Source organism: Opisthorchis viverrini (genome assembly GCF_000715545.1).
Source record: "Opisthorchis viverrini unplaced genomic scaffold opera_v5_1, whole genome shotgun sequence".
Lineage (NCBI taxonomy): Eukaryota > Metazoa > Platyhelminthes > Trematoda > Opisthorchiida > Opisthorchiidae > Opisthorchis > Opisthorchis viverrini.
In genome coordinates, this window is record NW_008751657.1 from 6,396,623 (window position 1) to 6,527,137 (window position 130,515).

General features: G+C 41.0%; 2 protein-coding genes across 2 annotated transcripts in view; one reads left to right on the forward strand and one right to left on the reverse strand.

Annotated features, from left to right (window-relative positions):
- T265_00103 (hypothetical protein) overlaps positions 1 to 3,722 on the forward strand; it is a gene marked incomplete at both ends in the record, with an annotated part of 73,160 nt that extends 69,438 nt beyond the window's left edge. Inside the window, one exon of the mRNA XM_009163760.1 lies at positions 3,642 to 3,722. Coding sequence (XP_009162024.1) covers positions 3,642 to 3,722 — 81 coding nt within the window. The remainder of the gene's footprint in view (positions 1 to 3,641) is intronic.
- A 16,900-nt stretch (positions 3,723 to 20,622) lies between these two features.
- On the reverse strand, positions 20,623 to 76,099 carry T265_00104 (hypothetical protein; the record flags this gene model as incomplete). The annotated part of the gene is made up of 3 exons (XM_009163761.1): positions 20,623 to 20,974; positions 22,002 to 22,164; positions 74,939 to 76,099. 3 exons carry the CDS (start codon positions 76,042 to 76,044, stop codon positions 20,837 to 20,839), a joined length of 1,407 nt encoding a protein of 468 aa, XP_009162025.1.
- Between the last annotated feature and the right edge of the window lie 54,416 nt (positions 76,100 to 130,515).

The window sequence follows — 130,515 nt, forward strand, 5'->3', positions numbered from 1 at the left end:
AATGGTTGATGGATAATTATGGCTTGTTTTTTCCCCAAGTGATTACTAGGTAAATTCAGTAGATTTGCAGAAAGACATTTTTAAGAAGCGGTCTTCGAAACCGGAGCCAAACAGTTTGCTCAGTCCAAAACTCAACTGAATTAGGTTTTAGTCTGGACACTGACGTCTTTAGTCTATTATACCGATGATTGTGTATGATGAATCTGGGTGGAATCAGATGTTGCAAAGTGGAGTGCAAAAATGCAAACAATAAAATTTGATGAGTTGTGTATTGTCACATAAGTGATTCCAAATTTGTAGCAAAATGTGGCCAGTAATATCTACCGCGTTAGAACTAGCGTGTGTGGCTAAGTGGCGATTACATGATAACGGTTTGAAACAAGATCCGGAACAAGAACGGTTTTTCGAATTTTGATAATTTGTACTGATAAACGCGTAGATGTAGCATCATCGACCGTTCGTGCAATTAGCCAGATGTTAATTTGTGTCCGAGAAAGTACTTTGGTTGACCGAACTAAAGGCAGTATGTGGCGATCATGAGTGCTGTGGTATTTCACCTTGTTATTTTATTTCAGAGGTGAATAGGGCGTAAACAAAATGTAACAAAGATGGTCTGCCATAAGTGAATAAGTGGACCAAAATTCGCTCCAAACGTCAACACTTAGTCTACAGTCTGCGGTTCAGGAATGCGGGAACTGATTAATGTCTCGTCAAGCCAACTGCAACTGGAGATTCTGTGAAGGTTATTCTGGAACAAACTTGATAGATAGATAGATAGATAGATAGATAGATAGATAGATAGATAGATAGATAGATAGATAGATAGATAGATAGATAGATAGATAGATAGATAGATAGATAGATAGATAGATAGATAGATAGATAGATAGATAGATAGATAGATAGATAGATAGATAGATAGATAGATAGATAGATAGATAGATAGATAGATAGATAGATAGATAGATAGATAGATAGATAGATAGATAGATAGATAGATAGATAGATAGATAGATAGATAGATAGATAGATAGATAGATAGATAGATAGATAGATAGATAGATAGATAGATAGATAGATAGATAGATAGATAGATAGATAGATAGATAGATAGATAGATAGATAGATAGATAGATAGATAGATAGATAGATAGATAGATAGATAGATAGATAGATAGATAGATAGATAGATAGATAGATAGATAGATAGATAGATAGATAGATAGATAGATAGATAGATAGATAGATAGATAGATAGATAGATAGATAGATAGATAGATAGATAGATAGATAGATAGATAGATAGATAGATAGATAGATAGATAGATAGATAGATAGATAGATAGATAGATAGATAGATAGATAGATAGATAGATAGATAGATAGATAGATAGATAGATAGATAGATAGATAGATAGATAGATAGATAGATAGATAGATAGATAGATAGATAGATAGATAGATAGATAGATAGATAGATAGATAGATAGATAGATAGATAGATAGATAGATAGATAGATAGATAGATAGATAGATAGATAGATAGATAGATAGATAGATAGATAGATAGATAGATAGATAGATAGATAGATAGATAGATAGATAGATAGATAGATAGATAGATAGATAGATAGATAGATAGATAGATAGATAGATAGATAGATAGATAGATAGATAGATAGATAGATAGATAGATAGATAGATAGATAGATAGATAGATAGATAGATAGATAGATAGATAGATAGATAGATAGATAGATAGATAGATAGATAGATAGATAGATAGATAGATAGATAGATAGATAGATAGATAGATAGATAGATAGATAGATAGATAGATAGATAGATAGATAGATAGATAGATAGATAGATAGATAGATAGATAGATAGATAGATAGATAGATAGATAGATAGATAGATAGATAGATAGATAGATAGATAGATAGATAGATAGATAGATAGATAGATAGATAGATAGATAGATAAACATATAGGTAAAACACAGATGGATATTGAGGCAGACAGACGTTTAGATCACAGAAAAAAGCCCTCAACTTAGGCGTCACCCGAGTCAACTGGATATGTCGTGACTCAAGAGCTCATCCGAAGTCGGAGAGCTGGGTCAAGGGAAGGAAAGGCAAATATCTGAATTAACTCAGTTGAACCCTTTTTCTGATTGGTTTGTTGGTCAGTAATACTCTATTTTTTCTCCTTTTTGTAATCGCTTTATCAGTATTGCAAGCCCTTGATAAGTGTATCCGCACCTTATTTATCGTACCTTATTTTTCTGAGCGGTAAAAATTGTATTTACCACAGAAAACTGATTGCCTGCAGCTGGGCATCGATTTACAATACAAAACAACTTCGACAGCGCTGCTTTACAAAAGTGTCACCACCAGGTTGCTTGTGAATAAACGCGCTGTTTGCAAAGCCAAACGCCACAAAGGGTTATCCATTTTTACAACTGTGCTGATGAGCACTCCTGAAAAACAACAAATGTTCCCGTCGTTCAAGTGTTTGGGTGGTTATCAAGAATTGCGATAGCAGGGTCTATTGTAGTGGGGTGACAGTTTGTTACGCGCTTCAGTGAGTCTTTGTCACTCAAATGGTTCAACTGATCAGCTGTCAAAACATTTGCCTAATGCATTTTGTTGCCACGATCACTGGATAAATATGTGCACGGAATCACCAACTGGACTGCCTTATTGTGTACAGAAAAGGAAAGAAAAGCCATAAAAGTAGAACTGAAAATTCAACTGTAAAACGTACATTACGTCTGAATATCCTGAAGTTTCCGGCATGTGAGACAGTTCTACTGGATTTACAAGATACGTCACACAAAGCACAACGGCTGTAGTTGAAAAATGAGAAGAGCAATTACAAGTTGCTCTTGTGGATGTCTCCAGATACCCTCGCATGTATCTTGTTGAATTGTTCATGTAAAATGACAGCAACTCGGTTTGTATAACCTGCCACACATGGTTTAGTTAAGAAACACCTAAGTTTTCATAAAGGGGACTACTCACAAGGTTGCTGAAAACGCAGTATATTTTCATAAAGTGAACTACTCACAAGGTTGCTGAAAACTCTGTGAGTAGTTCCCTTTATGAAAATATACTGCGATATCTTGAATATCGTACCAACTGAATCATGAGGCGGCCTGTGTGCAGCACATTCAGCTGGAGGACATCATAAACGAGAGATTCAGTTGAGTCTCCCGTGAAAACCAAATTGGTGTATTTCTCGAAAACATCTAAGTTGTTAGCCTGGAGGTGTGGATTGATTTTCGGTATGTTCTGTGCTAGCGAAAAGTGGCAGTGATAACCTCATACGAGATTATGCTTTTAGCGCGGGCTTCCCAGACGTAGGTTGTGTAGATTTAATAAAGAGTGACCGTTGGAATTTCAACTAAACGCCATACGGAAGTGTTTAAAGTTCTAGTGACAACACACTAAAGCCAATACAAATACGTGTTGTACTATACAACGTCTGAAACACCAAGTGAACTGTGAAGTTTCGAAAATGACTTCGTATCGTCGGTTGCTAAATAGCCAGTCTACAATGCACACAAATAAGAAATGTTTGTTGATGATAGCCACTATAAAATAAGTACTAGACAAAATCTGTTTTTTTTTATTTAGAGTAGGAACACAGCGAACCTTATCGATGGGCCATATAACGCTAAATCTGATTTGGCTTCCATGGAATTTAACTCTACTTAAAAGGTACGCAAATTGGACGGTCAGAAAAAAGTTTAAAAAGACAGACCCTGAAGCTATGGATACCTACGTTGCTTTATTGCGAGAAAAAAATAATTTTTGTCTGTATTCTTGAGGCTCATTCACATGACGATTTTCGATCTGTAAAACCGGGTTCTTTAAGGATCGACAGCTAGGTACCTGCGTATACCGGGAACAGACTCATACGGATCAAATACTGAACTGTAACAGCAATCATCCAGTAAACCACAAAAATAGCTGCGTATAAACCTTGTTCAAAAGGGCGGAGACACACTGCGGCACCACAGAACTAAGGAAGAATGGAGAAGATCGTTTATTCGGAGTATTCTAGAACAACGGATATCCAGGGAGTTTTATCAAAAGAAGCTTGGAGAAGAAGATATCTTAACAACAGCAACAGCAAGAACAAGCCACCAGTCAGGCAGTACTGTATTACATCAAGAGTAAATCAGAACTCGCAACCATATTATTGGCTCAAAAAAGGAATCTTCGTGGCCCACAATCCGAATGCCACCCTAAGGAAATTAAGCTCTAGACCGAAGGACAATCAAGACAAAACCAAGTGGAGCATTGTGATATATCAAATCAACTGCAACATCTGTAACGAATCCTATGTTGAACAAACTGAGCAAAAATCAAAGACCAACAAACCACCAAGGAATGCAGAAGAATACCAAACGCTGGTCAAAGACTCAGCGATGGCGGTACATGCCTTAGACACGGAACATAGAATAGATCTGGAGAATGTGGAAGTTTTAAGACGGGGACTGCGATTCACACCACAGCGGCTGATAGCCGAGGCGGTGGAAATCACTGAGCATCACAGCGTGAATAGAATCAAGGGTGTGGAGCTAGCGTGCGTATGGAGAGCGGTCTTAGATAAGCCGAGTTGACACGTGACAGTGTGGTTGTTAATCCACCTAGGATCATTAGAAAAAACCGGGGGGTAGGGGTGGAAACCCCAACCGACCAAAGGTCACAGCATCCCTCCTACACAACTTTCTTAGCACTGCCTCACCCATACAGACTAACAGAAGGTTTAAACGAGGTTCAAGACGAACCGTCAAGTGAACCGAACCAGAAGAACTAGACCCTAGGGTGGACCCAAACACATGTAGGTTTCTCCACCGACCCAACACTTGTTCAATCACTCTGGCACACTGAAATCCCTCAGCCGACACCCAACAGAGATTAAGTTTGACTTAGCTGGTTGGTTCTCCTTCCGCCTTAAATCTCGATCAACCTCGGAACCTAGTCACTTGGCCTGACGAATACGCTCACGATAACGGAACACAACGCGGCGGTCAGGGGGCATGACAAACTGTCATTGCTATCTATACACGATGACCAAGAAGGCCACAACATCGAGCAGATTACAACGTCAGGGGATGCCAAGCTCACAGGTACGTGGGCATTGGCGAATAAGGACGTGGGATGACAGAGCAACCAATTGAACCATCCGACCGAACAACTAGTCGCGATCAAAGGTCGTCCCCGGCTAACAGCACGTATATTAACACACCCGTAACACTACTCAACGCACAACCACTAACGCACCGCCATGCACCACTACGTTCTCCAGTAACGTACTGATGGTCACCCCGATTGGTGATGAAACGTTTGAAATCAAATTGCCCGGTTCAGCGAACAAGCCAACAGCCATCTACCCCGTCTGAGCAGCCAACAGTTTTTCCATAGGTACAGTTCTGCACAACAGCTTTTCCTTTTCATTTTTTGAATCACACAACTTCTACCAATTTAACAGCAAGACTTTGTATTTGAATCAGAGATGATATGATACTTCAAAATGGTCTTCTTCCTCACTTTGTTGGAGAACTTGCAGTCTTTCATAAGCGGTGTACTTGGGTTGTGATTCGGCAAACGTAATACTGCAAACTGATGAACAGGTTGAGGTAAATATTTTTACGTTCGACTCACCATTGTTGGTATCCCTCCCCATCCTTGATCACGACAACTGAAGCTGGAAAATGGAAGGCGAGGAGATACGAGGATAAGAGGAGTGTCGGTTCCCTTCGTAAAGTTTATGAACCAGTCCCATTCTACCAGAATATTTGTGCCAATTTTTATCATTTAGAGGGGAACTGATGATAAGACACGCAGTTGTTCTCAGTGGAACTGACAGGTTTACGCTAACCGTGACGGCTTATCATTGCCGTACTAAGTATGAAAATTGATAACAAATTACTTTCTCTGCATTAAAGTTTAAAATAAGTAAAACTCAGTATCACATGAATCTTTGTTTTATTGTCACTCGCTAAAGTATCAGTCTTGGCTAGCCACGACAGATGTATTCGATATCCAGGAACGCTATACTTAATGTTCCGGGTAAGCAGAAAACGGGACTTTTGTCAAACAATTCATTCCTCTTTCAACCGTAGAACAAACATGCATATATTCAGCCTCATTTGAACGATATATCGTTGTTATGGGTTATCTTAATTGTTTGATAAAGCTCAGAACAACAAACTTCGCAAAGCTCGCGCTAGCTTACTGATTCATTTTACTTTTTATAGCGAGCCTTTTACGCTCTAGATCAATATTGTCTAAACATTCCCACTATATTGTCCACACCGAAAAAACGGGGTAAGAATTGGGCTCGAGTTTCGCCGTCATCAGGGTTCATCAGTAGTGTCAATCCTTAGCTATGTAGGGTTTTGAACTCCGGAAATCTTATATGCAAGGCAAGGGTGTTATTACTGCTCCACAAGCAAATGATGGGCGCAGATGAATTTTGTTGTCTAGCAAACCACATGGCTTAAGAATGAACACGTCCGCCACTTGTGACGTGATAGTTTATTTTGCCGAACGTGCGCTGCTGGAGATGTGGTCACATCCTCATCTCGCATGTCAGGTGTCCGGAGTTAAGACCCCATCACGGCCAAGGATATGCACTGCTGATTAACGGCATCCTATTCCAGTGCTTGCTTGGTGTGGACTCACCGGAACAATTACCCTATGAGAAAAGACGGACCCGCCAGACGCGAGCGATGTGAAAATAAAGTACATAATTCTCGCAAAGTCGCAGAACGCTTTTTATGCAACATTTAACTCCACACTGTTACTTGACCTTTTATCAGTCTTTGCCTACTTATTTTACATTCCGGCCCTGTGAATGTGCCGTATCACATACGTGCCGTCCTGGTTGCAGCACATCAAAGCCTAAAAGCGTGGTTCAGTTAGTAGGCAAGCCTTTCCACACCTGTTCTAACGGGGCTGGGGAGACAGGTGTTACCCAGTTGACCTATAAGCGTGAAACCGAAAGAGGCTATACTGTTTACATGTCTAGTTTGTCCGTGGGGCCGTCTCCATTGTAATAACGGAATTATATTATAGTTAGTGTGCTGTGTCCAAAGTTTGAATTGACAGCCGGATGATATTACAAACACCTACCGTACCCGAAGAACATTAGCTGAGTAGCTAAAATTTTATCACTTACGCCAAATATACAAGAACTGATGGTTGCCTTAAGATCCCCAGACTTCCTGCTGCTTCCTTTCTCTGCAAATTTATGGGCTGCGATTTAATAAAAAAAAATACAAACAAGCATAATATTTGGGCCTTACCGATATTGTGTGGTGCCTGACAATCAACCGATACGTCATAATGGGGACTAACGCAGTCACCTTGCCATTTCAGTCCGATGACGACGATTTGTTTTTGTGTACGCTCCCATTCAACTCTAGCAAAACGTGACTAGTTCAGTGCGGAACTTCTGGCAAGTAGAAGTAAAGAGTAAATGTCAACAGGTGTTTATCGGAAAAGCCGCTGCTTGAATGACGTGATGTTGAGAGGCTTTTTTTGTCAAACAACAACAATTTCAACATTGGAACGTTGGAACATTGGAACATTGGAACATTGGAACGTTTTCAAAGCAGGTATCATGTTATCACAAAAAAAGAGGTAGTAGCCTGTCGGAATGTGCGATGCCAATCTACTGTCCGGCACAATGAATCGCTTAAAACTGGCATGCGTACTTTGAGATTCCCACAAACGTTCTGACGGACGGCAAACAACAGTAAACTATTTATAACGAGAATATAGCAGATATTTGTTCAAAGACTTTACATATCACATCTGGTACACGATTATTTACGCTACAGGCCACTCGTTAAGAGACATATAATGAACTCTCACATGGAATCGGTCAACTGGTACTCACAGTGCATGTCTTTTTAGAGCATGAGAGAACTTAGGAAGGGATAATCCTGTACCACCTTTAGCTTCCTTATAGTGTTGATACATAAGACAACACCAGAGTAGATCCTTCTATTTTTAAAGCCGAAGGTACATATTAAGTGCTCGATCTTGCGCTGCCCTTATTTGGGGACTGATTCAAGAAATACGCTTTACTTGGTTCACAGCCGACAACAAGCCTGTGGAAAATATGAAAGAAAAGACCAGGCAATCAACGAAACATGCAAATATATGTTTAAACTAAGGCTTCGCATCTCCAAAGGAGTATACTTCTCCTAACCGCGTGGAGTGGCGGTGAACAACTAATTTGTTACCAAGAATTAGGTGAAACGGAATTTCTCGGTTACTCGTGAGAAGACAAATCCAGTGTTGGGATGAGAAACATATAGAAAACAAGGGATTTTTTAACTAGAAGCAATGTTGTTGGGAACTTCCAGCAATAAATTTCATTAGAATCCTGTTTTCTCGATACGGCTTACACTGATCAAAGTTGACTGGCTCCACCGTCAATCACCAACCGAGATAAGAAAATACCCTTCTCGGTGATGGATAATCCCTGTTGTTTCGTTGCGCACGGGTGACGTAAACTTCTTCAAACGGCTATAGGAAATTCTTGTGCGCAAAATTAGATTTTGTGTGTGTCTATCGTACTTTGGTAGCTTCGATTTCTCAACTTCAGTGACATGCATATATTCATTTCTGTGGTTTATGGATATGAAAGTACGGTATAAAAGTTCTCTCTACATAACTGGCTGCAACCCAAAGTTCTATATTCAATTCATTCAGTTTGGTAAGATTTGTTTGCTCGGACAAGTTGAGATCAACATTGACTGATACGGAAGCGACATTTTGCAGCAGATATAACCTATAAGAGGAGAGTTGTTCTGGCATGGAGCATTCCACCAGGTAGCCCGTAATTTAAGCCCAAAGGCACTTAGACCTGGTCTAGAAGTTATCTGGTACATATAAACATGCCTCGCGCATGGCAGTCAACAAAGCGGGCGTTGTGCGGATTCGCGTGCGCTTAAAATTGGGTGTATGGTGAATCGTTGCACAACCGGATTACTAATCCTAGAGTGATAACAAACCTAGGCAGTCGTCAATACCATTCGGTAAGTGTCAAATACCAAATACCACGTGGCCTGTAATGTTGTCTGCGCACACAGGGGCAAGCACATCTACCCAGTTAATGCTAGTAAGCAATAGCATTCTGTCACAGAACGGTGGGTACGGAGGATAATCTCAATTCCGTTGACACCCTGAAAGTCCAGGCGTGCTAAGGAAACCTACTTGTCAGCCAAAATGTAAACCGTTGCAAGCTGTGCTGCGCCTATCTTAAGTTGGCACCAATGAAACATTTTATTATCAGAAAACCGTGAGATGCACTAGGTTATCCTTGTTTATAGGGATTACCTATGCATGACAATAATCTTGCCGACTTGCTTCCCCTCATATTGCTAGCAGAGCTTTGAGTTCTCTTTTTTATGTAAACTTTGTACGAAAACTAACTTGGCGTGCACAATGGTGGTGACTTGGGATAGACCAATACAGCTAAATGGAGGTCATGCCTGAAAGGCGAACTAGTTTGTTACGTTAGATACGAAGGTAGTCTTTGGTGAATACTTCAGACACCACTGAAGATATAGTTTCTGCACACTCACAGACTTTGAAACGATTTTCGTTTACAGACAGTAAGTTGTATGAGCTGACTGCCAACCAGTCTGGAATAACTAGCATAAACCATGTGACATTATCCGAAAATACTGTGAGTTTTACCTTCAGAAATTCACATTTTTACATAGATTGATTGTGTTAGATTCCGCCTCTTAGACGTAGCTGCCACTTTTGGTGACCAAGGCAACGCTTTCTGGAGATTCATTTCCTTTCCGGGTAATCGTTTACAAGATAGTCTATACGAAAGTTTTTGTCCAATAATATCATAACACAATGCATGATGTATTACACTGCTTTGTAAATATACCGTTATATATATGGCTATATTATACGGAATCGCGTATAAAAGAACTTCAAACCAAATGCCATATCAATTTATTGTCAAGGTATCAAGTTCACACGAGAAAGCTCTTGAGTTTGTTTCGAGTCGCAAACTTTGATGTTTACGGCTTACAAAAGTTGAAACGGTCTGAAATAAATAGGATTTCAGCTGACAATCGATAGAAAAACAAATCGGCGGATTATGGTTACTATAGGATAACTTTCTTCGGTAGTCCGCATGATTCTGCTTATTCTGGATGCATGGGAGATGACATTGGTTATAATAACAAAGAACGAGTGCTTGATGATCGCTTTCATGTTTTGATGCGTAAACACAATTTTCCAGTTGCACCAAGAACTTTTCACCAGACTTTAAATTGCGCTTGAATAAATGTTACTCAAACGAACTGCGAGATTTGTCCTTCACAAGATCGGTCTCCAAATTTCATGTGTGTGAAATTGTCCCCTAACACCATCCCTTAACCCGCCCCAAGACTCCCTAGCCGTGACAGACAGCTCTCGAAAGTCCGCCTGTGGAGACAGTACCAGAAGGCCTCTTGGGTTCAACGATGAGGTTATACAAAGTCTAGTGTTGTTCTACAAGCGTTTTTTCTTCACATCGTTATACACTAGGGTCCAGCCATTTGGCAACCCAACCAAAAACTTCATTTCTCATGCGTCACCTTATCTGACCACTCCGAAGATCAATTTATCTCACGTTAGTAGGATTTTGAGTAGCTAGAGAGGTTCCCTTTATTAAATATATCGTTTCTGTTGCTCTTTCAGAATGGCAGACTAAGACCTTGTTTAAACTATGGTGAGCTCTCGTTACCGGCAGAGTTCCATATTGGAAATTTTATGCTGGAATCAAACTACCCCTATTTGGATGGTTGAGTCAATACTGAGTACCTGAAGGACTGGTTGGTAAACTTTAGTCTGATCTACGATTCCAGATATCCTAAGGAGCATTTCGCATTCTTGTACAAGATGCTTATGGGCTGTGTAACTAACTTCCGGCTTAGCAAAGCGTGACCATTATGAAGCTTTCCGTTTGCTATAACAAATTGCCCTCAGGCAGTTGCCAATGTTGAAGATTTATTTATGCCTTTGTAGAGGCACAAATTGCTTGATATGACTGAACTGGTTTCTGCCTTGATTTACTCCGGCAGTTTGGGCATTGATTTTGCCTGGCTCCGTTTTGGAGAAATAAATTGCGATTACGGGCTATATTAGTCGCCAGTTTTCGTCTTCAGACAGGTATTTTGTATGCAGCTGATTGATTAGATGATACCATTTTGCCAGTAGCTGTTGTCATTTGACGGGTTTTCTCGAAAGCCCGGACGGTACTGGTGTATCAATATACACTTCTGATATTTATATTTCACATGACTTTTCATCCACTAGACGACGTAACGCAAGACTGTGGCTTCAGAATGATGATATCCAAAATCAACATCAATGGGTTGGTCACCAAGTGATCGCGGGTACTGCTGGCGCCATCGGCAACTCTCGCTTGTAGAGGACAGTATCAATGAGTAGGCGAACACCACTAAATCATAGTCTTCCGTCCTTCAAGGTGCATTACTGTTTTGGTCGCGGTAGGCCAACAGGTATCACAATTCAGAAAGCTCACTTCTCCTTGCTCATTTTATTTGGGCTAGTATCCTCGGGTGAGAAAAGTGGTCTGAACAGACCCGTCAAGGCGACTCCACAGTTAGGGGATTCTTTTAGCCCTTACAGAAGAACAGCTTTTGTTTACCAGTCTGGACTGTCTGCTCCATCTTATAAAGAACGCAGCGCTGAAGTGTAGATGCTGCTTAGGGTCACGTAAATTATCTGATTCAACCTCAGATAGCATGAGATCAAAAGTGAATTTTGTGAGTTTTTATTGATTTAGTGAGATTCGGATGCAATTATAGAACCCCTACTCCTGCTAAAGGTCTGGTCTTTTATTGTTTGTAACATTTACCAGCGTTCGTTTGCTAATGGTTGCAAAACTTAACTAGAGTATGTGAAGTATCCGATCCTGGTTCCCGAATCTAATTGTGCTTAAGACCGGCTAAACAAGGTTTTTATTTACATTTTTAATATTTTCCGTCCAAAGTAGGTGTTAACTAACCTGTTTTCCGTACGCACATCCCGCTGTCAAATTCCTATCACGGCCAGTGGTCTCCTGCTCAGACCAAACTTATATCAAAGTACATTGTCACTAAAGCAGAATTCGCTATAAGCGACGGACGATTCCGAACAGTCATCAATTCTCTATGGTTGCAAAACTTAACTAGAGTATGTGAAGTATCCGATCCTGGTTCCCGAATCTAATTGTGCTTAAGACCGGCTAAACAAGGTTTTTATTTACATTTTTAATATTTTCCGTCCAAAGTAGGTGTTAACTAACCTGTTTTCCGTACGCACATCCCGCTGTCAAATTCCTATCACGGCCAGTGGTCTCCTGCTCAGACCAAACTTATATCAAAGTACATTGTCACTAAAGCAGAATTCGCTATAAGCGATGGACGATTCCGAACAGTCATCAATTCTCTTGTATCTAAAGAATGACCTCAGAACCACCCACGACTCGGAGTCGGATCTACCACCCAGATTCTGGAACGAATTGCTGGTCCGCTGGAGTTGCCGTTGTTCATGACGAAAAAGAGAACACAAGTCACGAAATGTTGTCCAGATTCTAGGGTTCTCATATAGATAACCACTGCACAAATCCACCTCAGAATGAGCTATGCAACCGAGTAAAGTAAATCGTTCTTAAGTAGAATGTCTGCGTCCACAAATCCCGTGGTCTGACCAACTTCCGAGCAGACCCGTCTCTGGACGTGAGGGCGAAATACAGGAGTATACACTTTTGTATGTGCTTCGATTAGGCTGTTTTGTCCGAGCCACTGAGGCGTGTTCCATATAAAAATGGGTGGCACATTTTCTGGTGTTGGGTTAAACCACGGTTAAACAACACGGAAGCCTCAGAAATAATGCTTGCGCAACACCTGGGGGTCTGATGGTCTATTCACTTAAATGGAACTTGGCATTGTCCCATGTTAATTATTGTTAAATTTAGAGGAATCTATGGATGATATTCCAATATTCCTAGCTGCTAAGAGAAACAATGTTGTAACAAACCTGCCAGTATTACATCGGCCTAAAAGCATCACTCTAAATTGTGTTCATCTTACAAAGAGATGTCAACCTTATCCAAACAACCCACTTGACCGCGGAAGCCCTGAGGACTAACATTCCCGAAGAAAGTTGTCGACTTAAAATTTCCGAATGGAAATGGGTCCTGAAGATCTGAAGGTATGGACATAAATTTCTTGTAGAGACAGAAAGGAGCTGGACAGCAAGCAGACAGATTCTGCAAAATCACTGTCACATGTACAGCAGGAGACATTATGGTTTGTGTGCTAATCAACAGTAGCTGATGTAGAAAGAGGGTCCCAAGTAGCAATGTGGAGTTGGAGAACGTTGTGTTGAGGAGGCATTCAAACATTTGTGACCAGAAACTTCGCAACATATGGATACAGCAAGCCATTCCGAAGGACCTGGTGTTCTTCAATGCAGCCTCAAACAAGCGAACTTGTACAACGGGCGAATACATATGCCGCTGACGAATTGGTCTTGTAGGTTGCAGTCCAATCGCTGTTCCACCTTAAAAAGGTAAACTTCTGGAACTGAGCTTAGTGCTCATCTTTTCTAATGATCATTCTCGAAGGGAAATCATCAACCACTGAATTAGTGAAATGCCACTGGGTTATCCGTTACTACCTTGACTGCGCGTTAGCGGGCTTTATCTCGTAACACTAATCCTGTTATACTATGAGAGGTTTGGTGTAACACTGAAGCTCAGAGGAGTTGACACGACGCAGATACCTCACACATAAGCATGAAATGTTACTAATGCCTATTGCATCTCATGGAGTTTGGGCAGGCTGGATGCTTTTGACTGGCCTTTTCGCGCTTGCCCCCGACTTTATTCTTTAAATTTTATGCGTGGCCTTATATTCACCTCTGAGCGGACAGTAAGTATCATGTTACTTTATCATTGTTGACTGGCAATTCCAATGAGGTATCTATATCTTTCGAGCTGATCTGATCGTAGCAAAGATGTTGAAATTTAGATAGGCAAAACTTTGGGGCAAATATTCCCGTAAAATTAAGTGCATAGCCTCCAACCAATTCGTAAAATAGGTTATTTGATACAATGATTCCTTCGGGATCCTCAAAATTCTTGCTGAGAATGACATTTTTCATCTAAGATGTTAATTATATGGATTAATTTATTTTTTGATGTATCATATAATTTTTCCGTAGAACTGGTTATCTTTGTTATCGGTGCAAAAAACGTAAATATACTGGTAATAAAAGTTGGGTTTCCTATTACATTGATTTACAGATAGAAGTACAGTTTTACAGCTACATTTTGGGTGGGTATATGACTCTTTCAATTATATGAAGCAGTACGCCTGATACAAGCAATAATATTGATTTGTCGGCTACCAGCTAACCTGCTTTAAATTGGCTGACATGAAATAAAGCGTAAAGGGATTTTATAATTCATCATCTAAATATAACGATGAACAAAAATGTGGTTCGTCCTAAAACACCAACATTATTAACCATATCTCTTTCCTTAACTCCTCTACCATGCTCATCATAATTTGTACTGTTCTATCAGCATAAATGAATCAAATTGACTGGCAGAGTAGTTGAGGTCGATTTCAGCGAGAGTAACGCACTTTTTATCATTATTGAACAACACCCGTAAAAAATTTTCCGAAGTGTGTCCCTGTTTTATCACAAGAGAAAAACGTGGGAAAGTGTGGGAGTTGCGCGGCGAACTTAGTAAATACAACTACCCATCACTTAGCGTTCAGCTTCTACGGCTTGCTCTGGACTATACTTAGAAAGACTCGGTTCATCACTCACCTGACATATTTTAGCGCTCCGTGCAATAAGAGCCACAACTTAGGTGTTATAACCTGACGGATTTAAGTATCAGTTACAGTGTCGCTGTGGACGATTTGTTTGTGGCGACCAGGCATACTTACCATATAATCCGCTTGATTTTACTCTTTTTTGTGGAACCAAGCTTCCACGAAATATAGTCAAGTATAAATTATAAAGCTCAACATTTTTTTAAATACCATGTGATCAACTGTCTGAGCAAACGGCCGACTGTATTGCTGAATTAAAAACTCAATTGCAGGAAATTGATTTTATGTTTAAGGGTGTTCCGGAGTTACGTTTTTCAAACTGGAAATGCACAATAAATGTCATACGACAACTTTGACTACGAAGACGACAGATGTCGAAACACCGAATGCGTGCTGAACGGCTAAAAGAGGAAGCAGTGCTTGTTTTCATAGTAAGAAGCCTTAATGTTTTTTAAGCGTTTGCCGGGCAAACTTCCGACCGGAAAAACGCTTTTGAAAGCTATCAGCGCATACTAATTCCTTGGATGGGATTTTCAAAGAAAATCTCATGTAATAGAGGAACTTTATTCGTCATCTCCCATATTATGCACACAGCATGTGTAGACTAACTACCATTATGAAAACTGAACATCAAATTGCGAACGCCCCATCTGCTGCATCAGCAAGGTGAAATAACTACCATATGAAACTGAAAAATCAAATGCGAACGCCCCATCTGCTGCATCAGCAAGGTGAAACGGATTTACGCAAACAATCATCGAACGATACCCAAAGAATGAATTAAGGGAACAATCTACTGTCAAATAGCCACATCAATGCAAAATTAAAGAGTAACACGGACAGTGTAAAATATCGAATTAAAGAAAACTTGAAGAGAAACAAAATTGAAGACGGGAGTACACGATATTTTTTGTGGATGCATTCATTAGCGGTTTGTTAGACAGTCGTTGATCTTTGCACCTAGTTTGGAACTGGCTTGCCTAGTTAAGAGTAACGTGGTTAGTTCTTTTCTCCCAGTTACTTACCAACCAGGAAAATTTATTTTAGAGGAAAGTTTTCTTTCCGGCGGCAAATACTACTTTTTTTAATATCTATTCGCTTCGTGAATGGTTCAGATCCTATTGTTCGCTTGCAGGGCCTCGTATGTTCAATGACTATTCTTCCGTATTTTCTCATACGATTGTGCGCATATACAAATATTAGTCTAACCGCACCCGTGACGTAGACTTGTCAACGTTCAAACTGTTTTTAGGCATGTCAACCTCAAAGTCATTGTTATTGTAAGAAATATTGGTAGCTCTAGTGGGCTTATTGGTGGTTGATCTTCGAACCTATCAACTAGCGTGCAACTTCGCATAATTCCCTGTCGATTTATTTAACTAGATACTGTTGTCATGGCGTGCATTCATCAGAATCTTCTTATCTACACAGATTTTTGAGATCAGGCGGTTAGCCCGATGACTTCCTAAGAACGTACTCCTTAGAAGACCTGTCAGTTATGCGCCAGAAATAAGGTTTGGATTCTATTGGAATTCAGCTCTGATGACCTCAGAAGTTAAAAATATCATCGTCACTGAAGTGTGGCGTAACTTACGTTTCTTGCTCCCGATACGCAGCACTTCTGTCAAAGACAGCTATACACAGGAATAAAGGCACGTGCAGACGCAAATAGTTAGATAGGACATCTTCATCTTTCTGTGCACGTAAATAACGCTCAAAGCCCTGGAGCCTAAAAACGTAGTGCTGTCGTCCGCCCATGTTAGGCGCTTGGGAAAAAAACGACAGAATTTCGCCTATCCCCTACCTCGTCATGGTATTTTTACTGTCACTGCTGAACCTACGCCTTGTAAACTAGACCTTCCTTTGTTTGTTTCCAGTCTATAACCGCTACGTGTATCAAGTTTCAAATTCTTTTCATATCTTTACGCCCCACATCCAATTTGGCGCAAAACAACTGCTAACTCAGCAGATTCCTATTCCTCAAATATATCGTGATGGAAGTAGCCAAGTGTCGCAAAATTACATGACTTTGTGTGATTATGTCAGAATTTTTATCATCCCGGACCCAAGTTTTCAAACGTGAAGAGTCCTGGCAATCGCAACAATTTTTATCCACCAACCTGTAATTGTTGAAGACAAAAGTCCTAAGTTACCGCGAAAAATTTCCTCTCGCTGGAATAATATATCACTCTATAAGGATCGTTCATCTATATGAATCATCTTCGGACATATGTATCGACAACCAGGCGAAGAATTTCATCAACAAATCGATAAATTCTTAAAAATCGGCATTTTCAAACGTAAATTTTCAATATCAATTTTCTCGAGGATAGTGCGGACTAAGTGTGCCTGTAGGGGAACGAGAACTTAGATCATAGTCAGTCTCTAACTAAGACAAACCTATGCCGTTACGTCAGTCTCCGTGCGGAACTTCATCAGGTCAGAAAGCATTAAAGCCGTACAGAGCATCTCTCTGGTCCAGCCATTCAGAAGTAACCGGTAATCAGGCATATTTGATGGGCAGGCTCATATAATCCAGTTATTTCAATAAAAATTCACAAAACCTAAATTCTTAGACGAGAACATGAATTGCCAGCAGGAACATTTTGAGACGGAGTTCATAACTCAGTCCTCAAACTAGGGAGTGTCATCATTAATGTGCTAAATCGCAACTGTATTTAGGGATTAAACGCCTATGCGAAGAACACGCTTGATGAAACATGATTTACCCCTAGGAAACAGTAACGTAGTTGACAATTACTCTCATTTGCATAGGAACTTGGTTTTGCTAGGGAACTCCAATAGTGACGGTGTGATTCATAGTTAGTAAGACAACGACTACGCAAGCAAGCAAACGTCCATCTGTTATGATAGTGCAACGTTGTTAGAAAGAAGGTAAGTAATTGATAGTCCCCAAATGTGGCTCATTAATGGACAGGTATACGTCATCAATGTTCACCTGTTTTGACCGTTTCCTACAAGATGCCTCGATAGTCGAATTGAAACTGCTTCAGAAAAGCTTGTTATATCATTGAAATGCCTTAACTCATCCGAAGCCCTATCTCCTACAAGTAATTTGTTGTACATTGATTATTTTAACGAGTTGAGCTCTGTGCGTCAGGATGAATCATTTTATGATGTGCGTGAGGCACGTCCAGGGTGGAGCCTATGGTTTTTTCCATTGAAACCCTAAGCAGATGGTGCCTTGTCAAACGGGACTAAACCTAAGTAAGAGTGAGCAGCTGAAGAAACAATGTTTGCTCTAATTCTCACGTTCATATATGGACGGTAGGCGCAATCTGACAGATTTTCTAAGCACATGTGCGATAAGGTTGGGTTGTATGCTTAGAGAATTTGGGAAATATCCTTCTGCATACTGTGAAACGTCAGTTAGTTAAATAAAAACCTAATACAAATTAAGTTCATTTCAGGGTATCCGTAATCCAACACAATGTATTTTACACATTTGATAGTCAGCCGCCTCTTTTCACAACTTATGGACTGACCGTCGTGTAAAAGTTACGCCAGCCATGCGAATTTCTTCGAACCGTACGCAGACAACCTATCCAGATTTTTGTTTACGTTACTTTTTACCAACTAATTTTTGTTGCCTTGCCAATTATTCCTGGAATTCAATGGACGTTGTCTGTTTCCTCCAACCAATTACCACGCCAGTGGTTTACTATCACCATGAACAGGACCTTATTTGGCTCAAGTTGAGAACTTGGTGAACCAGTCAGTGCTGGTCCACGTCAATAACGACCTATTTTTGAATTCGGACAGTCGCGGATTGACTTCGTCTGCATTGCTAGTGTAGTGTTCCTCTCAGAGTCGGATTTTAATCGAATCAGAGAAGTAACCACAGGACTGGTTCACAAAACTTAGAAATTCAGTAAGATTTTAGGTCACCTAACGTCAGACCAACCTGAATTCCAGATTTCTTGGAAACTGAAGTTTATGGTGTGTTTTGATAATTTAAATGAAGTTGACGGGAGCAGAAAAAAGAGCGAACAGGTGGCTGTATTAGCATCTTTCTGGTGCTCTTACGATGCACCTGGGCTGTTAACAATGAAGTTTAGACATCTGGGTAGTAAGGTGTCCCTTAATTGCATTAAAACAGCTGAATTTTGGCTCTGCCATAGGTGAACGCGTTGCAAAATTTGCAGAAATAATTTTGGTACGTCGGGATAATTACTGTTACCGCCTGAGATAAGAATGATCCTAAGATCTATAGAATTTCGGTCGAGTGTATCAGGGCGCCAGTGGTTCTTTGGAACTGTGTGCATGAAGGCACGTGTTGATACGCAGATACAGGAAAATGTACGGATATAAACAATATAAAATTTGCGTTGCTTGGTAATCAAGAAATCATGCTTGCTCTATTGGAGCTTGAGAAGTATCCAGCTATCGGTTACAGGTAAAACACGTGACCTGAATGAGAAGATAATCATTACGTACTGCTAAACGACTTCCCTGAGATGCAGGGCAAGGAACACTGAAGTTGTGACTTCATCCTTTTCCTATTAATATTCCTAGAAACAGTGATCAACATCAAACGGCCATTTTAGGTAACCGCAGGGAGCTTGCGCAGGGACGAAATCTATGCTGCACGTAAGACCCTGGCCACAATGTAAGCCCGACAGGAAACGTGTCTGCCTCAGACGATCAACCATTTTAGGTTACGGAAGAACCCTACACCCAATGGAATGGCAGAAAAATCATCTATCTAAGATAAAGTGAAACGTTTTGGAACACGAAACACTTAAATACTGGAAAACAAGCGAGTAATCCAGGAGTTGAAACTCTTCGGTACATCCTCAATTATTTGGGCTACCACAACATGCAAACGCGCAGGTCTCAACAAAATCGGTCTTGCAGGCCGCCAGTTTACAAGCCCACTCTTCTGAAGACCAAATACGTTTGCTTCATTTTATCATTATTATCCGCCTGATATGTTCATCCGAAGGGTGGATGCATCATTTACACCAGAGTTAATGGGGTGCCAATGGGTTATCCGCTGTCACCCTGCCGGTGTGCTACCTGGCTTTTTCTGGAAACGCTTGCACGGTTTCATACTGGAGGTAGTTGTGCAACACACTTAATTTGGGAGGGATCGGAGATTATACCGGTATATCACTTTTGATCGGAAGCAACACTTACTGGCCGGAAATTACACTTATCCTACTTCTGGATTGACCAACTATTTCAAAGGAACCGTTCGGTCACCAAATAGGTTTCAATACCGTGACAATTAGAGAAACTGTGCTTCCGTTTTTTTCGGGCAGTATGATTCAACAAGGACTTTTAATTCCGTGGTATGGATACATGATTTGATGGCTCCAGGTTCAAGAACGTCAAACATCCAGCTCAAAGATCAGAGTGCCAGTTTGCGCATGCGTCCACTTTGCAACTGGTCTTGTGATTTCGTTAGGAGTGAGTCAGAACGGTTGCCTTACATTTATAATTAAGAAAAGAAAACTACGATTCCTTATCTTGCCTAGTAAGCAGCAACATTTATGCTTAAAATAACTGCTTGTACAAGTTGACTGTCAGCGACCCATACTTTTACACTAGATCAACATAACATTCATGTCGATCCCCCAGAACCTCAACACTCATGTTTTCATGTGTCAAACATGAACACCTGTCTTTTTATCTCACCGGTCCGCATAAAACAACGGTGCATTATTTTGAAAAATTCAGTATATTCTTCATGTGAAAAAAATATGCTGGAAGTTATCATACACAGAAAATCACGCGGTGCAGTATTTCATTTTGTGGTCTACGAGTATAAATTTCCGTTTAATCTGGCAACTGGACGAGTGGTTGTCTACAGATAATATATTACTCCGGGATAAGCAATATCACGATGAACACAGTGGTGGATTTTCCTTTCTGTCACATCCGAGAAAAGAGCCACGTTAGCGCTCTATGGGTGCATTTTCATAAGGTCAACCGTCCTTCTTTCACGAATGAAGTCCGGATTGGAGATGCAGTAGAACTGCTCTCCGAGAGTCTTCGGGCTGTAAGACGCCTTACACGTTCATGGTGTTCCCTCACCATGTTTTCCAGTTGTATGCGCTGGAAAAAATTAACGGAAATGTCACAAATTAGAGCACCGCCGTCTACTAAAGGTCTCATGGGATGAATACAGTGAAACCAAACTAGTTTCTTAGTCTACAGATTGCACTGCTGCCTTAAAATTGTATTTACCGTGTTTCAGGTGTCTATTATTTACCTTTAACGTGAGAAGACATTGCTACTTTTATGTTTCACTTACAATCACCACAGCTAAAACCTGGCTATTTCGGAAACTGAGTAATAGAAATCTCTTCAGTAAGCTGCGTATAAGCTGACTGTCATCACTGGAACTTGCAACTGATGAAAAAAATAATTACAGAGTGATATTCAAAAAGATAAAGGCGTGATTTCTTTGAGTCCTGGGAATTCACTGCGTAACTTTTGCGGTTTATTTGGCCTTGTCAGCTTTGATAAGTGCTTGCGAATTATCTTCTGTGTTACGGTGAAGAGCGTGGCAGTCAAACAACATGGAATGTGAAAAGCTGGGTAATTTTGGGACACCTCCCGCCATGGCCTAAACATGTTCTGTCAGCATTCTTATGTAAGTCTTTTTTCCAAGAATCATTCCACGACTGCTGTGCAACTAGGGGATGCAGCTGCACCAGGGTCGTATTGCACACGGTTTGCTGTTTGTCTAGGTGAATGTACAGATATTTTCCAGTGAGATGTTTGGAAAGAAGACGATGGACGCCTTTTCGGTGTGTCGCAAAATAAGTGCAAAAGCAAAAGCTGATACTGCGCACCTCGAAAGCTACTGAGCCACAGAATTTAACAGGATACATCACAGAAGTGCACCGACCCATGATTCAACAGCTTCATCCATCTACTGATAATCGCAATGAAATAACCTTGTTTTGTAAAACGGGAAGCCTACTGCAATGTCTGCGGTAACAATGTGTAAAGTGACAAAAACATTCGGTTACAGTAACTAATGCCACCCTATGCTGTCTGAATTTTAAGTGGGTTAGTGTTACTGGTCATTCCATTTACAAAAGGCAAAAGCATTCAACCGCCGATTAAAACTTACCCGCCTCATTGCTCGTCCATCTGCTCTTTGATTCTGTTGGTAGATTCTTGAAAAGTTGGAGACAATTACTGGAACCGGGAGAGCGATTACCAGAACCCCACACAGGGAACACACGCTACCAACAATTTTCCCCAGTATTGTTGAGGGCACCATATCACCATAACTGAAAACAAGAGTACAATGTTATTTAATTACCCCTCTTTGAAGTAAGTTAACACATGTCTGGAGATCAGTGTTAACTAACATTGGCTCAGCACATAGCCCCTTCAAAATCAACTAACTTGTATGGCATTTGGCTTTCGCGTGGCAGTTGCACTGTTAGGAACCACTTTGTAACAATTTTTAAAAGAAAACTGTTCTTAGATTAAGTGGATGAAGTAAGTAAGTTGCTTAACACAGTTGTGATAAGTAACTTGAAAGGTGCCCAGAATTGCGTGTATTTTAGGACTTTGATGGTTAATTTGATTCACTGGACGCCGCAAACGAAGACGTGGTAGCTGTTGCGGTTGGTAGTTGAAATGAGGGACATTTAAGCTTGCAGGCTAAGAAATATTTAAAGTTCTAATGCCCGTTCGTCTACTCGGTTAGACGTCATAGGATCGAATCCGCCCGAGTTTTGTGAGATGAATGGTGGTGTTGGTTTTCAATAGGAATTCTGCACTGATGTAGTGTCCTAAATCTACTCAGCCTATAAAATTCACGTTAAGGGTATAGACTTGACCAGATCACCTACCTATCTTTGTTGTCAACAAATTGGCATGGCCATTTGGACCAACTTATTTGCCTGTCAGGACGTGCCATCATGCGGAACTATGGAAGGTACCGGACTTTTGGAAGGTTTCGTGTGATCATATGAAAGCGGTTACTATTTCGGCTGCATTCGGACATAAAATAGTGCTCTTTTACACCTGAGTGCCTTGCGACATTCGGATGGCCCTGTGACAACATTGGTGGTACGTTGGTTCGCAAATCAAAAGACCAGAGTTTGACTTCCAGCAACGCTATTACTATGCACTACTGAGTAGCTCACTTAATGGTAAGATTGGGTAATCCTTTCCTGAAGGTGCAGTAATCGTGAAAGACCAAAGGCTGCTAGATCAACAATCGTGCTGGCTACAATTTAGAATCATCGGCATAACAATAGAAGTAAGCTATGCTCCTTTGTAAAGTTATTAACAACTGTAAAAGCTTACACTTCGGTCTGAGACGAGTGGTTCAAACAAACCCCTGATTTTCTCAGTCATATATTTCAAAATCATTTTGGATGCAAAACAATGCGTATCATGTATAAGTAGATTTAAAGACAGCTTAAATTTCTCGCACAGTAATACAACAATAATACAATTTACAGCATGCTACTGACAGCTCGCGATCTGTCTGTGATAGAATTAGGATAGGACTGCAGAACATGAAAAGGCTCCCAAGATAATATTCGTTTACCACCAAAAAGCATGAAAGGTAGGCAGTTAAAAGAGCTGCAATGATATATTATTTAAACCCATCTAGTTTGTATAATATATATATATATATATATATGGTGATCAAAACGTTCGAAACAGAAACATTGTTTTCAGCCTCAAGGCCACCGGTAAAACAACTAAGGGAGACACTCAGTCCGGATTGATGGAGGAATTACTAAGGTAGCGGGTTTCATAAATCTATCCTTGGTGTTCTCGAGAAATCAATTTGGTTGTCACAAGGGACTCAACTGAACCTCCCGTTTATGGTGTTCTACAACTGAATGTGCCACACAGAGGCCGCCTCATGTTTCAGCTGGTACGATATTCGAGATAACGTAGTATATTTTAATGAAGAAAACTACTCATAAGGTTGCTGAAAAATCTTCGTAAAACTCTAACACTATTGTAGTAGAACAGCGAGCATTCCGTTTTCTTGGCAGCTAACTTTTACACTCTGCACAAATATAAGTTATCAGCCTGCAGCACTAGTAGTTCAAATGAAGGGGAACCCAGTCATGGTTCCCCCAGGGGAAAGCTTTCCGTCTGGAGGACTTTCTACGATGCTGTGACTGGGGAACAACCCCGTGTTTGATTCACAGGTCCGCTGTGGAGCAGTCATTTGGAGCAGTTTTGTTGTTTTCCACAGACCAAGTATCCAGAGTGCGACAATTCGTGAGGCGAAACCGTGATTCGACTCCTTTTCGAAGTTCCGCAGATGGGCTTGATTGCATGTTAAATTCGAGATAAAAACATCTGTGAGCACTTGACCTGTAAGCTTAATTTTAACTGCTGCACAGCACATAGAAATGAACTGCGATTCCTCCTTACTTTTATTAATTTCGAAAGTAATTTACTTTGTCACGCGATGTGGCAGAATTCATTGAGGTGGTGTACGCTTTGGCTACACTAAAGTTCATGCACTGGCAATTCCGCCTCGTTTTTTTAATTTGCGCGTTCTTCACTTAGTAAATTCTTAGTTCAAAGTCTCTTTCACTTGCATTGATAATCCGTTCTGCTTGCTTTTCAGGAGGTATGAACTGAGTCAGTCCCTCCCATAGGGGTGCAGAGTAGCTGTGAAATTTTACGCAAATTTGATAGAACTCCAGAGTTAATCTTCCTCTTGCATTTCTTATAATATCCGCTTCCTATTCAAACTAGAAAAGTGCCACTGCTAATAAAGGAGGACTCATAAGGTGTGTGGTTGCTCGTGACCTCGTTACTTCCGGTAATTCCTTCAACTAGGATAAAGCTTTACATAACGAGTAATCCGTTTACCTGTGTGTTTAGAAGCACAGCAATCTTAATTTTCAACATGAGGTATCCATAAAAAGGATGGTATTTAATCGCTCTTTTTTCCTTCCATCATAAGCCCATGGCTGATCCGTGGCCGTAAGTTACATGCCTCAAAACATTTTGCTAGGTAATATTTAATAGCGTCCTTCGTCTGCTAGAGAGCCTATCGGATGGTAATCACGACCTGCACTGATCAACGGAACAAATAATTTCATCTGAACTTGAAAATGGGCAAGGATACATTGCTAAACATTCCCTATTTATATTTGTAATGTACTACTCATAAGGTTGCTGAAAATCCATCGACAGCCCACGACCGGTTTCGCCCTTCTTGGAGCTCATCAGGTAGGCGCATCATAAAAGAAGATACATCATAAAAGAGAGATTCAGCTGGGTTCCAGGTGAGTCTCTCAAAAGAACAAAATTAGTTTGCAGATGAGTGTATATTCGCTAATTTCGTGCAATTTGGTTTCAAGTAGAACATAAGGTTGACGGAAACCCGGGGACTGCGCCTACCTGATGAGCCCCAAGAAGGGCGAAACCGGTCGTGTGCTGCTGATTGATTTTCAGCAACCTTATGAGTAGTACATTACAAATACACATGTATCGCGATGTTTCAAATATCGTAGCGACTGAAACATGAGGCGGCCTGGTGCAGCACATTCAGTTGCCTGAGAACATCATAAACGAGAGATTCAGCTGGGTTCCAGGTGAGTCACTCGAAAGAACCAAATTAGTTTGCAGATGAATATATATTCGCTAATTCCCTATTTATCTTCACGCGAGACCCTAAATCAACTGTGCCTTATAGATACGTAACCTTTTATTGTCTCAATTCGTGCACAAGAGAGCATCAGCTAAATTCGAAGTACTATGTTTGCACGGACGATTGTCGCTGAACTGCCGGATTTGTTAGCGTTAGTTTGTTAGAGACACCAGCCAACTGCCAATCGAAATATGGATTTTGTGAAGTTCTCTACTAACAATAGCATGGGTATCCAAGCAACACTTTAATACGTGTAAACAAAAACATTTGTTGCATATCCAACCATTATTACCCCTTGAAGGTCGTAAACGACTAAACAGGGTTGGACAGCCGCCCGGACGTCAAAGATCTACTGTTGACACACTAAATAACGTACAAGTCAATATCTCTAATTGTTTACACTGAATAACCATTGATTATGGGCTGGGTCAGATAAATGGGTATGCAATATTTTGAATCAAAATTGCTACAACAGAATGTCTGCTTCCAATGTGATTACTTCAAGGCTTACAAGCTTTCCGACAAAAGAGATTTGGAGGGCGACCCAGGGTTTCGTTTTTCCCAAATGTAATGAGTGACTCCGTGCCAATATTTTCCCACAAACATCTTGTGGAAATATGTTTGGTACTCCCAGGCACACATTGTCCATTGTCGTTGATAGATTTTTTCCTCCTAGGTAGATACTCACTAGGTTACTTGGTGCCTATTTCAACACATTCTGGAAACATTGAAGAAAAATTTGGCAAGCCTAGTGGGACTCACTAAAACCACTGGAAAAGTCTGTGTGAATCGTATTCCTCGTGACACAAGTGAATGAAATTCGATAGACTTATACGTCAACATCCCTCAGGAAACTTTCGCTCACAAATTAGGTCGACCAATATCCCAATCCCGAAATTTACACCGAATGGCTATAGAAACCTCAACCTCTTCAACGCCACCTGAAAATTGACATCGTAATCATTCCTTTAAGTCCCAGTCAGTGTCCATCTGACTGTCACTGTCAACGTCTCCGGCACCATGTTCAACTTCTTCCTACTAATAATCTACGAATTGGTATGCTGGCAAATGCTCTCTGTTCTTCTATTAAAAGACCAACACACTCATACTTTACCAGATATTCATATTTCGACTGCTACACCGTAACGTTCACATTCAACTCTTGTCTGTGATGACACTTTTCTCTACGCATTTGAATTGGTCTTCCGAATTGTTTCAACCGTTTAACACGTCGGACTTTTAACAGAATAGGGCCAGAAAGTTGTGGTAATGCGTAATTTTGGTAACAAAAAATAACATTGGAGACCCTGTACAGCATCCGCTGAATAATGGATCACCATTTGCTGATAAACATTTGGGAACGATTGGACCAAGGCTATGATGTGACCACACATTACCCTAGATTCGTGTTTAGTGCCAATTTAGCCAACTCGTACAAGTCACCAGCCCATAAATAAGGCTCGGTTAATGGAACAATAAAAACAGATGTAGCAGGACTCAACTACCATGAATTCAAGTAGTTTGAATTATTTTTTCGAATTTGTCGTCCGCACCTGTTCTGACATCGTAATGGCATGTCCAGTAACGTTGATATGGATTTGCAACACCCCAGGCTACTGGTAAAACATGTGCATTTTATGCGCCAGAAATGACTACAACGTACACTGTTGTAGGCAACCCCAAAACAGGTGTGCTGTGGCGAACAAACCCATTGTCGTGTCGCCTTGAAATTACATAGTCGGACTTTGAAAAACAGTGATGATGATAAAGGCAGATAAGCTGGGTCTGATGTGGCGAATTAGGGGGTTAATTGAATTGGTATTTTTCCACGGAAAATGAGTTCAACGCTCATCTGTGCTTAAACATGTCGGTAGTTTGAAAATTTGCACTGGGCGCTAATTTCGAGCCGTCGATATGATATTATGGCACAAGCAAATTTGTCCAATAAGTTAGTGCAAAGAAACTTATTTTTTAATATCAAGACATAAGTACTTATGAGAGAAGTACGTAATAAGTCATCGATCAGTTTTTACTATCAATTACAATGCAATAGGTGTAGGCGGTTAGGTCGAATTTGACGAACACTTGAATCAGATAATTGCTGAAGAACTGAGCATTCCGTGGGCTGATTATTTCAACGGGCGGAAAAATACCATCAGGCCTATCTTTGTGTTAGATGACTGTTGTTGCTTGTAAGCAGTTACTTGTAAAATGCTAGTTTGCACGAACCGAGAGAGAGGATGCGATTTCTTGGCTCAATCCATGCGAAAAATGCGTCCGGATTTGTGCGTGATCAACTTTCTGTACCTTACATTTTAGCATTCGCATGCTGGGATTGAACAATAAGGAAAAAGAATTCGGTTTATCGTGGAAAACAAGGTGAACCGCGTAATTTGTTGTGGTAGCTTGGTTGAGTCTACGCTGTTTCTTCTTTATCGATCAACATTTATCTCTCTATTTTGCTAAATTTGGCGCACCCTTGTTGGTTAGGTACAAATCCGTATTATGACATTCTTTTCGATAAATAGACTTGAGATACGATAAACAAGAGAATTGGCAAATATGGGTATTTGGAAAATATGGTTTAATCTTTGTTTAGTAAACATGTAAATATTTCGCATTCGAAAAAAATCGATGTGCATCAGTATGTTTTCCTTTGGAGATAAAAGTAAACGCAGGTATTCTGGTGGGTTTGTACCGAAAAAAGGGCAGGAGTGAGCCCGAGTACCGCTCCCAGTAAAGTTCATCTTGTCTGAAATTAAACTCGAGACAATTCGACATGCCAGGGGAAAATTTTGCAGCTACTACACCAGCGCTCTCTAAGCACAATTGAATTAGTGCGCATTAAGAAACGAATATAAAACCATCTGGTATGTTTTAAGTCTCATTGGCGCCACGTAACAAGCGGGTCACCAGGCCTACACTAGCGGGACACTTACTCAGTTGGATTTTGAAAAGCTGACTGGACTAGTTCCAAGGCCTAAATGTGAAAAGTGACGTCCATTCATAAGGCACAATCCAGGTATGTCCAACTTGTGCTCGTGAACTGTAGTAACACACTATGCCTGTACGCCAGGTACCAAAGGCTTCAGGCCAGACGCGGCCGAGGATGTGTGCTGTTGATAGGCCCTAATTAGAGAAAAACACAAGTTGAATGAATCCCCAATTGGGTGTGGACTCACCAGAAGAAATGCGGCGATAAATGAGTAAACTTTTCCAACGGGTGTGATAGAGCGTATTCTACAAATTCAGCAACCACTTGCAACTGACCGCAAATGAGCATTTAATGGCCCAGACGATTTCTTTGTCCACAGACCAGACACGAATTCATCCCACTAAATCCACCGACAAAAGTTCAATTAGGTCAATCATGAACCAGTAAATCGATCCCTAAATCTCTTCCAAAATGACCAAACATTCATGTGACAGTAAGATACAAGTGATTTATCCTCTTACGGAGCATCATACGTTGGTCGTACGACAAGGCCTTTATCGGACAGAATGCGAAAACGCAATCCCGTATCTCTGAATGGTAGTAGGAAGCAACCCGGCTAAGGCCCGACTGCATCACATTTGGCCGAAAACAGTCATTTCATAGACAAGGAGCAAGCCTTCAACTTCATATATCAGGTACCACTGAAGCAATTACGGCTGGTACGATCCGACTGCCGGATCCGCAAGTTTGCATCCAAAGGAAGCTTGTGCGACATCTGAACCTGAACTGGTCTACGAAATATCCGGTCCCACTATTCTGTCTGACATTGACGTCACTCACCTGATTCCGTGACCCGTTGAACTACCCCTCATCCAACTCCAACTGCATTTGATTTCTGTTTCTCTAAAGTTTATGTGCTCTTAAACTTTTTCTTAAACTTTTCCACGTGAATTCTGGTACCAAATAAATTTGTGATGTATTAGCCAAGAGGGACAATCACAGAAAACAAGCTTTGTTCGCCACCTTCTTTGTTCTCATGATTTTAAAACCTCAGTTTCTCGAAGGTCAGCTATCTGCCTATCACAAAAATACAGACATAACGAGAACAGTGCGAACTATTCAGTTCAGAGGGAAATATATCTACCCAAAGAAAACCCAAATCAAAACGCTGGCATAAACCGGGCTCTGGTAATCTTCCTGCGAAATTTTGATGCGCCCATTATAATGTCTAGATCAGAATGGACAAATGATGAATTGACGTGAGATTGAATACTTTTGCATGATTTTTGGTTTCCGTATGTCCAGTGAGACGGATTATTCAACTACGGACCAGCATATTGCACAGAATATTCATATACTCCAATTTACTTTCTGCCTTACCAGCTTAATCCACATATGCGACACGCAGAATGCACACCGTCTTGCACGTGTTCATACCCGCATTCAGACTTGTCCAAATGAGATTAGGTAACCTGCACAGGTGTTCACCGACACGCACTGCTTTTTTCTCGATTCGCTGTTAGCAGATGGCACAAAGGATCGGACAATCCCCTACACCCCCCACACTATCAAGTATTTTGGCGGTTCGTGATGGCAGACACTGGATCTGTACGACTTCAAAGTGGTGCAGTCTATGAGGAATAAACACAGATTGCCAAATACCTTAGCCAAACAAAATGCTGGAAAAGTTTTGTGCTGTCTGACTATATAGCGTGAGAATGGCAGCATGGGTTGAATTTAGTGTCTGATAAATCAGCGTGTCAATTTGAATGCAAATATAAATGGATTTTCCGAAAAATATACAATTCCTCGTAAACTTGAATATTATTTAATATGTATAATGCATTGTTTACTTATGAAGGTCACTGACAAAATGCTGACTTAAAGTTTCCACGCCGATTTCTCTCGACATCCAAAACTCATAGATAATCCATCATAGTATAAAGTTTAGAGCTAAAGGTGCATATTCCCCAAAAAGGGATTCAATTTGAGGATTCTGGGTTCCTTGCCAATCACTTGCCCGACTACCTGTCTAATGGAGCGAATGAGATAAGCAGAGACAAGTGAGAATACGTTTGCACGAAAGCATACGAATCTAAGTAGGAAACAGCTTTATTGACATTGATCAAACGCGATGCGAAAAGTAGACCGCGGTGCTGTTTACTAAAAACCTTTCACAACTTTTTTCTAATTTAGATGCCGAATAATTACAGACAGCTGTGAAAACCAGTACAACTAACGCACATAAAAAACATCCCGAAAACAATCGTACTTGGAAAAAACAAATTCCCCCTTTTTGCATTACTTGTTTTTATTGGGTAACATCCGAATTCAATCTCATTAGACACACAAAACTTTTTCTTGAAAGAAACATATGCTGTTTTCAGTCCAGGTTCATGTCTAGGTGCCAAGCAGCAGCTCATCCGTTTGCGTACTTAACATCGTAGGAAAATAGGTTGCAAGTCCATCGATTCTCCGAGTGTTAGACAGGAATTAATCCTACATGGCGCATTTCAATGCTTAGTGTGCAAACGGCTGCTCGTCAAAAACCTGTTACATGTGGTAGTATTCTTAAAAACACCAGACACACCTGCAAATTCCCGAATACTTTTCTTTAGGAAATTTTTTTGCTTCATATCCATACTTACCTCCGTGTTTTTCAACCGGCTTTTTGTTTTCTACCAAGTTCCAAACTCTTATGGGCAAATCACTTCATTTCAGCTAATTAGCCCATAATGAACCTGTGATTTATTCGCAGTGGCTAAGAGTCCCTCTAGAGCCACTTATTCTGATTTCGTTAACTTGATATCGGAGGAGAAATCAGGCGTCTGTCCGTAAACACTCAAGTGAGAAACAAGATTACTGGGCGTTCGCGAATTAGGTATACCATCTGATGAGCTCCAGGAAAACGAAACGGATAACGAGTTGTTTGGAGATCTCTTCTTTCCCATAATCCTACGTGCTTAGCGTTTTGTTGGTCAGCATTTAAAACGCTTCATTTCACCGCTGAAGATTGGTTAGATTCATCTTTTTTCATGGCAAGTAACACTCTACGTTTTGCGGAACATTGTAGTTTGCGAGATAAGGTACATCTCCGTCTGCACAATTCAGCTTCAAATACCCATCACAGACACTAACTGGAACTTTAGCCACGACCCTTGCAGTTTTCAGACGGATGCGCATCCGGAGACTTATGAGGTAACAGTTCTTTTGAAATGAGGTTTTGAGGAAACGGGACGGCTCAGCAGTAAATGACGTGCCTTTCTGTAGTAATGACGTGCATCGCTGGAGAGTTATCTGGAGATATTATCCCTGAAGCTATCTGGCTATTTTGAGACTGGCGTTTTATGATTCTATATAAGGGTAAAAGGGTCGGTAAACTGGAAAACAGAGAGTAGCAACTTGAAGCTACATGAAATCGAAGCAAAGAAAGTAGGCTTTAAAAGCCCTGTGCTGTTGATCCTATACCGACCCGTTATACCGTTATCCACGACCCTTGAGCTCTCAAGTAGCTCACAGTTTAAAACTATGTAGAAAGGGTGAAGAGCTCTATCAGGTGTGAGTTATCGATGCTGGATTTCTCCTCGAAGCTGCTAAGGCTATAGTTTATTATCTCGTTCTAGCTAGTTTTCGAAGCATGTCTTTTTTCATCACTTTGCTACTCTCAGTAATTATATTTCCGGGCCGCGCCTCCTAAAACAAAATGGAGAAGTCTCATAGGACTTATTCCAAGGCGCTTATCCATGAGCATTTTACAGAGAGTTTATTTCTGTGGCAACACTAAACGTCATTGAATTGAAACGGCGATATATTCCCAGCAAATGGCCCGTCCGACTTGATCGTATCTTAGTTGTAGTCATTTAAATAAACAATTCATTAGATATGACGCGTTAGATTGAACAGGAATGTTTTATGACGTTTCTTGAAAATCCATACCAGCAGAGGCCATAACAATGACCCCAACCAGTCACATATACAAGTATATGATAATGAAGTAAATACTGACTCAGATGTCGCATTGACAGCACGTGTAGAGAGTCAGGTAATTCATCGGGATTCTGTACCACGGATATTCTAAAACGCAATCGTCAACACCAATTCGGCTGTTTTATTTGGCCTGAGATAACGACTGATTATCTATTCCATTCTTTAACTTAGACAAATGCATTATATTTGTTCATTTCTCGTAGAACAAGCAGACAGAAAACACCCGTACTTGATGAAAAGGAGAGTGAAAAACTCAGTGCCTGACCTCTGTAGACACTACAAGTTAGCTTCTTCATGTTCACGATTAGCAAGTAAATTATAGGCTACGGTACGCGGATGAAATCATTTGTCTCAAACGCAATGGGGATGAAAGTTTACGGGTTTTAGTTAGATTCGAGCGGAAAAACGCTTATACAAGAAATAGTTGAGAATGATGAAATCCGCTTTAAACTTCATCAATTTTCCCAGGGCATCTGATAGAGTATTTTCCAGTTTAATGACCTACAACTCAATCAGACTTTTGGATTTTCTGCCCTCTGACAAATTAATGCTGATAATCAACATAGAATAAAAGGATCAGGTATTCCACATGGGTTTCTGAAAAGCGCCTGAGGTTGACCAGGGTGCAATTATGGCGGTAACACCCTCATTTGGAATGATGATATTTCGTTAGGGTCAGATGGTCCCCATCCAGTTTAAGGGCCCCTAATCTGAATGCCCTCAACTGTCAACACCTTATTACGACAGATGGGAAGGGGCAATCTAGCTCGACCAAAGTTATCAGTGTCCATGCGTTTACAAATATCAGCAGTTGGAGGAAGCTGCCATTAAGTCGACGTCTTCCGGCAGTAGCTTTTGCCAATTCTTGGAGATGTTGGAAACCGCTTCTGATGACCCTGGATGAAATTTGGGTGACGGATCTACCCAGCTGAACGGCTATTAATTTTCCTGACTTCCTCTTAAAATGATTTTACAAGTCTACTACTTTCTATTTTAATTTACTTGCAACTCAAATTGCAATCGGCGTATATTCACTCTTTTTCTTGTTTTCAGTGAGAGCTGAGTTAACCCAAGGAGTCTTTTGCTAGCGTCAGAATACCTGTGGATATCTTAATGTTGTAGAATTGTGGACAGCTAATCACTGAGAGTGTTTCTGACTGACTGGATTGTGCCATTTAGGAAAAAATGCTGTCAAAAATACTGAACAAAACGGTCGGTTCTCTAGTTGTCTCATCCGCGTTGGATCGCTGGTGCTAACGGTTTCAAGGAACTGGACATCTATCTGGCACTTGCCTTCTTTATCGTGTGTATTGGACTGTGATTGTATATGTTAACTTAGCTAAAAATCTCATATCTTGTGACATTAGAATTTGGGCTTGTCTGTTGAGTGAAGGAATTGTAAGTTCATTCCTTGAGAATGCTGAGACTTCCTGATTCCATCAACGATCCGCTGGCTCTTGAAAACTTATTATATGTACTAGAGACGGAAGTGCGTGTGAAAAAGTCAAGTCAGATTTCTGCTAAGGAAGGAATTTTACTGTCACTCAGATTCCTCCTGTCATCACTTGTTAAAATGCACTAGCCACTCAAAACACCTAAAGTCAACGCTAAAGAAGACGTCCTGAAATGTGTAAGTGATTTGTTGCAATTCTTCAATTGGTCAATATTCTATGGATGTGACGCTCCGTAGAAATGCAGTGGAACGACCGCTTGTCTAACTGCAATCTTTGACACTAGTGGGGATATTAAACACATCCTAGGAAATCCCTCTCTGGACGACTTACAAAATCCGCGTGTAACAATACCTGTTTATACCAATAATGTAACCCAAAGTAGTGGTGCACTCCGTTTCAGGGGCAAGGCTAATTGTTCTGATTAGGTTCTCCGTCCTCAGATGATGACAAGTAAAAATGTTACGCTGACCGATAAATTGTGTTACAGAGTGGCGTGTGGTATGATTTTCGTCCTAACAGAATTGAAAGGCCGCTTTTTGATTTAATTGAACCCGCATCAGGAAGGTCGAACCACAGTTCATTCAAGAAATCTCTATAGCATGGTCTTGAGTATCATGTGTGTCAGTAAGTATGATGCAGAACTGCTGTGCAACGCATATGAACAGGGTCATCAGACAGTCATATGAAAGATTATATTTATTCACTCGAAGTGTGTTTCTGAATTAGGCCATAGTTTAGCAGGAGCAAGGGTGTCCACTTAGTCGGCAACTTAGCCTGAGTTCCTTAATCCCTGAAACGATGTCTTGAGAATCAAATGGATTCCACTGAACTTTATAAATTCTCAGGCAAAACATTCTGAATGACAGGCGGTAGTTAACTTTTGTAAGTGAACAGCTGATAGAAATTTGCATTTGAACCTGATTATGGCTTAGCACTTGTGTGGCCTTGATTCCGATTTACGCGAACACTATAAGATAGAAACCGCTACTTATTCCGGCTGCTTACTGTTCATGTTAATCTACTTTCAGATGAAAAGCCACACTATATACACAAGAGCTCCGAGTAAAAAATACCTTCCTGATACGTAATCTCTTATTCCAGAGCGTTCATGTTTGTAAACAAGGACCAACGTCGAAGGAACACTTTTCAAAACAAATTCCAAAATCCCGAACGCTTGCTTGCTGAGCATGTCTAATGTAACGCTCGCCTTGGTTCCAATTACTGGTGGACAAACACACCACAGTTGAACCCTCTGAAAGTATTTTTTGCCCTTTTCCTACCAAACTACGGCCACTCGTTCAGCAACTATCTAAAAAACACTCAGCATGGGTCTCTACATAAATCCACAGCGCAAATGCACAACCAATTTTGATGTGAACACTGAAGAATTTAATAAGACAGCCTTCTTGACATCGATTCTTGCTTAGATATTTGATATCTCTGTCAGATCACGTCAGAATTTTTTTTCACAGAGGTTTCTTGAAAAAAATGTTCAAAAGTGAAATTTTACTGAAGTGACGAGCACAATAAACCTAAGGAAATAAAGTTGCGATACCGTTCTCCGCCTTTCCAGTCACTGTGAATTTGAAGAATTGGACTATATATGAGTATATATAGTTGACTACATTAATGAAAGAGAATTGAGAGGTATACTGTGTGAGTACCAGTGACAGCACACAAAGAATTGCGCAGGCCACCACAAATTCTGTTGCGTTTCATCACAAAATTATTTGAAATATATCCAGTGTCAAACGTTTACTTGAGTGATACAAATATCTCAGATAATTTGTAGACTTACTCATTCTTGCTGGAGCAGGGTTGCTCTCCACAATGAATTAATCAATTCGTCACACGACTGTTTTAGCCAGTCATTTACAGGTGTTCAATCTCAGTTTATTCACCAAACAATAAAAGATATCTAAACGTGTCAAAGAACCTTTTTTGTTTCCACCTCACGCACTCAGACCTTAAGCAGGCCTTACAATCCACGTTTCCAATTCATTCATAAACCTTAACCGTTTACAATTTTTTGACAGCATATCAGAATCTACTGTATTAGTTGGATGGAATAACGCACTTGTCTGTGTGCACAGTTGACGGCAGGAGTTAAAAATTGCCTATCAGTTAAAGAGTAGTAAACATATCGAAGCCTGGACTACTTATCGTAAAATTTCCTTTGGTCGGCCAAGAAATTCTTGAATTTGATTGTCGAACAATGACAAAATTTTCGAAGATGTATTGTTTGCCGTCCGCTGTGGATGATAAATAAATCAGCATCCAATGGGAGAATCTAGTAGTTTAGCCAAGATTGGACGGCATTTACCTCAAGTTACGCAATTTAACCACAATTTATTTTCCCGACAAGTCTGGCGATAAGATTCACCCTGACTTTCATCGGAATAGGGACAATGTGTGGTTTCGTCAGTGGTGGTACCGTGGTGCCTTGACCACTCGCTGTTTAGTCAGGTTCTACTCCGTTCTGAAACTATTCTAATCAAGCTAGGGAATTGGTACACGGTCTTCCGGATGACTGTTGTCATTTTATTCAATTTACATATCATTCCATGATCTACAGTCGCACTTGTGCAAATACACCTTGGCCACCGATATTGTATCCGGTTCCATTTGCCTACGGATCGGCATTAGATTCTTTTAATCCCAAAAGCAATCATCCCAGGGTGTGTGACGTAGATGTGCAAACAACCGGTAGGCGTTTCAAAAATAACCCGTTTAAAACACTGAATTTCTTCTATTCACTTGTCACACAGTGGCGACATATTTCGCGATGGGTTAACAGGCCTTTCACTATCTTCAGCAGCTAGCAAGACGTAAACCGATGGTTATGGAAGGTACAGTTCACGCTTTGTTTGAAATTAGTGTTACGGTGACCACTACAATATTTTCGTGGACAGCACTAGCTAATAAGTAATTAATTGACATGGTGTCAGAAACTGTCGGTAACATGGGTTTCGGGTTTCGCGACAGAAATTGGAAGTAATTTGTGGGGCCTACCAGATGGTCGATAAATTAACCTTTTGCAACCGATGAACTTGAGTTTTGGTTTGACCTGTGAGTAGTGCATTTCGATCCTAACAGCACTTGCACCAGTCAGTTTGTGATGTGCTCAGAGGCTCGGAAAAGTAAGGTTGAGTGTGCCCATTTTATCGCATAATACGGAGCGTTGTTTTCGATGAAGTCTCAACTGTAAAATGCGCCTATAGCATATAAAATAACTTAGGTGGTTAGGTGTGCGCTAAAAATTGGTTGTTTAAATCACTCAACCGATCAACTCTCAATTAAGCGCTGTGGTTTACTGGCCAAGACAGGGTTAGTGCTCACGAGAGCATTTTCGACGATAAGAATTCGTTGTGTCCAGTTGAATAGCTATTACCTCCGCTTTTGTAATCGTATTTCCGTCTGACTACCCTGAGGTGATTTGGTGGCACATGACGCATCACGCTGGAAAACTCTGGCTTGCTGTACTTGCGTTCGCCACACGTTTCGTTCCCCCATGGTATGTGAACGGTAATTTTCTGAGATTGTGCCAAAATTTTCGACCCATATAGCTTAGCAAGCATGCTCAAATGAACGGAAATATTACCAATGGATAAAACTGGACCAACCTCTCATACCCAACGCTAATGCTGAACTGACGATCATTAGTGAAGCGACATACAGATGAATGAAATTTAAAGTTCTCCTGATTGAAGTCGCGCGATTTTTTGCAGGCCTCGTCACTTCTGAATGTCTGGCTTCTAGACTGCTTCCTTCTATCCATTGTTGTAAGTGGCTGCCTTAAGTATTTTATCACAGACTTCCCCGGATGGAAAACGAATGATTGGAGAAGATACAGACAGAATAAGCGATGGACTCTCAATTGAATGGGCAATCTGTTTACCAGATATACACGGAAGGGTGCAATAACAGTAATCAGCAAATGCGCCCAAGCTACGGGTACTTAGAAATAACGTCGATGTGGTCTACAATGCACTTTTCGGGATTCTATAAGTCCATCAGTCAACAGTCCTGCGCTGCTGAAGACCACAAGCTTGGTAATCATGAGCTCGACTTCTTTGTATCCAAGGATCTGCAGACGTTTGTCTACTTCTCAACATGTCGTTGACTGGAATGTTAATAAAAATATCAAACACACATTTAATATACATATATAGGTGGTTACGAGAATGAATGCTAGAGGGGGATACATTTCAGTGAAGCAATTCAGCACTTTCGGCCCCTGGGAAATTATTTTTTCTCACTATTCTCATCTTAGAATGAGTAGCACAAATCTCTCGAAGACGGATAAATATATTGCTTACGTATGCCAGAATGTTCTGTCAAAATCGGATATAAGCTTTCAGGTTAGCAGCTTAAATTATCCTTTTAAATTATCCAAAATAATTACCTTTGGATACCGCGGATAAGGTTGATGAATCAAATACACAACCCACTCAGGACTGAGTCTTTCTTGGGGCTCAAGAAACAGGTCTAGAGCCCGGAAACTATTTATGCTTGATCTTTTAATTGAACACGAATTCAACTTTTTTTGATACTATACGTTTGGATGAGGCTAATTTGTGACATTTATTTCGCATGTGACCATATGGTATCGAAAAGCAATTATTTCGAGGACATCTTTCATCTTACTTGCTTCAAATTCTAAGGAAGCCTGGCTGCGAACGGCTTATCCTTGATAAAGACAATCAGCGTGCTAAATTCATCTTTTGTTTTAATGAACACGAATACCACCGTCTGAATGGGTTCCACGGAGTCCACTTTGATCCAGCGTTTCTGAACGACTGCGATATGATATCACCTTCAATGATGATAAATGGTTTTAATTTTTAGTGCTCACCGGCCACTCTAGGACGACTGCTAGCAGTGGGACTGCACGCTTGACGCATGTGAGTATTTTTTCACTGATGCTTTTGTGACCTGGTCCGATCTAACTGAGCGCTTGGTTCGTTTCATCATTGGTGATCAAGCCCCCATGAATGACTGAAACATTTAAAATATTATCCTGAATAAGTTATTACCTATCCTTGTTTTCCAAGAATGTCGGCAGTGCTCTTCATACACACCATCAACTTTTGCGTTGCAATCGCTTGTAATCCGACGTACTCAGCATGCCGCACGTGACAAATTGATTTCTTACTGGGAGAAGAAACTTAAGCATTCGAAGAGTCTTTAGCAACCTCGTGAGTGGTCTTCTTGATAAAAAAATCTGCAATATCTCTAACATCATACCAAGTGAAACAGGAGGCGAACTTTTTGCAGCACATTCAATTGGAGAATATTATACAGGAGAGATTAAGTTGAGTTCAACTTGAAAACTAACTTAATTTGCAGATGAATGTATTTCATTAAACACAGCCTTCCATAATCAGAATCATCTTATCCATTTTACTATAATACGAAGCCAACCGATATTCTTGTCTCTTAGAGCCTAACGGTTTATGTCCGCTAGCCCTGAATGTTTCCTGTAGTTCAGATGCAACTTGTGAACCGGGTCAGAACCTATTCCATGAACAATACCACCCTCAGTTTTCCTAATAAACGAACTGAAGCTAGACGAAAGACTCTACCGCGTTCCTGACCGTCTAAAAAACTAAATGTTCACACCTATTTCTTGATAAGCACCTGCTAATCGTGAAAGCATTTTAATCAACTTTTGTGGTTGGGTAGCGTGATTCAAGCTTGTTGGGAATTTGGGCCAGTATTGATAGACAAAAATGCCAGTCCCAATTAGAAACCCATTCACACAAGTGAAATAATACGTGCCAAACGGCTGACCCAGAATTTAACCAAGGGTTAGGTACAAAACGGAAAGATTTTGTGTGCGAATGTCTCGTTGTTCGGGTTTACCAACCACTTTAGAACGGCTTGAACAATCGAAATACAATTATCGCCCTGAGTGGGCTGAAGACTAGAAAGGCAACGAATGGAGTGGTGTTTAAGATGTTTACCTCGAAGTATCTGGCATCAAACGTTTGTTGTCAAATATTTCATTTTATTTGCTGCAGATACAGCAAAAATGTTGTGGAGCTATTTTCATTTGCTGAGTTCTTCTGGTTGAAATATTTGGTTCTCCGGACTGAACGCGAATACGTCTCTCGGTCTTTGGCGGTGAAACAATAGCTACCTAGTCACTCACGCCAAGCTACCTAAATGTTTTTTCTAAACTCTATTTTGCTTGTGACTGAAATTCCCTAATTTTTTTTCTGCCGGCAGTTGATAATTAAAATAACTGCTATATTCTGCTGATTTAAAAAAGCGGATTTGGTGTTAAATAGCAAATGCTTAAGATGATGCAGCACGCTAAATACCACACCAGAAAATGCTACACAGAACCGTTTATATAAGCGCATAAATCCCACAGATTGCACAAAAAATTGTAAGTGAAGAAATACCGGTGTAACTGGTAGGCATACAACTGTTTCTATGCAAGCAACCTTGCTAGGTCTGACAGTCATGATTACACCTAAGTCATCAGGGATTATTGTGGGTGGACAAAAAAACAAGATCCATGGTTTCTGCATTGTCTGTCTATATCGAACAATGTTCAGGATGGACAAATGCAGTGAGCAGAGTAAAGTGCTATTTCACTTATACAGCACAGATGACATATAGCATCTCACTGGATTTCCTTCTCTTTTTTCAGGATAACCCTCATGGCATCTCATTGGCATCTCATTGGCATCTCATTGGATTTCCTTCTCTTTTTTCAGGATAACCCAATGCGCCCAGTAAATTGATGGAAATATGAGAAACTCATTCATGATGTGCTTCCTTTGGTAATAAATCGTAAAAGGTGTATGTACAAAATTAGTTTCCATCCGAAGTTACACTAGGCTGCCCGGTGCTGTCCAACTTTGTCTTCTGTAACAGAACAACATAATAAATTGCGGAACACTTCATCCTTGTGAAACCTGTTGCAGCTCACAATGAACATTTTGTTTAAGATGTGATCAGGGACATTTTTCTGCATGGTATTCCCAGCTGCCTTACTCAACATCAACAAATGTGATCACTTAATAAAACATATGAAAGTGTCCGTTTCTCCAACTTCTTAATGCAATCAAAACGGAAAGCCAGCTGATCAAACACAGGTACAATTAACCTCAGTTATTTACAGCCCCATAACGTTACAGCATGACCACACCCGGTCCAACCATGAGACATAAGGTTGTCTACGTCGACAGTTGCATGCGTGTGCATCGAAATGAGGAGCATTATGAAGACCAATCATACAAATGGGGGCCTGATGGATATCAGTGCTCATTGATGAGATGATGCTTTCCCGTATGACTAACTAGCCTTTGAGGAGTGTCTTCGCTTTGAATTACTGGAAGTCTGCATGTAGTCAGCAAAAAGTGATTGCTCTCCCTGGATTGAATGTGGTGCGACATGCAAACCAAAGGCACCAGTTCGCATGGTCGTGAAATATGCCACGTGGCCAGTGCCAGTGCTGAGACGAAGGTGATCCATAAATAACGTACCCAAATTATCAAAGAAACTTCTGTCCAGTATTATATCCCTGTATAGTACAAATGTATCAATCTATACTGTGAAAACGTCAATACAAGAATGACGATACCAGTGGTAACAAACCACTACTAACTGGCACTGTTCGCTATATGACAGTCGTGCCTGCTTTTATATTCGTAAGTTTCGTAAACTGATATTTTGACTTCAACAAACTAATTGTATAAAGCTATTTTTAAACATCTAGGGATGTTTTCAAGTACATTTTATATCTGTACTCTGCGCTAAGATAGACCTCTGCCTGTCTGAGACTACTTAGTTTTTATTAATTGCTCATGTATCAGCTTGATTTATAGTAAACTGTGCAGCAATCCCTGAAGTTTGTCTTATTTTGTTCCGTTTTACAAGCACTGCTGCACTGAAAATTGTGTGGAGTAAATTAACCCCGCTCCGTTTTTAGTCACACTTTTTTTAAACCCATCCAGCGAACACAAAAGTTTAAAAAGAATAATAATTTTCCACTTATTAAACTGCTATAGAACATATGACATGCGATACCAATCAATGGGGTTTTTTACTTTTTTATTTGTTTGAAAACCCTCATCATGCCTTTTTAAATATAGTGTCACACAATGCACACGAAAATAAGGCAATCCCGCAAATTCCGGCAGGACTGTCATCGATTATAATCAACATTTTTTCAGTAGAAAGTGCGAATAATGCTTTATTTATTCGGTAGCAAGATGTTCTTGAGTGTTTTTATCATATTAAAGCCGCAAGGAGAAGAGATGAACGGAGCGAAATAATGAAAGTTTAAACCTCCTTGAGCTCTACTACTGCAAACCTCATGGATATTGCAAGTGTTTGTTCAGCCCCGTCAGAGTAGTCAAAGTTACCTCGTGTCGTATCGACTTTAGGATTCACTGATTATGCGAAAAATAAAAGTTCATACTTTCTCGAGAAATAAAATTATTCCGGTGAATAGGTTGTTAAAAAAATAAAGTTTGGTATCTGGTGATATGCCGGTATTCAACAAGTACTGCATTGAGTGCATACCAGAGATAGCCCAAGTTTTTCTCAGTCCTGAAAAAAGATATTCCAAATATTCAGGTGTGTAGAAAACCAAAACCTTATCCCATAGCAGTAATTACTATACACATTCATCTGAACACTGAGTAACCACTGAGTTCAGGTGTCAAACTTTCAATATAATTTTTACCACCCGAACGTTTACTGTATGCGATACCTTTCAGTTATTGAAAAATCTCCAGGAATTTACTGTGCGTTTGAGTTAACTCACAGGACCTCTAACGGTAAAAAATCAAGTCATATCCGATATCTTGATACTCACAGACTGTCAACTACTAATAATGAATGATTGGTAGCAAAATGATAGTCTGTCATTCGAAATTGAGTTGCTCTCTTTGAATTTCTAATTTAGTGGAATTTTGGTTACCAAAAAGTGTGATTCGCCCACTGTTGAGGCAGGGATCACCAGAGTGGCAGCCTACTGTCTATGTTGATAGAACAAAAGGGCAATCGATTCTGGGGGATCTCAACTCTTCCTTCCTTCTTATTGGTTTATTGAAAAAATTCGGAAATAATGGTATTTTTGTGTCAGATGTGCCGATAGGTCTTGGGTTCGCTTCGCCCAACAAAGAAATATCACGTTTTACACAAAGCGCAGACATCCCAAAGTACAGAAAAATGTTTCGTGAAAAACTGAAGATCAGTTTCGGTCCACAGAAGGAGGTGTGAATATCCATAGGGGCATTATTTGTATATATGTTGACATCTCAAAATGTCTAGTACTGTTAGAATTATTGAAAAATAAGTTTTTTTATGGTTGAGCCTGTTTACTTCATCCGGAGAATTTAGTTCACATCACTTTCGTTTTGGCAGTTGACTTTATGTTTTAGTGTAATTGGTCTCGTGTTCTCATACTGAAGGGAAGATGAATCGAATTGGGCTTTGCTCTTAACAATTTTCATTAGCACTCCAGATTCTTGACCGTACGGGGATTCAAAATCCGGGCATTTGAACTGTGAGGCAAGTACAAGATAAATTGGCCTAACTTCTGACAAACGGACAAAAGTGTTCCCGCTTGAGCCACTTGGTCGGAGAGCACCGCATTTAATTTCGGAAGGACTAACAACATCGTTTGTTTACAACATCAATATATGTATCTAATGAACTAGGTGGTGGTAAAGTCTGACAAATATCCCGCTCTAATAAGAACACCTTGCGCCTATAGAATAAACAGTATAACAACATCAATATATGTATCTAATGAACTAGGTGGTGGTAAAGTCTGACAAATAATCCCGCTCTATAAGAACACCTTGCGCCTATATAATAAACAGTATAACAGTATAACACGATAATGGCCGTGGTCAAAGGAGCCTAGAGAAACTTTTCGTCCAGGGCTGTCTTCTGGAGCACTAATTTAGCACTCCCAATACACCTTAAGAAAATGAATCTGTGTACATCCATAAGATTACACAAATGTGCTTTGCCGTGGCAAGTGCACAGAAATGCTTGCTACTGTTATCCGTAGTGTGCTCCATCATTGCCGGATACTTGAAATTTCGCTCTGATTGAATGTGGTTCTCATAGACAACCGCGTCAGGATTTTTGCTATCGCATATGTGGCTGAGCTAGAATGACGATGAGCAAGTGCAGACAGGAGAACAGTCTAAGCCTCACACAGAACGTCTTCCTCAGAAGCCTAACAAAATTACGGTGATCGGTAAAATGCAGAAATTTGGCAGTAATCAAGGGTTAAGCCACATATTTTTGTGTTTGGAAACTACAGTGTTGGGTGACCGTGTGACAAACCCGGTAGGCATGGCCACGTGAAAAAGACTTGCTTGAGAGGCTTACACACCTGTCAAAATCCGTAATATAGCTGAGACCGTGCGTAATCTCTCCAGTAATAATACACAGTTCTTAAAGATGGGTATGAATAATTATAATCAAGCATTTGCCAGCAATTAAAAAATGGACCAGATTACCGCCACTGACTTCTTCTGAAGGGCAGGTTAATTTCAAGAGACGTCTGTTTGATGGAAGAATTACGCATTTATCGCTACCGACGTACAATTCTAGTGAAGCCACGCAAAGTATGTCTCAAAGAGATACGCTATCTCAGAATCGCTGACGGATTGCGTCACTTACCACGCTACCGACAATCCATGATCTAATTCACCGCGTGGGCTGAACCTGCTGAGGAAACTGTAAAATTTAGCGCTTTCACTGCTGCAAAAGTCCACATAACAATGGAAAACGACGCTGTCTAAAGACCCATTTTTCAGTATAAACGAAAAGATTTGGTAGAACTTAGTGTTTTATCCCTCGAATGTCTGCTCCAATCCTGTAAAGGGTCGGTTGATGGATTTGACCAGTGCGCATAAATTGCATGCTGCGAAATTTTCATTTAAAAGATGACTTCTATGGAATATTTCACCATTTTTATTGGAAAATTCACCTATTCCTCTGCCGAGGGAGTATTTTTTAAGAAAACGAAAAAAACACCCTGTAATGTTCAGAGTTTCGTGGCAAGAAAGCTTGGTGAAAAACCATCAGTTGTGATCCGGATCTTAGGAAGCCAACCAAGGCCGATCAGTGCGTGTGCCAAATATGAAGCTAGCGCAAAAATATCAAGATTTTCGCATATTTTACCGCACCTAACTTCACAACAGGTACAAAGTGACGACAAACGTCCAGAAGCAGAAACACATGGATTTCAAAAACCGTAGCAACCTTTAACTGCGCTGATTAAGGAAATTAAAAACACATGTCTGGCTAGTCAAAGTGGTGGGAACACTAACCTAAATTCAGCCATCACATGAACGAAACTCGCCCCACATTGAGGTCAGCGCTGTTCGCTTGGAATCATATATGGACAATGTGGCCTAAAATAGAAGTCGAGGAATATTTTGGTGGTAAAGATAACCAGTTGCGGTATTTTTCGCGAACTTTCCATTTTATTCAGACTATATGATCTTGTTTTTATAGCTGGGCGCAGAGGGAGAGAAGAAACAGAAATGGTGCCGATTCGTGCCTTTGGGCTATGGTTTTGTGAAACAACACATCTGATTTTGAAAGCCCAATGGGAGTCGCCTTCGCCAAAACCGCCATCCTATAGGCTTTTGTATTTGAAATCAAGCATTACAAATAGTTCTGGCTAGAATATCATTCGTTGAAGTGAAGTAGGTGAATCGGAGCATTGGCCGGTGAGTTGGTCGCTCCACTTCATGGCACAAAAACATAAAATGTGGCGCTAAGCCAATTGAGGTAGTGGAAGGCAAGCGGAATGTACAACCATCATTTTCCTTCAAGGCTTACAGCGTGGTTGGGAAAGTTGCCAAAAGAACTGCAAATTGTAATTTTTGATGTCCAACTCAGGACAGTTGGCGTTTCATTACGATAAAACTGTGTAATGGCGAACCACAGACAACTGTACACGATTTCAGCTGGAGCGATAAAACCAGTTGCACCAGGAGAGTCGACCCAGCGGAATTTGCCTTTATTTTGCACAGAGCAGTTTGTTTCTTGAATCACTATCCCTTAGGTTTCCTTTCCACACTCAATATAATTCTAAAAAAATGAACACAAAACCGCACGCTATTGGTACCAACGAGAAACCTGACAAGAAATAGGAGATTGTACTCACCGTTGGTTTGAAAGAAAAACATATTGAGCGAATTGGCCGATGAACAGAATCCCAGCGAGTAAAGGTCCAGCCGGAAATTTCAATATCTTCAACACTCACCAATATAGCCCCATAAAATAGGGAAATAAAGTGTTTTGGCACTCTTGCCGTCTTACGTAACATGACAAGATTGCTTGTAAATACAGCAGGGATCGCGGGAGTCTTGGACAAAGATGATAATGAACGAGGTATAAGTCACCATATTTATTTGCCTTGTAAATGCATGGTGCTCAAAGGGCTTTATTGGGTTGTGCGTTGTCTCGAAATCTGTTTTTATTACATTCAATGTATCCTTTTGAGTATTCCTTTTTTTCAAAATTGGTGGAGTTTGCTTGTGCACTTGCTTCAATCAGCGTCCTAATACACAGAATAAAATATCGCGATTATGGATAGCAGGAATTTCAGCGTCATAACTGGAAGTTGTTCCTACACGTATTTTTATTATCCAAGCGATTATACTGTGTTTCTAATACGTGTCCTTTAGTAAGTTAGTCAGCTACCTTATTTTCGTTACTGAGTTCCGATCATAAGTGTGAAGATAAGTGTTATGCAAACTGACTTTGTTCTTTACTCAAGGGATCTCTGTTTACCTCAGAATAAGTTTCACGGTCACTTGACGATCTTCAGGTCTCATTATAAATCTAGGGATGATTTGACGTCAAGCTGACATGTTTCGAGTGATCTGCCAACCCAGGTTCAATAGCCTTTAAACTTGTTTACTTTCTATTCGACCGTCTTTATATTTCTACCAGTAAGCTTGTTGAAACGTCTCCCAACATTTCGTTGAAGCAGTGAAAAGGGCCTAGTAAATCATTTCCCTCAAATATTGTATGCACACATTACACCTAATACATCAACGTAGTTTGCAGTGCACACTTGTTGGCTACACTATGTGATTTTGAGGGGCACACACCTAGCATGTGAATGCAGTAATTACTTGCAACGTTTTTTCAGTATACTGGGTCACTTGATTAAATGTATCATTTATTTTGTGAACTTCTGCCAGTTGAAATTGGGGAAAATGTGCCACCTTGCAGGATCAAAACAGAGTAAATCTATCTCACGAATGTTTGAAAAAAGCTTGCATCTTCGGGATTTTGCCGTAAATAAGGACAAAGCCGAGGTCTTTAGCAATTGAATGATGGAATCGAAAGATGAGATTTAAAGATCCCCTGCCGGCTGAAGGACTAGGGACTGTGTGTATAAAATTAACTGCAACGATTGCGCTAAGGCTTATATAGGACAAACTGCCAGGGAATCGCACATCAGAATTGGTGAGCATAAAAGAAGGATTAACAAACCACCAAGGAATGCAGAATACCAAACGCTGGTCAAAGACTCAGCAATGGCAGTAAATGCCCTAGACACGGGATATAAAATAGATCTAGATAATGTGGGAGATTTAGGATGGGGACTGCGATTCACACCACAGCGCCTGATAGCCGGGACGGTGAAAATTTCTAAGCATCGCAGTGTGAATTGAATCGAGGGTGTGGAACTGCCGAGCGTATGAAAAGCGATCCTAGGTAAGACGAGTTGACACGTGACGGTGTGGTCGTCAATCCACTTAGGATCATTAGAAGAAACCGGGGGGTGCGGCTGGAAACCCCAACCAACCAAAGGTCACAGCATTCCCCTTACACAACTTTCTTAACACTAGCTCACCCACACGGACTGACAGAAGGTTCAAACGAGGTTCAAGAGGAACCATCAAATGAACCGAACCAGAAGAACTAGACCCTAGGCTGGACCCAAACACATGTAGGTTATCCCACCGACCCAACACTTGTTGAACCACTCTAACAAGTTAAAATCCCTCGGCCGACACCCAACAGTGATTTAGCTTGACTTAGTTGATTGGTTCTACTTCCGCCCTAAATCTCGACCAACATCGGAACCTAGTCACTTGGTCTGACGAAGCTTTTGTGACAAAAGCAAAACGTTGCCCATCAATAAATCTACCGATTGTCATCAAACTTTTTCGAGAATGATGAACTTATTTACTTCTAAGGAAATGTGCTTCCTTTTGGGCCAATATTAGCGGTTAGGTCAACCGTCTGATAACACTATCAAGCCTTAGATCATACAGGCATACGCGTTATGCCCTCCTCAGGTACCCTTTGCATAAAATGTCCTGAAAGGAACTGACGAATAATCCTCCACTGAATCCATATAGGAAAGTAAAGAGGGAGTTACGCATTCTCCTGCAACTAGTAGCCCTTGCGTACTGCACTTGGTGTCACTCACTGGGTGTGAGGCCAACTAACGTACCAAATAACCTTCAGGAATTCCAATCTCAGTAGAAAAGTAAATAAAAGGATATTAAAATCATGCATACAGAAGGGGTATCCACTTCTAGTCCCAAACGATTCCAGCTAATCATCGCAGAGTGCGAGTCATAGAGTTAACAACATGCCTGGAGTTTGGAACTTCCCCTCACGCAGATCTGACTGCCATGTCTGGTTACTGCTAAGTTGTGGTTGACCATTTCATTTAATGCTGCATGGTTGACACTAAAGATAGTGTACTTAAATCAATGTTTCGATACCTGAAAACTAATTAGTTTTCTAAGTGAACTTTACTGGTATCGATGTCTGCAGGATGCGACAAGTTGTGCGCTACCCCGAGCATCTGGGGGTAAAATCTACAACTGGCAGGCAGTTGATCCTTCAGTGCCAACTGAAACGATTCAATCCGTAGTCGCAAGTTCAGCTTACATAAAAAAAATATATCATACAAAAAGGGTTAAAATTGTGCTAGGCCATTGAAACATCCGCTCCTGAGTGATTGCTTGCACCAATATTTCCTTATGAAATGGTAATTGAAAAAAATGAGTCAAGTAAAATCGTGGGGTATTTGACCGGGGATCCATGCCGGAGGATTATTACCGGATAAAACCTCGTGTTAACTTCTCTCATGAGCTTGTGCGACATAAACAGTGTTGAGACAAGTGCAATGGAAGGTCTACAACCTCTATTGATTTGGAAGGTAAATGTTTAATATGAGCGTCAATTAATCTAGTTCTGCGATGTCTACTTGATAAGTTCAATTGAGACAAAGCACAGAGTTGATTTTTCCTTGTTGGCTGGCACGTCTATTCAGAGCCATCCTGGTTTACTTCGTCTCCAAACGCCGTTGAACAATTTCACTCCCAAGTTCTTCTCTAAATACTTATAAATCACCTGATTAATGACGACCAAAACTGAACCATACTTGCCATTCTTTTAAGGCGAGCCTCAGGGACCTGGGTTGTTGGTCAACTCCAATTTAGCGAATGCAGTAAACGAAGACGGGAAACAAACTTCCATACGGAATGAAACACGCCCATAAACTAGCTCTAGAAGCCCGACCAGATGAGGCCTGCTGTATTCTTTGATCACTCAATTCGGGTATTCCGGAAGATGGCGACGGCATTAGGAATTCCCCTCCCCCAGTGTATAAATCCTAAAGTGTTTACCGCCAAGCCTTTCATTGAGAATGTTTAATGGAATATCTGAAATTCCTGGTAAATAAGGCCTTCCATCCACAACCAGACATTTGGGCGGGCAGCAGGCATATGAACACTCTACAGTCCGTTTTGAAACCGTTGATCGTATTGCCACATTTCTAAGTTTAAACACAACAGCTACAAGCACAGCCGACTACCAGTGACTGGCATAATCCACATTCCAGTATTTGAAATGACTACCAACAGACCACCAGAAGTGATGTAAAGAATCCACTGTCATCCGGAGAGAACAACGAATCTTTCAGGCATTTTTATGATGCCCATGGTTTGCACAGTGAAATTAATAAATCAAAATCTGCGCAACCTTTGCAGCCTACGCGACAATATCTCGTTAATGCCCATGATCTTTACATGAAGAGAATGAATAGTTTTTCACGTAATCATCTCGCTTCACGGAAATAGTCTGCGTGAATTCGGTTTTGTCCATAGTTTACACGGTACTGTGATGCTGAGGGAAAGTTCTGAAGTTAGTTAAGTGAAGATACACGTATAGATGAAAAGTTTTGCGTCAACCCATCCACCACCACAAATGTAACAGGCGCCCTACTTACTGGAGAACGTGGCCTAATTTTCGATCCAAAAGTTACCACTATCTAACCTAGGCAACCACGTGCACATCGGAATCAGTTTGTAAAAGGACAGAAATATTTCTCCCGGGATAGCGTACCACGCACGCGCTTGGACACGTTACTCATAGGAACATCAGACGCTAATACTTTTCTCGATTTGCACTTAAATCCACTTAAATCAAATTTGAACAACATCCAAATAAAAATCAGCTCAGGCGACAGAGCCCGAATTTCTGGTGGAAAAACACTCTCACAAAAGGGAACAGCGAACTTTCGGCGGTTTAGAACACCTTATTCCCTTTCAGGAATCGCTTCCAGAATAAAACAGAAACAATAGTACGAACAGTTAAAATAACTTATAAACAACCTTTGGTCGCGTAGATTTATTTTGGATAATTTGAGTCTTGTTGGTATTGTCGAGCGGGTTACTCAAAAACGTGTGAACACACTCTGTCATGTAGCAGCCAATCCAGGCGCCGAAACAAAAGCAGTGCATCATTTATAGTTCTTTCAGTCGATCTATGCAACCTTTCCGGAAATCGCTGACCAAACATCAACAAGCCCAAATGGCTCGACGAAAACTTTAGTTACCTGTCTATTCATCCAGGTCCAAAAATTCGTTTGCAGGATACTGGATAAAGCAGGACTGGTAGTCATCTTGTTGGTGCATTCTTCAAACACTTTAAATACAAGTAATTGTGATAGTCTTTACTGGAAGTGCTTTGACTGGTAGAAACTAATCCGATGGCGGTTTAAAAATGAGAAACTAAAGATTCTAATTATTGTTGAATCTAAAGAAGCGACGGGGGATTTTCTTCCTCGTTAAAGGAATTTTGTGACATTATCGTTGGATAAGAGAAACATTCATGTGCTCGTGAGTTTTGTACATGGTGATTGGAAATTATTCTAATTTTTCGCGTAACTCGAGTCATCGATGGTTGTCAGCAACAAAGGGCCGCAAGGCACTGGTTCTCTTTTAATCATAACTATATTAGGTGATATATACCTATTAAAATGCTGGCCCGAGTACAGGTTGGTACAAACTATTCCAAATCTGTTCCTAAAAATAGCAGACCTGAGTGGCTAATGCAGTACAGAAATGAAAGTGAATCGGTTATAGTTGGTAGTTTTTCTTGATGGAGGCTGTTTCTTATATTCATTTAAAGATGGTTAATTACATTGCCTCAGCCATGCCGAAAAACAAGATTACAGCAGGCAACTCTTCAGCCCAACTGAACCACCAAACGAAGGTTTCGAAAACCAGGAAATCAGTATTCTGGAGAACTTAATCCGAGGAATCACCGTTTTACAAGCTTCGCTTGCTTTGCACAACCTAACGATATTCGGCCAAAGAGTTAAGACGCTGTCCCATTTAAAAAAATAAAAAAAATTAAATCGTTCTGCTGTAGCCGGCCTAGCGAATATCCAGTATGTTACGTAGTCTACTCAAACTTTGAATACACACAAACAAAATCGCCAAACTGCACGACAGTCTCACCAGTGCATCTTCTCCGAAACGGTCACTGTGATGAAAAACCTACATAGTTTCAAGTCAAAATCTGTATACTTTTAGTGAAGACTAACTAAAATGTGATTCAAGCAAGTGGTCTCCGCTGAACCACACAGAGGAAATTCCCCGTGTCTTTGTTAACCCCATTTAACCATAGAACCTTGTGTTCCTCGAAACGAACATAATGGTTTAGCTTAATTTGCTGTTGTAAATGTCTCTCTGGGTGCTAACTTTTCCGGAATGCAATTTGAAAAGAACAATTAAGGCAACGTAACAGCAAAACTTTTTTGTGGATGGAAAATTTTGAGTGTATCGGGAAGCAGTCACACGCGATCTAAGCGTGCCTATATACAGTGTGTTAAACCATTGCGGTGTGTACTGAAATTGAACAGACGGGAGATATGCAGGGTGGCGTAGCCTGCTGCCACTGCAGACGATAATATTCGCCGAAAACGAATGCACACCACTTCTACTCCAAGGAAGTTATCAGTGGTATCAGTTGTGGTGGGTTTTTTGTAGTAGACGAAGCTGGTTTGAAAATAGCTAGGCATGATGGTTTTTCTTTCGCACTCAGTCTCGTTCACTGAGGTTAATAAGTTCATGGTTCCATTATTTATAGCTTAGGTAAAGGCAAAGTTCCTGCAGCGCCTTTGCGTAGGCTACTAGAGTGTTCAGTGACGGTTTGAAAGTGTTTTTGGATTATGTCTGCGTACAAAAATGTACATGCTTCCGCTGAAGCATGGCGATAGTGTAACATCATATCATATCAGCGAATTTTGAAGGCGTTTTTCAGTGATGGTGCATCAGTCAAATGTTCACATCCTGTTTCTGTGGTTTTGTTGGAAGTCACAAGGTGCACTTGGGTCAGTGAGTTGAGTCACTTCGATATTTGATTCTCAACTTAGTAGAGAACATATACGGGTTGACTGCGAAGCAAAATAATGTTGCAGTAGTAGTAGCAGCTGCTTCTGCTGGTAAACGCTGGTAAATGGCACCACGAATATAGCTCACGAATCGCTGCTTGTTACCGAGGCCGACATTTTCACTGGTGCTATCGCTGAGTCTGTTTCCGACCCTCAGATTCGAACCTCTGTTGATGAATTGCACAGTTTCATAAGAGAACTGCAATCATTGAAAAACTAATCCGAAGACAGTTCTCGCCAGATTCAGTGCAAATGTCTAGCTATTTAACCTGGGAGTTCCACTCTTGTCAGCATTTTCGTTCCGTGGAATGACATAAGAAAGCTTATATGGACATGATACTGCCTGCGGTTTTTCAACTAAGGCGAAGCAATAAATAGCAGTGGAACCAAATTACTTCAAGTCAAGGACTGTACTAGTGGTGTATGTTGTACTGAGACTTTCAGAAGTCAACTTTTACTTGTCGCATACGGAAAACCCTTCCTTTTCAAACCCAAAGGAGAACCAATCAACTTTTAAATTTTAAAGGATTGAAAAGCCCCCAAGCTCTAAAGCGAAGGGTGTTGAATAAAAAATTACAAGCCTTTGTTCTAACACTGCCCCGTCTGGCAAACACCCACACATAGATTATTCGGTTAAGAAAGCTGATTAGTTACTTTCAAGAATTCTCTGGAACAGTTTCGATGCATGGGCCTAGTATAAGTACACCGCTGCCTTTGGACGATTGGCACTCATTGTTATTTCATGGACCACAGATAGGTAGTCTGATTACGGTCTGTGGTACATAAACGTCGCGTTGCAGCCGAAATATACTTTCGTGTAAAAGAGTTGTCCATTGGGTTTTGTCAGGATTTTGACGAAAACATATATTACTAGACAGAATGACTGTGTAAGTTTTAGGAAGTTTTCCTATCTGAGCAATGTACTGTGAACTGAAAGGACGGATGCCTGCGTACAAATAGCAGAGGCACAGCGGAAGAGCAAACCAGCGGACTTCGCAAACACAAGTACCAAAACGGCGATGCATCAGGCATTTGTGCTGTATTCTTCTAGGTTAGCATTTCCTGACTGCTACTAATTTGTCTTGCGATGTGTATACAGAAGCTTTCGGATACTGTAGGTCTCAAAACAGAAGTTGCCCATGCCTGAATGCAATGTATTATTGTGCTAGCTACAGCAATATGAATTATTCCGGATGAACAGCAAATTCTGTACTCCCAAAACCTCAGCTGAGTTCAGCTGAAGAACGGAAGATGAACTCGGCCATCCCAAGTTCTTCGCTACTTGGGCATCCCCGCGCATTTTTGAAAAGAAAACTTTTATTTTAGGGGGTGGCAGGAGCTGCTGCCCGACAGATAGTTATAGATAAAGTATGTCTAGTTAAAGGCGAGAAGTTTCGTGACATAATACAGCTCTAGGTAGCAAAACCAGATAGCCATTGCAACAGGGACTCAACCTACCAGTGCAGACAATGGTAGGGAATGACACAATTGGCGGAAACGTTTTGGATGTAGCGAGTGTCTGAGTGCTGCCAAACAGTCAAAACGCAGCAACATAAATGTGAATAATTTTTATCGCCTCCTATTCGAAATTTTCGTTTGATAATGCCGACAGCTATATAATTAAGAAAGCCGCAGTAGGCCATTCATAGCCAACGCGGCGCCAATGAGAGGCTCCGCCTTATTGGTATGATCGTAGGATGCAGAAGATATAGTATTCTACCGAAGTGCACAATAACTAGAGGAAAACGACGGCGCGTCAACGATGAACAGGTAACCGACGATTATATTCAATGATTTGTCTTCACTTTGACCAAGTTTTAAAAATCTGTTTGTCGATGCGATTGCCTTCAAACAACATCAGGGCCAGAAAGAGTCTAATTTTCCGACCGCGCACAGGCGTCTTCTTCCAAGCATCGTTGAACGTCGCATTTACTTCGGATGCCAGCCGTTTGTTGTGACAGGCCAAGCGCAGTCGATTCGCTAGCAGTGTACAAAGGTCTATATCGTCGGAATATTCTTCTCAGTGGACCTGCCCCTCTAGAGTGTTTCCATTTCATAGCGACTTTTTCACCCGAATTTTAATTTGGACAATTTTGCTGGAACCGACAGTCAGCACTTCAAGTTTGTCACTTTAGAAGCACGTTGAAGCCCACTAATCATAGGCTTTATTTAAACCTCCTAGACCAAGTTAACTCGCTTATTCCTCGAGTCACGCAAGTCATAAGAGACAAGGGACCAAGCTTAAATCACACAAATTATATCAGAGAAAAAGCTCTTGAGTTTACAATATCTGGACTAGCTCTTCCAGTTATTTCGGTCGATTCAGCTCGAATGTCTTTCTGATGTCCCAAGTGAGAACTTACCAACAGAGTTACATCTACGACAGTTTTAACTGATGAGCTCAGTAACTATCATTTCACTTCTGCTTATCTCGAAGATTCCTGTCGGAATTCCAAGAACCGGCCCTCCGAACCATTATATTGTGTTGGTATGTCACTGCAGTGTGACCTCATATAGGGAAGCCTGGTTGGGAGGCACGATGGCACAAGCGCACAAAAAACAGGATCTATAAGTACCGTGTATTGAGTTTGTTTGGTTTCCCCTAAAACCTCTAATTTTATTTGCAAATTGTTCGATGTGACTGAGGAGCAGAGGGTATCTTTTCGGCGATTAAACTGAAGCAGACAACAAGATAAAAATTAAGGCTTCAGTAAAAACATGCATCTAGCGCCTGTTAGTGATAAACATCCGGTGTATTGGCGAACAGTGCGGCGTTTGCTGAAAATTAAAGCGGATGAGGTGACTTACACAAAATAATTCCCGATTATGATTCGTTAATCGTGCAACGGTGCTTCTACATCTGTGTCCAAGGTGGTTCGCAGCGATCTATAGACGTGATGGATGGAGATCTATTCCATATCCATTATTCTTGTTTACCGTTGCCCTGGCTTATCAACCGCGTGTTTGTTATTGTGACCTCATGGTTTGGCTTCACTGCATCTAGTGACAAGGGCCAGCGTGAAATGGAGATAGTTGCTTCTTTGTGTAGATGGTGAAGGCAGCCAAATTACAATTTTGGTGTAAGATGCAGTAGACTACGTCAAGCCAATTCTGTGGTATGATTGAACTATTCAATTTGCAAAACCGGGCCTGTGATGTCTTCTTGTGTGACCCTTTTACACAAACGACGTTCTCGTGCGCTGACTGGATGTCAGACAGTTTTCAACCAAGGGTAGTGACTTTGCAAGACTAGATGCTTTTATTGTGCATTGTGAGCGGCAATTAGGAGTTCACAATTCCCGCCTGTAGTTTACCGAATTAAGGTTCGTATACACCCATCTCGTTGTCTCAACAATGGTGTATTTAGAAACAGAATTTACCCATCTTTGTATTCGACTGCTGTGAATTGAATAGCCCATAACACACTACTGAAGCGTGCGTAACACATGTTTATTAGTGCACTCGTTATGAAGAAGCTTATCATTAGTGAAGTATCATGATTTGCGACACATTTATCAATTCTTGTTGTTTCAAACATTGAATGGCCAACTAAACTAACTCTTGTGATAAGAAGGGCAAATTTACATTCCTTAAGTATCTCACATTTATATGTAAATGTTTATTTTACAACAGAAGTATGGGGAGCACTAAATTTTACTCGCTTACCTATCATCTACTAGTCAAGGTTCATCGTTGATTCCGTTGGACTATCCAGTTGCACATAGATATCCGTCAAATCAGCGAAGGATGTTTGCAAACAATATCACGATTATCAGTTTATTCGCAGATTAACTCCCCAGATTTCAAACACCAAGTCAAAATCTAACCAAAAACAACAGCTTGAGAACCTTCTAATTTTAAGGAGGTCTACTTAAAAGATATTCGCCGGAAAATGGCCGCTGCAAGTGAAACTTATGTGAAACTTAGAGTTAGAAGTGAAGAAAAAAAGAGCAACGTTTGCACTGTCGTACCGAACAGTGAATTGAATATACTGTGTCCAATGTACATTTCTCTATCTACTGTCGAAATGGGCTTTTGGCAATGTCCCTTCGTCTGCAAATTAGAAAAGATGAAAGCCGCCACAATCGAGCTCCTGACTGTAGCACCTTCCTACAATAACAAAGGCAAAAAGTCTGTCACTTGTCTAGGCTTGAGCCGATGTGTCAACTGTTCGACAGAAATGGTCTTATCCGGCACCCAACCATTTCCCCAATCCATACCCTCACCTCTGAAGTGACCTTTGGAATCAAACAGCAACATGGACGGGCGTTTCACTGAACCTACCGTTTGTTTTTTAGTAAAAAAAACGAGATCCACATACAATCATTTTTCGTTTTAATATTATTTGGTCGAAGCACAAGCTCTCTTCAAACCCTCAAACCCCATTCTTAGAATTATTACTGTTGTGATGCTAGTCAGGGCTGCCTAATTTGGTAATTTGTGCTTTGTTGTGTAGATTCTGAAAATATGTCCACTTTTATGGACGTCGGATTGTCGGCTACATTGCACCGGCACGCACTTATATTGGATAAGCCATCAGATGATAAACCTGCCATCACTTTGGTAACTGATACCCCATCTGGCAAAAGGCCGTCCTGCAGGCCGGGACTTTCAGCACTCCCTTAAAAACGGGACAATAAGAAGCAAATCCGTGTAACGTTTTCGGGTTTGTGGTTCAATACTATTATATCCACTAAATGTGTGGAAAAGAAACTGCGAATCTAAGTTAGTGTTCAACCTAAGGTATCCAGTCTATAGACGAGGGTATGGGTGTAATTGCAACGGCAAATGCAGTTGACATATTTGTCGCACAACAGCCCCAAGCATTTTAACTGCTCAACGTGTAATTAGGCGTCTGCTTCCCTACAAAATGTGCACTCATCTCAGAACATCAGAAACTCATAGAAACCAATAATCGAAAGTATCCTTTAGACCTCCAACATTTTGAATCAGAACGAGGAACGGAGAGACTACTCATATTATTTATTTCTGGCAATCGGTGATAACCCAACTGGGACTTGGGTGTGTTTTAACATAACCACTGAAAATCGTGCTGGCGCTATGCAAACATGTATACAAATAAAACTAATCAGTGTTCTCACTGAACTTAGCCGTTTGGATCGATGAATTTAAAACAGAGTTTCTGCGTACGCATGACTATGGTTCTCAGGCTGGCCTTATAAAATCTTCGAACAGGGAAGGATGAAATGAATTTCCAAAGCAATCTGCAATCCTTGCAGTGGCGAGATTTGAGAATAAGTGTCAATTTCGAATAGTAGAAAACAAATGTCTGGAAAATCCCAGAAAAATATGGGTCCGGTAACTTCCGGATTTCCTCTGGCATGACTAATTAAGTTTTGCATATCCCAGCTTTTTATGCAAATCAAGGAGGACCAGGTTGACAGAAGGTTGAACAAGAAATCCAAATGGTTCTGGGAAACTGATGAACGAGCTTTGTGCCTTGAAACGGCAATGAGCCGTACAAAACAAATTATTTGCGATTTTTCGACAGTTGTATTACCTAAATGTCCGACTCCGGCAAACTATGTTTGAACTTTATCGACCTAGCTGCATGCTGGGTAACAAATGTTCATTTCGTTTTAACCTGACCCTGTTAGAATTATGCATGAAATCAAGATCCTTTCAACTGTCCAGTTCGATAGTTTTTCAATTAACAAAGCGAGCTGTGTACCGGTGTGCACTGTGGATACACGTACAAATAGGCAATTACCATTTATTTTCAAGCATTTGTCATATGAGCTTTGAATATGCTACAACCGGTTGCAAGTATTTTGGGCATTTTTTAAAAAGAAGTAACACTTGAAGGGTTTCACCGATGGGATAAAGAAACCCGGAACAGCTGCTTGCTATTATGTGCATTGTTCACTTTTTATTCTGGGGAACGGGTGGTACCTGTTAGGAAATTCTGGAGACCAACAAGGTGATTTTATGTCTGTGACCACTGCTGTTCTTTACATGTGGTAGGCAAACGTGATACGAACGTATTGAACAGTAAACTTGGGAAATCTCGGGTTTGTCAGCGGAAAGAAAAACGTTGTTGTAAAGGCCCGCGACCCCCTACCGACTATTTTACATGGTCAAAAAGGATCAGGCACTAACCAGAAAACAACGTTCCTTCACTAGTAATGTTTGACGACTGCGCAAATAAGCAAGACAACTCTTAAAGCCTGCGTCAAGAAGGCAACAGAGAAATTTAGGGCAAAAGCTCGAGGATGTGTTAGATCAACTGTAGCCTGTTCCTGAAATCCTTAATTATTTTTCGGAGACAGCATAAGTCAGCCTAACACAATGCACAACAATGAACCCAAAATCTAGGAATCTGTCATAAAATTCTTCCAGCCCAAATAGCGAATGATAATTTAAGGCAACCTACTTGACTCCATTCTTATTAAACATCTCGAAAATTTTCAACGAACTAGATACAGTAACAAGGAGAGTGTCGTACTTTGCCACTGAAGCTTGGAAGCGCAGGCGGATTTGGCACTGTAAATGCCATTCGAATCTGGGTGACTTTTTAGCCGGCATATTCATAAACCCAGGTGCCTGAAGTATATAAAAATCGTCATTGACACATAGAGTGGAATCCAACGCAAAATTGTTTAATTAAGGCAATAGAAATGTCCTATTAAAACAGTCTTGGCGATTATTTTTCAGCTGCCCAGACCGTAAATGTGATCTATGGTAGTTACGAAAAACGTTTTTCATTGTTTTTATTTGCTCCCTGGTAGTCCTGTGTAAAATGATGAGCGGGACCTCTCAAGAGAAAATTTGCCCCTATGTGAGCACAACTCCGGTCCCTGCTAGATATTTCCATTAGGAGGTTGACTGCCACTGTTCTGAAATTTAATTTTTGTGCTCGGTAAGGGTTATTGCGAGGATAAACGGCAGTAGTTGTTGTTATTTACTGAATTGGGTGCAAACTGCTTAACTTGTTTATTTTCACCTAGAATACTATACTATACTATACTCACATTTACTCGGCTTGCCGTGTAGTGTAAGTGCGCATGTACAGAACGGATTGGTTTGCATTTTTCCGGCAAATTGCCAGAGTGATTCCAAGGAACAAGAAACTAACCCCGGAGCAGGACACAATATTCATTGTTTATGCTGTAAATACGCATTCACCTAAGTGATGCAACCATTCCCAGGCATTTTTCCATGCATCCAGCTTTCACAATGTCTTGTGATGGGATGCGTCCCTGGCCGCTTACAATTTGCTCGTTTCATTTAACATTTTCTTGTGGGTTGTGACCTGTGCATAAAGTTACGCCCCGTTCCTAAATGTCTATAAACGCGCTAAATTGCTTGGTTACTGAAATTCGATAATCACTTTGAAGAATGTAGCCAGCATAAGGTTGACGAAAACTCGGTGATTGCCCCTAGCTGATGAGCACCAGGAAGGATGAAACCGGTTGTGGGGTGTCGAAGTCTTCAGCAACAGTTTCCTTCAACAGTTTCTTCCATGAAGATGTATCCGGACGTTTCAGTTACTAGTGGATGTTTGAACTGAATCTTCAACGCTGTAAGCTTATTTCAGCTGGCACGAATGTGCCATGCGGAATGCATGCAATTCATGAATTGTCGACCGAATTAGATCCGGAAATGTGACGGCCGTTATTTGGTATAATATTAGAGTCTCCAATTTTCCGCTTTTAAGAGCCAAGTGAGAATACGAATAAAGTGGTAAGATAAATGAGCCACCGTTCGTCTTGTTTTTTTTCACTGCGGCCCTAAAGTGAATGGGAAAATTGTGTCTGTGTATGTCTGCATAATAGTCGCTTCAAATAGTGGATTGGGATAGTGTCATTTGGTGAGTGTACAAACGAGAGAAGTCTTCTGAGGTCTTAAATGGGCCATTGTCGGTATCATGACATTGCGCCTGATAGTGCGATGAAACCAATCAAAATGTGAAGAAGATTGATTGTGACACTGGGGTGAACATACGTCTGATGATGGAGAATCGGCGCCGTGGCGAAATCAGTGTGACAAGTCTGTTCAGACAAAAGGGGATTTACAGCATATCCATGTTTAAGCTCTCTCCTCTCTAGGGGACCTGAGTTTGCCCTCGCATTTTGGTTTGATACCCAGGCTCTCTGGTCGTTTTTGTTTTCTCCCATGGACCAAATACGGGTAGATTGTTTGCCTCAAATTCGATCGATAATGTCATGACGGAATTGCCATTAGTAACGCTCAGCCACAAGCACTGAGGTTCGGAAATGTGGACTGAGGTGTGGGTTCCTATACGGTTATAGAAAAGAATTTATGGCAAAGTTGACAGCTTCAATAGTGACCTCAAATATCTGCCTACATAGTACAATTCGGAAAGTAAACTTGGTAGTAATTGCACACAGTTCCACGCTAGGTATAACGTAAATGGTAAAAAGCTGTTCTGTTTGCCATATAGTCATCAAAATGAAAGAAGGAAAAGATAAATCCTCCTGAGTTGAGTTGCTATTACAAAATGACGTGAATCAAGGCTGACAGAAAACCCATCTTCCTACGGACTAGTGGGCTCCATAATATCAGTGTTTTTTAACTATATTTCGAGAGGATGTGTAGATAGTCTAACTATGATATCATTGTTGCATCCCTGTTCTGCATCTTCAACAACAAGTGAAAACTTCTGTGTCATTTCGATTTTCGCGGCAGTGTAAACCACAGTGATTGGTCCAAATCTCAGTCTTCGGTAGATACGTGTTCACGCTAGGGTTGCGCTGCGTTGTGATTTGGTGTGCACTTTTTAAAGAGCCGGAAGTTAGACTTTGGGCGATCTTCTTCGTAAACTCCGGACGGTTGGTGACAACGATCATCATCATTTAACATTGTCGGAATGCTTGAGCCAGAACAAAAAATGTATATACATATATAGAGGTGGGCCGACACACTAAAAGTCTGTCGCTGACCCCGGGAATTATGTACAAGTGACTTTGGAAAACTGGTTCTAACTCGGCGATTGGAACGTTCCCTCCCACTGTTTTTCTACACTGCTTGACTGCCTCTGAAAATGAAGTTTCTTCCAGGAAAATTCTTGGTAAAATTAAACCATTTACTGGCCAAGGAATATACTTTCTTCTAAGAAATCCCTCCTCGAATGGTGTCATTTTACCTACAGATTCAAACGAAATATTTGCTGCATCAATTCCTCTGAATGATATTTTTGACAGCTGGCATTCAGTCAATCGCTTAGTCTTAATCTGCCATTTACAGACGAAACCAATTGTGGCCACTCTAATCAGGGTATTATTCTCAGAGGAATTCGCTCTTTCAAAATGGATTTTGTGGTTTGGCAGATAAGTTGGTGATTCTGAAAGCCCATCTGCTACTCTGGTTCATGCTCTACGTAATCTAAGAGGCACTTGGATAGACTCTAGGCTATTGCGTGCAAATGGCTGATACCCACGCACATAGATGATGCTGAAAAGACCGTCGTTTTGTTACCTCTTTTCTCTGTTGCATACTTACCATATCTTTATGCTCTTTATGCTCTCGTCATGCTCCAATGACTAAATATAGAATACAATATATGTTAGTGATTGCACTTTTACCCATCCATAGGCACTTATCCTCCTGCACTGTGCAAATAAATAGTTTGTTGTCGGTATGTCCTTTAGAACTGTATAACTCTGTTTATGTTTGATAGTCTTGAACATCTGAGCTTCAGTTTACTCAGTAAACAATGATTTTGTATCGGTATCACTCTATGGCCTTTCCTCCTTTGAAGTGAATAGAGCGGCTTCCATAAGTGGTGAAAAGTACAGCATGGTGAAAGAGCAGTTAAGTCAAACACAGCTCGTCGGTATTCCGATCCGCCGTTTCGTTTTGAAGATTCAGTCGGAATACCCAAGCAGATCATGGTAAATCGTCTACAAACACAGCAGCTGCCAGAGCTCTAATATTGGATGTAAATTGTGTCAACATTCTATGTGGTATGCGGTGGATATCGTGAAATGGGCTGAATTTCATGACTTCATTTCACAGTACATCGTGAAATTTCCATCTGACCATGAAACAAACGTACTTTTACTAACGTTATGGTACACTTAGAGTTCTTAAAAGAAAACTAATCACAAAGTTGCTGAAAACTCTTCGACAGCCGACGACCGGTTTCGCCCTTCTTGGGGCTCATCAGTTAAACGCAGTCCCCGGGTTTCCGTCAAACTTACGTTCTACTCGAACCCAAATTCATCTGCAAATGAGTGTATTTCTCGAATACACTTAGAGTTATAAAGATGTCACTACTAAACAAGACAGTCAGGTTCATTCTCGGAAAGCGAGGCCCGAGTGCTGTGGGAATTTTCAGATATGCCTGAGCGGATTTCGTCTGGTCAGAAACTCAAAGAATAAGATATAGTTTTTTATCGTTAGAATCACCGTAGTACAAAACCTCAGAGGCGAGCATACAGACACAAGCTGTGGACGAATAAGTTACTAGAGCCAAACTTAGCCTGCTTATGTGTGGTAGCACCCTATATTTACCCTTCACAGTTCAAGAATAACTTAAGTTCCGTGAATGGATCAGCAATACGCTTAATGTCTCCTGCCACATACCTTTGGATTCTATATTTTTATTCTAACAGAATCGTTGCCGGTAAGCTAAGTCTTTCTACACCTTAACTGTGATCTCGTAGCTCACAAACCAAGTGCTAATTTGCGGAAACCGAAGGACAATCATAAGACTGCCATCTGAACACCTCATTATCTGTCTTTGATTTACATGTACAAAAAGCAAAGCATCATATCTAATTTGTAAAACGTGTAAATTTTGGTGCTGTGACAGGCTATACATGGATTAGTATTTCTGGATTCGGTCAACCGACGCTTTGAACAAAATTCATTTTGTGTACCACTCCATGCGAGGAACAAACACCTAGATCAGATTATTAATAGAGAGTCCACTGTTGGCACAATAAGCCTAGAAACAAAAAAATATTTGGAGTAACGTCAGAAAAGGTGACAAATTTGAATCTAGAGAAGGTTAAGGACAGAGGTCACTCGAACAGGGATCACCGGAGAACACCAGGTGGGAGCCAAGTTCAAAAGTCAGGCGGCAACTGGCGAGTGAGAATACCGGCCATTAGATCGATTAACCGAACCGTCCAACAGCTGAATCAATCATGATCACAGGTGGCTCTCGAATAGAAGCAGATATATTAATATATGGAACACTGCTCAAAGCACTACCCCACACGTACCGCCATGGTTCACCCGCTTGTGAAGAACGTACTGGTGATGCCATCTGCATTGGCGATAAAGTGTTTGCGATCAAATCGCCCAGCTCAGCGGCAACATAAACTCTCGAATATCGGGGAGCCCTAGAATATTATTGCCTAATAGTTCAGCAGCTGGCCACCAATAAAACTTTGGTCCGTTGGATCAGAAACATCAGCGTACACGTCGGACAACCGAATACCATAGAACAGAAACACATGGGGAAATCGAAATGCGCTCGTGGGATGAAGGCAATATAAGCTGTTGAAACAGGACACGTTGGTCACCGCGATGATAACTACACTTTGAAATCTGCAGTTTTGTTTGCGTTATGTATAAGTTGTTCAACCAAGGAGACGATGTCAGTTAATCAAGTTCTCATTATTCAGTTGTAAGCCTCAGTTTGCTTTGCTGACGAGTATCCCGCTAACAAAAGGATAATAGCTGCTAGAGAACTTACAGAGATTGGCCAAAATTGCGCAAATACTTCGTGTACCTCCGAAACGGAAGTTTTTAATGACATGTTTTTATTGGTTTACCGTCGAGCACAATATCATAATGGCACAAAGTTTTGGTTGCCCGCAGTAGTAATGCACAGACACCGTTACCCATTCAAAGGTCAGCTTGTATCTCAATACTCTCGCTATGTTATGCTTATTGTAAATGTTTGCGGGATCTTATCTTCCGCCAAATTTTATGAAAACACATTTGAAAAATGGCAACATGAACAACCTGACGATTAAGGTGACTGTATCAATTTAGTTGGTCTATTCTATAATCACATGTTGAAAGCTTGGACTGACCATACACGAGTAGAAGCGAAAATAAACTATTTTGAACGGATTAAAGCTCTATTCTCCTTATCTTTTTCTGACTTAAAATAAGCTTTTTACCTCGGCTAACATGTGAAACCATTGATCGAATACAAAGTTCGACTTTGATGACCTTCATCACTAACGTATCCATCATAGCAAATGCTTCACAACGTAACGTTAGTAGTGCTTTGAATCTTAGAAATTTGCAGGTTTTCTTGTTAGCACCAACGTTTGGTCACCACCCAAGCATCAACCTAACCATGGGGAAACTAGCTAAAAACGAGTGACTCTCGTGTGACGTCTGTTTATCTCTTGTGTCACTTTGTCACGTTTGTACCAATCGCAAAACTTTTCCACAGCAGAGTGAAAGCACCTAAGTTCCTTACTGTGAAGTAGTAGCCTTGGAGCAGCTCTATTCTTTCAACTTTGCAATGGCTGGTTAAATATATGGTGTGCTGTTAGAAAACAAAGTGGTTTGTGTGAATTTTCTATCCACATTATCTTGACTAAGCCACTGTACTCAGCTTAATTCACTATGATCCGGCTTCCAGCAAACCATTTTGAGCTATTCCCCTTGGTGGGAGAAGTACTTGCATGAAGCTCGACAATCATATACAGTGAATAGCTTCTGATTTTCAATTGTCTAAACGATCAAAGATGTGGTCCCATTCGTCGGAGACTCCAATGAAAAATGCATGTATGGATATTTATTGGCTTTGAGAAAGGGGGATAGAGACGCTCAACGATTTGTTATGTAATTTACTTAGGTTGATTTCGTTCCGTCGATGACCTTTACTAGAGAAAACCTGCATCAGGAACATGCTTTCACTGATTCACATTTTACTTGTTCACACCTGATGGACCGGTGAAACCAAAGCCAACTTTGGCACACACCAGTGTTTAGTCCCCTGAATATTTTATTTCGTGTAAATTGTTCAGACACAATAAGCATCCGCGGTTTCCTAGTGTCTGTTTAACCCTACTTCCTGGATAAGAGCAGACGTCTTCTGAAAGGATGTGTAGTCTGTATTTTGCCTTGTTCTGTCGTGCCTAGCAGGTTCCAATTGAAAAATGGCAGACAGACGCTAAAACCCATTCAGGCAACTGAGCTTCGCAAAACTAGATAGCGTTAATTAAGTTGCTGCCATCGAAAATGCAGAGGCTAGTTTCGGATAAGCATATTCCTAGACGTTTCATGTGAAATTGTCTAAGGAATATTGTAACTAGATGACTAACATAAAACACTAAGTAGTTAACCATGAGAGCCATATGAAGCACCGTATTTTCTCTTCACTGCATCATATATCACTGTAAATTTGGTGGGATTTCGAATCCACGATGATCCCGGTTAGTTTTGTTGCCTGGATATCCGAGTTGTGCGAATAGGAGATTCATTAGGATGCTGAACTTGTAAATCACTGTAGTCCTACCTACAATAAGACCACACTAAACACACCGCATATAAAAGTGGAACAAAAATAATGACGGCCAAAAATAATTTAACGACCAAACTTGCCGTCAAGTAAGCATAAATGCCCGGGATCAGCTTGCTTAGGATTGAACCAACCTAAAAATCTGAACGTCGATCTTGAAGGACGTTAGCTTCTTTAGATTGTTTCAACAGAGGACCGAATCGATTCGAAGACGATCCCTTCACAGAGTAACAAATTAAGTCAATTCTGAGTATGGACACCACGAAATCAAATTATTGTACACATAGACAATGGCACTGTAAATCGATGAGGATCACGGTAAAAGCTGGAAGTGCATTTCCGCCAAAAAAATGACTTAATAGGAATTCTTTCAACTCAACGAACGGGACATCTAGAATATTCCATCTACATGACGTCGTGTCCTCTGAGGTTAACCAACTGCCGAAAATAAAGGGGTTTTTTTGGTCTATTTTTTTTGCTGTGACGCCCACTTCTGAAATACCAAATGTCATGTTCTTGCCTAAATGTCAATTTAGGTAACCGTATGTTGGTCACGGAACGCCGTGGGACCTTATTGGTACGTTTTGGGATTCATCAGAAAGAGATCATTGTTTATTCAAAATGACATTCTTTCATGGAATGAACCGGTGTGAAAGTAGCTGAGTTTCTGAAATCCTTGCATGAGTTCGTCAATCCGGGTTTGCGCCCGAGCAGCACAAATTATAGTAAATGGCTAATCATGACTGTCTAGCAACTTGTCACCCATTAACTAACACTAGAATGGGTCCGAAGATGAAAGCTCAGAAAGGTTAACAAGAAGACGTCATAGATATCATGATTTCTGAACACCTCAGTTGTCATAGATCGATATTTGGTTTCAAAACCCGTGATTATTACCTAAAACTCCATTATTACACAAGTTGTCCAGGAAATCTTACAAACACTCCAAAGCCCAGGAAACTTTACCGGCCATGTAAATAAACCATGAGTTTCTGAGGCATCAAATCAGGTTCATAATCAACACATGTTTTCTGCGAAGCGGTGGTTTCAGAAGACCATCACGGAAAACGAAAGTTGGCAGTGGAAAATGCAAAATGAAATACCAGTTTCAGAGAAACCCAGTTGCCAATCATTGGACCAAAACTTGGGGTGAGTTTCTGTGTTGCAAGTTTCCCCCCGATTCCTTCATTTTTTTTAAGCCAATCCAGTTTTATGGGTTCAACAAAGCCAGCCGAGCCACTTCATAATTTTTGTTAACCACTACGAAATGCGACATCCGATCCAGTGGTGCTATCAAACCCATCATCTTGATGTGTGGTATACTTTCTGTAGGCTGTGCCGTATCTTATCATGCCATGAAATGACACCTGTCTTCCTTCTCAAATAAACTTCTAAATGTTTTAAGATGAGGTCTGAGCAAAGTAGTGCCTACCATATAAAAACAGAATTGCTGAACACAAACGCTGACTGTCCCATTGGTAAAAAAATCTAATTATACGAGTAATCGATTCTCAGAACTACCTTTCCTGTGTGAGGGGCTCAGTCGATTTTAGATTTCCAGAGTGACCAGCGAAATTACTTGGTGATTGCTTGGGAAGCACCTTTGGACATGTCGTCTGCAGTAATCAGGTTCTGTCTTGTTGCATCAGTGAATAGCTGTCGCAAACAAGCACTCAAGGTGGTGTTATCCCTTTTCTACGAACCAATCAGCTGCGAATTGAGTCAGAATCCACAGAGGGCTCAAATACATTACTTCTAACCAAGGTGTACTCTGACTGTAGTCAGAAGAGTGCGTAGTTCGCCTAGTTCACCCTAGGCAGAAAACATTCTACTTAGAAACGCATCAAATGTGACTGTTTAAGATAAATTTAAGAGCTCCACTTTCGGTTGCAGAAGTTGAAAACCGGATACCGGGGTACCTTACAAATCATACTTTTTGAATGGCGACGGATCTAATCAAATAATGAAGGATAAATGCGGCAAGGTAACAGGAGGTTTGCAAACGGACGATTATGGAGGAACATTTAAAAGAGCGGAAAAAACGCCCCATAGCCGGAAACATCAAAAGACGTTGTATTCAAGGCAAACTGCGTTGTCTATCATCAGCTGGATATGAAAGGTTTCAGCGGAAATCCTACTACTGGAGAGCGATATAGAGTACCAACCAGCAAGTGTAAATGTTTCCATTCACTTAATTTTTAGCAATTATAATCAATACGTAACTAATCAAGACAAAGACGGTTAGCTGGATATTGATGGAAGGCCGAGAATATAACACATTTAGCGGCAAAAAGGCATTGCACATATGTATCCTTGCTTATTAGGTAATTACTACCAGACGGAGTCACCACGTGATGATACGAATTAAACTAACCACAAGAGCGTTAACTCAGAGGGGAATCACGCCGATTTATTAATAAATGCTCTACGAGTATGTTAATTTTGGTTTGCTTCAGAGTAGTTGCCCCTGGAACCACAATGTGCCCTCTAGTTATGAAACCTATTTTTGTAGTATGTTAATTTGGTTTGCTTCAGAGTAGTTGCCCCTGGAACCACAATGTGCCCTCTAGTTATGAAACCTATTTTTGTTGTTGTTTCTAACGGGTCCGTAAGCTATCCTATGTTTATTAAACTTGTGCACTTCTTTCCGTCTAAAAAGAATCTAAAATCGGTGTTCAATACAATTGACCTTGACCGTTTTTTTAGAAGCGATCAGCACGCGATAATCAGCAAGTATCATTCTTAACTTCATGAACAGTTGCATTTTGACGAAAAGCGTAAACCTCGTAAGCAAGGCAATTTTATTGACTCTAAAAGAACACACTAGCTTTTTGTGACTCTCAAAGTGAGGGTGTCGGAGGCACCAAGTGCCAGTTTTCACAGTAACATATGTAGGGACTTGAAATATTGCGCCGCACGCTACTGAATGTTAGCAAACAAGCCAAGATGAGACCTTCAAGCCAACTTACATCAACAATTCCAGGCATAAAAATGCTCCCCTCAGCAATTTTATGTGATCACTGTACTCTGGGGCTTCCACCGTCATTGCTTAAAGTGGTAGCGATGCGTTGTGTTTGTCGTTGGGCTGAACTGACCAACAATATGTCCATGTTAATGTTCTGTTGATCAGCTGATGTTTGTATTTATGATCGGTCCTTTGAATGCAAAAACTGGGTTCATTGATTTCAAGTCCTAGATGGCAAGTGTCTTTTGGCTTCCCCTTATGTGAATGCCCATCACACCGTTTTTTTATTAAATTCTGTTGTCCCACATTTCTTCATCGGACGTTGCCATCCATGTAACTTCTCTGAGTGGCTGGATGACCTTTTGTTCACAGCCGAATTTAGAGTAGTTCCAGTTCAGATTGACTGTCCACTAAATGTGACTTGATTGCCTTACTTCCGTGGATTTCTTTGTTCATTTTATAAGTTTGAATCTCAAGGTGGTTTGGTTATAATCTTCGAGCTTAATTTTCACAGCATTAAAAAATTATGACTCCTGTCTCCTTGTGGCCCTGTTATGCACATTTTTTCTCGTAGAATAATTTCTTTTAAGTTGCTCAGCAAAGAATTCGTTGTACAAACTATTTCCTCCTATTGGTCCACTTCTCTGTGAATGCGCCTGCAAAGGCATCCTTTCTGAATCTTTAACTGAATTGCAAACGCATGAATAATTTTATTGACCGTTGATAGACTGACATAGGATGAAGTTTGTAGGTGCTAAATGTGCTTCAAATAGCGTGTTTTTTCACCCAACACCCCTAGCACATATGAATCTTTACAGTGCTATAAGTTTAGTTGTTTTGTATCTTACGGACGCGAGATGAACTCAGTCTTTAGCCTCTTACTGATAATTGGAGTACGTTGGCGAGACTGATTCTGATACTTTGCGCCGAACTTTCATTTCTGTGATGTTCTATCATCCAACCAGTTTTCTGTAAGTTCTTTTGCGGTTCATCTCGGTTCACAGGATCACACTAAGCTATCAAGACCAAATGTAATTCGTCTATTTTTGGTGGCAATTTGCATTTCACGCATACTACCTGAATTTAAAACTACAGTGCAAGGAGACCAGTATGCTGGCGAAGTGCCTTGCACAAAGCAAGGGGATGCGTTTAGTTCTGTACTTATGTTTTGATTCTTCGGGAGCCAAGAATTCAGACTTCCCCTCATACTCATCCATAGCGCCTCATCTACTCCAGACGAACTAGTGACAAAAACTGTGCTTCGGACTACACGACATTTCTTCTGTTTCCATGTCAAACGTCCTCACAATGCCCATTCATGAGATGAGCCTAGTTTTTGTATTTTCGGTTACTCAGTGGCAATTTGTGAGAAATGGTGTAATTGGGCTGCGACAAATTTGCGGAGCTCAGCGAAACTACACACAAAGATGACTTTTACAGCCCACCCATTTGAAAATTTCCATTTGATTCGTTACAGCTAGTTTTTTTTCCATTCCCTACATCAAAAACGGTAGCAATCACTTGATGTGTGCCTTTCGTGATATATTATTTCCTTTGAATCCCGGGGCATTGACTAAAAAATTAAAGTTGATTCATTTCATTCTTTTGGTTCTTACAGAGTGTCAGTCTATTATTCGTAATACCATGGGTATTTAGTTTAAAATGTTAGCTAGGCGTGCGGTGTACCATATATTTTCCGTGCTTTCCTTATTTCTTGATATTTGGCGCAGATTCTGACAAGACACAGACAAACGAGAAAACGCTTGTAACGTCATCCTCAGTTTTATCCATTCCAAAAGCGCGAATAAATGTTTATCGTATCGCCATGGATGGCGTCACCACTGAGAAGAGCCTGTTGAGCTGACCTGCAATAGAGCAGAACATATTCTCAAAATTTCGTATGATCATCGTCAAGCCGAATTTTGGAATCTCATTTTTTCTTTAATCACACAAGTAACTCCTCTGCTGTGAATCTGCAGTCTACTTCATACCTTTGAATATCTGAAAGAGACAATGATTGACATTTTAAAGATAACAGCAAGCGCACTAATAAGCTACAAATAGGATAATCCTCCAAATTGACGGATAATCTCACAAACCCGAAACTACTATCAGCACTGTATAAAAACTGTTTCTAATCGCCGGAATGCGGAGACACAAAATGTGAAGTTTCAAGTGCACGAAAATGATTATTGGATTGGACTTTCGGAATCAGTCCGGTTGCGAACAACTACCACATTCGATTGTGGAACCACGAAGTCTCAAATTGCAAATGAGGTTATTTAAGTCGTAACTGGTTTACAGAGATCCGGGAAGGCAAATACTTTTGGATTATAGCCCAATCTATCCTATACTGAGCTTCACCGATGGACACTCTTGATATTGTGAACTGATATGTCATGCGGTACATCTTGAGGCGTGAGCTCACCGAATACTGAGAACTCAATCTTTCAATATGGCTGGCAATCATGATCCCTGGATGGTCACCTTTAGGATTAAAACACTCCCGTCCCTCTGGGGTGACACCAATATCGATCGATTCTCCCGCGAAGGAAACTGCCTAACTAATATAAATTAATCACAAGTATTGTCGTAACAGTCACAGATATTTCGGAAATTAACGGTTTCGAAGGAATTCCCACTTGGTGTCCCCCATAAACACACCTGTACATCATGTGCTTTTTGGCTTCCGTGCAACTGAATTGGAATGGTGAACGTACGATGGATTATTCTGTTTTTCAGTGCCCCACCAAACATCAAAACATCACGCGGGATACTTCTCTTGCGTAACGGATCAGTGCACACTGATTGCGCTTTCTCATTCTACAATCAGAATAATGATCCGATTTCTAGACCAACTATCAAGTAAGCAGTTTAAATTGGTCTGTCGAATGAATGGCAAAATGAACACGGTGAATTATAATCCTACTGATTCTGTTTTGGGCTCAACCAAGTCCCAGATTTTTTTCAACTCGACAACCATGAAGGTTCGCTCTACTACCGTCTGAAGTCTTTTGCCAGGTGGTGAACTTACAAAACCGACCGTTTATGCAGATTAAACGAAGAAAAGTCAGCAAACTTCAAGATTTAGAGTGACTATAGGACAAAGGGAATTGTCGCACAATAACTTCCTCAGTTCCTCTCATCTCAGCAATTTGATTGAACTATTAGGTCCACAGTAGTATGCATCCTGTTTTTATCCCATCCAGATAGGAGTATAGTTTAAATCGGATCAGAATTTAAAGTGCATTAAATTTAATATAATATGCCATGCACGATAGAGGCTATATAGTATGCAATGACGCAGTAGTAAAGACAAAAATCAAAGCTTCCATTCAGGTTTCAGATATAGCGAGTGATTCTGTTGATCTTCAGAACGGGGGAGCTGAATTAACAAAGACCATTGTACTTGGTTTTCTACGCAGTTATCACTGATCACTTCTCATTCTCAGCGCTTTCCCAAATTTAACCTTTCAAGAAACCCAGAAAGGGTATGGGTATCTTAACCTTAGGAAGCCTCATCCAGTCAGTATTGGGTAAAGGCCCATGTGTACGTTTATAGGATTATAAGCTCTGAGGCTCAATACAAGAAGGACATCAGGGCTACATTATTAATTTGATATAACAAAGCCGATGCATTCTCCAAAGTCGCACAAGCCCCGAATAAATACCAGCCAGGATCATCCCGTGCGTTGCAGATATAAACTTAACTTTATGTCGTGTGCATCGGGAAAGAATGCAGAGCTCGATTACAGCACCGCCGAAGAAAAGTAAGGCTGCATATCATAAGGCGTGCTTTCGTGTGTGCGTATTCTGTGTCCTTGCATTAACGATTGTAAGGTTGTGCACAAGTCTGAAGAAAAGTTGCTCTTTCCTCATCAATGAGATACCTACCGACCATTGATCTATTACCTTCATAAGGTCATGGAATTTGTTGCCAAGGGTTGCATTGTGGCAGGAAAGTGGGTGAAGCAGTAACGTTTATTAGTACAAATTATATGACTGCATGCCAATAGAGTGCTTGTTCTGCCGTTCGGTTCTACATTTGAAGAAATATCACTCTAGAGCAAGCCTTTCAGTTGCAGTTCAACAGTCACACCTGTAAAATTTGGATAAAAATCACAAAAACTCTTCCAAAGCACTTCCTTCATTCGCCCGATCCTTGAAACTAAAACGAATTAGAGAGTCCTTGTTCTTGTCCGAAAGGGACTCGTATTACGCACATCATTGTGGTTTAAATTATATGTAGTTGTGTAAGTTAAATTTCTCCTCACTAGTACGTATTATTCTCGCAGAATTTGTGCAATCACTTTATCAATACTGACCCATCTCTCACTGACAGTCACTGTAACGGTCGCGAATATCGCTTTCTGGCGTTCTCGGAATACTTGATTGACTGAAAAGGGGCTAGCGAAGGGGATATTTTGCTCAAGCCCGCCTATCTTTTACAATAGGGGTCCTCATTCTAGTCAACAGGTAGATTGCAGGTGAACGCTTATGAAAATGAGCCATAAAACATCTTCGGCAATTATCCTCCGGAGCGGCGGAGGTACAACAAAAACAAAGTTTCCAGAGAATGTTCTGAAGCCGTCCGTTTTCATTGGTTGGCTGATTCAGTGGCATAGTGAGTATTTTCTAATCCGGCAAACGCACAAACTGGAGTTGTTTTTGGCGTGCGCACTTCTAGGTACTCACATCCAAGTAATCAAGGAAGAGGGAAACTGATTTATATGGAGTCTGACCAAATCTTCTGGCAGCATGACGATACTCGGAGAATTGAACCAAAAAGAATAAGATAATTTGAAGATTCCAGAGGGTTTGGCGTTTAGATTAGCTGTGTTGCCGAGTCTACCGCAAGCTCACAAACAATCCATTGAACATTTGTGAGAATTGAGCCACCAGAAAGGCCCTTCAGATCAAAAACAACGATGAAAGCTGCATTTGATAATATACTCTGTACCTTGTGATTTGGAAGTTCGCAGATAAATCACCATCGCTATCAGGTGCCATTTTGTGGGAATGAGTAGAGGACATTTCTGGTTAACATAGCATATTTTGTTGTGCTCTTTAACAGCCACTTAGTGCGCTTCTTGTCACAACATACTTATCTAAACAAGATTGATTATAAGCTCCTCTTCTCCTGAGATCTTTGTATTTGGAAAACGTACGCCCTATATAAATGGACATCTAGTCTAACCATGAAGACTCACTTCACACTGTTAATATATTTACATTTAACCCAAGCAACCATCAAATGAACCTGTAGTTTGGCTTTGATTTATCCAGTCTGTTTACACTCAACGACTGTGAACCCATGGAAGGGTTGACTTTATAGAACCTATGTCAGCTAGTTTGATTTTCACGCCCGTTCCTTTAAACAGGTGCACTCTCATTAGATCTTCCTTAAAATATATAACCTTTGCTCACAGCAAGCTAGAGTACTTTATTATCAAAACTATATATATATATATATATATACATATATATATATGCTCAGTGGTTGGCTTCATTCGAAGAGGAATTTTATACCTGGGGCGATGTGACTACCTACCACTCCGTTGTGAAAATTGCCAAGTGTTCTTTTGCTGTAACTGGAGAAAAACTAACGTTTGTACGTTTGTACGCCTTACGGACCTTACGGACGCTCGAAATATACCGTTGTGAATACGCGCATTTATTCGGTGTAAATGTATGGATAATCTATGCAATTGCTGTCACGAATCATCGTAACAGTGTCAAGCAACAAGTATGATGTCTGTGGCTGCATAAATTATAACCCACAAAATTATGAGACATCAGAATTCTCTCTAATGAGCAAACCTTACAAACTTTACAGCAAAGATATCGGTCTATCTGAATTTTAATTTTTTTTCAATAAAACAGTGACTTACCCTAATGTTGTCATCGTTACGATGGTGTACCATGCAGATGCAGGAATGCTTAGGAACCGAGTTTGACTGTCAAATTTCTCAATATAGTAGATCACAGTGGCAAAAATTACCACAACCAGTGTGAGACTGAATAATAGAAAACCCAATTCCTGTGCACACGACTTGAGCGTGCAGCCTAATATTCTCAGTCCTTGGCTGTGACGAGAGAACTTAAATATCCGAAACACACGAAACACCCGCAACGTAACCAGAGAGCCTGAGAAGTTCTTGTTTGACGGTAGAAATAGGGCAATATAGTAGGGCAATATGGCTACCAGGTCAATCAGAGCCATAACCGACTTGATGTATTTCCAGCGCGATTCTGCCGCATACAGTCTTGCCATGTACTCGATTGTAAAGATGACAACGCATGCTGTGTCAACACAGAAAAATATGTTAGTATATTTGTCGCCATAGGTCTGAGGATGATCAGGCTGTCCTTTTTCCGTACAAATGATGGTTTCTGCCATATTTGAAAGCACAGAAACAATGATGAAAAATCCGGTTGTGTAGTAAACAACTTGGGCGACATCATTGTAGTCTGGATCGTCAAACACTGCACTTAATTGTCCACGTAAAGAGGTTGCATGCTTTGACGCTGATCGGACGAAAGGGGATTTGTCTTGCACACGTTCCTTAACCTCTCGGCACTGATCGAGGTATTCTTCGTAACAACAATCGCCCATGTGATCTGGAAGTATTGCAAAAAACCTCAGTTCCTCTTCGAATGCGCTAGCGCACAGGTTTTTAGGGAAATGGAGGGTTCCGCTCTGATAGTATGTCATGATGTAACGAAATAACTCAGGGTCACGATCAAAAAAATACTCCTGGTTATCCTCGTCATAGTAGTAGTCTTTTTCATCCGAGCCAAGCAACGTGTTGGGATACTGTCCAGCAATCGATGCGTTTAGTTCAAAGTGCACACCACTAACGTTAATAGATAGTTTGGAGTCTGGGAACCGTGGCCACTCACGCAAAGCCTCTAATGCCCTGGTATCCGCCAGTACCGGCGCGAGACCCAGGGCACACGTCTGTCTTAGTGGCAACCAGAGTGTCGCGTAATCCATCAATTTCTTGAAAGCAAAACAAGCATGCTATGTGATCATCTGAAGACCGCCGGTTACAAATTGTCGGCTTTTGACGATATTACAGTATCACTTATCTTAAAACATTAAACACATCTTCGGGAGGTGGTCGTACGTTTCGACCAATAAGGGAACGGTCATTACAACTGACCAATCATTGATTGCGTCAAATGTCTGCATGAATGCTAACCTAAAAGCAAACGAACTTGCCTTGAATGTTTTAGAGATCGAAAATAATTTTTTTAAAATGTATTTATTTTCTCATTTGAGTTAACAGAATCTGGCTTGTTCCTGGATTAGGCCAGTGGTATTTCGTCACGAGACCGACGAAATACGACAACATCATTTACAAGTTCTCGAGACATCACTTGTGATACACCTTCTGAAAAAAATCACATGATCAATCGGACTTCCGAAACAACATAGTAGTCGGGATAAAACGTGAAAAAGTTAGCTAAACTAAGAATACTCTCGTCTTAATTCTCTGTTGCCTGTGTGTTGGATGAACGTTTTCAGCTAAAATGTTGGCCGAAAATTCCATGTAGATCGTTCTCTCGCACTGCGTTCGAAGAGATCAGCCGTTAGCTTTAGAAGGACATTTGATGAATCTTCCAGATACCTTCTGTTTATTTATTTTGGGCCTCAAGGTATTTCGTCACAAGACCGACGACATACGACAACATCATGTACAAGTTCTCGAGACATCACTTGTGATACACCTTCTGAAAAAAATCACATGATCAATCTGACTTCCGAAACAACATAGTAGTCGGGATAAAAGGTGAAAAAGTTAGCTAAACTAAGAATACTCTCGTCTTAATTCTCTGTTGCCTGTGTGTTGGATGAACGTTTTCAGCTAAAATGTTGGCCGAAAATTCCATGTAGATCGTTCTCTCGCACTGCGTTCGAAGAGATCAGCCGTTAGCTTTAGAAGGACATTTGATGAATCTTCCAGATACCTTCTGTTTATTTATTTTGGGCCTCAAAACATTCATCAAAGTGTCTATCAAATGATTTGATTAATCATTTATTGCCGGATGACCCTGTGCTCTTTCAGTCGGTCCACAATAATACTTAGGATCACTGTTCACGTAGATGCAGAAACGATACCGCCCAAAGCGGGGCGCAGTCAATTGGCTTGTCAAAAACATGAATTGGGTCAATGCATTCTTTGCTGTAGTGTACGAATCACTGCTAGATTTAGTCTGTGAACATTGAGTGCACTGTTCTGGTGAGTTATTCATGACAATTCAAGCAAATATTTAACTGGACATCTCCACGAAATCTTTAGATTCTGAAGAACAAATGCATCATGATAGAGATAATCAGTGACAGCACTCGAAGTGTGTAGATGCAGTCTGTCTGACAAACCGTCAAGGTATCCAGTCGCAGCTCATATCAGTGTTCAGAGAAGGACAGGCTGCATTTTCTAAATAACAGCGGCAAAGCAACAGGATGCATTATCCGAGCCGTGTTTTATACCTTTATACTGTTAGGCATGGCGAAAAAGCTCGTACTAAACTTGGCTGGAGTAATCGATGACGCGTTTGTATCTTTACGCACGCGTTGGTAACACAACCTTAATTTCAAAATTGCTGGTATAACTGTGTAAAACAGAGCTTGTAAGGTCTTCAAAAACTTGGTCAAATATAGTAAAATATACTTTTTGCAACGTTCAGGCAGTTAAGGGTACTAGGCTGCGCACGCCACTGTGAACAGCCTACCCGCGCTTTCTGGCGAATAGGACAGCAATCGATTGAAAATTCAAGTAGAAAGCTTTACATATCAACAAACATCTCCTGTGATAGTGTATCTCTAAACGTACGGTAGCACCTGTGTAATAGCCCCTCCCTAGGGTCAAGAACCTCATGTAACGCAGAATACTCATTCCTGAGTGACTTAATTATTACATAGTTACTTGACAACATTAACATGTTACTATTCCCAGCAAATATTAGGCAATGACAATATACAGTACGTGTACACTGGACCTTCCACAATGTCGCGGTTCGCAGGCTCATTTAAAGGTTTGAACAAAACTATCCATTTAAGTATGCCTGCTTCTTGGCATCTGTGCTAAACACATTCTATCATCTAAGCCTTGAAAACCACGTAAAATTTAGTTCCTGTTAAATTTTACACTGAAATCTCCAACTGATGAATTTGTCTACATATGGCGTAACATTATCTTCAGGTACCATCCACAGGATATATGAGATTGGCTTATAAGAGATAGGCAATTAATTGACGAGTCCGATGTTAGTTCAGATAGCCCTAGTAGTTTTCAGTGTTGATCATCCGAGGAAATGTTGTCCTAGTTAAAACACTCAGACAGATGAAAGGCAGTAGCGTTTCAGAAAGGAAAGTTCGCATCATTTAGAATCCCATATAACTTTCCTGTTTCCTCTGGGGGAGCGAGAATCAATAGCTGTGAACGCAAAGATCCAGAGCTCCTTGATAATTTAAAGAAAAACCAGTCAAACCACGCCTTTTGCATTGTGGTGCACATTAAACGGTATTTGAGCACCGTTTTTGACCAATACAACACAAAAAGGAATCGTCTTCATGGAACATCATGTTGCGATAAAGAATCTGGTACTACCTCATGGCTCTAACTTCGACAATACCCGTCGATATTGGTCAGTGAATTGGGGTACAGTTAGCACAGAATAATATCATAAATGTGCTGACATTGTGTGGTCATTAGGTGCCATGCTATACTCTGAAAACGAAATTTGGGCACACCTAGATAATGAATAATTCCCGTATTTTTGGATCATAAATATGAAGATTCCTCTTTGTGGTTGCTTACCAGCTGCGTGTTTGTCCTAGCAGAACCTGGTGTTTTCTGAAAGGTTATCCCTGATAATGCACCTCGTAAAAATTCGCCGGAGCTAAAATCCATTTTGTGATTCTCATCGGTTTGTGACGTCAAAGTGCCCTTGAACTAAGTTGCGGATGTTTTGTTGCATAATTAAGCCGTAAACTATTTTTGCTGCTGGATGTATGATCTCTAAAAATGTTTGCCCAAGTAGAAAAGCTTACAATCCTATTTAATGCCGGTTCTTCTAGTTAAGTCAGATAGATGGGACGCCAAATTGAGAGGGATGCTGTAAGGAAATATTTGAGAAACCTAAATACAAAGCAAGAAACGCCACTATATTGCGTAGACCACTAAATGTGGGCAGCTAACATGAATTGGCTTACTCTCATGGACATGCCGCATGGTTGTGATGTTGGTTGGCAGTATGGTAGTCCAAACTCAGTTCCATCTATGTCGGTATGTCGGATAGACCAGACGTTCCGTTTGGAAAAAGCTCCGCCCTCACTACAAGTGGTAATCTAGTAAAACAGCTTTGTCTCCGACAGATGTGGGTGAGCGCTAAGACGCAAACAATCCCTGTTTATGCGAAAAGCATTGCTCCGAGAACGGACGCTTTATCAAATAGTTCCGTCAATCATCAACGGTGGTCAAAGCACATGATCCAGCGTTACCAAACATCTTTGGTTGTGAGCATTTAACGCTAGTTTAGACGGACATGGTCTAGTTGCAGCACTACTTAGATGAAGTCAGCACTACTCAATGTGGCACGCCAAGTCTTAAGTTCAAAGTATTTGCTAAGGCACCTTATGTATGCCACCCTTCTGGGTCTCAGTAAACAAGAAGCGCTGATTCTCAACTGCTGAAGTGGATTCCTAAAAGAAGGAAGGTACGCCTCATAACGACCGGAACTTAGCAACCAGTGCCTCCTGTGTAAAAAAACAGAGGACAGTAGCCCGAAATGTGGTCACTGTGAAAATCCTCAGGCCTCAATTAGTTCCCTGAAATACGAATAGCTGGTTAAGAAGGCTAGGAAAGTCTAGTCTGTAGGTTTTTTCTACCAAACTTATCAACAAAAATGCTGGCACAAAAGCAACCTGTTGTATTTGTTTTGAATAGATCAAATCATTCTTGTGCATTTAACTAAAATATTGTCCTACATCTGAAGGTAACCTTTGCCGAAGAGTCGAAAAGCGTAGTAATGCTGTCAAATCCTTTCGGGAAATCATTAGAAAGTGCACGGCGAAATAGACTCTAGGGTCACTGAAATCAGCTAATGCGATACTCTTTGCTAAAGGCTAAATGCTCGGCCATGAACAACGGATCAGCAAGGTAATGGTTTGCTTGGTAAAGTGCCACCCACGCTTCACTCATGAAATTTACAGCACAAGGTGACGTGAGGACGGGCTGAAGAATTCTCGTAAGAATGTTTCCCTTGTCGCGCAAACTGTTCTTCATTTCCAACAACATAGCTTTGCCTAAATCTGCCTTTAACTTCAGCACTAACGTTTCTGAGAAAATGTCCTTTACCTGCCGCATACGGCCTCAGATGAGAACTTAAAGTGTTCAAGTAAACCAGTGCAGTAATGCATGCTGTGAGGATGTGTCCCATCTCACAATCTACCATTTAAAGGCCTTACACCTGGTAGTCACCTGAAACTTTGACTTGAGCGCCTACAAAAAGGCGCTCAAAACAACCATCACTTGGCCATAGGTGTTAATGTAGCAGTAAGTCTTGTCGTTGCGCCACTTTCACCACTGTGCGCAAAGAAAAGAGGGTCTCTCTGCGAAGAACATGTTACGAGCAAGTTAGTTTGCAATGCCAAAGTTTAATTCTTCAATCGTGCGTTCGAAAACTAAGCCCCTCAGATGGCAAGAGCCAATGGAGTGAAAGGCATTTAGACTTAAAATCAACTGAGAGGAATGATCAAATTTCACATCCCAAACCCACCCAGATACAGGCAGTTAAATGATAGAGTTCACACGCCCGGGCGCGTAGAAGTCCGCAGCGAGTTGTGCCCTCGGTAATCACGAGGACCTTTGGCCGTCCTTTCCTTAAAATGAAGAAAAATGCGTGGATGGAGCTGCATTTAGTCGCCGGTAGTTTTGAAAACAACGCCTTCCAAGGCAATTCGTCTAATCCATTTAGGTACCAACGCAATCACATGAATTGCGCAATATGTAGCACGTCCGAGCAAGCTCAGCACAATAAACTGACAGCGGTTCCTCTGATAAATAAATAGGAGTGGAAATGTGGAAAGGCATTTTGCTCTCCAAAAAGAACCTATCTTATCTTACAATGGGCGATTTATTCACCCAGTGTTTACTGGAATACGATGGGTTTGCCAAATATCACCTCCCGGACACCTTGTAAACTTCTGAGATGGAACCTAGAACCGAGGCTAATCGGCTGTTTTTATAGGTTGAATTACTCGTCTATCGATCGAAGATTGAGTCAGACGTTCTATCAATACATTAGGAAAACGAATGACCTACATTTTGTAATTCCAGGGAGACTAGAGGCGCCAAATGTAGGTATCATTTTGTAATATTCCCATCCAAATATGAGAATTGCATTTCATATACGGCACGACGTTTGGTCTACTAGAGTTCAGTAATTTATCAGTCTTAAAGGTGAAGTTATATGAAAGTAGAGCAAAATATTTCTGTATCTCGTGAACAATGAAAGTATGTCCAGTTTTTTACCAGAAGTAGTGGCATTTTGCAAGACTGGATCGCAACAATTTCAATAACCCTATGTAACTTAGTACAAGTGCGTTCTGCTGCATGACCTTGGGTTTGATTCCAAATTTTATTGCCCTAGATATCCAGGTGTCCGAGAACGTAGAAAAAATGTGATACGACCATATGGTAGTCACGCATAGACATTTGTTTATCTTAATAGTTCGCCACTCTGAAGAAAGCTCTGGTGTACAATATGGTGCAAAAAAGGGACACGAAGTTTCATGCCACTTATCCCAATAGCTGTTTTATGGAGACCGAAACCTCGTGATGTGTTTGTTTTGCCAAATGTGTAATGGAGCTAAACCAGGTTGCTTTTCCTAAACTTCAACCGCGAGACATCTTCTAATGATAGCTTACATTCTTGAGCTTCGCTGTATATCCGTGCTTTTCACAATATTGCAGCTTGCAGTGAAATGTTTTGCACCACAGTATTCGATTAGGCCAGGAGTTAGTCAATTTTTTTTACGGAATTTTCATCCAAATTTTAATTAACAGTTATTGTAATCCAGAAAACTTCACTGAATTTTTATCGTTATACTTAACTACGTGTAATGTAAGTGAATTCACCCATGCTCTGTGGTTACCTCGCGGCTTTACATTTCTTGTTATAAATTTCCCTACAACGATCTTGAGATGACGCACTGTTATAACAAGGGATAAAGTTTACAGAGGCCAAAATCCAGAAAATCACATAACTGTCACTTTGACTCGGAAAAATTTACTGCACTACTACCATTAATCAAACTTACTCCTTTCAAATCTGAACCTCGTCCATTTGTCTGTTCTCCTTATGGCTACTTTTCAGACCCATGTTAACTGCGGATCTTCCATCAATACTCATCTGTTTCTGAACAATAATCAACATCCGGCTTTCTCTCAACGCTGCTTCATGGTTATTTATCCCATTTGAATGCGTTGTAGCTAATATTATTTTGAGCAATCTGCCAAACACGATGAACAGATCACCAGCCAGCTGATGCATGACCAACGGAAGCAACCTATCCACAAGTACCTCACTTGATAGTGTGTTTAATTTTCCTTCCAGTTCAGTATCATAAAACCCATTGTGCATAGATTGAAGCAAGGTGGAGATGACGCAGCAGTTGTCTGGCGTAATAATATATCTAGGTCTTTACCGGGACCCATATCATATAAAGGTGGAGATGACGCAGCAGTTGTCTGGCGTAATAATATATCTAGGTCTTTACCGGGACCCATATAGAATACATCTCCCAACACAAATGCTTTCTTGTAGGACATGTGTCTCAAAAAAAATCCAGCAATTTTTAAATAATAAAAGATGCAACCTTAGGCCTTAAAAAGCTTTCATGTATGGGCTCAAATTTCACTTCATGAGAGATGAATTCTTCAGGTAGCTAGCACGCTTTAAGCCCGAGTTCCACAATTCTATCATTTGATCCATTGAGGACAGACGTTTCGCATACATTTACTTCACGTCTCAGCCGCCGTACAAACAGTTCGTGGTTAAACTGTCTTCCTCTGTCGGTCGATGGTGTCTAGCGATTGGTCATGCACAGCAAACAACAGAAGGCAAATATGGTACTATTAGTGCATGACTGAAACGACTGTAGCTGTAAACCAAATAAAAAACAAGGTGGTTTTCCTCATTTTGAAGGTAACCCAGATCGAACGAAAATGATGCTGATTGAACCCCACCGTTGTTGACAGTTATCTTCGGTACATCGCCAAAAATGATTGCTCAGATTTGCAAGTGGTTCGTCTAAGGAGCTCACGCAGATTTTTGAGGAAAAAACAACCAAACGAATGTTTATTTTGGTCACCCATTTCGCAACATAGAATTGCGTTTTAAGGTCAAAGCAGGCAACTGCCTCCGCTGTGTTTATACCACCGTTTTGGTTTCATAAGTGTAGAGGAGAGACCTGTGCGATGCCCCAAGGGTCGCAAAAAACTGTCCAATCAGCGCCCCATAATCTAGCTTGCCTATTTCGTGCCTGGTTTGCAATAATTTAACAACTGTATTAGGTAGCGAGATTTTCTACCTTCGGTTCAGGTTTCAGCATGCATGTGCGGAGACGCTCTGCACTCATGCCGGCACACATTGCCCGTGAACGTATCACAATAATCCAGGTTTTATTCTTCTCAATAATTTAAGGTCATATGACTCGTCTGCGAATGGCTGATGACTGATGTGATCAACCTAAATGCACATTATCTACGCTTGAGCTGTTTGAGTGAGCACCCATATTAAAGACGTCTTTGACCTGTGACGAATATTACGTTTATGAATGCACTTTAGTTTTTTCACCGCAGTGGAGAAATACTCAAATATTTCAACTACGCCGAAAGGCAAGGAAAGATGATATATCTACTTTGTTCTTTAGGAAAGTCATTTGTACCGCATACCGCCTTAATATTTCTGGCGACTCAGATACGTGGTTTGTTTATATACTGATGTATACTGATAAACCTTACTTGATTGTATGTTATCGATTCCCTTGAAGTCATCAGTTTGTTATTATTTATGCTCATGTATTTCCATCCGCCACGGCTTCGTCTTAAATAATAAGTGCGATATAAATATTGTTACCCGGAGGATCGATACATGACGCGCATTGAGATAGTGAATATGGGGAGTACTGCCGTATAGTGGATGAGCTGCCTGCTTGAAGAGGCAATTCTTGAAATTTCTCAGAGATGCAAATTACTCTCAATAAACTTTTCCAAGTAAAATTAGTCATTTACGAAGGTAGAGTACCTCAATGACATCAGAATGCTCTCATAAATGCTCCAATCTTAGCCACAGCCAATTAGGGAAATGTGCAACCAACCGAAAATTTGAGTTTTTAACAGGTCTCAATTCTATTTTCACAGGTGTGGAACGTACAAGAAGAATAAAGCCTTGATGACTGGGGAAATTATCCGTAAGTCTGGTTTATTAATGCGATTCGGTTTTTTCGGCCAGGTTGGGCAACAAAACCGTAGTAGTTCTGTCTAACGAAAAATGCACCTGGAAATTAGGTTGTCCACTTTATTATGTAGGTGATTAACCTCCCATTGGTTGTGACCATGTTACCGTTGACGAAGAATTAAGTTTCAAATTTACTCAAAAACTGGTCACTTTTCTAATATTATTAAAGCCGTGGAAGTTCGGGATGTCCAAACTGGATGACCACTACCTGGCAAGTAACGATTTTTTCAGTCAAACATGACGATGGAGTGACGTTTATTTATTTCCGATTTTGTTCTTTCCTGGACCAGTAGGAATGCAGCAGTATTTACTCCCATCAGTCTCACCAAAGTTGGGTGCTTGACTCGATGTTTCATTTTTTGAATTATCTTGTCAAAAGTCTGCTCGACAACTGCATCCATGTGACGGCCTCGGCCTTATACGGACGAACCTCGGGTGTCAGAGCTGTCCAGATCCAAGATTGTGCTGTCTTTGTTGACAAAAACAAAGTGATACAGACAGATTCCCCTGGTCAAATGACATGCATACGTCACAACTGCCACTATCATCTGTTTAGCCGCCGATTTTTCGCCTAAATCGGAATTTGGACAGTATTTTAGGCCTGTCTTCCCCCAGAACTTATCCGCACTTCCACCTTCCTCACAGTTTCGGTCACAATCACCCCCATTTCGCAGTGTTGCTATCTAGCTTGTGTGTTCGAGCGCCCTCTCTGTAACCTGGCAATTCATGCATGGATGTCATTGAGATAGTTTTGAGGAAGTGAAATTTACGCACTGCCTTACAAAGGTTCATTCATTATCGTCTTCTGAATATCCGTTGCTGAATAAAAACACGCATTCCGACCAGATGGAAGTGACCAATTACCTGTTAAATATGGGCTTCCAAAATCATGGAATTCACTATAGTCGCTCCGGCCATTGAGACCGAATTCATCTGAAGCGGATTTCAACTAAAACCGTCCTTAGTTTCAAAACCTGCCTTTGGTGATGTTCTCCATCTAGGATTCAGTTTAATCCTTCTGTAACCCCAAATTATTCCGAAAACTAGTGCAATACGTTAGCTTTGTACAAGTGGCTGTAGAACATAGTTTTGGCGGAACCAGTTGCGGAATGTTGAAAAATTTCTGGGAAACTCGAGAGTAGGGGTTTCGTAACACGATATCCCGCATGCAGTTTCAACTGAAACACGGTACGGACTGTTTACAGTACGTTCAGCTGAAGAACACCATAAACAATAGTTTAAGCTTGGACCCTGTCGAATCATCCGTTACCGCCAACTTAGTTTGCAAATTGGTGTAATTCTCCTATGTTTAGATCGGGCTAGCCGTAGTACTATTCATCATGTTCTTGTTTTTCTAAAGGCCTGCGGTTTGGGGCAAAACATTATTTCTACTTGAAAACACGTCAGTAATCCGCAAAATTTTGAAAGCTTTCATTGTGGGCGTGTACGTTGATCATTTCAACACAAGTGGAATGCCTCATGTATGTGGGAAGTGGTGCTACATCGAACAGCTATCAAAGGAACCCACACCGCTGGCCAGTCATCCGTGGAAGTTTTTTCATCACCCAACATGAAGTACGTGTTTGAAAATCCACCCTAGGTCTGGTGGGGTGAGTACAGCTGTTGCTCCCCAGTAGTCCACCGAAATTTGAGAACAGGTTAACTTAGGTGCTTAGGGTGAACTACTGTTGCAATTCATCCGCGCTATTCGTGTAGATTTCCAATCTAATTAGTTTACTAGTCTGGTGGGAAATAACCTCAGAAAGGCGGCAATCAAACAGCGTAAAATTGTTATTACGCCTTGAATCATGCAATTAAATTACATAATAGTAAATTACACATTCTAAATATTTAAAACTAATGGCTGGCCAGAAGTCTAAAAATCTCACGTCTTATCTTAATAAAATTGAAACTTGTACGCATGTATAGATTATTTGGCTGTGAAAATTTGTAGTAAGATCGTAGTTTACGGTAACAGTCTGTTAATACTCTATTTGAGTTGCCGCGCATAGACTAAACCCCCTAGTTTATCCAGAAAGCTGTCTTTACCACTGGCTGCTTCTGCTTACGTCACACTTTCAAACGATTAGACCCAAAAAACCTCGATAAAAATTGCCACAAATTTATCCGCTGGCTGGTTGACTGCAGTGAAATGTTACAGTTGGAGCAGTGAAACAGTTAAGTGTGCCAGATAATCCAGGAACAAATGTGCTGCAGGTACTAACCTGACTGATCCACTTGCTAGTAAACCTCTCGTGATGGGCAATCTTTCAGCTGGCCTTTGAAAAAAAGAATGTCAACGTCATCATTATGCCATATGTGGGTGTTGTGTTTACGCCTACGAAAAGTGTCAAGGCCGGGATGCGTCCGCCCACATACGCCACCTGAGTTCCACCCTCAGATTCAATCTTCATACGACTGGAAATTGTCGTGGGTGGAATTGTGCATATGCCCGAAAGCAACCGATGTTTTTTCTAGTCACGGAAGCAAACCTACACCTTCATCTGAGACTACAACAGCAATAAAATGTACAACTCCTGTCAAAGATAAGTGAAAAGTGAAACTATTTCAGTCGGCTGTGTACAGATTTTGTGATAGATTTTCTCTCTACTCCCAACGGTTAACATGTGCTCGTCCTTGAAATCATAAATTCCTCGGATTGGCGCGCCAATTAGCATGCCATCCTAAAACAGAGCCATCCCAATGTTATGAAAATCACTTCAGCTTAAGTAGTCGCCATCGCTCATTGCTGTACCACCTTTTATCTACCTATTCTACCTGCTAGAGAATAGCCTGCCGAGCCGGAAGTAACAGAAATTAAAATATCACGAATTTTTACAGCATAAAACAAATAAAATATAGGAACTGCATGCGGATTTTCAATAGTAATTCCAATAGATTTCCTTCGTCATTTGCGATTCCAATTCACTTAGCTTGACCGAATAACAAAGTACTCCATACACGTCGCATTCAGTCATGCACGCAAGAAAACAGTGTGCAGCAAGTGCTGGCACGACAGAGGCAGTGGATAATCAAAACATGGTTGTCTGTTGATGAGGGAATGTAGTAGACCGTTTTGCAATAGCAGTTGTATGGCAATACTGTAGATAACAAAGCGGACGCAAGTATTCGAGGAATATAGGATGGTAAGACTTTTGGCCGTAAGGTAACATCCCACTTTACAGTGTGGTGATTATCCCTCATCCTGCTTAAACACCGGGATCTACAACCACTACTGGCAGTCCAAACTTTGTTATTAACTTTAGACAAATGAAGGAGAGGTCGAGTATCAAATGGTCCATACATACGAGGTTTTTACCACACTGGAAAACAGCGTATGGATGTACACCAGTTGGCTCGGTTGTTGTTTAATGACCTCGACCGAAAAGCAGCGCGGTCACTTACTGTTTTAACAACTGGTGAATTTGAATTCAGTGTTTGACTTATTTTGGCCAAACTGATTGCAACCAATCAAAATCCTCCGGATGCCGTCGACTGTTCCCTTGGATCCGAAGCCCACTAAAATACTTGCGATTTCAGTTCCTTAGATTCCACTAAAATGAGTTACAGTAGAAAGCTGTGCAATTGAACAATGTAAGTCAATGTGTTTGTGTACCGTAAGCATAATTTGATCCTTACTTAGTTACTGGGATCAGTTCCTGAAAAATTGATTCAAAATGTGCAACCATGTGGTGGCTGTATGTTTGATTATTAGCTTGACAGTAAATGGTTTACATTGTGAATGTTTCCAGCAGCCAATCAACTCGTAATACATGGTTTCGCTGGTGAGACTTCTCAGGATATTTTGTCCTGTGAAGCTTAGGTGTCCAAGACCAATACTTATTCAACTGCAAATCTAATCACATTATGTTGGGTCGATGTTCCCTAGGGATATGGCGGGCCAATTGGATTACCGAGGAGTTCGATTCTACTGGCGTTCATTTTGAAACAATTGAAGATACTCACAGGGTACAGCCAGGCAATCAGTTTGGCGCTATTGCTACAGTTGCCATGACAACATTCGGCCTGGCTGCGCAGACTGGAAACTCTCATGTATAATAGTTGATATGGTAATTCATTATATGGCGCAACCACGCGCAAACACCGTTTCCACGAGTTCCGTGAAAATCTTGACAACATAACGCGAAGCGTATATACTAGACTATCAGTGCTTAGGACTTGAGCTGAAAGATACTTCCCAGTAAATAACGACTGAAAGGCGGCCACGTATGAGATACTACCGCGTGAACTTCTAGTGATTAAAGATATCTGAAAACTACGGTTGAGGCAGCCCAACGATTACAGTGCAAAACGCGGCATTGTTAAGTGAAAGTCAGCGGTAACTCAAAAATAACACAGAGAGTAGTTTCGCATCTTTGAACAATTAAAAGTGATACAACTGCAAGTAGACACTTGGAAAGAAGGTGGAGGTAAAAAAAGTAAAATATTTATACTGATAATAAACAAGTGGAAAATGAAAGTAATCAAAATAAATAGCACACTAAGTGACCAAACTGAGTGACCAACTTCCAAGTCTATTTAACTCCAATAGGCCCTTATACGTTCGTTGCCGAATCCAAACATACAATAAAAACAACCCCGGAAAATGATTTACGACATATTATTGGAATTGCCCAAAGTGACGTTTTGATATACTATTTCAAAAACAGACCATTAGATTGAAACAACCCCTGGGTCAAACTGATAAAACTTGGTCCTACAGTTCCAAATCTCGTATGCTGAACTGAAATGTGTTGAGTGCGTATTTTCACAGGAAGGAATCCCCCTACTTGAAGATCTTACCAAGAGCGAAAACCTTTGTGGACTGTCGGCAGCATTGAGCGGTCATACACATTTCTTCTGGGATAAAGCATCGATCCGCGTCATCTTTACTTTAGTGTAGTGGGGGGAAAACCCTGTGAACGAACCGCAACAAAAAAAGCAAACTGCCGTCAGCGGCTGCAAGGTAGCAACCTCTACAGAGGGATATAGCGCGCCTGCATTGTCCCGCTGATGAACATGGTAATTTGACAAATGCTGTTTAGGAAATTCCGCCACCATGGTATATCTTGATGTGGTCCCGTACTATATGGAACTACGGAGCAGACGTGCATATGCTGCATTCTTCCGGTGGGCAGCCGTCTCTAGAAGAAAACTCAAGACAGCAGAACCTGTGCTGCTTTTGCAACGTGGGATAGTGAAAATATATGAAACCACTTTTCGGGTTACCTGTTCGACCATAAAATTCCACGCCACTTTTTCGTTAGTGTATGTTGCGCTTAGCCCAATGACGCTACGCTTAGACAAGACAAGATGTTAACGTGAGGACCTAGAATCCTGACTTTACCAAGTTGATATATCCTGTACATGTGGACAAGAGATTGCACTACTGGTCCAGCTAAACTGAGAGTGAGCGAAAATTTAGTCAACGCGGCGATCGAGATAGATAAGCTCGAAATTATCTTTGCTGACCAGAGCGTGGAGTTAAGTAGTACGATCACAAAAACAGCTGATAAGTCACGGCGTCCTTTGTTTACAAATGACTAGGGCACCTCATCGTTTCGTGTGCTACAAGGATATGTTGAGGCTCTGTGTGAATTCTCCGTAACCGAAATGGTGGTCAATCAAACCTTGCCATGCCATTTACAGGGAAAACTTTTGCTTGCCTCCATCTTACCGGATCAATTTTGTTAACTGCTTTACTGATTAGCTGCTTATACCCTATAGATTTGTACTACCTATCGGAACTCGTCAACAGAGGTTTTTGGAGGGTTGTATTTGAGCAATGACCCGGAAACCTGGGACGGACATTTTCTTCAACTTAGATTTGAAGTGATTTATGCTACGACCCACCGACTCGATAGTATAGCGTGCGGTAAAACTGAACACACAAATGCAAAAGGGATAAGAGTAAAGATATTTACTTAAGAGTTCCATAGTACGGGTGCGTTTGGATTGCGACTTTGGAGTAAGAAAAGCGAAGTTGCCCATTTTACCGTTGATTGGATTTCTCGTGTAATACTACTCTCTTTGCAATGTTGAGATTCGCTTGCATGACTTTCTATATCAGCTCACCTCCTATCGGAGGACACTTTTCAATGAGGCTGATTTAACTTCACCTCGTGAGCGGTGTTTTCAGTTTATTCAACTGGGCTTGTGACAATAGTCATTATATCAAACAATTTGCAATCCTCTTTGCTTTTATCATACAGAAGTTTGGTAACGAAACTGATTATCATGGAATTCAGCTTGATTCAAAACCTAAACGTTCTGCCCGCACTAAATGTTCCAGTTGTTCTTTCCGCATTTTCATTATCAAGTGATGCACTTTAGTTTCTGCAGTATATCTTTTCTGAAAATCTAAACGACTGGTTTGTCTACGGCAACATTTGTGAATGCCACTAAGTGACCAATCCAAAGCTCCTGTTATTCAGGTGAAAATGGCTTCGGTTTTTTTGCCGGTGCGAATGACCAGTGACTCATGATAGATTATCGTAGGTCACATTTATCATCCGACCTATCTTCATCATTTGGAGCTTGTTATTTTAATTCTCCAAAAACCTACGCCACACGCCATAAAGCGCTCTAAAGACAAAGTGAAACAGATATTTCTTTGACATTTGAAGGGATGTCCTCAGTGGACTAGTGACAAGCTAGCTAGATCAAAGGCAAAACTATAAAAACATAGTCCCGCCGTACCGCGGTCGGTCGAAATATTCGGTAAATTTTCCGCAAGTACCACGGGCTGCTCAGTTTAACCCGATCCGAATGGCGCCTCCAGTTTCCAGCTGATCCTCGACCTCATAAACGCAAGTTTATTCTCTAGACAAATCTGCGGCTGAGGCAACTGTTCTCTACCAATACAAGTGGCACAAACATGCACCTTGAATTATCTCCTCAGGCTTCCATTGGCTTCAACTGTACGTTAGAACCACTGAGTGTTTTCAACTCCACAAAACAGGAATGAGCAGAGTGGGGCAATTGTATGAGTCAGATGACTAGTCTTCCCCCCACCCAGTGCTCATACCAGGCAGGATTGGAGTTAAATCAACTGTGGCGGATTTAACCTGGAACTCCGCGTCTTCGCTCTTGACCAGATTGACGGCTGCTGAACTTCTTTGTTTTCTTCTTGATTTGTGTTGGCACTACTGAAACAATTTAGTATACATCCACAGAAAACAAACCTTGAGATTTGTTTCTGAAATTTCCAAAATACCAAGAACAACTTTGATTAAATTAGACTGCAGATTTCGTTGGTTGGCACGTTAAAAGCAGATAGGCATAGCACACGGATATAGCATCTGTTTCCGAACTACATACGCGTAAAGCTCACTGGGCAACCGAACTATGCTAAGCAGTTTTAAATTTGCAACCGTATTCAAATTTTGCGGACCAAAGAATTTCAGAGCACAATGAGTTGTTTTTCAACTCCAAATTTTGATTACTGCTTGACAGGGGCATTATGGCTTATTTGCACTGGTTCCTTGTGAAATTTAAATAAGATATTTATAATTGCAGTCCGTGTTAGTGTCGTGAATACCAACAGGGCTACATTGCACCATGCATTGCAGCTGCCAACTAAAGGGTTCACTAAAAACAAAGTCAGCTGCCCCCGAATTTCCACAACAGCTATGCATGATGTATAGTTGGTTGGCAGTTAAAAGCAGATAGGCATAGCACACGGATATAGCATCTGTTTCCGAACTACATACGCGTAAAGCTCACTGGGCAACCGAACTATGCTAAGCAGTTTTAAATTTGCAACCGTATTCAAATTTTGCGGACCAAAGAATTTCAGAGCACAATGAGTTGTTTTTCAACTCCAAATTTTGATTACTGCTTGACAGGGGCATTATGGCTTATTTGCACTGGTTCCTTGTGAAATTTAAATAAGATATTTATAATTGCAGTCCGTGTTAGTGTCGTGAATACCAACAGGGCTACATTGCACCATGCATTGCAGCTGCCAACTAAAGGGTTCACTAAAAACAAAGTCAGCTGCCCCCGAATTTCCACAACAGCTATGCATGATGTATAGAAGTATGGCATGCCAAAAATAGTGTCTGCGTCTATAAAACGCAAAATTGCAAGGAAACATTCTCTAAAGTCAGTAGAATCATAAAATATTGGATCAAATTTAGATCGTGAAAATGATATTTCTATTCAGTATTACAATTTCTGGCAGTGTAGGCCTGCTGGGTGTGTAGGTGGGATTGCACGACGAATTCAAAGTCAGCTTGTTCTGATTGGAGTGAGAAGTTATAATCTTGAAGCCTGCACATTGCTTTTTATAAAAAGTGTGTAGGCAGTCAAAACAGACAGCTGGTGTGTAGATTTTTCAATAAACCACTTAAAATTTGCCACATCCCATAGTTTTATTGTCTCCCTACTTGTCACTGATAGTTTTACCATAAATGCAAATGTTCAACACGTTATTCGGCCTCGCCTGACCGCTTGGAGCATTATTTTTCGCGCAAATTCTGAGACGGTTTTAGGTGCAGCCATTATGAGATGGAATTTCCGGTGAACTCACTAGCAAGTCTTTCGTTAGTCGGGCCTTCAGTTATTAATATGCCAACCGGTGTGGAACATGCTAGAATATTCGCACAGCTATTTGAACACAAACGCTGTCATAAGTTGAACACATTTTTGACATTTCAGATTTTGCCAAGTTCATACCCAACGTACGCCTTACGTTTCACTACAATTGTCATTTTTACTTAGGTTAAAGCAAATCCAAATTACTTCATGACATATTCTTATGTGAACATAGTCTCTAGACTAGGGTGTTGCCATAACTAAAACGTTGGCAAGCCAAACGGACTGACTGATATAGTATGGGCACTTCCAATTTTGTCCTTCCTTCCGTAATTATTGCTCCTAATTTGAGTTGGCTTGTTACAAACACTCAAAATTCGTCTTTGAATATTGTGGAATACACAATGTCAGATGGAGAGCTTATTTGTGGCAAAAAAATGCGTGGCTCTTCAAAGCCAAAACCATAGCGGTTTTATGCTGAGAGAGCAGAAACGTCCAAAAAAAGGTTAACAAAGTTTGAGGAGACAAATGAAACTGACGTAATTTCAGGACACGTTAGCTTCGTGAACTCCGTTCGATCGTACATCCTGCAATCCACGATTTAAAAATAACAAAGATAACACGATTACCGAACAGTAGAACTGTTGATGTGGATTGGCGCTTATCGATCTGGTTAACAATTCAATATTTCTCGCCACCCTAATGGATTTGGTTATGGCCGGGAGATAAAAGCGAAGGAAAACTGGACCAGTGTTACTGCACCCAACTCCTATATCCAAATCAGTCAAAAAGAAGTGCGTGATGGTTGACCTTCAAGGACTAGTTGTTATTTCTGCAGTGAAAACCTCACTGTGTTGGAGCTTAGCCGGTCGTTCACCAGAACAGTGGAAATTAATGGCACGGAAGTGAATGCTTCCATTTGGTTGTCTTCTACCAAATTCATGTTTTGGACTAAAATTAGAAATCACTTATTTTGTATTTGCAAAGTGTATGAAGGTGTTGGCGACTTCATAGCCTTGCAGCAAGTCGCGAAACAATCTCATTAAGGCGAGGATTGACCGATTTAGAGATAGCTTCTTGAGGAGTCATAGTCAGGACGAAACATGTGACGATAAGCTCTTCTAGTATCTTAACTGAATAGTTTACAACGTACCGGCTAGAAGGGAACCATTGGAACCTCAGGATTTTTGGTCAATTTTCATGCAGACGCAATAATTTTTGCTGCGGGTAATTTTCCATCAGTTCGATCACCTGCAGCGAATGATAACTTGTGACTGGCTTGGTCACTTCCGCTGTATTGGAGTCCGAATTGTATACGATCGTGGAAGGGCTTAAATTTACCGCTGGTCGTGTTTGTTGTTGTTTGTGAGCTAAACTGTGTAAAAAAGAGCGCATTTGGCACGGCCTTTTCAAACAATGTGATGGCGGATGGAAGGGCTTCAATTTACCGCTGGTTGTGCTTGTTTTTGTTTGTGAGCTAAAGTGTGCAAAAAAGAGCGCTTTTTGCACGGCCTTTTCAAACAATGTGATGGCGGTTACGCCGGTCGGTTGAACCTCCAAGCAAACATAGTTCATGTGGACAGACACCTATTCCCCCTAACTTTTGGTGATCCGAAGCTGCTTATTTAAGTGAGCTGAATACGGTTTTGGTTATTTCGGCCTCTTTATTCAACGTATTTCATATGCGCGTATATTTGTTCACGTATTAAAGGTACCAACTAATAGACTATTCCACGATACCATGTAGAAGCTGGTATGTATGACAGTGCGTATTTCATGCTAGGGATCCTCCTAAGGTTCCACTTCTGGTTTTTTATCACTCTAACCCGTCCGTCAGACGCACCACAGGTGGTACTGAGGAATTATGAAAACTGCTCCCTCGGAGCAATCGGATTATTCCTTGTGTTCTTCCGCAGAAGGAGAGGACACTGCTTGATTTCTCGCTGTGACAATTTGTGCGCCGAATTTCGGCACTGCTCGGATATCTTGCCCAAAATAAAATACGCATACCAATTTTGACGTCCCAGTTTTTATGATCCCGAAAACTTCCCTCGTCGATCCGCTTTAAGAGACATCAAGTCAGAGTCTACATCCGATTAAGGTGCTTTTGTTGGCACACCATCGTTATCCTGTCGAAAGCTACTTCAAGATGCATGTTAAAAGATATTATAACTCAATTGGGGCTATTTGCCTTTCTCCGGAGGACGCATGTGAAGCGCCCTTCACCCTGATTGAAAATATAATTCCGCTCTTGAAAGCAAGGTTCTTCGGGATGCATTATCCAGTGGCTGGTCAATTTTATCCTCGTTCTGAAAGCATCTTCTCTAAGTGTTGACCTTTTGCTCTGACATTTATTTCCCCATGTGGATTTACCAACGATACTATATTCGTGTCACACATCATAATTTGAGGCCGAAAACCCAATGGAACTTCGCAGATTTGTGTGCAGCTTGCCTTTTTCAATCTGTGTGTAACGTCAGGTTCTTAGCACCCATCTCCACCCTCCACCCTACCAAAATAATGTAGTGATGGTTGAAATTTCTAATAAGAGAACATCGAAAAGCGGCTGTGTGCGTCCACATTCAACTTGAGTTACCGTTTGGAGCCACATTCATCTAATAAGTACATCTGTTCTCAGATGAAACCGCCTAGAACTAGCACAGGACACGCAAGAATGTATTACAGTGCTTTTAAATAAAAGTATCAACAATTCTGTAACAACGTCGTGACAAGCTTTTAAACTGTACATGGAGAATTGTGCTGTAGGCACAACACGAAATGTAGAAGGCTCACAACTGCCTTATTTATACGTGGATCATCAAGAAGGATCCCATCAACCTTGTCGCCTAATTTTCAAACTATACATTCAATGTGCTCATTGTTTCTTCAAAATTGTCTTAAGTCCAGTAGATGACAAACATTTTCAGACATAACGCCGTCCATTAGGTAGCGAAACAATGGTGATAGGTGATATAGTTTCACAATAAGCACGGTTGAGAACAAAAACCCCATTTGTTCTCTCGTTCGCCAGCAGTTAGATTCAGAATGTACTCGGGGGCTGAGTTCGTTGGAATCCGAAAATGAATCCAATATTTCTAGGTTTCAAGAGGTTCCGTTTTGACCTGGAAACCTATTCTGACCTAAGGTCACACCCGCTATAACCTCACGTTTAGCAATGACGCAATTTGTTCCACGGGCAGAATCGTCGATCCGACTGGTATCGTTATTCTGTGTTCATGAACCTTCGAACACGACAATTACAAAATGTGACTACCGAGACATTTTACATGATCAACAAAATGTGACTACCGAGACACTTTACATGATCAAATTCACACAAGTAGTGCCATTCTTGGCAGCCTCCTTATTGTGATAATGCAAACAATTTAGGACAGTTGTGCAGAACTGATTGCTTCATCAAAAGAAAACCGCCTTCCTCAGGGACTGAACTCTGATTTACCTGGAAACGGGACCAAACAAGAAAGCAGTAAGTTTACGATTATTTTGCCGGCCATTGGCGTGACTTGACTTTATTTATTACCTGCTTCTATAAAAAGACCTACTCGAGCAGTTCATTAGCTTTTGCACAGGATAAGACGGGTTGGAGGGAGTGCGCTTATCAAATTAAATGACATAGGCGTCTACGTGCGTGCGCTGAAGCGCATTTGTCTGATTGGTTAAAATCACTGAGCAGAAAACGAATGATCTCATTCAACTTTTCCGACTCGGAATGTGGGCTGAATAGAGGTAGCAGAACGCTTGTTTGTCAGACACTTAAGTTGTACCTAAATTCTTGTGAATAGTCGACCATGAATCAAGTGAAGTTTGGCAAATTCAGCTGGAAGCTTGTTAGGTTTTTACATTCACAATCATTATAAATGTTGTTTTCGTTCCACTTCCCCTTCTCTTGAGATAAAACTTCCGCTTGAGTATAGTTGTATGCGTTGGCGTCTGAATAACTGCTAAGTGTTTAGCATATATAGTGCCCAAAACAACATGTCCGTGTGTGTCATAGACTCCTTTGTTTGCATGATATAAATCAATACGAGAACAAATTCGCTAATTACGTCACGACCAACTGAGAACAAGTGCGATAGGTGTACCCAAAAGCCGTATGTATAATACTAGAAGAATAGTTATTCAGAATAGCAAGTTGTGATAGTTGTGAAAATATAAAACATCGCATGGGAAAACCACCTAGAACGTCTAGTCTCATACGAATGAAGTTATTTCACGAACTAAATCAGCCCCGTATAATGCTCCAAACTTTTCCTCCAGTTCCTTAGATTCATCACGTAAGAAGCCTCCAGTAGCACAAAATGCAAGCCTACTGATTACCAGACAAAATAAATGGTACAGAATTTATCCAGAGAGGATAAAAGATGAGAAAATCACCGTTATTTATAACGAAAAGGATGCACGAAAAGGAGCCAAAATTAAGGTTTTTGGTGTATGGTTCCTGGTTTTGCAAAGCCAAACAATATGGTGTCAGTTGTTTAGTCAGAAATACACGTTAAAGCAGCAATCGTTTCTCACCAAAATATGGGTTGGAAATTTAACTGGATGATTTTGCCAATGCACTAAACCATCAGTTGTAATGGAACTCATCAAGTGAGTGTACATTCTGTCGGTGATGTAACCACTTAGCTACGCCTCAATAAAGGTGTTTCTCATCAAGCTACTAACTGGCTGAATAATAAGAAAGATCACCTTTTATATTGGCGGTGGTCCACCAGCTGAACAATTCCGACTATCGTGCGGTTCGAGTTTTATTCTCAAGATGTCCATAAATATGTTGATTTGGAGTTCGGCTAAAGGACATCCGTCTTAAAGGACCGATCCAATTTCACTGTTCCATATATAAATGCCTTCGATTCCGCAGATGTTCAGTGTAGGCTTTCTTGTCTTACCACTGAATTCCAACCATTTGGTAGCCTGCTTCCATGACGTGAGTCTGGAGATCATTGTTAACCGCTATTTCAGGTTCCTCTCTGCACGCATCATCGCCTATTACCAGGACCTCGGACCGTGCGAAGTGACCTAGGTACTATGATGTTTCGCTTAGTTACCTGTGTACTGTTTGTTGTCAGTAAGTATGTACGCAATGAGGGTTTCCCGTTCCAAATTTCTTCCTTCTTCATCATATAATTTGCATGTGGTCATCCGTGCGGTTCCACTGCCATATCAACAGCGTTCGGAACCATCATGGCACACGTTGTCTTATTCACTCACCTCAACATTTGCGGTCGACACAAGAAAGCAACCAGTTTGTATTTTTAGGATGACGAGCCGAGCTTTCAGGATGTTCATAAACGGTTTCCGCTGATAAAATTTTGGACACATGCTGTGATGAGCCTCCGTTTAATGTAAGGATATTCCGAAATTACGTCACCCGCTTTGGGAATACTGGCCTTTCTCCAATCCAAGCTGGAAAATTTCGCCCCAAGACCCAGCACATGAGTGCAAAAAAGGCTGCGTATCATAACGTTCATTTTGCCTTGAATAGACTGAATACTTTTCCGTGAGCTCCCGATGAATCTTCCTAGTAAAAACCCCAAGAAGTGTGACTACTCTCCAATTGTCAGTAGGAAATCTTTCCAGCTGTTGTCGCTCTTGTCATCGACTAGATCACCGTGTCAAAGAAAATTTCCCGAAGACATTTTTCTTTACAAAATGTGTCTCATACCCTTCGTCCTGGCTCCAAGCATTTTGCACCAATTCACTTGAATCTCTTATTCTGCACTTGCGCTCTAGAGTTCCCCCGTGGCGAATGTAGGCTCTGGTTGCTTTGCACCGCGATTTGCAGTACGGTTTTATAGTCAGACGAACTGATGCAGATTTCGAAATGCTGCAAGCATATCCTAAACGCGCGTTTATGCGCGATTAGTTACACTATTATCAGCGAGTGGCATGTTAGAAGCGGACACAAATTAAATTTAGATTTAACATGATTCCGGCGTGATGTTGTCGTTTCAAGTCTTTCGAGTGCATTCGTTCCAAACTTTTTTCCGGTGGTAACCTTCACATACGATGGACACTAAGTCGATTAGCACAACCTGCAAAATGGAGATAGCTTCGCCAGATGTCTACAGTGAATGACTCTGCGGTAAGAGGCTATACGAACTACAGGTTTCTGAACATATTTCCTCAAGTGGTGTATAAAATGGTAACATTTTTATCCCGGGGTCTGACAAATACGTCCATAGGACAAATTCGTTAGTTTATGGGGTCAAACTATTAACAAAACTGATAAAGTGAGTTAGACAAGAGACTTCAGCTATCAGCCGGCAGGGTAAAAGCAGATGGTCTCACTGTTCTCTCTCAGCCTCGGTGTACAACTCCATGATGTGTTTTCAAGGAAAGTCCGGGTGATATCTCGCTCACTCCTGTTTGCATCCATCCACCAATTCACTTCCGGAGTTATAGACGTCGACGTTTCCTAACATGAATGGTTAGCACACAGTAGGGCTTTAAATGAAAGTTAAAATTCAGTCAACCAGCTGATCACTTCGTGGCTGGATTCCATAAACGGGAAGTCGAACTTTTCTGACAAGGGTTGTGTTAACTTAGTAAACATTTATCTTAAATTTCTCGTAGTTTTGGGTGCGATTCAGCAGCGTACATTCACTCATTCCGCCTACTAATGCACCACAAGCGAGCGCGTCGTTGCTGATTCCGTACGGGAATGAAAATGTTCTAAATGTGCAGCACATTCATTTCAAGAAATCATCAACGAGTTTCAGTTGAGCCTCCAGCAAAAACGCAATTCATATGGGAATGAGTGCGTTTATCAAGTCCCAACTCTACTTTATGGCGGGTTATTGCTACTTGGTCTGATTACCCCGTTTTCAAAACCTCTGTTGTTCCTGTTCACCTATTTCATCTAATACGAGCTTGGATTGAGTTGTACAACGCACGATTAAACGCCGGCCTAAGTCCCACGGTCACAGCTGAGACTTCTGTGTATCTCTTCAATACTGTCTGTGTTACCGGTGTGACTGAGTACCCCCGGCAATGGAGGCTGGTCTTGTGTGGACGCTGCCGAACGTGAACGGTCAAATCGCTGCCTACCTGGCTACAAGGTGCCAGCTAACAGTCACGTTGCCAAGGTTATTTCACACGGCATGTGCCCCAGATCGTTTTACCTAGAGCTTGTTCAAGGTCGTTCCACTTTCCATGCCATTTCCTGATGTACCGTGTCTCACACGTGAGACGTGTGTAACATGTACAGGTGTAGTGTTACATGACAGGGCGTTTTACGGTATGGTGCACGCCTACTAGCCACCCTTCATATTCGATATGATTCCCAAATGTCAGCGATTAATTAGTCTGGCGGCCCGCAACAGCGTTTTCCGTCAACTTTTGTCTCTGTGTACTGTTTTGTTCGTTCCGACGGTTCACCTACTTTACTTGACCTTTACCTGACATGCAATATGGAGGCCATCACACTGACTATTATGACTGTCTCCGGCAGCTCTGCGAACTGCCCTATTTCACTACTTCCGATTGCATGTTCCTAGATTGATGTGTTCTTAGAAACCGACAAGCGTTTCCTGCTGTTGCACCCACTGCTCACCACAATCCTCTTAGTTGGATACATCTGCCACCTTTTACAGATGTCCCTACTACTACTCTTTTTTCTTTCTTGAGGTCTGCCTGAGCTCGAAAAGCAGCAAAAGTCGGTTGTGTAATCCGTCACACCGTCTCGGGCTCGCCTGTCATTATTCGACTGAACGTGATTTCCTCCTAAAAATGTCATGCCGGTACCATGTTGGTATTTCACCAACTCGAATATATTCCTGTCAGCTAACTCCACTTTTACTTCCAGGTAACCATTTTCCGCCCGCGGTACAAGACACTTGACCAGAAATACAATGTACCTCTTCATTTCAATGTGCAACGGTTTGGCCTTAGAACTGCCCTCGGTGGTGGCGCATTTGTGGATGAACTCCAAGTAAGGTGAATGATGCATTGGCTGTACTGACAAAAAAGTGGTGATTTTCTGGACTAATGGATTCATTTCAGGTCATGAATCTTCCGGTCCAATGACGTTTAAGAATCGTTTCATTTGCCTTGTAACGACGTTTACGCCAAAGTGCATTTCGTCGAATGTCGAGATTGTCCGATTCTCTACATCCATTGGTTTAGTATCACATAAACGCCAACCAATCCGGTGCTCGGAATGGTCGTCACACTTTCCAACGTCTTGATCTACTTAGATTGCAATGAGAAATAAAGAACTCTAGGAGTTCATTTTGTCACCCCTTTCCTAACTGTGAGCATCCCGATCAAACTACATTTAGCCCGCTGAATCAGTTTATCATGGTGCCGATTTGGTAGACCGGATGTCAGTTTGAGTTAGTTAGGTCGAGTTCGAAAACCCGACACAAAACCGACCACCCTGTCTGGCTTCAACTGACTTTCAAAGGTGAACAGAACGATAAAACTTGCACCTCTGCACCAATTCTGACCAGTACAATGGAGGGGGTTTGTAGGGCTCATGCGTGCTGACTGTGGAAGTTGTTACAAGTGGAAATCCGGTTCTGTAACACATCGTCAAATCCAAGTCCACGGAAGTGTTATCTCAATCAATCAGCCTATGCTGATAGTTTCCGCCGATTTTCGGCCAAGATTTGGCTGATTCCATCCCACCGATACGTGCTTCTCATTCAGCATATTGCAGATACGCTTGGCCGAGTGAAAACCCTAGTACCCAGTGGTCCTAGCAAACATCAGAGTCATTCTTGCACATGATTGACAAGCTATGTCCGGCTTATGCACTCATAAACGAGTCGTTCGAGGAAAGGGAGCAGTATTTTCCTAGTCGATAGGGTGTCAGTCAAAATCAGGCTAAGAAGGCGTAGATTGCAAGCATACTTCAATGGATTCTCATCTAATGGACCCTACCAAACCATCCTTTGAACAAATCCACATTCGTCCGACGTGTACTATTTCAACCGTGAATTTTACAATCTCACGTTTAAAGGCCAACTCTGGTAGTTCACTCGTTATTGTTGATATTTTGGCATTTGTCTGAGGGTCGCAATCGGCCTTCATAACACCGGAGAGAACCTTGTTTCATCTGCACCCCACGCATTCAAGATATTTCCACATATCTCCAGATACCACCGTCGGCAAGCTCATCGTTTACTGCCCGACCGAGAGCAGATGAACCAAGCCAACTACACCACCAAAAGTACCACTACAGATGATGCTTTACAGCGTCTATTGTGCCCGAGAGGTCGTGGGGGAAGTTGAATAAAGAGAGAGTTCCCTTAACTGCGGGTACCGAAGTTTTATAGATGCTTGTGTTCTCTGCTTCGGAACAGATGCATAGTCGGCTGGTATTTGCAGAAATTTTCACTTAACTTGTGCACGCATTTGTATACTCGAAAAACAAACTTCTACCGAGCGGTTCGAGCTTGTTTTTTAGTTTCGTTAATCGTAACATTGTGTTTACACAATGAGACATGTTTATTTTCGCCCCCTGCCACTTTTTACGCACGTCCGTTACACAGTGGAATCGTGGATCAATTTGCTCCCGGTTGCTGGCATTTCACCGAACTCTTCCCCGTGGTCAAGTTTTGTCAAAGATATTCTTGATAATCGGCGCTTCAGACTTGCATCAGCATTGCCCTCCTGCAGAGCTTCAGCCGCCCTGTTTTTGGGTGGGTCTTTTTTTCGCAAAACGGCTGCTCAACGAAAAAGCCTTCCTCCACTTCATTCATTGTCTCTCCTCAAGTCTCGAGTTAATGATTCCTTCTCGAAGGCGCGTTTTCTGGTGTGAACTTTTCATTGGCTGATACAAAGACTGCATCGAATTGTAACTATACCTACAGAGACGTTATGGCTTGCATCGTGAATATCGTGGCATTATTAACTCTTTCTGTCTTCTTACCACTCCACGCGCCATGTCTCTATATGATCTGGAGGAACATTGCAGTGTTTCCCAAACCTACGTCATCAAAATTCATCGAAACAAATCCATCATATCTCACTCCTGATCCAAATGGTCCTCATTTTTTGTCGTATTCTTTGGGGCCCAAAAGATTCATCTGCTTTACATCATCCTTCTGTTTGATACCGCCTGAATTTTCTTGAATTTTCTTGAACCTCAGGTTCTCAGATTTTGGAGAAGATTTTTACGTCAACCAAACAAGTATTTCTACGGTTAATTAGGTGTGGTGGTGTGAAATGTGTCACTTCTTAGAATTTTTCTATTGCCTGAACTTTGTGGACTTCGGCGCTACTGAATACAGTGTCTGAAATAAACACCACAAGCCAATGTCTGACCAAACACCTGCATTATTCTATAGCTCAGTCACTCAATGCGCCGGGAAAAAACATGTGCTCCGTCAGCCGTGTTATCTCAAATGAACTGCACTGAACTTCTTTGAAGTGACCTCAAACGCTTTCTTACTCTCATTTATAAGATCGCTAGAAGACTTAGTTGTGGTCATTTTGTTACACCGAACATCCTGTATGTTCAAGCCATAATCGAAGACAGTCCCAAGACTAGCTTCAGTCCTCAATTGTTTTCATGTTCATGGACACGTTTAGGTTTCGATTTGTTCATGCTACGCTTCGTTAGGCCGTTGTCTGTACGGTCAGCTGATTTTCCAATGATCTGAAATTGACAGATTACTAGACAGCTTGTCAAGGTTAAGGAAGCTTATGCAAGCAAGATAAAAATTAAAACCCACCGATGGCCACCCGTTTTTCACACTGGTGTAATGAATCTCATTTTCTAACAGTATCATTTAGTACGATGTGTATATGCCCTTTGTGTTCAACTCATCCCTCGCGTAAATTATTCAAGACAAATGAGGCGTCACCTGGGTGCCATTTTCTGTTTCTGTATCAACCCGGCTGGTCTGATCGTACTTTCAAACACAAGCGAGATGAATCATTTCGGACTCAAGCGGTTCCTATCACACTTACGTTTGCATGCGCGGTTCGATATACCTACAGATGTGTAATGTTTCTGAGTACACTTTGGAATATCATCTATGCTGGTTATTCAAAACTCCCTGATCTTTTTAGTCAGATTTCCATTGAAAAACACCGGAATAACAACGATACCAGTTGTTTGGATTTTAACCGGATAGGTCATATGAATACCTAAGGGGGCCGAGATACAACAGGGGACTTGCAAAAGAAGACTGTCCTACAAGTATTGTTGAAAGCATCTTGATACAAAAGTTTTGCTGACTCATTCAAAAGTTCGCAAACAAACGGATCAGTCTTCAGTTCACTGTCACCAAGATGATCGCGAACTGTCTCGGACAGCGGATAAGTGTACATTCGAGCTGTTTCGTTCTGCCAGTGGTGGCAGGTGATAATAAAACTCACAGCCAAGTGTGCCATCAGAGTTGATGTAAATAAATGGGCTTCCATAATTCTGAAGTAGGCTTGATGCTTCTATTTTAAATTTGCGTCTTAACACGACTCGTTAATCGAACCCGTCATCATTTTTAGATCTCGTGAAATAGAATATGTGCTACGCTGACGCATAGCTTTTCTCTCAAATATTCTTATTCCCCATCGCAATACTATTCGGGTCTATATGTGAACGGCCGACTGGAGCTAGCCTGGCTAACCATGATTATCGTACATCTTTTCATCCACACAGCATTATGCAGTTCGCTCCGTCTAACAGGTCAAAACAAAGCATTTGTTTGGATGGGTACATCGACCTGTATGTGACCTTGCTACGTAAAATGTACTAACTGGCAGGTGAGCTGATTTGGAATGACCTTTACGTAAACTTTCACTGTGATTAAGTGAACGACATGAATACAAATACCTCACATCCTCTAACTGAAAAAAAACAGACGTGAGACACGATTATGTGGTTTTCAGTCAGTGGGTATTCAAAAAAGACTACTGGGGAACGTAAGCTCTCCGAAAGGTTACATTCGGCATGCAGAATCTTACAGAGGCGCAGTCAAGAGCAGTTTCAGCTGGACACCGAAACTTGGAGATTAGCCTTAGAGGAATAACCGAAGAAAACCACTGTTTAGATCAACGACTCGGATAACTAGACTTGCTCTGCATCACACTCGTCTACCTTTCTCATTTTACATGGAAAGGCGGATTTACTGGAGACCACAGGGACCCACACAGTTATCTAGGTTCGAAAGTTCAATGAAATCATTACTTGAGCCTGACAATACACATCACATATGGCCATTTATGGGATAAACGATCTTTGCAATGACAACGTGGCAACCGGAATTCCGTGAGGCAGTCGCTCAAGGAAGTCTACCTAAGTAGCAGCTCAAAGTCGCTTGAAAACATCCGTCCATCACTTTGTGCAAATTCTTGGTCGGTAACGTTCTTAAGAATTTGTCCTTCCGTAAATTCTAGGTCAAGAACGTCTTAGCACATGAATGCTGAAAATGCTTAAGATAGTTTGGAGCCAAACAGCTTGATTTGGATGGGTTCAAACTTATTTAGAATTCAGAAGGAATTAAATACTCAGTTATATTTAGAAGGTCAACAAGACAAGAGTAAACTAAAAAGGGGAGAGTTAAAGGGTAGGTATAATTTTGCAGCCTTTCCTGTTGAAAAGAAGCCGGAATAAAGAGTAAAATTTCAATAACTTCGCCAGTATTGTTATTAGATAATGTTGATATACCGTATATCCATTAAAATATCTAGGAGGGGACGACAGAAAGAAAACGCAATCGAACAGCGTGGTAAGTGAACTCTCACAAGCTACCTGAAAAGGAATGCTCCTGCTATCCGTCCAGGGGCTATGTTATCTCAATTCCGGGGTCGCTATGCGTATTTTGACCTTTCCAAAAGGACGGAACAAACAATGTCATCTCCGAAGATGCTGTCCTACAAAATTTAATTGCGCTAAGAGCAGAACAAAAGTGGGCCATTTGAAGAAAGGTCTTCATTAAGACTGTCATCTTGAAACGGATGTGGTAACCTGTAGTAAGCTAAAAAGAGTGAATTAGATCGAATTAAACATATTTTAATTCGATAATCACAGTTAAATGAGTTGGCAAGTGAGGCTGCCTTGACGATCAGAATATATCATCAAAATAATGCACCCCAAATAATTGTAAAAAATAATTGTAAAATAATTGTAAAATATCGGCTAGACAAATTGTCTTGATAAAAGTGTTCACCTAAGTGTAACAGATACCCCACAAAAAGTTTATAACTGGTATAAAGCACAAACGAAATATAACTTGCCTGTTTGTAGTTGACTACACATCCAATAGACCATTGTAGCGACATTTGGCCAGATTTCTATTGAGGCCCAGAACAACGTGAAAAGCTTGATAGCCGTCTATAGGTTTTTGAAATCGCAGCTTATACTTAGCAAGTCTTGAATCGAAAGGCCGTTCACGGAATTCGCCTAATTGTTGACATTCAGAAGGTGCGGGATTCAATTCCATTGTTCCGGACAAGACCTAAAAAAGGTACAGTGGTGATCTTAACGGTCGTTTTCTTAAATATATAAAGGTAGATATAATTTTATATCATCATAGTTTAACAATGCAGTAATAATATCGTAACATGTTGGTACATAGAAAAAACGCGTGAAAATATATGTGTACTTAAAACAAATAAAATTATTGTGAGAAATATATGTGAAAGGTTGCTTCTTTGTTCTTTCGTAATTACTAAACTTAAAGGTCAGTGGCGCAAAATGAGTAGCTCCATATTTGTAATTCAGCAATGTTGCGTACTATACTTATAGTGGCTTAAACATTTGCTAGAGCTGCTACATTACCCGTGTCAAAAATGCGACAAAATCATTTCAGGTAAGGGGATAGATTGGTAATAGTCATTCTTTCGGTGCTCAAAGTCTAACGTGTTAGTTTCTGATCGATACGGTGGATAATTATATATATATATATAATTATAATCATCTAGTTTGCTGCATCAACACTTACTATGCCACAGAAGTTTTTCTGACTAAGGCCCACCACCGTCATACCTAAGAAGAAAAATTAGTTTAGCAATCAGATTTTTGTCATGCAGGTAAGATATTCTACCTCCAAATCACAGCGATGGATTGTGAATCGTAGCTATTTAGTCATTCCATTGAATAGCTCAGTACCATCTTTGAACTGATTTACTTCTTTGAATATCTGTCGCATGCGTCTCCATCGGGCTTACACTTTTTCAACGGTTGCATATCTGGGCAGCTTCGTTATGCGATATGTGATCCGGGGAACACAACTTGCAAAGATAGCGTAAAACCGTAATCTGCATTCTGAAGGACAGGATCATGTTCAGTACACATGAATAAACCGCGGTTTTCGAAATATATCAGAAGCGGAGCATACAAATTAGATATACTTTAGTGTCAAGGTCACGACCAACACTGACCTGAATGATTTATTCATTACAGCTGCCATCAGTTTGAAACCGTTGTCACAGTACACTTGATTCCGTGTTTATTCGCCCATCCTAAATACGAAACTACTAAACATATGGGTATGGTTTTAAGAAACATGCTGAAATCAAGCATTCTGGCAAACTTACTGATGCTTGTCCTACTCATTTTCATGTAGTAGTTTCCGTCCCCTGTGAGCAAAATCGTCAAAATTGGCAGTATAAATGCGTAACACGCAAAAGTGTATCAAAGAAAACGCAGAACATTTCAGCCCATTTTATATCTCCTAGAAGAAAGTGGCGATAACAATAAATTGTAGGTAAAACTCAATGCCTGTTGATTCCAAGCTTCTCTGGAGTGGATAAAAAACAAAATTAGCTAGAAATGAACTGGCTAATTACGGATTTTCGTAGTTTTATGGAGTGTCTATATCAAACGAATAGGACGACAATGTTCGTGACGGGCAACATTTAGATAAATGATTGTGCGCAATAAAAAGCAAAAGCAAGAAAACATCAGGGAGTACATGGAACACTATCATCTGAACGTGACATGTGAGCTGAAATCAAAATATAATTCTTTACGTGGAAATGGCAAATGACAGGATTACTCAGCGAGATAAACCAGCAGTTCGTCTTAATGAACTGACCGATGTATTATGTCATAGTATCTTACGAAAAAACAAAGCTATGTCTCTCTCATAAGCTGGTATATTTTGCCCTAAAAAATCACCCAATGCGCACAAAACAAATTGCGTTTTGTTCACTCTTGTCCCTTGTAGTCATCCACCACGGCGAAGACTTGCACTCCGGTTTCGACAGCAAGTGACTATTCGGTGCGACTGAGGTTTCAATTTTCCTCTTTACTCTCATCCGCCATTCCGAGGAAATTTTCAGTGTGCACTTTGTATTCAGGAAGCATACACGGTTTCGATGAAGACAATTAATTTTATCATTATTACCATACAGATGTGTACACCTGTCTGCCGGACAGAAACGGTTGAATACTTCAAAAAACTGGAGTCTCGACAATGGTTAGCTCATCAACCATTTTGGCTTGTTTAGCCAACAAACTCCAATACCACATAGTTTTTCTATCTTTCGAACGGCAGCACAACACGAATAACCATGCAAGATATATAAAAACAAAGCGCTATTCAATGCTCCAAATACATTGTACCTAACTAGTAAACAATTGGTCTTGGTAGCTATTCTATGAAGCTTCCCGTTTCTTAGCGTTCCATGCTAAACGAAACAACACTAAATCCCAAACACTATGAAAGCAACCATAACCCGCGACCAATTGCTGGTAAGCAGTTTGACCCGGATTTCACACGAACGTAGTTCAGTATTTTCCAGAACCTAAAAGTCTATGTAAGCAGCCCAAAACATGCCCATTATAAACTATGTGAGGTAATCACTAAGCGGCTGCCCAGCTCGCAAACGATTAGCCTTCACCTAAATTAGGCGAAATCGGCAGGGAGCTTTTCGTCCAGTTTATGAGTATTTTCAGACCAGTTGAACTGAGAGCCAATGCACATGCTAGTGTAGAACACCTACACCACTTCTCTTTAAACTATATTATTTCGAGTATCTTCTGACTTAGTTTGATCATTTGTTGTCTGAATGTTTTGATTCGGGTTGACCAGAATAAATTGCGCCACGACAAGGATGCCAATACAGATCCTACACGCAACTACCAACCGAATATATTCAGTGCGCGGAGCAGAATTCACGCGAGTTATAGCGCTAGCTAGGCATCCATAAAAGCAACGGCAATGATATAATTCTTAAACCCATTTTGTGGTAATGTACCATAAAGTCTGAGCTCAAAAAATTACGACTTTAGCTAGTTTTCTGCACGGAAAATGTTAGAAAGTCGAACACTTCCATCTAAGTCATCTCTGAGATGCTGATGTTTCCTCTCCATCATATTGCGCTCTATTTTGAGTGAAAACACCGACATGTCTTCGTGGTTTGTCAGAAGTACACAATCATAGAGCCTCTTAGATATGTAGCACCTCGGAGAACGTTGCATGAGCTTTAAGGAGATAGAAATGCACGTTTTTAACTGTCAAATGTTGCCAACACACTTTAACTTCTAATCAATATCTGTGAATATGTATAGAACATTGGTCTCTTTATCAAGATGAAGGAAATTTGAAACACGTAGATTTTAGATTCCGGGCCATCCGAATGTATCCTGTTGCGGGTTTGAGGTCAGCTTCATTTTGCACAAATACGGCGATCGCGATATGTTTGTCATCATCCGGGAATAATTTTTTAGTGTTCAATTTAACCAACACCACATTTATGCGACCAGCTTTTCGAAGATACAGTTGATATTTGTTGCCAATATGAGGATGTTCGGAAGATTCTAATGTAGACTCCGCCTTTGCTAGAATACAATCTGTCCAAGTATTGAAAATCACCGTATAGCAGTTTCATCCTAACGAGTCTTCTGAGGGATTCAAACCCGAACGTCGCAGCTAATCGCTGAAAATTAAGCCCTTCTGCTATGCGTGACTAATCAGCAGTGTTGCGAATTCGCACCTGCGCACGATGGACCATCACCCAATTTTCATTCGAGGGGTTCACATCTCGTGTTGAGTTGTCCACTGAGTGACGACTTCTCAGATGGAAGGTTCAATTCTTTTGTGAATAATCCTTCATCCTTACTAGATATGGCGGACAAGCTTTCTACCGCCGCTGGAAACCACTCGTATCTTTCTGTATTTTATCTCAACTGAAATAGCCTAGTTAAGTCTCGAGCAGCCCGGCGGCCCAAAGTCAGGTTTTCATTTATTGGGAGTACCCGTTCTTTGAGCGCTATTTAAGACGATATCATTCCAACGTAGGATAAAATCACTAACAGTCGAGTGACACTAGATACATCGTCCAGTCCTAACCCAATACTGAGTGCTTGAGCATTCTGAAAATTGTCTCTACTTGGAGCCTAATTAGGGTGCCTACGCTTGTTGCACAATGGCAGTCCATCTTGAAACCAATAACAACTCTGTGGGGAAAAATGGAGGTTTACAAAACCCACAACTTTCCTCATTAATTGGAATCTTCAAGTCTCAGGAAGCCACATTTTTGATCAACCTGACTTCCTGACAGACCTCGGAAATATCGAATAGTTTTGTTCATAAATTTGCTTGTCGGGTACTGAACACGCAACGTTCCTAATGAAAAGAGCGGCTTAAATTTTATACCCGCCAAATGCGTTAAATAAGACATCAACCAAAATGCTCGCGTTACAAATTTCCTGTGTAATCCCTCCTGGCATTTTGTCCTTTCTCATTCGCTGACCATCGGGTAGGCTTTCCTAAGACAAACCATTTTGTTCCATTTTGTTGTGAATGCAGTATTTTCACCGAATATGACCCGCACCAGTAGTCAAAAAAGGGTCGCGTAAAAAGTAGGAAACGGATTTACATGGTTACACTTACCTTTGCACACCCCTTGAATCTTGGGTCATCGTCGGGTCTGTTTTGTAACAGTACAGTGAGCGCTGTAAAATAAATGAAATAGACTAAACTGAGGATCTTACAACTAATGTGTCATATATATCTAGATTTAGTAGCATAAAACAGTGACATTTTGATTTGGTGACAGAAGACATATATGCATACATAAGGACTGTTTGATAGCGAATGAGGGTTAGGGCTCATGAAGCGTCTAAATTGCCTAAGGATTTATGCTCAATTCACTGTTCAAGCCTTCGAACAGTCGTCCTCCTGGTCTGACTCAATCATTCTGGTGAGTTCACAACAGATGTAACAAAACCTGGACTGGAGCTCTTCTCTACATCAGCACTGCATATTCTTCACCGTTCCCGGATCTGAACTTCGCACGTCTGGCATACGAAACGAACGCGTTACTGATAATCCGCGTTCAAAGTGGACGCACCTGAATTTTCACGTCTGAACGGATGAACATGTTCATGCTTGAATGATGTGACTGATTGGTCCGACGCATCAAACGACCTATGCCAGTATGCTGATCACAAAATCAAAAACGATGCAGTGAGTCATTGATAGCTAAGATAACAGAACAATTGTTGGTTTGGCGCCAAGGCAACATCATGGCCCCATTGAACATCATAACTTCTCATTTATAGGAGACAAGCACGCAAGTGTCGTGTACTCACATGACAGAGAAATCTCGTTAACCTGCACAATACTCTTTGCAATGGGAGCAGTTGCTTTATCTAATTATTTCAATAAAATAATGACGCGATTAAGTAACAGATGTTTGTAACAGATGCAGAATGATAGGTACTTCATCGATTAATTTTATTTTTATCATTCTGATCAACTTTCCAGCCCCTGCCATCCAAAATATTGGGGCAGAACAATGACGCAACAGAAACAATCACGCAATTTTGCTCCTGAACCCGACCAGAACTAACCTAAGACCTCTACACACTGCCGAGTACAGTATTAGAATGAAGGTTAGATAACTATCATAACAAGCATAGATGCATTACGGTATATAGCCTGGTGAGATGGAAACATCCACCGGTTGAAAACTCACGTATCTCCTCCGCAGCACATGCTGCCACGAAAACAGCACCAAGTAAAACAGTCAGATAAGTCATTCTTATCAAATAACCCTGAATGAATGATCGGTTGTGTTCACCCCTTCTTAAATAGTTGAGAATTGAAGGACACGTCATACATAATAGAATGTTTTTTGTTTTCGATGTGTGTGCATAATTGGCCACAGTTTATCTAGGGTGAATGTATACCGCGTAAACGGTTATTCACAAGGCCAAACAGCTTAACGAGCCAACTAACCGTACAGAAACAAAAGGGTTAAAACAGCGCAATGAGTTCGGAGATGGGAAAAAACGCAGCTAAATGTAATTTGGAGGACCGAAATTTAGTGATGTATATCCCTTCAATGTCGTAGGAGATCAGGTGGACATGCCAGAATCGTCCATCGAGGCGTGATCCACGGAGAGAAGTAATACGGTAATTGAAAATTTGTTTTTTCATCTCGGAGCTTGTTTGAGTCACTTTGTATTTTTCAAAAAAATTCAACAATCACTTGTACACGAACATCGATTCAGTCGGTTTTGACTCATTCAGAAAGTCAAACCTCTCGTAGGCGGTCAACTGGGCTAATCTGGATTTCCATCGGTACCTGATAAGCACAGAAGGACCTACGCCTATTGGAAAATTCTGACCAGAAGTGGGTTCACCATAAAATTCATCCTTGTTATTATCAAAGTGGTTCTGCAAGTAAAAACTCCTAAGTAGGTCCAGAAACTTCCCTATCATGGCCGGTAACTTGAGCAGAGTCGGTCTGCAGTTGATATATTCAGCTAAAATGGGAATATATTTACCCACCACTCGCAACGGAGGTTTCCGTATCGCTAATCAAATAGCCAGTGTCACCTGAACAAATATACGTATTCCTTGTCATTTTCATCGTACCTACCGCCAACCGCGATAGCGTGTTTGTTATCGTTCTGATACTAGGATACTTCGCAAAAACAGAGTTCCAAGGGTCGGATGACTGTACGATTGTACACTGGTTTTCGAGTTCTCACTGTCAGAGTAAGGAAGGACATGCGAGAGAAAGTTGTCAGAACTTTTTATTTTGGCTTATGAACTTCCGACAGAAAGGTAAGTCAAATAGATGCTCGTCATACGCAAAGGACATTTGCACAATCTAGACAATGCACTTGAATAGACCAATGAGAACTAACGGTGTAAAGAAACTGCTGAATATAGCTCCTTTTTGAAGTACGTCGGCCAATAATGATAGCTCTTGAGTTGCATGTTGTACAAAATCAAACCTTCCTTGATCGAAAATTTATCTGATAGCCAACTTCTGTTCTGACTGCCTTGTGCAAACATGCAACGTATCGACACACTTGCGTTTTGAATGAATTGCTCTTGGCTGAATCACAAGCCATGACAAAATATTTATGATGTCCAGTGTACTTTTCGTTCAGTTGGGGATTACTGTATGGGAGTAGATTGCTCGTATTCTCATTGTACTTTGTCAGTCGTGATTCGCCGGAAGTGGCTCGTCAGGTGACTCCAGCGATGCCAGTTCTTGGCTGCTACCCACATGTGGAGGATCCTAGCGACTCTCGTATCTGACTCTAGATGAAGCCGGTCTTCCACCAAAATCAAATTGGTCGAATAAAGCGGGATGTGTCTTGGCCCGTTACTGTGATTGGATAACTTGTGCAGATCGGTTGGCGGTCCATTTGTTAACAGCCTGAATATAATCACAAAACAAATAGTGATTACATCCATCTAGATCCACCCGAGGAGTCACGAAAAACCAAAGACTTCGTGTTGTTGAGTGTTCAACGTCCGGTCATTCAATAAATGCCATGTAACTATCACATTCGTTATTCAACCAAAATGTGAAGTCCTCCTATATCCTCATGTTATAACTACGGATAAATGAGTGGACCAGTAACCGTAAACGTACCCTAGTTCGCAGTTCACATGTGTCAAACAATGAACAGCATATAGGTATGATGCTATGTTGCCAGTATATCATTACAAGCAACAAATTTTTCGTCACGGAAGACAAACATATCAATTACTATCTTTTTATGGGATCTTATTACACACTGTTTTCTGGAGTCACCGCTTAATTTAAGATTCTTCTAGTCATTCGTGTTGACTGCTTGGAAAAGTGCATTCGTGCGTAGAGGTACCTCGGCTACCACATTGTCACCCATTTCTTTTCTGAACGAAATTCCCGATTTGTTGCAGCTAACACTTCGGAGTCAAAAGAGGCTGTAAAAGGTTTCATACTGCTTTGGATTTGATGAAAATGGAGCGTCAATTTTTAAAGAAGCTAACATTTTCCTTGCGAACATTTTGAGCAGTTTTTGGGGAAACTCAAGTCATCTGAGTCTCGTTAGTTTTTGCTATGGGAAACAAACGCCTCATTCCCGAAAGGGAGTTGTTCAAACAAGTATTAGGTGTGTAATGCATATCAGTTTTCCGTATGCGACGACATTTTTCCTGTATGTCTGAGAAAACCGTGGACGATCGCACGGAATACTCACCAGGATCTTTCGTCCACCACAGGAATGCTTCGACATTCTTGTGTCGGGTGGAATGTAGGCAATGTATCACTACATAGTTGAGTCCAGTAGTTGACAGTCCAGCGTGTTTAAAGTCACCACCTTGCAGTGTAGAAGACAAACATCCGATCCTAGTATGTCTGTAGATGAGCCATATTTGGAATGATAAACATAATCAGAGAAATAATCGAGCAGTTCCAGGATTTAGACTCTTCAAATATGTTTTTTGTGGAAAAACACTGGAAAACCAACGAAATGTTATTATCAGGTGTTTTCTCATTTATATCTGGGGAGATATATTCACTGCACTGATTGTATACATGGTTATTTTGTCATGGGATGCACAACTTGCCACTTTAATCACAGTTTCTGACCAAAAGATGTTAAACGTGACCCTTGGACAAATGAGATTGAAAAGTTAACGCTGCTCTTTATGGACGAATCCTGAACGAAAAATTCGCAAAGTTGTTCAGCTGTTGTGATACATGCATAGTGAATAAGGCTGGGGAGCAAAAATAGAATTTTGCTCCATTTGAGTATATGATGAAAGGACTTAAGAAAAGCCGTTCCTTAATGGAGATACCACTTGAATGGAGTTAGGAGCCATTTGAATTTTTGTGGTTATGTTTTCTGGGAAATATTTCCTTAGTAGTGTTTGAATCAAGCTACCCGCTAAAGATGTCCTTTTTTCAGGAGTGGCCTCTCTTCTCGGTAGTCTATCCACAGCAGCGGGAACAGTAGCTCTAACTTCTTCTCCGTAGGGCCAGTCATGAAAATTGCAAACTTGCCGTTTTATTTCGAAAGTCACAAATGCCTGCTTGAAGATGCTCAGATAAGACAAATGGGATATGTGGTATAAAATACGATCTGTTCGCAAAATTAAAGGCCATAGTCCATAGTTTGACAACGGTGACCGAAGAATGGTAGTAGTTTCACTTTCTATCAAAATGCTTATTTGACTTGTGGTTTATTTTATCCCATTTGCTGTCACAAGTTCACGCCAGTCATGAAGCAATCCGAGCTAATAAGCCTGCTAACAGTTCTGCACGCCTGAGAATATACCAGTTACACTGTTTGCATCGCGTGTGTGGCTCCAAAAAAAACACTTTTCCGGTTGCATTTCCTAATTGAATTGAATATCTTCCCAGTGTATGCAGAGGGTCACAGGCGTTCCCACGATAGAAGACATTGCGCAGGTTGTGCCCGCATCATGTCTAAAAAAGTATCAGCCGGTGAGGCCGTCCAATGTCAGATGGGTTAGCTTCTGTAAGTTAGGCACAGTTACCGAGAATCTATCAAGCTTAAGTTCTACTCCAGTGCAAAGTGGGTACAAAAAATCCCAACGTAGTAATTGCTCGTCGTTTGGTCGAGTCAACCTATAAGCAAGAATCGACGAAAAGCGGACCTCTATTGAATCACCCAACTTGAACAAACTGGAATCAAGCTGGATTGTGTACTACACACGAGTGACGATGACTTCCAGTTAGAGTAAACTGGAGGTGTAAACACATGACAGAAACCACCTGACAACTCGAGTTGTCCGCGTTGAAAACTATGTGAAACGTCAAATTTACATCCATACTATATGTTCAAACGAAATACAAGTTAAATAACAACTCCTCTCAGAATGTGTAATAATTTCAAATAGGTAAACAAGACGCTAATGGCCTAATTTATTACAATCAACAGTTTTCTCTGGAAGTACAGCGCTTGATACACCGACGATTGCGGGTCATGAATGTAGACCCATGGACTGTATTCATTTGGTTGTACAGAGAATTTATCTAGGTTTTCTATTCTAGGTGTTCGAAAATCCAAGGTCACTGTTCGCTTTGGTTAGGCGTAAGAAAGTGCTGTGTTATGGTAATCGGAAGAAGCTTGAACAAACGACCTTTCATGGCACGTCAAAGTAGAGTTCCCCAACCTACATTTAGTTGAATATCCCGTTCGGCCGGTTGGCTCGAAAAACCTGGGACGGCTCTGAAGATATCCGAGATATCCGAAAACCCAATACGGGTACTATGGTCTATTAAGCGGAAGGTATAACAGACATAAATTTTCAAAGTGGCGATTAGACTCGCGTCCATTAGCTGTCGGTCACAACTACTTCACCTTTAGATGCAATACTTGAAACAGAGTCTTGGTATTCAAGTGCTAGCCCAATCTTCCGACAGAGATAAAAATGCCAGACAGCTCCGTTGGAGATCTCACCTGTTTAGCTGCTATCATTGTCCTAGAGTCAAATGGAGTCGTTGAACGAACGAACATCCGAGAAAAATAGGGAGAAAACAATTTCCTGCATACGAGTAAGCCCAAATGAGAACACAAACTGGATGCACAAATACTGGCTGTCACCCAGTTAACACATAAAAACAATGCATATTGAAATTCCGCTTTGTTGGCTACCAGTCGCCTATCAGAAAGAGATACAGGTTTCGATAGAATAAGTGCAAGGAAGCAGCATAATCAGGTGCTCTGGATCCCCGAGGAGATCATCAGCCAAGGTGGTTAAGCAAAGAGGTTGGGAAGCAAATTAAATGTCGGATGTCAAGCGAAGTAACATAAAAGGAATATGTTGCGGTGCGTTCTGTAATAGCCTTCTAAACATCTCCAGCGAGTCTATTTAATTTAAAACGTGCAATATGGGTCGGGCGTATTGGCAAATAGAGTTATAGGACAAACTTAAAGAAATATGGCGTCCACATTGCATTTTATATGTTATTTGAAGAGTGTCTTCTGAACTTGTCAGTGCACGAAATAACCTACAAATTCTGTTCTGTAGAGAACAACCTGGTTTGACTCCGAGCATTTGTTTAGTTTATATGGACGATATTACTGTCACTCAAGAACAAAGAACTCTTGGAGAACCCTTGATTTGTAGATGAGGGACAACTTCCCATGGGCTTGAATCTTAGCCCCAAAAAGCCATTTGCTAAAAGCGGGTTTAAATTCTTTGCGGACCACCGTATTCCGGCAAACCTAAGGTAGGAAACAGAAATAACTGGATCACAATGTCGGCGAAGTAAAATCCTTCCCTGTGTTATCGAATGTTCATACCGAGGTTTAATGCGCCTGTGTATCAAAGAGTAAGGATCATGTTATGGAGCGTGGTGCTTCCGACTGTGTGTATGACGGCGGCTTTCTGCTTTCCTGACTTTTCTAAAGACACCGGTTCTATACAACGATGCAACCGATACAGCAATGAGTAACACGATTGCATAAATGTGAAGAAATCACTTGTCCAACGTACCGTGGTTGAAACACAGACAAATCCTAGGGGGGAGGGATATCAGGACGCGCCAAAAATGCTTAAACCTGCCTTGTATGTAACTTCGCTTGTTCAAAAGAATTAATTGAAGTTTTGACGATTTTTTAAGGGAGAAGCGTTTACGGTGGTTTCCTTGGAATAAAGGGCAGCGCACTGCATGACAGCCGGTGAATCACACAGAATCACACAGTTAAAATATCAATCTTTGTACAATTTCTCCGGTCAGTAGACTGACTGGCTTATGCATTCACTAGTTATCCATTCAAGTGATGCAAGAATTCCTGCATTTTTTTTCCAAAATTCATGGTAAGAACTATTATGGAGGTAAAAGGCCACTAAAGCAACATGTACCATGCAGACAGCGGCTTGCTAAACTATGACATCGGCTAAACCAGAGTGAGTATAAAATGGCTGTCTGTATCAGTCGCGTGTATTTAGAGAATGATAAACAAAGACGACGACACGTACATTGTAACGCCAAATGAATCAACTTCCACAACATTTCACCCGGTAACGGTTAATGTAAGTAACACCCTTTCTGATTTACTCTCCATAAGGCTAAGCATATCAGCATATAGCATGGTTATGACAAGGATCTCTCATCACACTTGAAACGTATAAACAAGCGGTAGCAATAAGAAATTTTCTAATGACCATATGCCTACGCAGAGTGTTGGTTTATTCTGCCTTGGATTCTGCTTTACAATTTGTGGTTCCAGGTTTACGGTGTTCTGTCGTGTACCTCACCAGTAGGCACTGCTACTAGGGACAAAATCCAGACTCATGAGGAAAAATGAAAGGATTTATTTTGTTTGAGAAAATTGGAGTTGACTCGGCCCAAGAGTAGTGTTCAAATTGCGTCACCATCCTGGGCTGATAGAACATTACTAGAAAGGTGGTGCCATCTACTATAAATCTAAAATATTCCTAGACGGGGAAATTTTCACCAACTGTTAACAACCCAAACTTGGTTTACCAAATGGCAAGAGAACAACAAAAGATTCGCTGCTGCATTTGAATCGAGATTCTTACAGTATACAACGGCACCACACGTCACGATAATGAAAGAAACATAGGGTGACCTATCGATGGAGGCAAAAGTCAACACTTTCATAACGCATCACGCTGTGGAATGGTGCTCGATGGGTCCGCTCAACTTTCAGTCATCACTGAGCATATAACCGAAGTAGCAGTCCGTTTACTGATTACTGTTTTACGAGCTCACTCCTCTGGTGTATTAATCACCTGCAATTTTGGTTTGTTTCAGCACAATCAAGTTTAAAATCCGTTGGTATTTCTCGTTCGAAAGGTCTTTCTTTGGACACATCCAAGAGATACAGAGATACGACAATGTTGTTTTATTGGGTACTAGAATTTACCCAAATCCCGCTTTAAGCTAGCAGTGGAGTAAATGAGGGTTCGGTTTTGTGAGAACAATCTTGATTCAGCAGACCCGGGCACAATCCTCAACGCATTTGTCTGGTCCGTAAACCTCATGAAACGGAGTCCTTTGACTCGTTGGAAAACTGTTCGCATCATTATCAAATAGAACGAATTCGGAGCCATTTAGAAATCCTCGTTTCAAAACGGGTTGGCAAACAAACTACCGATTCAGCGAATATACACTCCTTTGCAAACCAATTTGGTTTTTTGGGAGCCTCACCTGGAACCCAGCTGCATCTCTCGGTTCTGATGTCTTCAGGCAACCGAATGTGCTGCAGCAGTCTCTCGAAAAACAATATTAGCTTGCAAGTGAGTGTATGTTCGCCAATTTCATGCAAATTGGTTTCAAGTAGAACATAAGGTTGACGGAAACTCGGGACTGGGCCTAACTGATGAGCCCCAAGGAGGGCATAACAAGTCGTGGACTGTCGGAGAGTTTTCAGCGATCTTATGAGTGGTGCATTACAAAAATAAGATTCATTACCAAGCCCTTCTGAAGTGACATTCGTGTTCCGCTTCTTTGTTGTAACATTCAACCTCCCACATTGGCAACCAGCGTTCTACGAAGGCGTTTGACTTCACTTGCCGCGTAACAACTGTAAAGCTAATCTTTCCACGGTTGCGAACATGTTCACTACTATTATCGTTTGAGTAGTACGTCAATAGAGTCAAAGCCTCCACCATTACTAGGTAGGCGTGTGCGGTCTGTGACACGAGTATCATTTTTGGCACCGCCAACCGATATGAAATCCAACCTCCAAGTAAAAGTGTATCATTTGCTGTCGTCCAGTTTAGTATGTCTAGCCGCTTTTAAACCAGGGTCGGCTTCTGCAATAATGATGCGGTTCGATGCCGTCATAACAGTGGGTTTTCATCAGCTGTTCCGGTTGACACATTGCATAAGCAAGCCGATCGTAAGGCACTAATTGGTGGTTGAAGTGACCATACAGAGGGAAAATTTCCATCAAATTTCCATCCGGAATCTCACGGTGGAGATTGCTGCCGGATGTGGGATATTAGATTAGTGAACCTAGCGCAGAGAAAAGTAAATTGGGTTTCCAGTTGTGGTAGTCTGTGAACCGCCCTCGAGGTCTTGGCTGATCCATTTTCCATGCTCATCCCGGTGGATTGTATCAGTGAAACTGGGTACACTTCACCGAAATGCGCTGCTATGAACTTTCAGAAATGGATTGTTGAAGGATGCATTTCTCGCTGCAAACAGAATACGCATGATTTGATTCCTAATGAGCAAGGTAATGTTGTAAAATATCCTCCTGTGCTATACTTAGGAATGATCCCCAGGCAGGAAGCAGCTAACCAAACCAGACACCTGAGACAACATTTGCAGAAGACGGAAAGGCTACCGATACAGTCCAGATAACGGTCGGTAAATCTCTTGCATCTTGTTTAATGAACAGCTTCAAGTTTATGGAATTAGGAATATTTGTAGGGCTACAGGAATCACACCGGAGAACACACCGCTGAAAATTTTCCAAGTGCCAGCAGATTAACGCTACTGGAATCCCTAAGAGGGTGATGAAAATTACAGCAACCTTAAGTGCTTTTAAACCAAATGTTGAACCCATGTGCACTGGTACATTATTGCAAAAAATAGGCTTTCCATAATTCAGACCTCATATACAAACAAAAGTCAGTCATAATCCGAGAGGGTGACTTATGAGAAAAACACGAAAATTTGGGATTATTCGGGTTGATAATTTAGGCTAATCGCTTATTCTATCTAAATCGGTTAATTCCAAGTGCAATCCCTCTACACCAGTGCGGTGATTCTACAATTTTTTCACATGGCTATTATTTACACTGTTTGTCCTTGTATATTGTGAACTCTAATCTTGAACTAACACCAACACCCAAATTGCTAAATCCATTCGAAACCATTTGTCAACTGGCATGAAATCACGTAGTTTCGCAATGATTATTCTGCGTTTCCGATTCTTGCGTTCAATGTGAGATCGCTTCGAGCTTGCCAAAATCAGCCAATCCTTATTCAGTGAGTGTCACTTCACAAATGACAGTAGAGCTGTGATCGAATTGTCTTTACACACAACATCTTCGACTGGGAATATTCATTTTGCCCGATATCCAGGGACTCTTCTTCGTTTATATCTCTGAGTTATCACGGGACCCTTTATCGTTCAAATACAGTGTACGAGTTTTGGCGTGATTTGGGTTTATTGTAAAGCAGCTATTAAGTATCAGCCAACAGTCGGCCTTTCAGTATTCCAACATTCCTTTGGTAGACAATGTCTGAGTGCCAGGAATTAATGGAAGGTTGGAGCAGGTGTGCACTTCGAGGTGATCATTAAAAGATGGTAATTCATGTATTCACAGTAACTGACCACACAGGCATACACAGCCATTAGGCTTTCATTCTCGCCCCCTCAATCTTATGCCATGCCTATTTTGTTGTTCTGAAAATAAACACCGTAAGGTCTATCAGACTTGCGCATTCCTAATTTAAGTATTCGTGAACCAGTCACAATCAGCCGATCTGTACGATATATACTTTGCTTTGTAAGAAAATTCCTTGAGGTAGGTTCTGAAATAACCCCTGATAAATCTTATTCAATCGATGTACCGCGTGAGTTTAAATAATGGCTGTGTGGTCCCAAGTGTTCTGATTTCTATCGGACCGTGTAATGAGAGTACTAAGAGGATTTTAGCCCGTACTTATTTATAGTTGCTTTAGTGGAATGCAAAGAACAAGTTACAGTCAAGATGAATAACAACTTGCATTGTGGAATGGTATTCATAGAGACGTGACTGGAATTCTGACTTTGAACGACTCTGGAGTCCATCAGACATCGAAGAGCTTTGTTCATATACCCGTGGGGACTGCAGACTATTAGGCGAAGTACGAAAACTTTCAAAACTGAAAAGTCTCAACTAACGACCACTTTTTGATATTGTGTACCAACCAAATTACATATGATATGATGTTATCAGCTCTTGATAACGTTCAGTAAAATAAATTACGACCAAAAGGTCCTATCTATATTTCGCCCGCCACACTGCGGCTACTGAATACGGATTTTTACATGTTGGCTACCTCCCAAGTTGTTGGATATCTTTATAGAAAGTGGTTCGTAGCCATTTATGTCTAGCGCCCTGGGTTAAACCTAGCCTTACAACAAGTGTTCTCAACTGAAAACTACTTCCCCGTAAACATGTATTATACTTTACCAGTATAGGCAAAAAAGTGGGTCTACCCTGAAATGCAGGGGAAAATTATTCATCTGATTTCTCTGGTGCAGATGGTATTCAGCGATTTCGATAATTATTTCTTAACCCATCATCTTGACTACCAATGAGTGTTTTATATCACGGAAAAAATGCCTCTTCAAGTCTCCTTGGAGTACACTAGAATCCTCTGGAACCTAAGTTCAAACTATGGCCACACGCAGCTGCCCAACTGTGATGCTGGAAACAGGCCGTTTTCCCCACTGAAGTGGGGCGCACCAGTCAGATAAAGGCAGTACAGGACTTCGATCTCAGTTAGCTCGTTATAAAATTTAGCAGTCGTGTGAAAAAGACTGTCACGCATTCACGTTTGAAACTACTCTGAGTTTATTCTCACTGGCACAATAAGCATATATCATATCATCATATATATCATATCATATCATATCCCATCCCTTTTATTGGTGATTGTCAAGCGTGGACAACTGGAGTAATTATTTATTCCTTTTCAGGGTCTTTTCTTAGTGTGGCAAAAGAGGCGAGATATATTAGACAGAGTAGCCAACAAGTATACTGTGCCAGTACAACTCCGCTGCACTTGGTGCAGGTCGTACTTTCTTCGTGGTAGAATTTACATCTGTAAGAAGACTAATCTTGAGGGTAGGATTTGGAATCCCTCCGAAGGCGCAGGACTGATGTATTTGATGGCAATATCGAAGGGAATTTGTGAAATTTTGCTACTCTGACCGTGTAAAAATGCAAACCAAACGCTTGTTCGCAAATTCAGTCTTCGGACTTACACGGCTTTAAAAAAGCATCTGTTCACTTGTCTTCTGGGAGTGCTAGATGATTGAGAACGGACCCTTGACCTCAATCTATTGGACCAAGCGGAAAATATAACGCATCCACAGTAACAATTTTAGGGTACATTTGAATTTGCGTTTCGGCCCACGATGTATTATTCGTATTGCCTCAGGGGATAAGGCATGTTTTCAAGCACACATCATGACCTAATTTCGTTTTACCTTACATGAACGCAAAATACCACAGGAAATCCCCTGGATTCACCAAGATGCTGTATTTGAATTCCAGAACTTTATTTTGAAGGGGGTAGGCTTGGTGTGGAGTCAGAATCTGCCACAATAATTGGATTCGAATCTGATCGGGTCATTCCAAAGCGGCTGCCAACAGCTGCTTTTGGAGGCAAACGGCTAAAGCGAGGTTTTCAAGTTTGTTTGAACTAGGAGAATGTATCCAATCCTAATATAATGAATGTCCACCAGGCAGTCCTCTAGTAACTTTCAAGTGTTATGATTTCATATTCCACCCCCAGGTCTTATTGTTTGCTATTGACGTCCTACTTCTTGTGATATGAAAGTTGACGCCAGTGATTCACATCAATAACTCGAATATAGTAAACACGCTGCTAAGTTTTGATGCTAAACATGGTCACCTCTTCACAGGTGGGCTTGACAGCATCGGGTAAATTCACACAGTCAGACAAGCAATTTTTGACTGTTTTTTCAATGACAAGTGTGAGGCGACAAGCTCCCGTCTGCCACTTAGTCCTTCACACAACTCTTGGCGCCATCAAGTAACCTAAAACAAACAACCAAAAGACCCATGTTTCCTGATTAGACACCGCATTTATATATGGTTTTCTTTCTACCTCCCATAAGTACCCTCATTTAATTCTGTGTAATCTGTGTTGATGCCAACAAGCCTGGAATAAACAACCTTATTTTGACTTCATTTTCAGTGTCTTATGAGAGGTCTTCTGGACTGACCAACAAGCCATCGGTTGAATCTTTGGATTAGACCAGTGTTTTTCTTTAAGTATGTGTGATCTTTTGGTGGTGGATCCTCTAGAGGGAGAAATTGTACAACATTTATCAGGAAGAATAGCAGTGCAGTATCGTTGGATAGCAAGTTCTGGAGTTTGAGAAACAAGTGGTTAATCACCACAATCACCCAGAGAAAACCTCATGATTGTTTTACTTTTTCTGGAGTACTTCAGGCTTGCGTGATTGCCTGTATGGGGGCTAACCGGGACACTAACTTTGCGATCATTCGGTCAAAGTGATCCATAAACATCTTGTTGATGTACGTTGTATTAGCGTGGTTGATGAACAAAATTACGCTGAGAATTTCAACTATTTCACCTTCATAGTCATCACTAGGAATGGTAAATTGATGTTAAAACTGGGCGTGGAGCATCCATCCGAGATTTTATGGCAGGGCGATGAGCACCTTAGTTTATGTAATGCACGTGCACACTGTAACTACAAAAACCCGTTGCAGTGACTCATCGTACCTAGGCTATATTTTGCAGCCTACGCTGTGAGTACAGGGTCGTAGTCCAACCCGGTATGCGCCAGAACATGCATCCGCACTAGTCACGTTTCTACGTCTGCTCGTCAGAACTCTGCTAGGAGGTAAATAGCACTCAAGCTAAACTGTGTCAAAGGAGAAACTGTGGTACCTCAGTTTGCGGTGAAAACGAATGCACTCCCTCATCCAGTGTTTTCTTGCATAACTTTAAGAGTTAGTGTTTTGGCTTATCGATATGCATTAACCGAAGGATTATTCTCATGTATCAGAAATGTTCCTAGTGTATGTATGTAGTTGAAGTGATCAGGAAGTCCCTCATGCATGTAACTGGAAGTTCCTCAGAGTCTTCTATCTAGGCAGTTCCGAATAGTCAGTTGGGACATGCTTTATCTGGCTTGAGCCTGATCAAGAGACAGCAGGAACCAAACCAGTTCACTGGAAAGTAGCGTGAATAGCGTGTCGAAACAAAAGTAATTGAATGGTATATTTCATGCGGAATCTACACAACAGCTTCCTACTTGAAGAGTAAAATGAAACCGCTCTATATTCTAATCACCTCAACATTTCATCATCATTACTGGTGAAAATAACGAAACTAGTTGTAGCCTGTGCGTGTCCTACAAACTCTCAATTGGAGAGGAAACTTATAATGCTAATACACGGCAGACGCAGAGAAGGTCCAAGCGAGGAAACCTGCTTTTTGTAATTCGAGGAAGCACCAGCCAACGTCGATCAGATCTTGTAGACGGAAGGCTGGGTGCATGAAATGGTTGTTTATAAACGATACAGTACATGACAGTTTAAAGTATTGCTTACGTGGGTCGCAGGAAGTCAATGATGCTTTCTGTTCCCAACGGGATTTTGATTCGGCATTGTAGACCAGGTGTAGGAAAATCGATACAAAAGTGTCGTTTTCTTGGCTTAGTTTGGGTTATGAAGCAGTTGCATCCAATCAGTTATTCGACTGTTTCAGTAGGCATAAAATCACAGTAAGCATGGTGTGAATGATATTACATTACCTGCCAATGAAATGGGAATAGTAGGTGAGAATTAGATGTCTCGGCAGATAGAGGATTATCTGGTAATTCAAGAGCCTCGTCAGTCTAGACTATGCCGACGGAGATGTCTTAATATATTGGGAAGAAGGCACGGCACAAGTAATGTCAAATGAATTGACAACCATCTCCTCATTTGAAATGCCTCTTTCACCAACAAAGTCCAAAGTCGAGATTCATAACGGACATTTTCTAAACAGTACTTCCGCGATTCAAAGAGTGTCGGAGGTTCTGGAGACTTGCACATCCCTGAATAGTTTTATTATCTCCGAAGGATTTGTCTTACAAAGCTAATACCCGAGTCTCAGAGACCTGAATCGAGTTTGCCACCATGATGGGCAACCGACGATGCTCAAAATGTACTCTGCGATCCTGTTTGGTTTTGAGTTTGTTTGAATGCGTCTGAATGACCCAACTGTCTTTGTATTCTCAATGGCACGCGCTTCCAAACCTCATTTGTAGACGCCCATCCGTTCTGGATATGTGGATGGTCCTGCACCCACATGCAAATAAGTGGATGATTTTGCGATTGGCAGACAGTGATGGTGAATTAGAACACTGGGAAACAATTTGTTTTGTCCACAGAGACTGGCCTGACTGCCTAACGGGTTCTCTGCGTAGTAGATGTCAAACGTATTTACGCGTTATCGTCTAAGCTGCATCTTCTGAACGCTACAATAGTAAGAACATCAGTAGCGCCGATCTCCTTGAGTATGGGTGCCTCCACACCTTCAATATGTGGACACATGAGAAAAATTGTTGGTTTCGAGTTAGGGTTAGGCTTCGGTTTAACTGCAGAACTTATTTTATGGGTTGGACTTGTTATCATAGAGCTAAATCGCTAGTTGAGCTTCATCAGCAAGCTTACATGGGCAAATGCTTACATCAAGTTCTTCGATGGATGCATCGAACTCGTGAATGACCTCAAGCTTAACGGAATCGTGGGCGCAGAACTCGCATCCGACTCGATAGTATCTGAATATTAGATATACATGCAATCAACCTGATACATTATACTTACATAGAGCGAGTATCAACGACCAGCCGACCAAGGGACATACATTTTACGGGACTGTTCAGACGGTTTGTGGTTTACGAGAAACCTACCGCTTAACTTAAGCATCAAAGACGTGATATTATTTCGTAATACGAATTCCATTGTTTATTCCTTCTGTTACTGTTGTTTTTCATCCGAATATTTTGAGTGCTTGATGCCACTTACTGGTCTATTACCAGAATACCAACAGGCTCAACAGCTCCGTCAGAAGCTCGATTGCATCACACACTGTTGACACTTGTCACATGATCACTCCAAGCGAATGTTTTCAACTTATCTACCAAGTATCGATCCAAAGGCGTTGCTTGACTACAGCCTAGCAGAAACAATGCGGTTGGGAATTCCTGTATCATGGTGTTAAAAACTAGTCCCACGGGCTTCGAGCCTGCCTTAGCACTATGGCACTTATTGAACGAGAAAGGTTCTCGGTAGCAATTCAGGTGGGACTTGCGTTTTAATGCCGACCATTTATCCGAGTTTCCGCCTTTTAAGTGAAACAACCAAATATGGCTGTTTATTGCATTATTAATTCCTATCGTAAACTGACCGGGATGATGAGATCCAGAAAACAATAACGTTTATCATTTTATCTCCCGTGGAAATTATGGGAAGATTCTGGCAAAGTCTCGTTTTCTTTTCCTGTGTAAACCGAAATGATTGCCTCCTTGAATTAAAGTGAGATTTCCTCTTCCTGACAGATCACGCTGGTCAAACGAAGAAGTGAATTCGACAGTATCAATCCATCACACATGAACATTTCTGCTGCAGACATGTTTTGAATGTTCGTAAAAATGCCCAGAGAAACTTTCATCTTTTGCTGAACCACTGCAGTCCAGCTAACCCCCGTCGGTCGATTCACAAGTTCGTTGAAGTATCTGCGCCATATAATCAATACTTCTGCGGTAATGTGTGATACAGTGCTTCGTTGACATCTTGGGTCTCATGTTTCAGTCAGTCGTAAATTATTTTTGTTGCCACGAAATTTCCCGATCCGGAAACTTTGCCATCTCTATCATTTGTCTTCGATTTGTCTTTGAGTTTACTTTAAACTACTGTTTCTCGATCTAGCTGCCCGAATAGACAAGTGATAAAAAAGATGCTGTTTTTCGGCTACCAGTTACTTTGTGTACTTCTTGTTGACATCAATCCAGTTACGGTGTTTCGAGTGAGGATTCCATTTGTGGCCGACTGCCATTATCATCATTTGTGCCTTAAATTATTTCACGATCCCGTCAAGCTTCTAAAGACGGGTAGGATGCATTGAAAGCTGTCCAGCCGAGGACCAGCTGATGTTTGAAGTCAACCTGACTTCCTAAAAGCTACGCGCCTACTGGTGCAGCTGGCGTGGTATGCCTTACAAAGCTGAATTTAAGGCATGGTCCAGAGAGTTCGCGGTCGACTGGTCACTGTGCTACGCACCTCATGAACCTCTTACTATGGATTTACAAACCAATTCAGTCGATGGGAGTGACCGCCACGTAAGTGTGTCCATGTGGCGGTGTTGCTGTTCAGGGCAAAATCTCATCTTGGTTATATTAATCGTGTGGATAAGATAAAATCCGAAAAGTGAGTATTTGTGTTCCATCTAATTAGAACGAGGTTAAATTCGAATTTAAAAAAAAAACAGAGCCTTCGGAAGTACAGTTTATAGAACTCTGCGTTTCTGGTCACCTTTTTAAACATCCACTTCAGACCCATTGAATTCAAGGTATTACCGACTACCATCTGCAGTCACACTAATTTTTCAGTATGGCTAACAATTTCAACTGTGATAAACATTCCATGTTAACGTGAAAGGTTGATGAAATTTATGCACCTTTATTTTACAGTTCTCGGACACCCAGTTAAGTTTAAGCATACTGCAGGAGAAATATTAGAGGGTCGGATCTGAACTGCCTACACAAACGACTTGGATGCATGCAATACGAAATAGTGGCTCACCCCAGACGTACTCTGAATTATCCACATAGCACACTCGATTTTCCCTCCCCAGTAAATAAGTCCAGGATGCAACACTCAACATTTGCGTAAGAGATCCAACGAGAAAATTGAGGTGCATACCTCATTTTTTCCCATAATATTTATGGGACTGAATTTATGGTATGTGGAGCTTCTCTCATTTCGGAAGAATTTTCTTTCATAAACAGTAGGTGTTGTTGGAACAAAGGAAGGAAGCAGTGTTTGGACATAATAACTGCTCATAAGATTGCTGCAAACTCCTCGACAGCGCACGATTGGTTTTACCGCTCTTAAGTCTCATCAGGTAGGCACAGTTCCCGAATTTGGAATACTGTAACAACTGAAACATTAGTGGCTTGTTTCAGCTCATTCATAAACGAGACATTCAGCTGGGTTCCAGATGAGTCTCCGTCAAAACCAAATTGCTATGCAAATGATTGTATTTGTCGAAATTATTGTTTTTCACCGAAGCTTCGACACTTCATATATAATTCGGTTCACTTCCAAAGCCATGTTGTTATGGTGATCGTGAAACTGCCTCTAAAGAGTGCGCCACCCAGTCAAGTGATGACTCGTCGATTCGAGGACGACGAACTTGCGGAGCCGGTCTGTCAGCCATAAACGTGTCGTTAAGCAGAAGTGACGTATTAGACATAACAGAGAGTTTGCTGTGACATTTCCAGATATTTGTGCGATCAGAATGAAATATGATTCAATTGAAACAGTATTCCACCGGAGGCATTATTATAAAGTGAGGAGTACCTTATCGATCAATACATTTCAGAATATTTTATCTGGAGACTTTTTCCTATCTCATTTGAGTAACTGACGTCCTTACCGATGCAAAACTCTTTGTCCGATTGAAAATGTTAAGTCAGTCCTACGGTTACGTTATCATCCTCCATACATAACTAGTAAAATCTTCATAAGAAGTGTTTCATTTACTATTGAATCCCGTTCGCCGAATTCCCGCTCTGTCGGTGATTTATTTGCATGTTTCGAAAAAAGAACCGAGAGTTTGTCTGCGGATTACTGCAACCATATGACGGCATCACCACAGTCGACCAGGGGACATAAAGTTTTGTTTTCATTTATTTTCAACATATCCACCTTTATCCCATTAGTTGAAAAAAAACCGCGTGAAGTGGGCCAACTTGAAAAATTGAAAGAGTATCTTTTATTCTTCAACGCTGGTCAAATTCTTTTTTTAAATGGGGACTAAGTGAAATAGGGGTGAAAATATAGTATTTCGATAAAAAAATTACTCTTCTTGCCAAAATACTCTCCTTTGCATATGACTTTGGTTACAACGGATAACTGGACTGAAGCCAGCTGAAGCTCTCATTTATGACGGTCCGCTTCAACTAGCTTTTTCCGTACCAGGCCGCCTCATGTTTAAGTTCGAGATATCAAACGCATCTTCCAGGCCTACCTCACCCTTCAGAAGGCCTCTGAAAACATTTTGGACAGCCCCTGACCAGTTCCGCCCTTGTTGAGGCTCATTACGGAGGCGCAGACCCGCGTATCCATCGGCCGTTTCTTCCATTATAACCGCGCGATTCGGGCTTGTGCTATTTCGTGTTATCTACTCCCCAGTGTATTCACGCGCAACCGATTCGGTTTTAATTTCACCAGCATTTGAAAATCCTCGATCGAAC